Raw genomic sequence first — 144179 nt, 5'->3', positions numbered from 1 at the left:
TGCACATACATCGTACATTTTCTGTATGATTGCAATTGTATAAGTGTAGATTCATATTTACTTCACTGGGGGCAATGTACATTGGCTAGAGTACATCAGAGTGGTGAATACGCACTTGTTTTTGCTCCAATCCATGTTCCAGATAGTGAACGGAGCGAATCCGTACCCGCTTCCTTTCTTTCCAACACCAGTTTCACGTCACCCAATAGTAACCAGACCTGTGGCGTAGCGCCGACGTCATACACGAGCAGGGTCGGACAATGGGGCAATCGTGCAGTGCCAGAAGGGCTGGTCTGACAGGTCATCGTGTGGGCCTTTTTTTTTTTTTAGCTCTTTGTTGGCCTGTTTTATGGTCTGGTGGGCCCATTTATAATGGTTTATTTCCCTGATGTTACCACAAACATTGCCAACAACAAGCACAAATGCATGCAGTCACCTACCTACATCTTGCAAAACACCTGTGCAGTGTGTCTTTAGAAATTCAAAACTGGCCAAACCTACAAATGTGGGCCTATGTTTTTTGGCGATCCGATTGGCTGAGGGCCACTTTCGTTCAGGTACCTGGACTGTAGTGCTGAATTTGATGAGGCGGTTGCCGGTGGATGCCCCGGGCACTTATTTTTGGAGACTGGCATCATCAGATATTGACTGTGAGTGAGAGAGTACACCATATAAACGGGAAAGGAGGAGAATGAGAAAGACGTAAAAACGCACACAATGGGAGAAATTAAGGACTGGAAAGAGAGTGATAAAGGGGCCGCAGAGTCCAGTGGTCGGTTATTAAGGCTGGAGGTAAATTGAACACTATGCAACCTTGTCATTCATAGCACCGTTTGGGGCACCGGCACCCATTCTTTTACAAATTAAACACTGCCTGGCTTATTTTCTGCCTCAGTCCGATCCTGTGCACCAGAGACAGTAGGATGGGCAGTGCCTGTGATTCATCCCTGTCCAAAATGCGAGGAATTAACAGTCCTAACAGAACAGGAGGCATGTTGGAGAAAAACATTATTTGAAAATGTTAACTATTTAGTAAATATTTCCTATCTCGAGACCTCTAGAAAAGGCTTCACATTGCCAACGCCAGAATCCTGGGGCGAGGCTGAATAAACCATAGATGTGAAACCTCTGCACAAACTGACCAGTAAAAAACATGAAAAGTAATGTGCTACCTCTGTCTCGAGAACCATCTTCCCTGGATTTATGGCAGTATAGTTTTATTCATGTTCACAACTAACCATTCTAACATTACCCCTACGCCAAGCAGTCCTGAGGATGGCCACACGTATTTAACACATAAGAGACCGAAACGTCGATGATGGCTCCACTTCTTTTTTTAAGAATCATTATTTAGGAACCAAATTTACATCTAATAAAAGAAAACTCTCCATGAACCAGTCCCTTAATAAGCATTGATTGTCCTACACTTGTGAAATATTCTTCTAGATTCAAGCATATATCACCTGTACATGATGAATGTGTGAGACTTGCTGGTTTTGTACAACACAGGGATTTGTTCATTGTTTTTGTTTTAGTTTGTTAGAAAGCTCTTTAATTGAATGCTCTCTTTATGGTACACCAATGTTTGTTTTTCTATTTTGTTCTGTTTACGTCTTGTCTCCAAGACTATTATACATGTCTGATTATTTAAGATATCTAAAGAACATAAGTAAATAATTGTACAACATATACTTTAAATGATCCCCTTGTTGGCCATTTACTTCAGTATTTACTAGTCTCAAGCTCACAAGGAGTTATTGGGTTCCCCTTCCTTGCTTTACAGATTTGATAAACGGTGGAGGAATATGGTTTTGTGCCTGCGGCATAAAATACCAACATTAAATAAAGGATTTAAGCACGAGAGTCCTTCACTTATCCAAAGGAGACAAACTCACTCTGGCTGAGAGACTTAGCTTTCAAATTGTTTGCCTGAAAATGTGGAAGCTTGGCGCGACACTTTGCCATGTGGCTAAATTGTGATTATATAGCCTGTAGGCAGCCGCGGCCCATGCAGGTAAGAGCGGTGGGGCCGGGTGGAGTCAGGTGGGAAGGTGGGAACAATAAAGTGGACAGACGATGATAAGGGAAAATTAAATATTTATTTAATTTTTCTTCCTGGCCAGCTGTCGAATCCCCACAACCGGGTCACACCGCTCTTACCTGCACCAGCCGCTCCTGCCTGTAGGTATCCTTTATGGGTGTGGTGTCGAATCTTGTTCTAATATTTGCTTCTTAGACCAGTTCTCCAAATAGTTAAATAAGTTGTTGTGTGGTGCACTAATCTGAGATTTTATTACACCATAATCACTGCTAGCACTCATTTTTTCTTAAACATAGGGTACAGCTTTATCTTAGTGGGATTATATTTTCTTTTCTTTGTGTTCTTGTTTTTCTTCTCTCTTTAGAGCCATGGTTTCCAGTCATTGTTAGCAATAGTATCCTCCCTGCAAATTATTTTATTGTGGCATGATAATTGCCGACTACTCTGGCTGCACTCTATGAGGACTTTAGGTTATGACTGAGTCAACATCCCTGCTTCTCATGTCCGATTACTAGAATGGTCACTGTGTATCCACTTCAAACAATCAATTATTATTTGGGGATGCAAGCAGAGCTTTTATACAATGTCTGAGCAACTGCAGTTCTTATCAATTCCCAGAAGTACCAAATAATCAACTTTTTATCCAAGTTTGAACATCTAAGTGATTATAGCAAAATAATTGGCAAGAGATTGGAGTAAGTTCAATGCACTTTTTGTGGTCCCAGGGGTGGAATTGACAGTGCTTAAGGCCATGTTAGCAAGAGAGCAATCCGTGTTGATGGAGTACTCCATCTTCACAGGAAAACTTTAGCTAGACCTGCAGGCATCATGTTAATTTTTTTCCAAATGTTGAACATCGGAGTCATTTAAAATAAGGTTCTCGCCTCCCACGGGCTGTATGTGTAGTGGGCCGATTATGTTCAGTGGATGTTGCTGATGGGGGGTGGTTTTAAGGATCCATGAGTATTTTTTTTTTTTTTATTGAGACTTTTGAATAACATACAGCAGGGTCATAGAGCAGAACAAAAAGAGCAAAGCACAGTCAATGGGCATACAGACATCTTAATTCCCTACCTAGAGTGGCATCTACAGCAAAGCATAAACTTCACATGCAGCTTCGAAGAAGCATAGATGCCCCCCCGGCACATTCTCAACATAACAGATACAGCAATCCTTCCATTATTACATAATATATAACATCGCTAGCAGACTGTTTACTTAGACCTTGTTTTTACCCTAACATGGAAAGCATTAATTGTGGTACTGATCTTAGCCATCTGAGCAGGCACATGCAGTCTGTCAATCTGAGTTTTCGCGCAAATACTCTAATAGGGGTTCCCAAATATCTCTGGGGCGGGACGAGGCTGGTAGGAGCTCTGCATAAGTCGACAGCTGCTCTTTACAGTATATAATATCTGAGAGCCATTCTTTAAACTTAGGGGTTCGCCCTCTGCCCATGGATCCATGAGGATTGGTCTCGCCTTTTGCATGGAGTTGTTGCTACAATAGGCTAAGGTTTATTTGAGATGGCTCCTTGATGAGAGAGGGGACTAACGTCTGGAGAGAGGGGACTAACGTCTGGAGTGCAGGGTTAAAGAACAGTTTTCCATGCTTTAGACATGCTCCTAAAAAAAGGTATGAGCTTGCTGCTTAAAGTTTGTGCCATCACAGTTACCCAATTAACCGCAAGCGTCTGCCCATCTCTGTTCAAACACCTTATCGGGGATTTCACCTCTGGTGGTGTTCTATTAGTGAACTCGCCCCTGGTCTAGCCAATTTGTTGGTGCAGAATGTAAAAGAGCCTTGGATGAAAACTCCACTGGGCAAGAAAGGATGAGTTCAGAAATGCTGAGGGCAGGGTGACTGGACCCCGGTACTCTGGCCCAATGGCACAACAGTGATGCACATCGTGTGTGCCGCGGTCGCCCCACTCTGTCGCTTCCCTCAAAGCAATACACCACACGAGCCAAAAGCACCAGGCTCTGACTACTGCTTCTTGCTTCAACGCCCAGTTTCCAAGTCCTCCTGATGAAGGTGCGAAGGTACAGACTCACTTTCAGAGCCGCACCAAGACTAAAATCAAAGTAGAAACCGAGCCAGAGATCAAAGCGAAGTACTGATGCAGATTTAAAATATTTTATATTTAATTAACTTACTTCCGAAAGAAAGAGGTCCTTGTAGACAATATTTTCTTCATTATTTACATATTTAATTACCATCATATATATCGTCCAAATTCAATGTTCCTTATTTCATTCTCACTGTGTACAAATCCAATCAATTGGACGAATTGCCAAAAGTAAAATCAACAACAAAAAGAATGCCCTTAAGCATGCATTTGGAACTAGTTCTAATATACTGGCATCACTAGGGTAGTTGTGCAATATAAGGGGCACCAGAGCTGGGCTCATGCTATTGATCTGTCATTTTTAGTTCATTGCATGCTTTGTTACACGATGTCCCTCTAGCCATTCACATTAAGGATGAACTACAAACTGAGGGCCATATTATCAAGCACGGCGTTAAAAATTATCGCCGCTTTAGCGGCAGAAAACTGCCACTAAAGTGGCGATAATGTGCTTGATAATATGCCGTGGAGAATTCCAATAGAAGCCCATGTTCTGGTGTCAACATGGGCTTCTATTGGAATTCTCGAGGGCATATTATCAAGCCCATTATCGCCGCTTTAGCAGCAGTTTTCTGCCGCTAAACCGGCGATAATTTTAACGCCGTGCTTCATAATATGCCCCTAAATAACTGCGTGAACGAATGCTTCTCATCACTTTTAGTCTGGTCGTCTAATTAAACATGAGTTCTTTACCATAATTCAAAAAAATACATATTAATCAGACTAATTGACAATATTATGATATTCCTAAACACCTAATCTGCTTCCACAACTAAAAGCGGGGAGAATAGGTCACGATTTGAGTTCAATATGTAAGGAACTGTTCAATACATTTGCATAGATGGATATTGGAAATACATGACTGCATGAAAGAGCATGACCAGCTGTAAATCCTATGCGTCACTAACACTGGGCTCTACAACTGAGGTCTTCAAATCCTCCCACCCCGTAACAAAATGTTTTGAAGTCTGCATCCCCCCTCAAATCTTGATGTCAAATATGGGCAGAGTGGGAGGGGCATGGCTGATCACTGGGGGCGAGGAATTTGAGATCATTTTAGGGGTTCTTTTCAGGAGTTCATAATCCATATTAAATGTTACACCGACAAAAAGTAAATCCATCAAACAAAAACAGAATTGACCAAAAACACTACTCCCCATATTTGGGGTGCTGTGAGCCCCTTACAGTCCTGGGCCCCAATGCAACTGCAACTGGTGCCCTAACAATAGCCTATTTCTCAGGGCCACAGCTGTCTCCTCTTCTTTTTTCTCCCTTTTAATGCCGGACCATCACTTCAAATCTTGAAACAGGCTCCCTGTCCCTTTCCAAAAAGAAATTACCTCCTGCTTTTTGCCCCCTTTTTGTGGAAAGGATGCCCACTGCTGTAATGTCAGGAAGGAAAATTACCACCCATGACCCCTTTTTAAAGTAAGACATTCATAATTGTGATGCAATGGGCCCCTTAGATGCCTGAGCCCCAGCGCCACTGCACCTGCTTCACTAATGACAGCTGCTGCCTTGTGAAGCAGGCTGTCTCGCCTTTTGCTCTCACTCCATCTCTCTGATGCCTTAACCAAGGTGTCTCCTATGCTTCAACTTTGGTCTCCCTGGGGCCGTTGCTCCGAGGCCCAAAGTAAAACTGATACTGCAAGTATGCACTGGTACCCAAATACAGGAAATAAAGAATAAAAACAACCATAATTGTGCAGCTGCAGCACCAATGGCATCTACCGCTTTTCGAAGCAGGCTGTCCACTCTGGCCAGTCCCCAAAGCCATCACTCCCGGGCCTGATGCATGCACCTAGCAGGCTTTGTGATGCTTTGTGTTTAGAAAAAATCTAGCTCCCACCCAGTTGCTTGTTTCCTGTGCAGCACACTGGTCCCTGATGCTAGCAAGGAAAATGCCCCTCCCACACCTCTTGTCATAGTAGGGTAGGGTGGAGGGGCTCAAGTAACATGAACAGGAGTGAGGAGTAGAGAGTTGAAGAAAAAACTGAAGGTGTAAGTTTGGTGCTGACTTGTGGCCCTCCCTGTACTTACCTTAACTCCAAGAGATCAACTCCTGACTCTGCTTTACTCACCTGTGAGCAGCGCATCTTCAATCTCCCCTAGTCTCAATTGGTTAACATAGGGCACCTGACTCAGAATTTGACCTCTGCACTCGGCAGCCCCTGTGCTGCTGGTGGTGCATTCTTGGTACCAATTTGAACCTGGTCTGGGGTTGACCTTTAACCCTGAAGACTGGATCTGTAAGTTGCGCACTTACCTGAAAAACTGCATTCTTGCTTACCTCCATAGGTTAACAGTGCACAGCTTGAAAATTGCACTGTGTCCACTTTTTAAAGTGTAAAGTATTTTTCCTGAAAAATGTACTTACCTTACTGGGAACATCTTGGTCTTAAAATAAATCTTGGAACAGGGTTATTTTTTCAAAATTGGTGTGGATCTCCTTTTTGAGTTGTGTGTCATTTATTAATCACTGTGTGCATAACAAATGTCTTACACTCCTCTGTGCTAGGCCTATGGCTGCTCGCCCACACTACCACAAATAGAGCACTTTGGGTTTCAATTGAGCCCTGTACACTTCTGGGGAATCTCTGACTCTGTGCATGATATAACCACTTGGTGGTATACCATATACAGAGCCAGCTTCCTACAGTGGGAAATATTTATTGTTTGAGAGGTAATATAAAGGTGACGTCAGTGGCGTTTTGTAATGTGTCCTTTTAATGGGCACTTAAAAAATGTTTGCACTATATACAGTCTTATTACAAAAGTGTATATTTTTAAAACACTTGTTTTATGTTAAACTCTACATTTTGTGGCAGCCTATTTTATACTGTGTAATACAATTTTAAAATAATGACATTCACAGTACTTCTTGTCACAGACTCAGACCTTGCAGACAATAAATATACAAGTCACTAGTCCTCACTGCACCAACCAGACTGTAATTCTGTGACTCTGGTCTCACACACACAGACATCCGGAGTGATCACTTTAACCAAATGAGGTTTTATAACTCGAGTACATTTCCCATCCATTAGTTGAATTTGCATTTATTTTTCATTTAAGGTTCATGCATGTTATTTAAAATGCTGCTAATTTAAGGTCAAAACTGCAACAAATTGCAGAATATTATTTTCTCTTTAGCCACCTTTTTGACCCCATCTCGAAACTCACTCACCATGTTCCCATGGCACTCAGTATTAAAGTCCCCACACTTTTTCTTCGGACTTCAACGACAGCATGTAAATGAAGACAGCCTGGAAACGTACACGTGGCACTTCCAGGCTATCTTTATTCACAGGTAAATGCAGATATTCACGAATCCCCCGACCCCTGGAATACAGCCATGGGCCCCCCTAGGGGGTGTGCCCAATAGTTGAAGACCTCTGGAGTTTTATTGCCAATTCAGTGCTTAATTTGTAAAAGAGTGAGTGCCAGGGCCCAAAGTTTCTCTCAAGAGCCATGGCCGATTCAAACGAAGGTTGCTTAGCCTTGATTCCACCTCATGAGTCTTTATTCCACCACCTGATACTCATGGCCTCTTTAACTAATTCTGTTAGGTTCCTGCTTTCTCCCTTTGTTGCAGTTTTTCCATCATTCTCTTTCCTTCCCCCTTAGTGTGCTTTTGCACTCTCTTGCTCTGGAAAAATTCTGATGAAGAAAAATAAATTCTGGCCAACAAAAATTACTGCCGAGGAACTTCACTGGCAACCATCGGCTCAAATTAAGCACCAGTCTCATCAGACCAGTAAGCCTCATATAATTACTCATACCATATAAGAACATAAAAGCAAGAAATACATCAAGTTAATAAAAACAATGCAAATCATACGCTAACAAAAGTAGCACAAAATATACAATAACAAAACACTTCAAGGAAAGAAAAACGTTGTAAACGTAAGATAATAAAAACAATGCAGACCTCAATAGCATCAACATGCTGCAAAACACTAAATGGCAAAAGCACTATAGACCTCAAACAACAAACACCTAAGAGAACCAAATCATTCAAATCAAAAGGTTATCTAGTGAGCAAGATGCTTTGACAAAGGGCTTACAGGAAGCAAGGGATGATATAGGTTGCTTGTGCTGCAATCTGAGCAGAAGGATGCAACACTGAAATACTTCTTGACACACGAAGATGCCCAAAGATCAGTTAGAAATAGTACATTCAGAGGGCGTAGCTTAGCCCCCACTGAAGATGGCTGCAGGCTAACAGAGCTCCTTCCAGCTAGAAGGTATTTTTCATCACATGCCTACAATTTTGTCACCAATTTAATTTCCACATGAAGCAGAATACTTTTGGAACACACTTGCCTTCACAGGCGACAGCTTAATGGGCTCTTTACAGTCTGTACTGAGAGGATTGTTTTCATGTTTGAAGCTCCAGCAGTGTTTATTAAACTGAGAACAGCTTTGGTACTAATGGCATAACCATTTGACCCTGTATCCCATATAAATCTCTCTGCTGTTCTGTGTGCTGGAAAGTTTAATTTCAACAATTTATCTGTTCAAGTCAGCATTTCTTTTCTGAAGCACTGCAACAGACTGCAGTTGGAAGTTTCATTTTCAGCAATTTATCTATTAAAGTCTGCATTTCTATTTTCGGAAGCATTGCAATAGACTGGCAACTGAGACTGTTTTAACCACATTTTAACTGCAGCTCGTTTGGAGATAAACCTTATACAACTTCCCTTTATTTTATAATTTAGATTTATGCAAGGGGAAAAGTAGGAATTTAAAATTACACCCCCCTGGCATGACACACTCTTAGTATGCAGTGGATACTAAAAACTTATTTTTCTTTACTGGAATCTAATATGGAACATCTTGACATGGTATCACAATATTCTCATTCGTCCTCCTCCTGCCCCTCTACAATTTCTTCTAAGTAACCTCTAAAATACTAACCACAGCTCCGTTAACAGCAAATAAAAGACACAAAAGATCCTCCATCACCTGGTAAACCTATTTCCTCTGTCTCTATGGAGCTCCTTCTAGATAAGATCCACGCCTTGAAAATATATATATAGGAAACTAATACAAAGCTTCAGCGACTGGACGACAAATGGTCTCTGATGGAAAATAGAGTTGCGAACATAGAACATCAGGTGCTTTCTATTCAGGATAATGCTCAAGATGCTATGCACCTCAAAGCGGAAGTGTCATATCTTAAGAAAGTTACTGAAGATTTAGAAAATCGCAATAAGCACGATAATCTTCACATTTATGGTCCTGCGGAGGAAACGGAGGGTTCTCAACCCATTTCCTTTTTCCAAAATGTTCTCCCAAAAGTTTTAGACAGGCCTGAATCCACTAAGTTTAACATGCAACGTGCTCCTAGACTTGGTCATCGATGCCTCCTCATCACAAAAACCTCAGGCTGTCATACTATTTTTTCTAGAATATCAGGATCTTCTCACAGTCATCAAAGCAGCAAAATTCGAAGGACGTGTCACTTGGTTAGGAAACCCATTATATTTTGTTCAAGATATGGCTAAAGCTTCATCAGACAGATGTAAGAAATTTCTACACATGCGACCTGCGTTACGTTCCTTTGGAGCCAGATTTGGTCTTTTCCATCAGTGCTTCTTTAAAGTAACTTACAATAACAAAATAACCGTGTACGAAGATCCCCAACTGGAAACAATGTACACTTCTAAATACTCTTCCACTTGAAGGCTTCATATAACTTTCTTTTTATGTTTCACGTAATTTTTAATGTCTAGGTTAACCTACTATTTAACTTCATGTTTTATTAGTCTTTTAAAGGTATATCTTTGTATAAGATAATAATGTATATCTTTTTCTTTACTTCTTAAGTACCCTCTTTTTGTGTCATGTTTGGAAATCCTCCTATTGTTATACCAAATATCTCTGGTCTGGATTTTCCCCTCCAGCTGTCTCTGGAACCCGGTTGTCGTCATCTTCCCTTTTGTGGTCACACCACTCCCGATTATTTTGTCCTGGTATTTAGTATGTCTTTTGTCTCATTTTGTTTCTGTCAACATCTTTATTTCTTTTATCCTTTTTATGTTTTCTGTTCTTTGTCTGCATTTCCTTTTCTGTCCTTCTATTTTCATACTCTCTCCTATACTTTGTCTCATCTATATTTCGTATTCTTCATCTTGATTCTTCTCTTTCAACATACCATATTTTATATTTCTCTCTCTCTGCTAAGAAATACAAGGTTTAATTTTTTACTCGATTAAACGATTTACGCAATTGGTATTCTTCACGTAAAAAGTATGCTAATTTCACTGCTAATCTTTATTAATTGACTTTATGCATTATTACTTGGAATGCAAAAGGTTTAGGCCCGTCTATTAAATTAGTTCTTACTCATTTAACCAAATTAAAATCTGATAATACTTTGTTACAGGAAAGTCATGTTACTGAATTGGAGACCAAAAAACTTGTTAAACATTGGGTGGGATATGCATTTTCCTCACCAGGTAACAGGAAACGTAATGGAGTTGTAATTCTGTTTGAAAAATCTTTGGATGTTACCTTGTTATCACAAGAATCAGATCAAGGGCGGTGGCTTCTCGGAAGATTACAAGTAAACAAAATACCAATATCTGTTTTTAATATTTATGCACCCACACATCCTGATAAGACATTTTTGCCCTCAATTACACCCAAACTGATGTCTATTTCTGACGACTACTTCATTTTTGATGGGGACTGCAATCTGGTAATAGATCCTTTTTTAGATCGCTCCTCCAAGTCTTCTTTTGTCCCTTCCTACATTCATAAACAATTCACCACAGCCATCAAACAAAGATCCCTTATTGATTCCTGGAGAATTTGCAACCCTTGTATACAAGAATATACTTTTTTCTTGCCTGTACATTTCTCTCTATATATGATTGATCACCTTTTTTTCCTAAACCCTCATCTCAACACATCTTACTAGCTGAGATAAGCACCATTTTAATTTCTGATCATTCACTAGTAATTCTAGACCTAGACCTCCTTCCCCTTCCACCCCAAAGTTAGATATTGGCGCTTCAATTCTTCTCCTTTATTGGATACCTCTTTCACACAACATTTTGATACTTTTATAACAGAATTTTTTGCTTTGAATGAATATCCTGACTTATCATTTCCGATTATTTGGGATACTTTCAAAGCTGCTTCTAAGGATTTTATCATTACTTGTGCGTACACCAAAAAGAAAATACATTTTTTAAAAAGCACTGGATTTAATTAAACATATAAAATCATTAGAACAATCCTATTTCATATCCAAATCTAAGACTGGTTTAGATAATTTAATTAAAGCCAAATTTGATTTCAATAAAATGAAATGTTTTATCTATTTTTATCTTTTATGTATTCTCATCGCAGTCTAGGATTGCGAAGAAATATTTGGAATTTTAAATGATAATATTTTGTAATAATATCTTTTTATAGATGTATTTATATGTGCTTTTATGGTTATTTTTTAATATGACCGAATAAAGATGATGATGATGATTTCAATAAACACCCCACGGACGCGGCTAATTCTTATCTCCTTAAATCTAGTTCCAGATACTACAGTGGTCAAAATAAAGTAGGTAAACTCTTAGCAAATGATATTAAAATTAAAAAGGAGTGAACTAAAATAGAAACTATTCTACAAGAAGATTACATTCCTCTTTTTAGAGACAACAATATCTTTAATAATTTTACTACATTCGATCAAAATATTGATCACCAGAATTAGAATCTCTACGATCAGAAATTAACTCGTATCTTTCTTCGATTTATAAAGAATTCAATTTAAATACAGATTTCTTCCCTTGGTTTTGATATCACAACTTATGATATTTGTACTGCCATTAACTCTATTAAAAAAAGTAAAGCTCCTAGGCCTGATGTTTTTTCTATTGAATTCTACCTTCATTTCTCTAAATAATTAGTCCCTAAATTACAATGGTTATTTACTTTCTTTCCTTCTTTCAATTCTGCTACCAGTACATTTCAAGAAGCCTTAATGTACCTTATAACAAAAGATAATAAAGGTCATAACTTATGCAAAAATTACAGACCTAATCCCTTAGTCAATTCTGATTATAAGATTTTTGCCAAGATTCTGGCGTTACGCCTTGATCCTCTCCTCCCCAATTTAAGTAGTCATGAGTAGTCATGAACATGCTGGTTTTGTTAAAGGTCGACAACTTTGACAATACCAGGCTTTTCTTAGAATTTATGAGTAAATCTAAAGCTTAAAAATATTCTTTAGTATCCATTTCCTTGGATGCTGAGAAAGCTTTCGATCGGATACACTAGAAATGTTTTATTCTCTATACTTGGTTCTGGGTAAAAGTTAATTAACTTAGTCTCTCTTTCATATTCTTCCCCTTCAGCATCTACATTTGTCAATGGCTTAATATCCTCTCCTTTTCTTTTACACAGAGGAGTATGACAAGGCTGTCCCCTATCACCTCTTCTTTTTATTCTGGCTCTCAAACCTTTTCTATCTAAATATCGGCATAATAGTGCCATGCATGGCTTTAAATATGGAAATAAACAAATTACATTTTCAGTGTACGCTGATGATATTCTTTTATATATGATCTCTCCTGATTCTTCTTTACAACCCCTTTTAAATGCAGTTACCATTTTTGCCTCGCTTTCAGGTTATAAAAATTCTGACAAATGTGAAATCCTTCCACTTAACATGTATCAAACACGATTTCCTACCTTCAGGATTTCTTTGGAGCCCGACAAATATTAAATATATGGGCCTTTGGTTCACTACTTCTAAAAAAAAAGACACAATATCACCCCACACTACTACTTTACTGTCTACTTTATCTAACCATACTTCACAATGGTATCCGCTTTTTCTCTCCTGGTGGGGTAGGTAAAATTCTATTAAGAGGATATTCAACCCCATCATTCTTTTCTATCTTTTAGTAATTCTAATTAACTTTCCCACTTCTACTTCTTTAAAAATAAAAATAAAAAGTATCCGCATTGCATTCATATTGGATAATAAAAAGCATTGTATATCTTTGTCCAAGTTACAAAGGAAGAAGCAGCAAGTGGGAGTTAATTTTCCCCATTTTCAGTCTTATCAAAATGCTTTCTTTTTAAAACAGTAAATACATTTTTAAGATGGCCCAACCACAATTCCATCTCGTTTATGGACAGAAATGGAGTTACCTTTTATTCAAACTTTCTCCTGTGCAGAATTTGTGTCCTTTAATCAACCCCCTTCTTCCATATCTCTTCCTAATCTCGAAAATGATTGCAGAATGTTACATTATTTTATATTTCTTCTTTCACCTCTAGAGCAATTCCTTCAATCCTCGATCTGGTATAATATATTTGTTAAAATTAATAATAAAACAATCTTTTGGAAAGCCTGGAGAGATAAAGGTCTATCACAGACTCAGCAATTGATACATAACCATTCACCTACCTCTTTTTGGCAGGCTCAATCCATCTTTCACTTTCCCTTTTTCATAGTAACACAAATTTAAGTCACTGATCTCTTCTATTTCTACCACACACTTCACTTTATTCGTTACCCATTTCCCCTCTTCGTATTTCACCTACACCAACATTACTGCAAACTGCACCTACTGCTTCTCGTAGGCACCGTGACACGGCACGCAACCAGGGGCTGGACAGGTGGGCATGTTCTTCACGCAGGCTGAAATGCAGCCTGCATAAAAAACATGCTATGTGCGCATGACTGCTTCGCCGGCTCGAGAGGGCCAGCCAATCACTCATGCTCACATAGGGAGTGAAAACCACTCCTCCCTCTGCTCTAAGAGCAGCCCGCCCCACAAAGATGCTGCAACTGGAAAAAATGAAATGACATTAACCTCGAGTTACCATTTTATTTTCCTCTTTTTTACATGGCATAAAGCAGTTGGGTGACCTGCTCTGCCCTAGCGGATGAGCCACTACTGGTGTATATACCCACCTTACCTCTCGCCCTCCTCTATAAAAATCAACCCCAGAATTCCAATGGGAAGCAGATCTTCACAACTCCCTTCCCTTTTCCCTTGTAGAACAAATTATGGCTTAAAATTCGCCAAGACATGACATTCTGCCAACACAACTCAAACATTTGGTTTTGTTTATAAACGCCTTACCATTCTCCTTTACTAATTTATTTTAGTCTTCCTGATCATTGGCATTGTTGTACTTTTAACATACAAATTGTTGACTAGTTTATGGCTGTCACATTTACAACAATCTTATCATATATCAGGATTATGATTAAGGGGCTGGGAACACAATTAAGGCCGTAACAACACATAAGGATTGCCGGTCAGCGCATTACATTCAACTGCCCCGCTGTTTCCCCGCAGTCCAGCGTACATACATTGTATTATTTGATTCTGGGACTGCGAAACATAACCTCAATCCTGACCATAAACTCCCTTCCCAAAACTTCCCCGCCCCCTCCCCCCAGGCGTGTCACTTGTACTCAGGACTTTAATTTGCTTTTGGGACTGCGAAACATAACCTCAATCCTGACCATAAACTCCCTTCCCAAAACTTCCCCGCCCCCTCCCCCCAGGCATGTCACTTGTACTCAGGACTTTAATTTGCGATATCCCACCACTCCAGGTTGGGCTTCAGAATTGATTGGGGTAACAATTTAGGCAATCTCGATCAGACAGGGCGGCATTGTGCTGTGCCTGTTAGTGAGTCCCACGGGTCTAAGATTCGCTCAGATGTATGCAGCTTAGTCTACTCCTACCAGGGGTTCGCCTATTGACTCCTCCTCTTCAGTGTCCTCGGGGATCTTAAGCGCTACAACAAACGTTTCCCAAGCTCTTGCCGCTTCCAGCTCCATGTTCTTTTTGCTATTTGCATCCTGATCACACCTTCACCTTCAGCCCACTTAATGAGTTCTGCTTTCCATCTTGCTATGCTTGGACCCTGCTTCGCTTTCCAGTGCAGGGTGAGGTCTCTTTTGGCCAGTAGGAGGCCCATATCTAAGAACTTACTCGTAATTTTATTTTTGGAGGTAGGAGGGAACCAGTGTAATATGCAATCGACTATTTCTCTGTCGGTTTTGTAGGCCAGCAATGCATCACCTCCCCCCCAGAAGTTACTCAGGTGCGGGCAGTCCCAGAACATATGCCTAAAATTTGCTCCTTCTCTATGCAGCGCAGGCAAGCCGCTGCTTGGGCCGGGAAATACTTATGAATCTTTTCCGGGGTGAGGTATGCTCTGTGTAGGATATATCAATGCACCAACTGGAATCTGGTATTTATGGTGCTCTTCCAAGCTCCCCCCACTAATTCCCCCCCCCCCCCCCCCCAAGTTTTCACTGGGATAGTTTCTTTAAGGTCAGCCTCCCACTTGAGTCTCAACTCCGATACGGCAAGTAACATTTCCTGCTGTATGCGCCTGTACAAGCACGTAACCGCCTTGAATGTACCTGCCGCCAAAAACACATATTGACAGCACAGTGACGTTTTTGGTTCAGTGAGTCCCCCTCCCCAGTGTTTTCTTATGGCCGCAGTAAGGGCAGAGTACAACAGGAAATTCTCTCTCCCCTCCCCCCTCCCCCCTCCCCCCTCCCCCCCTCCCCCCTTTTGGATTTTGGGTCACGCGCAGGACCATAGCAAGCTTATCAACTCAGGATTGTGGCCGGATTGTGTCCTAGTGAGGCATTCACTGCTGCAAACCCCCTCATGTACATCGGTGAGCACAGAATGGCATATAATCGGACATGCAGTTCATGCAGGGCTGAGAAAAAGGAGTCATCCCTGTTCCCAGGGTGCTGTGCTGTCCACTAATCTATCAATCCCCACCTCTGTTGCCAGTTACATCGTGCCTCTGCTAGTTTGTGTGCGGGTACGTCAGGGAGCGGAGGGTGGGAACGGTCAAGAATAACATCTGATGTACAGTTAAAAGTCTCCTCCCAATAAAACTGAACCCCTGAGTACAGATGCCAGTTTCCCAGACAGGTGTAAAATGAAGGTTGGTTGGTCCGAATTAGGCGCGTATATGCTATCCAGTATGAGATCCCTGTCATCTAATCTCCCAGAAACTACCACATATCTGCCTTCTGGGTTGATAATCTGTTTCATGCACTGAAAAGGTACACTGCCCTCACCCAGACTAGGACTCCGCGTGCAAATGCGGAGTAAGTTGTATAAAATGCTTGGCTCCTCCAGCGACACTGCAACGCTGGTCCTTCTTTCGCTATTATGTGGGTTTCCTGAAGTAATGCAATCTGAATACCTCTATGGACCAAGTATGCGTGTATTTTATGACGCCGTACCATTGCATGCATCCCCCTTACATTCCACGAAATACATTTCAAATCTAGTGGGGATCACATTGCCTTAGGTAATTCTTGTGCTCACTAAATAAAAACCCTTGTGACACGCCTGGCCCCCGCTTAACATTCCCAAACCAAAGAAAACCCCCAACTCCCCTCCCCAGGACAGGTACCGGAGAACTAGTTCCCATCCAAACACAGCCTAAGTACTCAAACATCCAGTAGCGGTTACAGTGGTGGCCAACTTACAGTTTTGGACACAGATCCCCTTCACGCCGCTTCCCCATTAAATGCACCAAACATTCCGCCCCAGACCAGCTATTTGCGGCCCTTGTTACCACAGTGCAGACAGCCGGTTCTTTGAGATCTCCCTCAAGCACAAGTGTACATCGTGTCCCTGAGGTCCAGTGTGAAATGCTGCTTCATATTCATCACAAAAAAACGTCCGCTGTCTGGGGTGTGATCTTTGGCAAGTCCATCTCCGAGGTTTCATTGTCACTGAGATACGGTGAAGTTTCTGATCTTTCCGCTTGCATTCCACTCTTACTTGAAGTGGGGCTGGAGGCTTTTTGGCCATGTTTCGCCATGGCCTGTAGCGCTTTACGATGTTCTAGTCTGAGCTCTCTAGGAGAGGGGGCTCTGGACCCTGTTTTACTGCTGTGAGGGCTCTGTTGAGTTCGGAGAGGAATTACGATGGACCAAGGGCCTCCGCGTGTCCAGCCACTCCCAGGCCTCTTGAGGTGTCGCGAAGAATCGAGGTCCTGCAGGGTCCGCCACTCTGAGCCATGCAGGGAACAACATTGTGTACAGCAATTGTAGTTGGCGCAGTTTCTTTTTGACAGCCAAGAAGGATGCTCTGTTCTGCTGGTCTGCTCTTGTGAAGTCCGGAAAGATCATTATAGCACTATTGTCGATTTGCAACCCCTGCTTTTGGCGAGCTCGCTGTAAGATATAGTCTCGGTCTCTAAAATGTAAAAGCCATGCCACTATTGTTCTTGGCGGGGCACTAGGCCTTGGCGGCCGAGCTGGCCCCCTGTGAGCTCATTACAGTGCATAGAAGGGTGACAATCCTTCCGGAGCTTCTTCTGCTCGGACCAGTCTTTTAAGAAGCGCACCATATTCGCCCCTTCTGCTTTTTCCGGCACTCCGATGACTCTGATATTGTTCCTGGGGACCTACCCTCACTGTATTCGGCCTGCACTTCCAACACTTTGATTTTAGCTTCCAGGTCTGTGTGCAACTTCCGCATCCCAGTCACCGTCTCTGAGAGACCACCCAATTCTTTCTCAGTAGTCGTCACCCGTTCCTTGAGCTTTCGATGGTCATCTTTTAAATGGCTTAAGTCCGTGCCTATGGTGTCTATTTTCCCCTCCAGCACCTCTCTGGAGGCCGTGATTGCTTGCATGATGTCGGACAGTATTAGGCTCCTGGGAGCCAAGTCTTTCCCCAGTTCCATCACTTCTTCATCATAGTCTGTCTGGGTACCAGGGGCTTCTACACTGAGGACTTTAAATCCTCTCTTCTTTTGTGTTCACCCCATCTTTCTGGCCAATGACTGAGTTCTCCGCGCCAGGACCGGGTACGTTCAGCAATGCTGGGTGTCATTTCATGGAATTACAGCTATCGTTCATGGCACAGCTTCCGAGATTCCCAAGTCTTCTGCGCTGCTACGACTGCAGTGATCACTTCAGACGTCTCCGCAGAGGGCGCTTATCTCGTGCACCTTATTGTGGGCTTAGGCTTGCCGCTGTCTGGGCATCTCTGGTCGCAGAAGAGACCCCTCTGGACCTCGCAACATGAGCCTCTTGGGGACTTACGCTGTCTTGGTGAGTTTTCTGGGTGTGTTGAGGGTGCCCTCCTTCGCAGGTCGTGCTGCACTTCTTGCGCTTCCGTCACTCTCTGTACTGGCAGACCCCCAAACGACCACTGTTCCCTTTATACTGCGGCCTTACTCCTCTGCAATCTTGTGCCGCCAAGTGTCTCAGCCCAGGGCTTTCAGTTTCAGCTTTGAGAGCTTGATGCTGTGGGTCAGCTCAGATGCCCTGCCCTAGTGTGCAAGGGCCAGTGCGTTGCAGGCAGGTACTGCCGCGGATGTAAGGATCTGCTTTCGGCAGTTGATAACACCCAGGTAGAACTGCTAGGATGCTGTACTGCTGTGTATGGCTACTCACTATTCAGAGAGTCTCTTGGTCCCCTTCTGTGAAACAGCTTCTCCTCAATAGGTTGCAATGGGCTTCAGTTAGTGAGGCGCTCCTCCTTAACGATTGGCAGGGCGCCTTGGGACCTCCTGTAGCGTGTCTCTACTGGGTCTGAGTCAATTCATTCAGCCTAAAGCATCTGCCTGGACTTCATTTTGGCGCGGGCGCCACCTTGCTGTCTGCTCAACCGTACTGCTGGTCCTCAAATCTAATGTGTGGGCCACATCTTGATGGAGCAGGGCACCCAGTTTATTACCTCATGCTCCCAGGGTCCTACTGGTCTTCCTTTGTGTCCAGGGCTCAGGAATAGAGTGGGGTGCTTCCAGCTACCAGGCCACATCGTCAGATTGATGGCTTACCAAAGTGACTTTGCGTATGCTGCGGCGTGGGACCGCTGTCTCCTTTCTGGGGGTAGTGAGCAATTCTGTCGGATCCTGGGTTTGGATCAGCCCCCAGTACGTGGATCTGCGGCCCTCTCTCTCGGGAAGCTCCCCTGGCTCTGTGCAGCAAGGTGAGTTGGCGCCAATTTTCAGCCCCAATTGAGCGCTGGGATAAGCTGTGGTCCAACGTCTTATTACCGTTGATACTTTTGCCAGGTTATTCAGCCTGCGGCCGCCGTGTGCACCTTACTGTTGCGCCAGTGGGTCCCTGTTTCAGGAATTGGGGGCAGTTCACTGGTGAAATTGGTGTCTCGCACTTGCGAGGACCCTCCACTCCTCTATATAGTGTCCAGTGCCCCCTGTAGGACAAGGTGATAGTCTCCCGCAGACACCCTTCCCATGCCTGGTGGTCTGCCCCTGTGACGTTGGGCTTTCCTCCACGTGGGCGTCTACCAGGGCCTCCTGAAAATTGGTGCCCCCCAGCTGCGTACGGGGTACAGGATAACTGATTGTAGGGGTCGGAACTCGTCCTCTTGCGTCCGTTCCCATTGGCTGCAAGCCATGCCCCCCGTAACGGACCTCTGGTAGTCATAAAATACAATGACAGATTGGTTTGGTCCTATTCCCAAGAAGGCATCACTGGTTGAGCCATTACATTTTTAATTATTATCAAAGTTGTGCCCCAGTCGACGTTCTGTGCTAAGGATTTGCTAGTAGAACTCCAGAGATTGGCAGAATTATGTGATTGCCCCATCAACCCGGTTGAGGAAAAGTACATTTACCGAACAATGCAGCAAAACTTAAGCTGATGACTAGGCGTGCAATGAAGGAAGCTGATGTACCTTTACATTGTATTTTGAACACTTTCGTTCAGATAGATAGTGCTACATTGTGGATTGAAGTGTCAAGTGATTATTGTACTTTTATACAGGCGAACTGTATCAAGGAACATTGAATGCATTAAATAAACAGGCAAAGGCCAGAATTACAACAGTGGAGTGTGGGTTGTATTTTAGCCTACTCATGTTCAAGTTGGACACAAAGGAATCTGGACCAAGAATTGAGGGGTGGGGGGGGGGGTTGCCACTGAAAATCAACGGTTAGGCATCGTCTGCAAATTATGGTTACGCAGATGAGATATGTACTGATGAACATACAGTCATAGTACTTCGTGGATTTTGAATATTCAGTCTGCATTTGCTAAATGTGCTGTCAAAAATTGACTATGGAAACTCTTTCAACTGGATTTCCTCAAATACAGCTCATTCCGTTAAAAGTTGCAATACGTGGTCCTGTATGCTTTGGCTCTGGAACAAACAGATATGACCATATTGCAAATACACACTGCTAGCCCTCAATACCTAGCAGTGAAGGTGAAAATGTCTGCTGGGTCTAGACACAGTTGAGAAACACTGCGTTTTAGAACTTGCAGCTTTCAAAAAGGAATGCATGACGGCACAATTTTCCACTTCCAGCTAGGGAAGTTGGAGTGCTGATGGGGGCCGTTACGACAGTCTATTTTGGCACTCTCCTCCCCCATAACCTCCCTCTCCATGAATTCTCTCACTACCACTCTCCAACACTATTAACCCTCTGAGCTACTTTACGAGTCAAAACTGCCACTAGACAAAAAAAAAACAGCCCCCCCCCCCCCCCAAAGTCAACGGCAGGTGCAGCTGCACCAGTCGCACCACCCTAAAGCCAGTCCTGCTCCCAGCAATTGGGCAGGACAAGCATTTCCAGAAATGGGGTCAGAGCTAACCTCATCGCCATTATATAAGAAAAAAAGATCTATGTAAGTGGTGGAGTGTGATACTTTCCCCCCCCCCCCCAAATTTCGGAAAGCAAAACAAATTAACAGATTTCTTGTAGATGATTTAAGGGAGAGTAGACATCACCTCTTAGATAAAAAAAATATTTTAACTTTTGGGATCATATTTGTTAAAATGCTGCAGACCCTTATAGAGCACACATGAAATATTCCAGTTGTCCATGGTGCACGATGGAAACCTGGCCTTTCCAGGAGTAGATCTCTAATTTTTCCCCCAAATGCCTTAAGTCAGAAATTACTTCCACTATACGAGCCCCTTATACCAAAGAGTACATTCAATATGACAGTGCAAGAAATTTACCATGGATGCTTCAGCCACAGTCATGGGTACCTCTAAAAATTCCCCCCGGTATACAAGGGGTCAGCATTTTGCCATTGACACCCCCTATAAAATGAGTACAGGAAATCTTAGAACAAGAGTTACCCCCAATATCAGTTTCAACATTTTGCTCTGGATACACCCAATTTGCTAAGATCGATGTGCCTCATGTCAGGGCCCTCGGCCAGGTGTGGTGGTGTGTGTTTTGTGTCCCTGCCGCTGGGTATGACTGGGCTAGCGGCTTTCTCATTTAGAGAGTTCAAGTGCCCACAGCCAATGATGGTGTCTTATTAGAAGCATGTCAGGGCCTACAGTTTACCATAAATAACACCTCCCATCCATATGCTATTAGTGCCCTTGTCCATAAGGCAAGAATAACCTCCAGTATGCTAGACCAGCAGCACACTTACACGCATCACACACACTCTCACTATATCTCTTGCACTCTTTCATACATTTTTACTGTCACACACAAACACACTACCACTCACACTTTCATTAGTCAATCTGCTTTTATTGTGTTAGAAAAGCTTGCCCTGCTACTTCTGCTATATCTGTCTTTCCTTTTAGTGAAGCTTAATAAAAACATTCTCTATACGCTATTCAAAAATAATATATTACTTTGTCAATGTTTGTTACAAGTATAATGTAAAGGTGCACTACTTTAAAATATCTGCACAGGGCTTACATTTGGTTTCATGTGTGGATCAAGCAGTTACAGTATCGGAAAAGAAGAATCCACGTTCTAACATGTAATATCACAGCATCCAACTGATCTTATGAAATGCTTGACTTTTTGGCAGCCAAGTATTTTATCCAGTAACACTTTGCATTTTTTTGAGGTTTTTGAGACCCAACTTACAATGGGAAAAAACTACAAGTCTCAGAATGAAGCATTGTGGTGAATGGAAAGACAGAAATGGCTCAATGTGTCACATGATCCTCAGTCCAGCACCATACCCCAAAGCCTAAGCCCCAGGGGTGAGGCTTTGGGGTATGGTGCTGGATTGATGATCATGTGCCATCCCACATTCTCAGTTCAATCCCCCATCTTGCACCAGACCCGTTGTTGTAGGTGAAATGAAGTATCATCCAGTACTACGTAAAGAGCAGGTATTCTGTGGGTGCCTTTGTAGGAATATGGTTATGTTCATTAGAGTTGTGTAATTTGTTTTATATGTAGATAAAAGGTGCGCTCGTGTAAGAGCTGGGGTGATGGTGAATAGAGTGACTGAGCGCAGCGCTAGCGGTGCGCGAGTGTAGGTTGAAAAATGTGCAGATTGTATTGTATAAATTTTTGTATAGCGCGACTGCCACCCTACAGGTATCCTGGCGCTGAGAGACCGTAATAGCATAAAGCAAGCAGAGCGGAACAGCCAGTAGACAGGATCGATGCTACCTATTCCTGGCGAAAAAGCCAGGTCTTAAGATCTTTCCTGAAGCCCAGAAGCATTTTGGCCTGGCGCAGATCTTGAGGAATCTTGTTCCAGAGGCGGGCTGCTGCCGTACTAAAAGCCCTGCCTCCCATCCTAGCAAGTTTTACTCTGGCAACAGATGCCAGGCTTTGGCTAGTGGACCGGAGACGTCTTTTTGGTTCATACCAGGAAAATCGTTCGCGTAATGGTAACGGGCCTATATAGTGTAGGGCTTTGTAGACCATGACCATCGACTTAAAACTGATTCTATCTCTGACAGGCAACCAGTGGAGGTCCCTCAGTGGCAATGTTACAGATGAATCGCGCTGTCTCCTGAGGGCCAGTTTGGCTGCCATGGACTGTATTCTCTGTAATCCCTGTACAATATATTGGGGAGCACCCAAGTACAGGGAATTACAGTAGTCCAGTCTGCTCAGGATCACACTCTGGACCACCAGAGACCTGGCCTCATTAGGGAGTAGTGGGAGAATTTGGCGAAGAGCTCTCATCAGGGCGATACAAGTACCGATTGTTTTGTTAGCCTGAGATTGCAGCTGAAGATCCTTGTCCATCATAACCCCCAGGTTACGAACTGTTCTAGCTGCAGCTATAGGGGCGTCCTCCGGCGTAAGCCGGAACTCGCCCAAAAGAGGTTTAGACATTTTAGCTGAGCAGCAATGCAATAGCTCCGTTTTCCCAGCATTCAGCTGCAAAGAATTGGCCTTCAGCCAGTCAGAAACCTTCCTCATACATGCCTGAAAGGAACTCAGAGAGACTGCGTGCTCTCCATCCGTGGAAAACATCAGCTGAATGTCGCCCACGTAGTTAACCACTTCAATTCCATGAGATTTTATTAAGGGGATCAGGGGCCCTAAATAGACATTAAAGAGGATCGGGCTGATTGCTGAGCCCTGAGGCACTCCATGGCGTACCGAGGACCAAGGGGAGACAAATGGCGTCAGGGTCATTGCCTGTTGACGGTCAGTCAAGTAAGACTGTAACCATTCCAAGGCACGGCCCGTCACCCCCAAACCTTCCAATCTTGCCAGCAAGACCGTGTGACTTACCGTGTCGAAAGCGGCCGACATGTCCAGCAGCACCAGCACTGAGGAGCTGCCACTGTCGGCTCGCATACGAAGTTTGTCCAAGACGGTTGTCAACGCGGTTTCAGTCCCATGCCCTGGCCGAAAACCAAACTGGTCCCTATCCCAGAGCAGATTTTCTTCCAGGAAATTGGACAAGGACTTGCTGACCATTTTTTCCAAGATTTTAACTGGAAATGGTAGAAGGGATATGGGACGGAAGTTAGCTGGCAGCGATGGATCTAAGGAAGGTTTTTTCAGTAGGGGGGTGACTATCGCCTGCTTCCAACAACTTGGTACAACTCCTTCATTTAAGGATTGACAGCAAATTTGCCACAGATCCGGGAATAAGTCGGGGCCAAATTCCCTCCAGATCTTATGAGGAAGGGGGTCAAGAGGTGACCCAGAAGATATCTCCCGCGTTATGCTGTTGAAGAAGTCCTCCATGGGGAGTTGGAAATAGCTCAAAGAGATGTCTCTCCTGATATCTGCGATAATCGGGGGGGGGGGGGGGGGATCTCGATGACACTCTGATCAAACCCACCCACAATATTATTGACTTTATCAATAAAGAACGTGGCAATTTCATTGCACAGATTTTGTGAAGGCCGAACTGTGCTAGCCAAACACCCAGGGTTGCTAAGATCTCTTACGATGTTGAAGAGGGCCTTAGTTCCATTAGATGCCTGCAGAATGGTGCTAGCGTAAAATTGCGACTTGGCCTCCCTGATAGCCATCTTGTATTGAGCTTGTATTATTTTTAGAGCTTTTTTGTCTGTTTCTAAATACAGCCTGCGCCAGCATCTCTCGGCCTGTCGGCGGTCTGAGCGTAGCACTTTAAGCTACTCACTAAACCAAGGGGCCGAGGGAGTTCTACGCATTCTAAGCTTTTTGTTTGGTACACATCCCTCAAACACTTGGTTGATGGAGTTACTATATCTATTATAGTTCTCTCCCGGCGCCTCCTCTGGCTCAAACAGGTTCCGTCTAGAGAAATGAGGGGCTGTGCCCTTTTTGGAGAGCTTGGCCCAGTCTCTCCCCCACCTGAAATTAGCTTGATTTTTCCCTAACGGCTTATCTCCTTGTATAGTCATCCTGAACTGTATTAAGAAGTGATCAGTCCAGTTTAGAGGAGAAATGCTGAGTAGCTCGGTTTCAGTCGGTTTGGCAAACACTAAGTCGAGCGTATGGCCTCCTATATGAGTAGGTTGTTAAATAAGCTGATGGAGGCCACAGTTCCCAAAGGTATGACTCAGGGCTTGTAAGTGGTTCCCTAAGCTCCCTGTCTCCCAGAGATTAAAGTCCCCTAGAAACAACAGTCTAGAATGTGTTGAAGCCAAAGCGACAATAGTGTCCAATAGGGCCTGGTGATTAGAGTCCATGCCCAGAAGCCTGTAACAGACCATGCCAGTCAGCATTCTCCCCTTGATCTCCTGTAGGGTGAAGCCCAGGATCTCGTATCCTGCTATGTCTTTAATCGGTAAAGCAGCACAGACCCACTTCTCCTTAGAGATTAACCCTACCCCACCTCCTCTCCCCGTCAGGCGTGGTTTCTGAAGGATCTTGTAGCCGACAGGGCACGCAAGTCCTAGCTCCACTGAGGAGTCTGTGTTTACCCAGGTTTCTGTCATGAACAGTAAATCGAGGTCCAGATCTTCCAGCAAGTTACTGACCTCTTGGTAGTGCTTGATCAGAGACCTGCTGTTGATCAAACCGCATGTCAAAGCCTGCCGATGTTCCCCCTGCCGCCTATTACCCAGTTTTAATAATGAGTCTCTGGAGTAATAAAGCCTGCCTGTGCAATTTAGGGCAGCATTACTGGCGCCGAGCGCGGCCGGAGCGCTGACGGGCGCAGACGGGCTTGACTCTGGCGCGCCCGCTGCGCGTTTGCGTTCCCCTCATTAAATGGAAGTTTGGCCACTAGAGCGCTGACAAAAATGGCGCCCGGAGGATGGCCCTAGATTAGTGAAATATCGCCAATAGCGATGTACTGAGTATCTTTTTATGGTGCAAGTAAGAGGGCAGGCACAATAAAAAACACAATACAATAACAGCTTTAAACAACTTTAAAATTACCCCGGTACTAGGTTGGTCTCACAAAATTCTCGGCAATAATAGGTGTGAAACACCGCACTTGTGCCACTCGGCAGACCGCTCTGCAGCCACAGCTAAGTGTCAATTTCGTCTCCTGAGTGTTAGGTGTTAGGTGAGTGTTGGGTGAGCTGCATGAATGCAGTGTGAGAGGAGGGCCCATGTGAGTGTTGTGTTAGAGGAGTGCATGCAGAGTGAGAGGAGGGAGTGCATGGTGGTGTAATGCAGGCTTCGTGGTGTGCCGGTTTGTGGTGTGGTGCGTGGTGAGAGTGAAGGGCGATCGGAGGGGGACTGAGGATTGCATGGTGAGGGGAGTCAGTGCGGAGTGATTGGTGTGTCCCTATGAGTTCTGGCAAACTATTGTTACGGTGTGCGAGCAGGATGAACGGAGGGCCTATATGAATGCAGGCTGAGAGGTTTGTCCCTGTGACTTCAGGGTGAGAAGAGGAAGTGCAGGGTGAGTGATGTGACTCCAGTGTGAGTCCTGTGCTTGTTTGCGTGGTGTTAGTCCAAGGTGACTGTTGTGCCCATGTGAGTGAAGGGTAAGCTGTATGAGTGACAGGAATGCCTGAGTGCACAGCGAGCGATGTGACAGTGAGAATAGTGAGAGGAGTGCCTACATGGAGGGTGAGATGACATAGGAGTTTGGGTGCGGGTGAAAGTGCAGAGTGGGAGGAATGAATGCATGGTGAGTGATGTGCTTGTTTGAGTGCGATTGCAGAGTGAGCAGTAAGCGACAGGTGAGGGAAATGTCACGAGTCCACAGTGAGAAGTGTGCTCGTGTAAGTGCTGGGTGAAAAGCGGGAGTGCATGATGAGTGGAGTAAGTGCAGTGTGACCTCTGCGAGTTCAGGGTAAGCAGTGTGCACATGAGACTGCAGGCTAAGTGGAGGGAGAAAGGCGTGAGTTCATGGCGAGCTACACGAGTAGTGTGGTTGCTGTGAGTACAGGGTGAGTGGTGTGCTTGTGTGAGCGCAGGGTAAGAGGAGGATGAACAATGTGAGTGCAGGCTAACAGCATGAGTGCAGTGTGATCGCTGTGAGTGTAGGGTGAGCGGTGAAAGTGACAAGTGAGTGTAGTATCATGTGCGTGCAGGGTGAGCAGTGTGCTTGTGTGAGTGCAGGGTAGGAGGGTGAATGGTGTGAGTGCACAGTGAGCAGGGTAATCACTGTGAGTGCAGGGAGAGCGTGAAAGTGAGAATGAGGAGTGAGTTGTCTGAATGCAGGATGTATTCCCAGACACCTGAGTAACTCAGCATTGTATTGATGGCTGGCATATGGTTTCAGACACAAGTTAAACTATTGCTATTATGACATCAATCAGGGATGGAGGGTAGAGGAAATAAATAATTTGCTGATCCTGCAACTAACTTCCAGTCTTGTAATTATGGTTGTCAGCTGACCGGATTTCTACTGACACCACCAGTATTTTGATGTCCCAGCCAGTTCAAAAATAAGCAAAATCACCCAAAGCCGGTATTTTTAACACTTATCTGTGCATACGTCAAACAGCAAATAGAAAGCATGTTTAAATGTGTTCTAGGGCTACATTGATCCATAACTAATAATTAAAGGAAACAGATAGAAAAGTCATGTTACAAATGAATACATACCTTTTTATTTACAGCCCTATTTAGAATAAAGGCGAGGCCTTTGCAGTCTCTTTAAACAACAACAAATTACTGGTATTTTTCTCTTGGAAAGGTGGCATACCTACTTGTGAGATGCATTTCCACGAAATGCATTCTCCGACTGTGGCAGTAAAAATAAAATACAAATGCAATAGGCAGAGTTGGGCCCCAGGGGTTACTGGAAAAAATGAAAAACACAAAGACTCGTTCACATAACAAAAGGTATGTAAATGGTCTTTTAAACACCTGTGAAAATCTCGGGTGTGGCTGAGAATAAGACTCGAGATGCTGATACTACAGCAGCTCAGGCTGCAGCAGGCTGGGCCGAGACACACGACGGAGGGGAAGGGGGGGTTCTAATGCCCTTTTATCCCTACGGGCATTGCGTGCCTGGTACCTGAAACTATATGGTCGTATTGGGCCACAGCAAGGACTTGAACTAATTAGCTTGGACCAGAACGGTCCCGGAGGGCACTATATTCTCACCTTACATGAGAATGTTGGCCCTCGTGGCCGGGTCCCATCAGTTGCAAACTACCGTAAGGGCTTTAAAACGAGCCCAACTGAATTTCAAGCACCGCGCCCACATTCACTCTTTAAAAGAAGAAGAATGGAGTTAACTGGATTCTTCATGCTTTACACCTAGTACAGCCTTGACCCAATTGTTTTTACTAAATTGCCTAACTCTTGACCTAATTATTGGATTTTTATCATTTTGGCCTTATTTTATCCAGATAAACTACTTTTATTTTTCAGCTTGGTGTTGGGTCTCTTTTTGTGGTTTTTTCACTGTGTTACTACAATCAGTGTGCAGCACAAATGCTTTTACCTCCTCGCATTGAACAGTCCGTGGAAAATGGGACTCGTTGACACTGCCTCTAGCCCGTAAGACTAGAACGAAGCAACCACTGTACTTCCACGCGCGCATGCGCGAGGGCCCTCCGACACTTGCTGATCCCTTACTTGGCAGGCATGGGGGTGCTGGCCCTCCCTTCTTTCTATCCCTCGAGGGCCCGTTCCTTCACCGCTGTCCTCTTAAAAATGTTGCCAAATGTTATTGTCTTACTTTATAAATCTTTATTTCGGCCAGTAGGGCCACAAAAGCACAAGTAAAAATCCAATACATTGCATACAACTCACAGATAATATCCTTTGGGCTACATGAGACCAGATAGTGCTTTAATAGGAATACATTTTCTGTCTGGTTTTTTAGTTGGCCAGATCAACTCCCCTTCTCACTAGCCTTACCACAATTGTAGAAGACGTAAAATGCTTGTACAGTGTACACACGTGGCCTTACATTATGATTAACCACAGGATAGAGATCAATAAAGTGCATGTGCATAAACAGTGGGGTAGCTTTAGCATAAGATAGTCTTTGCTCAAATGTGATCTCATTAAAAGATGCATATGCAAAACCTTTGTTATGGTTATAGGACCCCAAACGACTGCAAATATGAAATGTTTATGGGTTGAATTTGGCCAAATATCTTGCTAGGTAAAAATACGTATATAACAGTACTGAGTGAATAAGGTGTATTTCGTAGTACTGATTGAAAGATGGCAGTAGAGAAGGGGGCACAAAAGGAGAAAGGGACTGGTTCTGAAGACAGTAAATGCATTCAAACAGAATAGCTCAGGCAACAGCTACTCAAGAGAGCCAAACAATTCAGGTTACTGTGTTCTACTGGTAGATCAGCGCATAATACCCCTAACGAGGCTGCAAAGAGCTTTTATGCGTTTCAATGAGTGAAATTGGAAGGATGTTGAATCTAACTCCTTGGGTAATGTGCGTGGGTTCAGAAACAATACACTAAACAGTGCAACATACGTCACTGCGCTCAGGTAGGAAGTGTTCTGGAGAACTTTAGCACAACTTTAGGCTGTGGTAGTCTGTAACAGTGTGGTATGTGGTAGTCAGTGACAATCAACGGGCTTGACGAGTGTTAAGTCATGCTGGCCTACCAAAGAAAATAAGGATCCCACTGGGCATGGTAAGAAACCAAAGAATGCTACTAGAGTCCATCCAGGAGTAGGAGTACTAGCCCTTGGAGCTACTGTTGCACCATCATTACGTAGCGAAATGTATCCCAGAAATCCACACCTCAACAGCAGCATAAATTCCATGCATTACTAGCGTAAGTATATGGGTTGTTGGTTTCATATCTTCATTGGGATACAACAGTTTAAATTTAAGACAGCTGTTTGGTAATCTAGTCTGGAAGCGTGTGGGGGGACAACAGGGTGGGGAAGGAAAGCTTTTCGCTCACACCAGCGCGCTGTATCTTACCTTTGTCTTGCATGAACTGCATTATACCAATTGTGTTACTTCCCAGGTTGTCTCTATGGGTTGCATATTTTCCTCACGTTCCCTAAAACAGCGTCTACCCCACTACAAAAATGGACTGCAACCATACACCAGTTCATATTAAGTCTCTATTTAGTCAGCGTTGACACCTACGAGGTTCCCCAAAAATTAACCACGTCTCTGTGCGCTATTATGAGATGCCAAATTACATAGCATTTCATTTTATATTGGTAGATTATCTCCCGCCTTCCCAGCAGTCTTCCACACCTGGCCATAACCACATTGTGTGGAAGAAATAACCCACCCGAGCACAGCTTCCCATTCATACACCAAATCAAGTTTCCCCCATCTTTTTAAACTTGTTCAGGAGTAGTACATTTTGTTCAGTATGTGTAAGTGTACCAGCGTAAATCCGGTTTCGCTAGCTACCTCTCGAGAGCCGAAGAGCCTCCTCCCCTTTGGACTTCACCACCTCGGCCAGATTAACCAGGTTTAATCTAAATTGCTCGGTGCACTAATAATTAATATCTTACGTTTCACAGATGATACTCTACCATGCCTCAGATAAGAGCTATATTCTAATGGGACCTGGTCCAGGTTTTGGATGCCCTATCTAATATGGGTTTAAAGAGCATGGCAAAGTCGGATATAAAGCAATGTATGTGTGTTGCAGGCTGTTCTCTCATTCAAGTTGCTCAAAGGATTTTTTTCCAGAGTTTTATATAGCACAAACTTGACCCGAAGGTATGTGGTGTCAGAGCACTTTACATGAAGACCAGTTTCGTTACAGACGGACACATTCATTAGGTTGTCTAATCCACAGTCATCTCCCACAGTTTAAATCCCAAATCCTAACCTCTGAATCCATGTCGGGGGCTAACTTTGCTCAGTCCCTTACTTCGCCACAGGGATTCTTCCCATCAATTAATCTTCTTAGCTCACCTGTTTGTTGGCCTTTCTCTACCAACTGATTACTGTTGCTTTTGTCCAGGGCCACGGAAATTATGCAACAGATGAGGACCGAATTATGTGGCAGTGTTGACTAAATTATGCAGCATGGAAAGGTAAATTATGGAGCATAGTATGGCACATTTTGTGATAGCATTAGATTACTAATGATGTGACGCATGAAGTAGTGGATTAGGCACTTGGAAGCCCCGCCCACTCTCCACCCATATTTGTAATTGACTTGTGTCATTGTACTTCGTAAATGTTGGCTTCTGATTCAGGATTAGGCTTTTTAGTCCCTCCTTGGTACCGCCTTGTCTGCATTTGTTACCTCAGATAACGATTGGACCTTTCACTGGTCTTGTTACACGGTCTGCTTTATCTTGGCTCTCAGCACTATTTTATTTAATGATTTGCCTCTATTACACCCACTCCCGCGCAGCCCGCGGCCTGCTTTTATTTTATTTACTAATGGCGGTCCGCTTTAACTATAGCTGCAGCACGCGCTTCACAGCAAGTAACTTATATGCAAATAGGCAGTACAGAGATTATAGTAAAACATAAGGGTTCGCGCCGGATATAGATCGAACAAAAGAGTGATCGAGCAGAAGGAACATGGAGGGCGCAGGTCAAACAAGACTAGTATCCAAAAAGTTTTCTTGATCAAACAAGACGAGTATCCAAAAAGTTTCTTGATCAGAGTCAGTGTCACCGGGTACATAATTAAAGTTAGATGGAGTGCCGGCCAAGGGACTTCCTTGGCTCCTATCAATTCGCTCGTGAGCGGTCAAGGAAGAGGACTTTGAGCAGGTTTTTAAATTTTGGAAACGAGGGGATCATTCTGATGTGGGGGGGATGGAGTTCCAGATTTTGGGGGCGTTTCCAGCAAACGATCTGGCCGCAGTTTTTTGCTTGCGAGTTTTCAGCGGGATGAGTAGCAGAGTGTTGGAGCTCCTGAGGTTCCTGGTCTGGCCGGCCCTTTTGAGTTGGGCAGCCAGGTATTCCGGTTTACCTGTGTGAAGGGCTTTGTGCGTGAGGCAGGCTGTTCTGAAGCTGGCTCGCAACTCAATTGGGAGCCATTTAAGTTCTGAGTGCATGGGAGATGTGTTCAAATTTCTTAGTTCCGGTGACTATTCTGGCTGCTGCATTAAAGGTTGTTTTCAGGGGGGCGAGGTGGGATTTTTGCTCTACCAGACAGGGCTGCAATCCCATAAATCGAGTCTGGAGAGCACCAGTGCTTGGGTGGCTTGTTGAAGGTCCTTGGCGGGAGGAAGGGTTTTATTTTGTACAGTAATTTCAAATTGAGGAAGGCACTTTTAACGGATCTTTTAATGTGTTTGTTCATGTCCAGTTTTGGGTCTAGGGCAGGGGTCTTCAAACTGTGGGGCGCGACCCCCAGGGGGGCCGTGGAGCGATGCAAAGGGGGTCGCGCCTTCCCAGTCACACTTCTGCCCAGGCCCAGGGCTTCAGCCCCCCTCTTCCCCAGTCCTGTGTCTCAGCCCGGGCTGCTGCAGTGCAACTTGAGCTGATGGGGGCTCAGCTGGGCAGTGTCTGGAGTCTTATCTCTGGGCATGCCGGAGTTTTTCACAGGTCTTTAAAGACTATTTGCATATTTACATGCCTTTGTAAACTGGTTACAGAGGCTTAGTGTTTTTTCTCTTAGTTCCAGTACCCCCTGCGTCCCCACTGTGCCTATTCCTTACATTTGGATTTCACATTCACTGCTGTAGTGCGAGAATACATTTCATGTAAAGGAATATAAAGTAGGGTTGCCAAAAGAAAAATGCCTGCCGTGTTTTGTTTAAAGAGCCTGCAAGGACCTAGTCTTGACACTAAATAGACTTATAAATAAAAAAGTATGTATGCATTCGTTATGTGACTTTTCTGTCTTTGTTCTCTTTAATTATCAGTCATGGATCATTGAGGCAGCCCTAGAACACAATTAAAAGTGCTTTCTATTTATATTTGCTGTTCGAAGTATGCACAGATAAGTGCTGAAAATACAGCTTTAGGTGACTGCTTATTTTTGTACCGACTGGGCCATCAAAATAATCTGCTGGCAACCCTCACCATAGGACTGTAAGTTTGTTGCAGGATCAGCACATTATTTATTTCCTTCACACTCGATCCCCGATTAATGCCGCAATAGTTTAACTTATATCTGAAACACTACGCCACCGTCAATATCATGCTGAGTTACTTCATGTGTCTGGGAATGCATCCTGCATTCAGACAACTCATTCCTCATTCTCGCCCTTCACTTTCACGCTCACCCTGCACTCACAGTGATCACTCTGAACTCACAATGCACTTGCGCTGTTCACCCTGTACCTCACCCTGCAGTCACACAAGTACACTACTCATCCTGCACTCATGTGACACTTCACTCACCTGTCCCCCTCACTGCTCAATATGCAACTCACTCAAACAAGCCCATCAGTAATCATACATTCATTCCTCCCGTTCTGAACTTGCATCCGCACACAAATACATACGCCACCTCACTCACCCTGCAGTCACTCCTCTTACCCTACTCTCACACTGTTGCATCGCTCACCGTGCACTCACATGGACACTCTTGTCACCTACACAGTGCAGAGGGTTAATGTGCCTGCTACAAAGAGGGCAGTGAAAGGACAGAATGGAAAAAGGTGATTAAAGGTGAAGTGAGAGGTTGAATGGGGAAGAGTTCAGAAGTTGTAAAAAGGGGTGAAAGAAAATGGCCTGCAAAGTGAGAGAGGGATCCAAGATTAGGAGAGGAGAGAGGGATGGAAGGGAGGGGGTGGGAGGAAAACTGCATGGGTAAACTGCCTAACTCTGCACAAAACCGCCAGGGTTTTAAGGGACTCCTGCTTCTCCCGGCCAGGGCCAGGTGAGCTTCTAATGTGGTAGCACGTATTCCTGCGGATTGGAAGGCCCTTCACAAAGGTTGACTAGAAATCTTTCGGACGTTAATTGCTGTATTTTGGTTATAAACGGGTACTGATGGGGTGAAATCTTTCCTCAGTGTTACTGTGTGTAAAAAATGTCAAAATGATGAAGCAATGCTATCCCAAAATACGTGGCATCACATAACCTCATTTACATTTTCTTCCCACACAATTTAGTCAAGCCTGTCGCGTAATTTGGTCCTCACCAGCCTCATAATTCCAGTAGCCCTGCCTACAGGTTTAGAAATTTGTCAGGAGAGGGTACTTACGCCTCAAAATGTTGACAGGGTGGGGGGGGTCTCGGCATCCAAAAGTTTGAAGACCTCTGGTCTAGGGTGATACCTAGAGATTTTACCGAATCAGCCAGGGTGATGTTACCCTTGAGGGCGTCAATAGCTTTGAGCCATTCTGCAATTCGGGGGTTTTCGTCTTTGCTGGAGATGAGGAGTATTTCCGTTTTCTCTTGATTGAGTTTTAGGTGGGTACTTGAGAGCCAATGTTGTACCTCTGAGTGCGGCGTTGAGTCTCTGGATGTCGTCAATGGAGGTGGTTTCCAGATATAACTGTTTTATTATTTATTTTAACAGCGCAGTCCGCTTTCAATATAGCGGCCACGCTTGCTTATTTTTTTATCTATTAGTGCCTACGCGGTGCTTTCACATTCATAGAGTCCATGCCCCTTTCTTTACACAAACCACGTCTAAAGAAAGGTGAGCGGCCGACAAAGTGAAAGCGCGGCAAGGGCGCTTTTAACAAAAAAAAAAAAAAAAGTTTGTCAACTTGACAAACAGATGCTTTTTTTGTCACAGCACCCATACCGCGGTTTCACTTTTATGTCGGACATGCTCATTTCTTTAGACGCAGCTAAAGAAATGTCTAAAGAAAGGGGCGCGGCCTTCATGAATGTAAAAACGCTGCATGGGCGCTAGTAATTTGCAGTGCAATAGGTCTCGCATTTGCGAGAGTTTAAGCTATTGCATTGCCAATAGCTCACTCTAGTAAATACGAGACTTATTGCATTGCAAATGCTTGTTACACATGATAATACTGTCTGGGAAAAGGTTTCACCTCATCAGTACCAATTTAACCCAAATACCGCAATAAGCAACTGAAAGATGACCAGTTAACCTTTGCAACGGACCTTCCAGTGTGCAGGAACAAGTGGCGGCATACTTTTAGTAAATTTGTATCCATTTGTACTAGGGACAATTTTTTGGGATAAAATATGACGATTAAGCAGCAGATGAATTATTATGTGGCAAACGCGACAAATCCATTATTATGCTAAATAGGTGAGGCTAGAGAATCACATAACTCCAACGGCCCTGGCAAGGTTTTGGCAGGAATGTCAACTGCATTAGCCCATATAGTGCGGCTGGGTAATCACCATCTCCCACAGCGAGTTTATCAACTTGGATTGAAGGTTCCAGCTATGATGATGAAAACACCCAGTCATTAAACACAACTGTGCTGCCCAATAACACGTTCTCAGGTCAGGTTGTGCCAGCACCACCCACAAACATTTAATGTGTCTTTGTCCAACAAGATTCACGTTGTAACACAGTTTCATGCAACAGTTGAACTAATGCATCAATTTTTCAGAAAATGGTTTAGGTTACCTGGTGTATTCTGAATAAGAACCGAAACTGGGAAGCACTTTTATTTAGAATAGAGCTGCTCTACACATTAGCGGGAGGGGAGCTGGTTGTCCTCTTGAAATTCAGCCAGGGCTTTATATAAATTTGTTCCTACTGAATTCTGCGTTACGTAAATGCCCAAGATTGGAAACCCCTCATTTGCCACCTTGAAAGGAAAGGGGCATCCCTCCGTTTGCTTCCTAGTCGATAGGGGGTATTTAACTGATTTATGCCCACTGATAATAAATGCGGATTATCTACCAAAAATATATAACATTCGGTCAATTGTTACTTTGGCGTCAGACACATACAGAAGGGCATCATCTGCATACAGGGATATTCTCTAATCCAAGCCTGCATCCATTGCCAGTGCAGAGTGGCACAGTTTAGTCGTCCTCTCTTCGAACCCTATTCACCCAGACTCTAGCCAAGTGAGCTGTATATAGAAGTCTTATCTGTGTCAGGAACTGTGAGCTAAATGCAAACGTTATTTACCTTTAGTAATTACATTTCTGGTGGCTACATAGTATTCATGCAGATTCACCACCTTTAGAAAATCCCCAGGCATCAAAGTGGTCTGGGAGAAAAAATTACTGAGCAATAGCGCTCCAGTGGCTAGGTGGCCCCCGACAGTATTGTTAATTCATCAATAAATAATGTATGGAGTTGAGGCAGGAGAAACAAAAGCTGAAGTCTCAAAGCCCTTTTCACGCCAAATGGTGAAGGCGCCTTAGGGAGAGGACCTCAACCTTCTGCCCTTTACCTGGATTGAACACAGAGTAGGGGTTAAGAAGGATCAAGTGGGGCGGAAGGGTGGGAGCACAGGGACCAAGTCAAGATGGGGAAAGGAAGGAGATTAACAAAGGGGTAGACCAGAGGGAAGGTGCGTGGGGAGGTCAGGCGATGTGGTGCGGCCTGATTCATGCTGAATGGTTCAAGTGAGGACCAAGAATGCCAAAATCTGTGCATATGCTATATGTCAGGCACCTGAACAAGAAGGTGCTCAGAGATACTCTAAACGATGGAGCAAAAAATATCAAGTTATGCGTCTGCTTCTATGTGCTGCATAAAGGGATACTCTGCTAGGGAGACTTTTATGCCATAAACGTTCAGTGCCTCTTTCTGAGGGTAGCAACTAACATGGATTGTGTATCCCAGCCATTTCTGAAAAGCATTCCATCAGGAGCAAAGTTTAAGGAAGGACGCCCTGTTCAGAAGGGGATTGGGAATAAGCTTTCACTGCGTACAAAACAGTGTGGTTTCAAAAAATAAAATTTAATTGGCCATAAGCAAGTTTACATACTGGTAATAGGGCCGGTGGTATGATTGGTGAGGTGACATTTTGCTGCAGTTCTTTTAATGGCACAAGAGCAACCTCTGGTGCTGGTACAACAATGTATCCTACCCTCTCCAGGGGACTGCCTGGGCTTGGCATGTATAATTGCAATACCTCTGCCAGAAGACAATAATTAGATTATGAGCCTGAATCCCTGATGCTGAATAATTATTACGTTCAAAGGACTTTAAGTGGTGTCTCCAAAATAATCTTTTCAGGTAGGAAGTTCCAGGAGCTTAAATGGTGGAGCAATCTACGAACACAGTCAAACATCAATATTTCAACTACACTGGGAATGTATAGGACTGTGCAGAATGTGCTGCGTTTAGAAGCACAATTCTCATCACAGCAAGCAATGCCTGGATACACAACAGGTCAGCGCCAGATCCCTTGGTAAAAAGAATTTTTTTTTACAAACGCCAAGCTGAGCAACATTACTGAGCACTGAAGTAGAAAAGGAGACACATTCCAATTTTTTTCCATCGTTTTTTTTTTTTTTTAAATACAAAAATATTTTTTCTTACAATAAATATTTTAAAAGGAAGTTTTCTAGTTTAGAAACAGTTCCGAATAAAAGGATTGGAGTTCTATTCCGAGACAGCACCTCCCAAGCAAGTGATCTGTGCACGAGGCAAGGTCCATGTGTCACGAAGGTCCAGGGGCTGGTCTGCCTGGACGGTACTTCATGCTGACTGGTGGCTGGCGTCTGAGCAGCAAGTCTCCCTGGTCCACCTCACGCGGATCATCATACACAGTGGAGATGAAGATGTTGTCGGTTCGTTGTTTCTTCACAGCACCAAATGTCTGCAGCTTCTCTCCACGATACCTGGTGAGAGGGTGTGGAAGCAAACCCGGAATGTAAGAAATGGCTCAAGGATTGTGCAATGAGTAAACCTACATCCAAGGCCTTGCAGGTGCCTATCCTAACTCGCCTCACCATCGCATGGCACAGATGAAGGCTCCAGACCCGGAGGGGTCATGCGTGATGGGAGAGTCCAGCAGATGCTGTATTGGAGTGAACATAACAATTGCAATGCTGTTTAGCTCGGAGACTAATGCACTACGAGCTTTGTGACCGAAGGTATTAACTTCCTACACTGAAATGGTTTTCTACTGGACAGTGGCAGGGGAAAGGAAGAAGATTGTTTATTGACACCCCACCGCCAGGATAGAGTCTGATTAGGCAGAGTAGTTTATAAAGGACCTTTGGCTTCGGTCGGACAGGGAGACAAAAAAGGGGCAAGAGGCCTAACAATTTTACATTTATTTTGAATTAAGATCACAACAGGAGACATATTTAAAATATGCATGCTGCTTCAAAGTTCTTGCTACAAAGACATAAAACAATCTTCCTGGGAACCTGGGAAAATGTCTGACCTTTCTACGCTTTTAGATGGGATCTCTGGTCTAACCAGCTGATCTACTGAATTTCTCGTTCCCCTGTAGGTGTCCATGCAAGAAAGGTGTGATGGAGACGTGAAACTGCTGGTAATAAGGTACTTCATAAATGTACACCTTACAAACTATCCTCACAGGAGGGGGAGGTAGAAACAAGAGGGGGCATGAACCAGGAGTTTCAGGTCAGTTGAACGTGGCAAAATCACAGGGTTTCAACAGAAGACCTGCAATCAGCACTTCTTTTGCACGAATATCTTTGTCAGCTACCAATATCTTTATCTGTGGGTCTGGCGGCAGAAAAAAATCCATAGCCTGGTATTTTAGTCCACCAGGGACACTAACGAGAAGCTTGCCAAGAGAGGAAAAACTAACATTCTTAACTCAAAATCCTGCAGATTGTTTATTTTCTAGCACTCTCTCAATTTTACCGCAACCAACACTATAGTGTCCACCTGTAGAGATTAATCTATTTCTATGGCAAGTAGACTGTATGCATCTGATACAACTTGGCTCTTCACTCATGTTGCCCATCATGACCAATGCAGCATTGTTTTATGCACCGTTCGGTCTAGAAAGAGATACAAGTAACCAGAGAAGCACCGACTTTAGTTTGGACTGAAATGTCATCTTCAAATCTACACAAGACAAAACCACAGCCAATCTACAGCACCAATGGACTGCCTATTGTTCCAGTCAAATGTATGGATTATTTCATCACTTCTTAGCTGCTCAGTCCAAGCTAATCCTGGGACATACCAGGAAATAGACAATTCCGAATATGAGATGGTGAGCAGAAACTGGCTCTTTCACAGTTGAGCAATACCATGAGAAGTGCAGGACGATGGGGTACATGGCAGGATACAACAGATGCAAGTATATTGGTAACTTTGTTTATCTGTGCTATGGTTATATAGTTTAAAAAAAATAATAAGACTACAGTTCACACATGTAATACTTTGACTTAAATAAAATTAGATCAGAGACTGAAGGATAAACCCAACGCGAACCCTCTACACGCTAGCCCTTCTGCTCCTGCCCCCTCCACCACAGCTGCTTGGTTTAAAACTCACCCAAGTCCACGCTTGCATCTGGGATTCTGACCCTCGTTGTCCAATGCTTCCGGGATCCCAGCGCCGCTGCTGCCCAAGCCGAGTCCCTCTGACCAGCCCTGCTGCTCCATAACCTTCCGGCCAATGCCCTAAGAAGAGAGGACAGCACAGATCACAGCTACAGCAACCACAAGTTTAACATTAAATAAACACATAAAATTGGCACTAAATATACTGGTCTCAGGATTAAGGATTAATGAATGGAGAAATCGGCCATGCCAGACCCTTGGGGGTGGTGGGAGGGAGTATACTGTCCTACACATGCTCTCAGACACGAGAGCTAACATGCTGGCTATGAAGGGGCTGAACAAAACTGTTCACTAAACATTGCTTTGGTCTCATTTCAATGACACACTTTGAAACCAAGTCATCTTCTCAAGTTTAGTAAATAGTTTCTAGGACGATGAACACTAGGATAATCTAAAAGGTTGTTAGTTCAAATTACACAATGTTTTAACACAGAGGCGCACTCAGAACTAAGAATAATGTGAAAAAGTTATGTCCCTGTAGTAACATCAACATTTAGATTTTTCCTTCACATAAATGGAACATGGGGAAAAGAAATCGAGCCTCTTTGCCTAATTTTTTCTTCAAATGTACATCGGCTGAATACTCTCAAATGTTTGGAGCGAGGGCTAAGATAAGCTTGGGACAGACTGAGTTCTCCAAGCAAATGAATGTTAGAGGTGTAGAATGGTGTATGGAAGATATATTTTAAGAGACAGCATCTTAGATGTATCTGCACCACACAAAAAATGGGTTGCATGACTGGAGTTGGTCTCTTAGGGACACTTCTGAAGACTAACAACAAAAAAGTTGACTTTTGGCTTTGGACTGTTCAATGCTTGTTTTTTGGAGAAGAGCACACACACATGAATGCATTCAAGGAAGAATCGTAGAATCACATCCGAAGCAGCGTTTGTGGAGTGATGTGGTACTGAAAATACAAACACCATTAGTCATTCAAGGTGTGTTTAGACCGATTTGAAGCATGTCCTGTATTTTAAAATGCGTGACACACTGGGCGTCCAACTAAATTAAGATCCACTAATATACCTCAGATTCACGTCACAGTGGTTTCTGGGTATTAAACGACGCAAAGGCTACTCTAGCAACAGACCCTGCTCTGTATGCACGATTGTGAGTGAAAAAGTTATCAAAAAAGCCAGTGCAGAGATAGCTTTTGAGCCATTTGATATTGAACTGAAGGCAGGAAAGGAGTGCAAACGTGGCAGGCATGAAACAGTTGACCGTTCCCACAGAGTCCCCTTTTCGAAGATCAAGCTTTTATTAAAGGTATAAAAGCGAAAGGCAAGTCACCCGTCCCAGGCCTTCACAAGGATCAAATACCACAACCGGTCTTAACCACTCCCATATCAAGAGCTGCTAGTAACCGCTTCAGCAACAAGGAGGCAGGAGTAAGGTAACAGACATCTGGGGGGGAAAATGGCTTTCAAAAGAACTAAGCAATAACTCATTTGAATGTATTAACACCATTCCGAATGTTTCCCAAAGGGGTATTAAATGTGGAAAATGAATAATACCAGTCAGGCTAATCTTGCATGAAATACCACCCGAACAAACGGTAAAGTGTTCAAGCATGTCTCGTCAGTCACCGAATTTTCTGACACAAAATGAAGCACTCCCCTCACGATCACTCTCACCAAACACGTTTCAGGATTTCAAGAGTCCCAGCAGCCTTGGTTCACACACAAACAGGAACTCTCCTTGGTAAATTGCTGTGCACCCAGGGCTGTGGCTCCCCAAAAACGCATTCCTGAAGGCCATCCACTCTCCAGGAAGATGTATGCGATGATTGCAGATTGAGATGGAACATCTATAGCCCAATTTTTAGGTCTCGGCTAGCGATGGCTGCGCTTGCGCAGTCTCGCTCGCGAGACATAATGACTTGGGTGAAGAGGGGCTTGAACCCGCCCCTCTTCTTCCCTGTTCTCCATTGGCTGGCCTAGTAAATGCTGGCCAGCCATTGGAGAAGAGGTCCCGTCACTCTAATCCTGCCCAGTCCTTTTCGGATCGGCCCCCAATCCGAAAAGGACACTCCCTTTCTCCGAGGCATTTTCTGCTGTGCCTCGGAGAAAGGCGGTGGTGTCCCGGCGTCCGGACGCATTTGTTAATTGCCAGGTCGCGATCTTCTCACTAGGTGCGTGCTTGTTGTTGTATTTTGTCAAGCTGGACATTAAGGTCTATTTATATTTTAAACATTTTTATATGTGCGTATGTATAGCCTCACGACTGCCTCTACGTAACTAGCGCGTAGGACATATCGTCAGTGGCGTGGAGCGAAGACTGCTCCGTTGATTGGTTTATTTTGCTCGCAATTTTTGTTTTTGATTGGCCGCAAATGTTACAGCTTATCCTCAGTGGTTGCCTTCTTCAGTGCGGTACATGATTGGCTGTTAAGATTTGCGGGGCGGGCGGACTCGCCCTCATACCGCCTCTTTTTTTGCAGGAGATAATGAGCGGCAACTGAACGAAAACAAACAAGGTGAGGCGCGCCTGGTAGAGGGGGGGTACTTAAGCGCAGCGGCGTATCACAGGAAAATGGAGGATGCTCTAGGCCTACAGCCTGTGCTCGAGTAGTTTTGGGGGCGGTTTTCCCAGTACTTCTAGGCTAATTACGCACGCTGCAGAGACTACTGACAATGGTATCCGTGAACGAATATTGGTCATGGGGCACGAGATGCGTTTAAAAAAAAAAAATTTATTCGTGTACACCGTGGTCAAGCGCACGTACTTGACCGACAGGATGTTTTATTGTTCGCCCCGTTCCCTTTAACCAGCAATCACCCAGCCGCCCCTCCACTCTAAGCGTACTGCTTTTTAGCACCGCGGGGGAGCACTGATGCTAGAGTTCTGCCCCGGTCTTTTTCAGCTCTCTCTCCACTTCTAGCTCTCTCTCCCTCTATTGCTTCGCTCCCACCACCTCTGTGTTACTCTCCACTGTCTGCTTCTCTCTAACCCGTACCGCAACGTGTTGCTGTCCCATCTGCCTTTTTGGTGCCCCCTCTGCTTCTCCCCATCCGTGGGCGTTGGACTCCCGTTACCATACATGCCAACATTTTAGAAATTGAAAATGGGGGATTATGAAAAGAATATCAGGGAGTGTATTTTCCTCATTGACTTCTATTGAAGCAGAGGTAAATTTCAGGCAGAACTTGGAAGACAGCCCAAAAAAATAATTGTTTGGCTTCGAAATTCGGGAGTCTCCCGTCTGAATCTGGTATAGTGGCATGTATGCATCACCTGTTTTACTCACCCTCAACGGATCCATGTTGCTGTCCCATCTATTCCCCCCGTGTGTTTGCTCATTGTCTTATCCGTCTCCCCTGCGTTGTTCTACCCAGAGTGCGTTTTTTGCTCCATCCCGCTCTGTGTTGCTCCCACCCTGGCCAGCTCACTCCCCACCCCCCAAACAACACAACGCACTTTCGCCCTACTATTGCAACTTTTTTTACATTTACCAGTGCATCGCAGATCTGTCCACTAAAAAAACACGCTATTTTGTAATGCACGCACATGTATAATCATGCATGTCGCAATAACTTGCCTCGCCGAGCACATCAATTTTTTTAATGTATTAATAAAAATGCCGCATAGCGTCAGCTGCCAACGCTGTACAGCACTGTCAAAAATAATTGCCAAATCCAATAGGTCTGTAAGGCAAGACCTATAGGTTTTATCATTCTTGTATTTCCAGTGGGAACAAGCCAATTTGAAGGTCATTTGTTGTAATTTGGCGCGCTCCTTTGACTATGTATGGTGGCATCATAAAGCATCTGCGTACAATAACCTTAACGCCCCATGGCCTCTTGAATGCTATCCTGGAATTGCAACGAAGTACATTGTTCCTGCATTTAAAGAACGCTTATGGATCTTTAATGAGCTTTGAAAACTTTATAGATTGGACTGAACTGTTTGCTGCTGCGTTATAAATATGGATTCCTGTTACGTGTTCTCCCATCAGCCTCACTTGCGCTGTTCTGATTAGATGTCACCAGGTCCTCAACTAGGGTGAGACCTTTGTATTTTCTCGGCTGAATCTTACTGTTTGCACAAAATCCTAATAAAGACTTTCTGAAATAAAAGTAAGTCACAAGAGTAAACTGTCCCGGTAATGACTGGCCTTTGGAGGTGGTGAAATAGACCTATTTAATATATTAAAAAGAAGCAATGCAGTCATGAGAACGAGTGGCATAACGGTAAATGATGTCCCCCACACCTCCTGCAGGATGACCATAATCCAGATATCTACCAGATATACATAGGCCTCAGGCTGAATGGGGGCCCCCTCCGCCGGAATACACGCAAGAAATGAATAACGTTTGTGCAGTCTAAGGTGGTGGTTTGTAGTTTATTCGAGGTTCAGTATTGGATTTAAGACCAATGTCATGTATCATGAATGTAGATAGTTGCTTTTCCCTTGACTGATGCGCTGTACATCTTGTCAAGTATGCAGATGTTTTAACTCTCTACGAAGGTTGAAAGTGCATTTGTGTGATGGTGTTTATTTTGTTTTTGTAGGATGATTGACTGAACAAAGCTTTGCATTATCTGTGCAGAGTAAAAACAGAAACCTGTATGTAAGTCATGAGGTTGTTACAGGAGGCAGACCCCAGCCCCTCCCTGTAATGCACAGGGCTGTAAAAGAGAGAGCCACTTAAAGGGCTGTAAATGGCGTTTGTACTGAAGCCCGCCCCTCCTCTGTGTAACTGAAAGCTTTATAGGGCGCTCTGCTGGGACATCACCTCCCCTGATTTCTTTCTGTGTTTTACTGTAGTTTATAAAGCGCTGTAAGCTGGGGGGATTAAACCTGGGTGGCGGGGTCCTTCCTGTGTTTGATTCACCAGTGCAGGAAGTGAGCTTCCCTTGTGATGATGCACATCCTGGGGGGTCTGCAGCTTGGGTCCCTTTACAGTCTCCTCTGCAGCCAGGGCCTTGCCCGTCTTTCGACTGTTGCTGACAAGATGTCGGATGCTCCTGCAAGGGCCGCTCTTTAAACGGTGGCTTAGAGCTGTAGTGGATGAAATGACCTGAAAATGTAAGATGCCTACTCTCCTCGATGGCTCTGAATGCCATCCTAACCCTCTACAACGAATAGCCAGGTGCCCTGCAATGAACCTTGGATTCTGTTCTCCCACTCTGGGCAAGGTGGCAATGGGTCGATTGTCCATCTTCCATGGCAGATAACAAATCCAGGTTTCTCTGGTATCTTGCCTTCCTGCCGTAGAGTACCAAACAAGCATTTACAATGCAACGGTCTCGGCATTGTTAAAGTTAGAGCTATTGGCATTGCTCATGACAATGCCGTTTCTTTAAATGTTTAAAAACAAAAACATAAACAAAAATAATGTCATGAGCAATGCCAATAGCTCTAACTTTACCAATGCCGAGACCATTGCATTGTAAATGCTTGTTTCTTATGGAGAAGGAAAAAGAAGCAACACAAGCAAAACAGTGCTATTTCTTGCATGAAGTTCTTGCCCTCAAAGAAACACATACACTCACACATGTAACAAGAGGGTAATAAAGCAGACTTTCCTTGAGCCATTGTTTTGAAGCCTACATTTTCACATTTAAACATTTGGAAGAAGTTTTAGAATCTGGAAGGGTAACTCTAAAACAGAGGAAAGCCAGACTGAGGGAGACTTATGGCTTTTCTAATTGCTTTATAGGACAGGAGAGTGAATTCGTGATTTACAGGAATTCTGCTGCTTCGAGGAAGTATCCATTTCTTCTCATTGTGGTATATGAGAAATGAGCTCGATAATGGGACGAGCATAGGGCAGTGAAGGCCATGGATTGACTTAATGAGTTCTAAGTCAACATTTTTTATCTGGGTCCCAGCAGTTTCATCTTCTGGCAGCGCGAGATGCTGATGGATATTTTGCCCTCTTTCAAAAAACTAGATGTCTCAAGATTCTAAACAATTGTTGCTTTATCATGGACTGGGAGTAAACCCTTTTACTGTCTAAAGAGAGCTTCAAAGTATTTGATGATCTGGTGGCCAGAGAACCAATGAAGAAGGACAGAGGCTCTGTGCAGAAGGCAGGTTATCAATTGAACACCAACTCTTTTCACAGCATGTAGGACGACAATGAACTGATAGCAGCGACTCTCTTCCCAACAGCGAGGGACCCATCTTCTCCCCAGCAGCCTAGGAACCAATTAAATAAGTACAGCTGCCCTTTCCACAGGAGCCAGCAAAATGGTGAACTGAGGACTGTAGCAGCTCTTCACTGGCAGCCAGGGCACCAATGAACTGAGAATGGTAACTCGTCCCCCCCCCAGTAGCTAGGAAGTCACAGAACTACAAGCATTAACACTTTCCCCAGCAGCCAGTTAACCAGTGAAATAAGAGCAGCTTCGCCTTTCCACAGTAGCCAGTGCTTCAGACTATTCTCATTCTTTTTCCAGCAGTCAACATACCAAAAGAGCAAAGGACAGTAACGCTTTCTTCGTTAGTGAGGGCACCAATGAACTGAGGACAATAGTTTCCCTCAAAGGTTAGGAAGCCAATGAACTGATGACAGCTTCACTTTTCCCAGCAGCTCCTGCACCATAAACAGAGGACAAAGACTCTTTCCCCAGCAGCTAGAGAGCTGATAATAAGGATAGTGACTCTTTGATCGGAAAAGACTAAGCATTGAGCAGCAACTTTAAAAGTCTTGATTGAAGAAAGATGCTCAAAAATCGAGCAAATTCTCTCTCAAAAGCCCTTGTATCCTAGTCATACCACCACCACATAATGCTCTGTCCAAATGACTAGATGACCAGGATATTATCAGTCTAGAATTCAACAACTCCCACTGACCCAGGCATTGTAGGCAGAGCAAATCTCACAATAACCGAAATATAGTAGTGACCCTGGCATCATATGCAGCCAGCACTAACTTTCTCCCAGGACATTTGGATCTCATTGATAAAGACAATAATTTAAAGAATCACTGGCTCAAGGCATTGTGGGTAGTAACATTATCTTTGGAATCAACTCTTCTAGCTAACCAGGTTTTGAAGAAAGAGTAGAACGTTTCTGCAATGAAGGAAAAAGTCCCATCAAGAACTGCTCACCTTTCCACATTGTGACAGCTCTACCTTTGCTGGCCTTATTCATGGATAACTTTTCTCCCCACCTCAATCAATAAGTTGAGGCAGAAAGAGTTTAATTAAACTAGAACCTCCAGTGGCCAATCCTTACAAACACACATGGAAGAAGCAGACTTGTACTGGGGCCAAGCAGGGCATGGTCAAAGTGTTTAATAAAATCTCACTAGCTGATGACTTCTTAGCAAGGTCCAAGAGCCACGTGGGATATCAAGTGTATGCCAGTCAAAGGCTAATGTTTCCCCCATCCTTCCCTTCTTTCTGCTTCCCACCTGAGACAAAGCATAACCATCCAAGATATAGAGCAGCAATATATGGCAACCAAAGTCTCAGTTGTTCTACTTACCTTGGTGTACTGTTCAAATGTTCCAATTGGCTTTCCAAGACCAGCATCCTCCTCTAATCCTTCTCGGCGACGTTGTTCTTGGCGCATCCTAACAGAGTCCCGAGCATCCTTGTCACCAGCTCCATCCTCATAGTAGACACTCATATCCACATCCCAGTCATCAGCTGTCTGCTCATCGAAGTCTGTCCAGAGAAGAACAATACCTTCAGGCAACGAACAAACAACTGGAAAATACAAGTTCCACCACAAACACAGGGCATTCACCTCAATGCATTTGTTGATCTACTGAACCCACCCCCCCACTTCATTGTGAGATGTTGTTCCGATCCCAGTAAAATAAAACTTCAAACTCAAAAATAGTGTGAGTTCCCTTCCTAATGTTTGGCTGTCCTTTCTGTCTAGTTATAAGTCCCCTCTTTTCCAGTGCCCGTGTCGCTCCAGGTCTCGGTGTTGCCTAACTCCTCAATGTTTTGTGTTCCTGGTCTTCCTGCATGCCAGTAACCTATGCATCCAGTACTAGTAGACCCTGCTCGACTCGATGAAAGCACTACCTCCCTGAGTGGTTGGGTTTCTGGCCATGCTAGAGCTGTTAAGACCCACCTCCACAGTTTGGAACCCCAGCATCTCTCAGTGACTCAAAGTGCTTTCCACCTCAGTGTTTTAACCCCCCTAACGGATCTTGTTTCTACAGATGGCAGAATCTCACCTCCTTCTTCTGCCCGCCAGTACTGGGCATCTGTGTAGAAGACCAGCCCAGAGCCTCCTTTTTCCCATTTCAGTTCAATCTTCTCCTCGAAGAGCCGCTCCTCAGTTCGCTCTTGGTTGGTTACATCTTCATGCAAGGCTTCATGACGCTCCCATTCCTCACAAGTATCATTGTCCTTGTGGAGAGGAAAGGAATGAAACATTTATAAAATAAACAAATGCCAGGGACTTTATAAGAAAGCAAGGCTCATCACATTTAGCTACCCTTAGTCCCAATCCTGTAAATTCCTTGAACTCGCTCCGACAAGCAAATCCGAGAGGGGCAGATTCAAGTGACAGGAAATGTTCAGCACCCAATTCCAGCAAACCTCCTGGTACCCTCAGAGTATTAAATAACAAGAGAAAGCAATTAGTTTGCCTGGCGTGGCACTGCAATAAACCTTAGGCCTGAATATACATGATCACCAGGTGCATTTTTTACCAATGAAAACATTGCAAAATGCTTATGTAACGTAGCACAATTTGTAAATTCGTTTTTTACTGTGGTGGGAAATTTTTCCTTCTTAATTGGGGTTTCACCCTATATGTCTTTGTGCACACTGTCCTCACTCCCTTTTCATCTCCAACCCCTTTTGCATGTCTCCACAACCCTCTTCTGTGCTATCTGGTAAGGAAAACAAAGTTTTGCTGACACTTCCACAGCAGTATTTGGAATATGAAAAGCATTTCTGTTCAAATTTAACCTATGTAATTTTCATATTGGAGTTTAGAGTACATCTCCCCATACCTTTACTGAACTTCCATTTGCTAGGAAGTAGCACTGCTCAAAAAGGGCAGCAGAAAAAACAATCATTTTGTTTGAAATGTTAATGCATTTCCTTCAATCTTTGATTCAATTTTCTTTCAACAGTCTTTTTATGGTGTGTATCGCTGGTCTGTTCAGAAAACTGGGTTTAGTTCTCAATAGTATAAATTATGACCTCATCATGCAGCTGAACTTGAGACATACTGATCACTCTATTAGCATCAGATGTATTAATGTGTACTTCAACACCGTGTGGCGTTTTATCTCAAAATTATTATTGCAATAACTCATTCTAAAAAGTGAAGTTATGGTGAATTTGGATGTATTTTGCAGGGCAGCTTAAGCTGGAAGAAACAGCATTGGCAAAGCCAACAGATTTCACCTATGCGAAGCCTATTAGCCAAGTCAATATTTTTTGGGAGAAGTTGCACAGCAGCGTGGGCTGCTGTGCAACATGGCTTGAAGAATAAAAAAGTTCTATGGTGCAGCCCACGTTGACCGTGTCATAGCACTTTTCTGTCTTTAAACCATGTTGTACAACAACCAGCGCTGTTGTGCAAGCTCTTAAAAAACATTCTTTAAAGTCAAATTGGTCCGCACCTCCTGTTATTCCTGGGGCTTCGAGTTTGTACCTGCTTTGAAGCATAGATAAAGTACAGTTTCCTGCCTGCGGTAGTGTCCTTCCACTAGCCACTGACTCCAGCAGGTACTTACATTTTTATTATTGTAACTTTTTTTGCATGCACTCTATAAGAGTGCACGCGTCTCCAGTCCCTTCTTCCTCCCACATTTCATGCCCTTGCCCCAACCCCTCCTCCTCCCACTGTTCTTTATGTTGCTGCTCTCTCCCAACCCACTTCCCTTATGTTGCTTGTCCCCGCCCTCCTCATGTCTGTTGTGTTGCTGCACCCTTCCCTCCACGTTCCCATTGCCCCTCCACCCCTTGTGTTTGTCACAAAAAGGATTAAATAAAGCCAGAAAGCGCTCACATATGAGTGCTATTTGACATTGTTCAATGTTTTTTTATACAAAACACATGGATCCACCTGTAGATGGCTTTCTTTAGGTGGTTGTGCTCTCATAGGTTAAAGTGTGTTTCCTACAATGGTTGAAAGCACACAGCGTATGTTTAAATACCCCTCACACACCAAAAGGGCCCTTGGTGTCATGCTTCATCATGGGGCACGGGGCGTGCTACGACCTACGAATATGTGGAAGCACTGATCTTCAGTACTATGTGTGGTGTAGGAGTTCATAAGAGGAGGGGTCAGGGGTAAGTGAAAAAGTGAAGTAAAAAGTACCTGGCCCCTGTGAACTAATAACTAATATTCCCTGGAGCTGATCCTATTAAAAGAGGTGAGTCGGAGATGTCCTGCGTCAATGTGCGGACCCTCCTTTGTAAGTCAACATGTTTCGAAGCTCTGGGGGTTCTTCATCAGGACTGAAACAGATCCCTTCTGTTCTCACTATACTAACGAAAATAATGTCGGTAGAGTGAAACTATTTTGATATATACAAAAGGTAAGTGAGGATGCAAGGAATCGTGCACAGGATACAATACCCTTTTGGTATTCTATGCGGGGAGGCGTTATTCGAGCGAGGTAGTGTCCTGATAACTAATTCGGTTCAGACACCCTTCCCAACCGTTTTGAGGCTCATGGAGCAGTGTGTCTCCAAACTAACTAAATTAACATATAGAATACCAAAAGGGTCCCCTTCTGGAAATCTACAGGAAACTGCTCTTCATCACCTTGGATAAAACTCCACACAAAGGACACATAAACCGAGAGGCCAGTTGCTCATGCATCAACAGCAGGATTTGTGCTAGTCAGCAGCTGAGAACGGCTTGCAGCATCAGATGCACTACTTGAGGTTCGTTGGAAATAGCATACACACTAGACAGAGGTAAGCTCTGTCCAAACAAGAGCAACAATGCAAGAAAAACAAACCCCATCCAGGAAGCCAGTCAGAGTACAATTGGTACTACTCAAAAAGTGGAAAAGAACTAATAAGCCAATTCCTGTGCCCTTTCGAACAGATGGAAAAATTTGGAAATTAATTTAATGGTTGGTGATGCATGGGTAAGAAGAGGAGCTTGCACACATGAAATAATGGTGGCTGGTGGAGTGTCCAAAATTGTATCTGTGAAAATGTTTTTAGCAGCTATCAGGTCTGCCAGTGCAGGTAATTCCAAAACTACTGCGATACTGCGAAATCACAATCAATGGGACAAAAAAGTGTAACACAGGCAATCTCAGCCAGAATAGAGAAGGCTCCATCATGCTGCCCACAATAAACCATCATGAGACCGCTCAATCACACCAGAAAGAAAAACAAGCATTTACAATGCAATGGTCTCGGCATTGTTAAAGTTAGCTATTGGCATTGCTCATGACATTATTTTTGTTTATGTTTTTGTTTTTAAAACATTTAAAGAAACGGCATTGTTATTTACAATGTCAATAGCTCAATCTCTCTCAAATGCGAGACTTATTGCATTTGCACCCACACACAAAGCCACCCACACAGAGCCATTAAATAAAGCATGTGAAATGTAAACAGGAACAACTTCACGCTTTTACATTTATGCAGAAATCAACAAGTATTTTTTCCTGAAAACTACAGGGCCCAGAAAGGACCCATTTCAATGTCCACTGCTTATATGCTTACAAAACGTAAGCAGTATGGCTTAAAAACACCTTGGAACATATTATCAAGGAACGGCGATAATGTTATCGCTGTTACTTGATAATATGGCCCCACATTCGTGAACACAAAGCCGCCCTACACATTTTGTATTGCAATACCTCCAGGTTTGGCGCACTTCCCCAGGGGGGCGGGGGAACAGTGCTTCACTGGCAAACTCGGTAAAATGACGCTAATGTTTTTGGGGTTTGAATAAAACCAATCTGCCCACTTTAAGAACACTCCGTCTTGCTTTATTTAGTTATTGTTAGGCTGATTTGTTGATTTATTTATGTCAATAAATAAAAGCATGTGTGTGCCTCCTGACTAACGTGTGATGTTATCGTGTGTGTGCCGAGAGAGAAGTCCTCTGTTTGGTCCTTGGGTAGAAGGAATAAAGGAAGGAATGAGAGAAGGAAAGAGTGACAGAAGTGGTAAAACGAAGGAATGAGTTAAGGAAGGGATAAAGGAAGGAAGGACAGAAGGGAGGGATAAAGGAAGGAAGGAGAGAAGGAAAGTAGAAAGAAGGGAAAATGATAGAAGGTATGAGAAAGAAACTGCAAAATGAATGGAGGAAGGACAGACGGGAAGAGAAAGGAACTAAGAGAGATGCTGATTTATTCTAAAGGCAGCTTCCATAAATACCAGTAAAGTCCCAAACAAACTCCGAGACCTTCAGGGCAGGGATGAACTGTGGAGGCAGAGATGAACTGTGGAGGCAGATACCTATGTAACTCCCACCCCTCAGAAATCCTTGCTCAGGAAACATAGTAAGGGTACAGAGTACCTTCAACTGAGCCCCGCCTTGCTGCTGCACCAGGCTTCACCCGGTACCCCGTCTCGGGACCGGGACTTCAGGATGGGGCCCGCGAGGCCCCAGGCTGCCTCCTTCGTTGTGGGTGCTGTCCAGTACGGGGTGGGCTCCCGCCTGGACTTTCTTCAGCACGCACCGGGGCTCCCAACAGCGCACGGGAGCCCCATTTGAGCAGACACTTCCAGCTACACCGCAGGCTCCGCCCATGTCCCGGGCAAGGATGCCTGGCTTCCTGTGGGCCGCGGCGGTGATTCTGTTGCTTCGGCAGTAAGAGGGGTAGGCTCCCTCGTAATTTGAATATAAAATAAGCGGGGTGGGCACCCGCCATCATCAAGAAAGCAAACACCAGCGGGGTGGGCACCGCAAACGAAACAGCGAATTGTCTAGTTTTTCATCAGATAAAATAGCGAGGCCACCGAAATTGCACTTGGAGTTCTACATTTAAGAACAGATTTCACTGAAAGTTACAGATTGTCATGAACATTACTCGTTCGTGAACATTCTGATTTGCATAGAGCACAGTCTTACCGCGTGAAGGCACAGAACAGACATTGTGTTTGGCCAAGGTTTGGCAAATAATGACGCGCGCACAATTATTATTTTTTTTTTTACTTTTACAAAACCCGCCCTGCTAGTTCCAGATGGACAAAAATAGAACATGGCTATTCTGTGTGTGGAGTGATCACAGCAAATGTTTTTAGCCTTTATGCAGGGACGGCTTTGTGGTACTGCGAGCAAAGGACTGTTGCTGCTCCGTTCCCAGTCCCGCCGCGCACAAAATGGCCGAACCTTCGGATGCAAAAAAAAAACCGAAACAAACACGCCCACCAGCGAAAAAAGGGCCGGGCTGTCAAAATGAGAAAAGTAGCAAAAAAGACGCCCCCGAATCCGAAAAGGACGGGGCCTGTTCGGAGAGACAAACCTCTTCTCAAATGGCTGGCCAGCATTCAAAAGGCCAGCCAATGGAGAAGAGGGGCGGGTTCAAGCCCCTCTTCTCCAAGTCATTAAATCTCGCGAGCGAGACTGCGCAAGCGCAGTTTTCGCTAGCCGAGACCTAAAAAGCAGGGCTTGAGACAACTGCACCAGCAGTAAACAAGAGACTAACCAGCGTAAGAAAAGCATAGGTACAAAAAGCAAAATGTCCTAGGTCGGAGTGTGGCATAGGTTTTTTCGTAGTAACAATGATACATTTAACTCATGGCCATGGGAAATGGTGCTAGCATTCAAGCTTGCGTAAGGTATTCACAGATAAGCAAGACATTTTTAAAAATAGAAAATAAAACAAGTATACCAAGCAGAGAACTGGTGCGCATCTAGATAAAATAAAGTTGGAAACTTTATGCATCAACCTAAAGGAGGGCCAACATTTTCTCAAATGCAGGATTCCACCAGATACAGAAGGAAAATGTAAAAAGCATTTTCAGAACTCCCAACAGACTTTCCGGCTCGCAGCTCTGACCCGAATTGCCTAGTTGCTCACAATTAAGTCTCTCTGGATTTACTGATTTTACAGCTTGTTTTCTGTCCCTATTTTTTTACAGTTTATATTTATTTTTAAATACAGAAAACGGGTCCTTTCCCATTACTCATGCTGGCATTCAATACTTCTCCAATACCTGTGCAGATGGACGGCGTGGAGACTTAAAGAAAAGTGGGACTAAATGCTTTAGAAATAACTTTGTGTGCGCCCTTATTTGTACTAGAACACTGATATTTTCACGAGTGTACGGTTATATTACATTTGGATACTTTAGAGTGCTAAATCTATCTCAACAGGCATCAAACTAGCAATACACATTTATCAGTTAAATAAACGTGGAAATATACTAGGTACGACTTTGTTAGTGAAGCGCAAAATAAATATGGCTGCATACTAATACCATGGGCAAACAAGCATTTGTAATGCAATAGGTCTCGCATTTGCGAGAATTTGAGCTACTGGCATTGTAAATGACAAACCTTTTATCTATGTGTTGGTTTTGAAAACATAAATAAAAGGCATTGTCATTTACAATGCCAATAGCTTAACATTTCGCAAATGCAAGACCTATTGCAGGACAGTTGTACATGTTTCATCAGTGGGTGCTCAGCCACGCTGTTGCATGTACATTGGTCCCAGCCGGAAAGGCGCCCAGCCAACTTTGGGATTAGATGACAGGCTTTTTATGGGACCAGCTAAGAATTCAGCCCCAACTGCTAAACTGAGTCCTCTGAATAGGAACTCAAGCACACCCAGACCAGTGTCACCATGTTGGGTGCCATCATTGAAGTACAGCTTCAGCCCTAAAACACAGGGGAGCACGAGATATATACTGTTTCACCCTCTTAGGCCATTCCAGCATCTCCTAAGCCACACTATAAATAATTATTGCGTTATTACTTTCTAACCTCCCCTCCCCGCCCCCGTATTTACCCCACTTAAGCACCAACAATATTAAAAGCAAATTCACAAGTCCCAAAATGCTATTTGCTAGTGGCGTTGATAGGGACTTTGAGGGTGTCAAAGCCAAAGAGCGTCCCTTGGCAAGTGTTTGTTGTACATATAGCTTAGCCTCCTATTAGTACCAGATAAATACACACACAATATGGCTCCTGGGGAGTCCCCTAAAATGAACAGTCGGTATATCTTCGACCACACTTAATTCAGGTGACCACCTCACTCTTGGTTATTGTGGACACGGTCTTCAGTCCTGAACTTTTTACCAACAAATAAATTGTTTCCAGCCAGGCACGTTACACTAATTAGTTCAAAAGAAGCAAAACAAGACACCAACACCAAATGCAGTAGGCTATTAAACAAAAAACAGCACTGGAGAAGCGCCTGTGAGCACCATTAGGGAGGTGGTCACCCACTGGCAATTTGTGTCTAGCCCCGTACTTGCAGAGCCCTTTGAGACTCCTTTCGCGATTAATTCACCCACGCAAGGTGTTTCTATACTTGCCGGGAATTGTAGTCACGACCAACCATATTTAACTTCGGGACTACAAGAATTATAATGGAAAGAATTAAAACAAAACCGGACCTGAAGAGCCTCTCAAATGAATTAAATGAGCTTTAAGCTGTGCTTGGAGTACAGGAATCTCTACGCTGTCTACAACACTGACGTCCTGTTGAGTTTGTGACTTGTGTTGCAAACGCACAACAACCCACTCACAAATAAACATGCACTTTATTTGGTGGATTTGTTTAATAGACAGCGACGCAGACTTAACTTTGTGGCAAACATTAAAAATAGGGAAGCAACTCAGACAGCTGAGACTTGACGGGTAATTTGTGTAAAAATAGATATGAAATGGATATAGTTCAAGAAGTATTTACCGGATACACACATTTCTCTCCAAGTTGCCTAGCACCTGCTTCTTCAAGAGATGTGAAAAACACAACAGGAGGTTGGTTAAGAAGGAAGAGAAAGTGAAAGTAAGATTGATGGCGCCGGTCTACAGACTGCACCCATTGGAGTGCGAGATCTTTAGGGAGAGCAGGGTGTGAAGGAAGGAGCCTGTTGCCAGCAGTCTCGTGACGAGAGGGGTGGAGTCGTAAGTCGGAGAATATAGACACAGTTGCATTGTGCTTTGCCTCAATGCACTGCCAAAACGCAGAAGAGCAAAGAACAAACAAAAGCGGAACAGGGACAAAATAATCAGAACAAGCGAGAAATGGGCATAGAATTTCGGAGAACAACTGTGCGCCAAATTAATTAAATAAATAAACATAGCGCGACCGCTAAAGTCAGCGGACCGCGCTCTAAATTAAATAAACAAGCGGCGAGGCTAACTTTGCCCTCCGCTTCGGGAAGCCGATTACAAAATGAAGAGCGCAACTTTGGGAAGTTTGGGTTGGGGGAAGGGAGGAGCGGGTAGGATTACCAATGAGCAGCCAGTAAACCAGCTACCAGCACACCCTCCAATGTCACGCCAAACCAAGATGGTGTCGGCCTGTCCAGATGGGCCGTCCTAAAAGTGGACAAGGCGGTAACTCAAAAGCCCGGATTTCAATCACGCGCCAGCGTTTAATAAACGATGACGCGTGCCAATTGAAAACAAGGGCGGGGCTTAAAGTTCCTTCCGAAAGTGTATAGATTCCAAAAAGCCCTCGCATGGCAAGAGCAGCAGCGCATGCGCGAGGCTAGCACCAGGCGAGACTTAAAAATAAACGTGGATACATTCAGACATAAATGTTTAAAAAAACAACAAAAAAATAAAATAAAACTGACAGCCTTATTTACAACTTAAGGGCCCGATTTCAATGCCGGACGGACCAGAGTCCGTCCGACATCGATTCAGTACTGGGACCGATCGACCTTCTGTCGGCGGTCCCAACCCAGCAATTAGAATGAGACTGAACACTGTTCGGTCGCACTCCTATTCTTTACAATGGGAGCATGTATTCTGCAGGGGTGTGGAATTTTCCAAATAATCTACTTGTCCAAGGGACAAAATGCAACTGAGATATACATGTCCTGGAAAATCCACTTGTCCCACCTACTCCCGTCCCATATCAAACATAAGGGCTTCGGCTGACAGAGAAACATTAATATATTTTTGTTTTATTAAAATCGGTAAACCATTTAAATGCTGTGCAATAATAATGCTTAGGAAAAACTTGACAAGCAATATTATACCTTTTATCCAAACATATAGAAATACAACAATAAAGGATCTTGCAAGGCAGGATGCTGTAAGACTCATATTAGCAATACTTTAACAGTTATGATTGATGTGGCCTTTTATGTCCGCACACATGCTTTGTGCCTCCTGTTGTAAGCCAGAGATCAATAGCTCTGCTGGGGTCATAATCCTCAAAATTGGGTCCTTCTACCTTAAGAAGCATTAGGTCTTGGAGAACATCTTGATTTAACCGTGTTCTTAGTGGGTTCTTAATGTTATTCATGGCAGAAAACACACGTTCAGCTTCTGCCGTAGATACACTGAATGTGAACATCATCTCCACAAGCTTTAATATATTAGTCAACGAGGAAGGTTTTGTTACTAGCAGGGTGGAATATGCAGGCAATACAGGAATACCTTTGGTCTGAAAGCTTTTCATTTGGGTTTTAAGTCCACAAAACTCCTGCACAATTGCCAACCTCTCGTCTGTGGTGAAAAGTACCTTAAAATGTTGTACAATTGCCTCAATATCAGAGAGCCCATATGTATAGAGTTCCTCTCTACTTTCTGGCCACAGTATATAATAAAATGCCTGAATACCTTGAACTGGAATGCAATTAAAAAACCTCTTATCAATGTACTTAACCACACTGTCAATGAGCTCACTGTCACTTTGGATTGTTGCTGCTGGTGGGCAGTGTCCTGATAACTTTATTACCCAGCCATCAGTAGAAATGTGTCCAAATGTCTTTTCCTCAGGGTGGTACAGTTTTCTAAACTGCTGCATATATTCACCCAACTCACTCTTTAGGCCTACTAGGGTCAACGCAAACCCTTTACAGCAGGTGGAACATGCAATAAAAGCAGTTCATTAGACTGAAAGAATTCTGAAAGCTGAGACACTGGCTTCAGAACATCTCTGACTGTAAAGGTTTTTTTTATATATGTAAAACTAGTAACAACAGAGGTACTTTTTGCCTTAGCAGCAGAATCATCACTACCAGCTGCAACCTGTCCCAAGTGTAGAACCACTGTCTGCAGGTTTTGTTGCATGGCTGCCAAAGCCCTGGTTTTGCTGGATACCCATCTAACCTGTTTAATATCAGTGAAATGTGCACATTTTTCAGCAATTATTCTTGAAATTTCTTTGGCATCTCTTCGCCTCTTAGGACTATACCAATAAAATTTGAAAATCCATTTCAAAGTTTGCTCAAACTGACAAATAGAGGGATGGGATTTTACAGCATCTAGAATCCCAAGCTGAAGCTTGTGGGCTACACAGTGGAACGGCAGAAGAAAAGGAATGTCTTTCTTTAGGAGTGTTGCAACCCCTCCCTTAGATCCCATCATAACTGCAGCACCATCGAAATTGACAGCTATTAGTGATGGGGCTGGATGTTCTGTAGACCTCATATCTACTAAATCCAAAGATAACCTTTTGATTCCTTTAACTATAAAGTCCAGAACTCCTTGAGCATGTGCATGTTCAAGTGGAACAAGATCTGCAAATAGAGTGTAGGGTTTCCCACCATTGACTACTCTGACCAGCACAGTTTCCTGTTTAGTGATGGCACCGTCAGCAATAATTCAGATGAAGCGGGAATTTGAAACTATTTTTTTGATGTCCTGTCGAAGTATATCCGCCTCACATCTAATGAACTCTGAGGCTTTTTCGCGGTTTGCATAGTTTTCTCCTATTTCCACACCTGCTTTCTTCATAGCCCTTCATATGATGCCCATGTCTGAGAGTGGCTTACCTGGTTTTGCAATTAGGTAAGCACTGTTAAACAATATGGTCAGTTTCTTTCTTTCTGTCTCCTTCAGTTTTTGCAGTGCTTGCATGATGAGGGGCTGCTCTGTAGGGACACTGGAATGTGAGGTACCTGCTATAGGAGTCTTAGTCTGCAAGGTGGTTTCTTTAATTTCCTGGAAGTGCCATGAAACATGTCATATGTGTCTTACTAGTTTCATGAGCTCGGATTGGTTCAAAGCGCAACTGGTCACATCCACTTAAGAATGCATTTCTACCTGAACCCGAATAGCTGACTGCTATAGTAGGATATTTCTGGCAAATAGTGCAGTACATTTTTGGTCCTTCTCCCTCCGGACTTTCCTTCAGGGCTAGCCATGGCCAGGATTTCACCCAGTGTGACTGAAAAACTAGTTTTCTTTTTTCAGCATCATACTTTTTGTTCTTAGTTGTGTTAGGATTCTGTTTAGTGGTGCAAGGCCCAACCTCAGTTGTTTTTCTTTGGTTTCCTTCTCCAGGGTTTTCTTTATCACTACTTTTTTTTAATCCAAAGCTGAATAGACTTTGTTAGGACATATTTGCCTATCAACTGAACTAAGTGATCAAGTCTGAGACTATACTTAATTTAGTTTTAAACTCACTGTCCAGAAATGAGGAGCTATGTATGGCAACATAAGAGCTTGCACTAAATCTTGAATGATGGCTTCCTCCTACACTTTTCCAAACTCTTTGACAACCAAGGGTTGAGGCTGTCTGCAATGAACCGTCCTCTATGCTGCTACTACGGTTCGTAGCGATTCTGTTTCATGCCAAATTGTGAAAACACTGAAGACGGGTGCTACACTGGCTGCACTCAAGACCTAGAAGCCAAGAAAAGATTTACACTAAGTAAGAACAAGGATTTGAGCTTTGGAAAAGTACGAGTTTAGATAAAGGTGATTCAAATCTACCACCCATGTTACCATTGAAGAAAAAAAGAAAAACATTAGACATAACGTGTAATTGACAGCTTAAGAAAGGTTATGGATAATAAAGGAAAGAATGAACAGAAAGGAAAAAATGCAGGTAAAAGTAAGGAAATAAGGGGCAAAAAGAAAGGAAAGAAAAATTATATAAAGAATGAAGGAATGTAATTAAGAAAGAAAAGAAAGGAAAGACAAAAAGGGGAGAAAAACAAAGAAGGAAAAATGAAGGAGGTAAAACGGAAAGAAAGAAAATGGAAGGGAAGAGTGTATAAGAACCAAATTACACTCCATATATATATATATTTTTAAAACTGCTGCAAATTAAACACCATAAAATGTGTTTATCAAAGAACCATTGTTGAAAGAGAGTTCACAGGAATGCCATGAAATAGCAGTAGTCTACTGCAAACGGAATTTACAACAGCGTTGGAAGAAGGTAGGAACTGATACAACTGAAATATGCCATGGGCTCACTCCAAATGTGTCCTACGATCAGCTGGTATTCTGAACGCAGCATGCATTTGAAAGTGCTTCCATTCTTATGAATTGGGCTCCCGGTTTTATGGTATTTATTTTTTGGACATTTCCGTCTGTATTTATCCATATTTATTTTTTGTCAACTTTATCTGTATTTATCCATTTTTATTATGAGTTTTGTGAAAAAAACAAAGCTGAAACGGGTATATTTCCGCATCTCTTTAACCAATAAATATGCAGTCACGCTTTAATGCCTGCCAGGTTTCAGTGATATGAACACATGCAGAAGATAAATCAATGCACTTATGTGAAAATATGCACATTTCAGTATCAGCCTTGTGCATATCTACTGCTGTTCAAGCCTCTTTGCTAAAATTCCTTTTAACCCCCTGACCTATCAATCCACACAGTTATTGGCCTGGCAATAATGAAAAAGTGTATTTAGAATCACTCAAAAAGCATCCAATTTCCGTTTTTTATCCACATTTAAAAATAAATACAGATAAGAAAATAAATGGTTTTTGGTCTGTATTTATCTATAAAAATCAGTAAAAACTGAAAACAGGGAGCCTTAATTATGAAGAAAATGTTAGTTTTGGTGAAATAAAATATTTGCCTAAGATCACACAATTTAAGCATGGAAGTGATTTTTTAAATTTATCAAGCCAGGTTCTCTTTCACAAAGAGTATCTAAATAGTTCCGGATCGTCAAGAATTCTGCAACATCACAAATAGCAGATAACTACTGTAAATAAACTCTGCACTCAAACAGGATGTTGCACAATGTCACAACTAATTGCAACCAGTACTTAACTCACTGCTTAAAAAAAAAAATCATGATCACTAAAAATGAACATCTGTCGCCACCAAGCCACACCCATCTAGAATACTGGTATATCCCAGAGCATGCAGACCTATCACAAATAACGGACAGTCATCACAAACATAAGATTCAAGTAAGACTGTAGAGATACAATGACCAAAAGAATCCTGCACTATGATTAAATAATATAACATGAACGTGCATTTGCAGAGCTATCTGAGGCAGAACTGAAGTGCATTGCAGAGCTATTCATAGAGGCCCGGCCCCCCCTGTTTCACACAAGCACAGTCAAGAGTGATCTAGTTGTGTTCATTGGCAGAGCTCTGCATATCTATTTGTATAAACTAGCACATACCAAATGAACACACCACCAGAATTGAACTCCTGCCAAGTGAAATCAGCATTTTCTCTTCTTCTTTAATGGTAGTACCCTTCATATCTTCCTCACCACCTCCCGATTTCACTTGTTTCCAATATTCTAGCCAGAGTTATTTTAAGACTTGACTACACTTGCATATGACCTTGAGACAGAGTGTATTTCTAATAAAAGAATGATTTTTTTTTTTGCAGTTTAATAGCGTAAACTCGACCTGAGCGTATTGGCGCGCTTTAGATGAGCGCCAGTTACATTACTACAAGGACACGTTCATTTATCTCTAACTGTAGCACTATTGGCAGCTGCACGAAAAATATCAAATGATATGTGAACCTTTGCAGAGCCTGCAGAGGGGACATTATTCTGGCAGACGCCGATACAATATTAAGGCGATCATTGTAGTCTTCAGAATGAAAACCAAGGTTTCTGCTAGAGGTACATCAGGTGCCTCCCTGTGACCCGCCTTAGGCATTCTCTGCTACACATGGAGCGTGGCGCGGCTGAAGTTGCAAAATTAAGTAAAACAATGTGTGGCTCACTGTGACAGTTGCTCCTTACACTTAGTTAGGCAGCGCCCTTCCGTACCAAATAAGCACACGCCTGCAGTTAACTTTATTATGCCAATGTAGATCACGCTCTATGTCACTGCATGCGCTTTCCTTTCCTCGCGCCTCCACCTTCACTTTCTCTGTCTGAGGTTTTTAATCTGCTACTGTACGCGCGCCTCTATCTTGTCCCCAGTGCAGCGCTGCCACACTTTATGGCGCAGGAACATTAAGCTGATTAATTGCCCAGCCAAAACACGAGCACCATAGATGCCTCATTGGTGGTGGAATTGGAGAGCTTTTCGTGACCTTTTGCAATGGAGGGAGCGTTCTTCAGCAGAAATACTGACTTTTAGCGTGACTTCTAATCCCGGTCACAAAGAGCTTTACGTAAAGCCTTCAGCATCAGAACATTGAGGCGGCTACTTTCGCTTTCGAAAATCAAATGTATTTTTAACCCCCGCAGAGGAGTCTGAAGTTCTGGCACTAATGTGATGCAACTTGATATGTGCAGTGCCCATGCCGCCCGCAATGTCAAAGGAACAGTTAAGTGTCCTTTTACAATTATGAAAGATAAACTGTAGCGACGACGCTGAGGCGCCGCTGCAGCTTAAAAAAAAATGCGCACAACGGGCTAAATTAAGCCCGAAAAATAGGCACTGGCCAATTGAGCATTTTCTCACACAAATGGGAAAGATATCGCCCATTTGTGAGAGAAATTGCCCAATCTGTGTCAGACATCTGGTATGAAAGGGAGTTTTAATCCACTCTGCATACCAATAGAAACGTGCGCAGTCGGCAATAGTAGCGATGAGAGTCTGCACTTTCTGCTGTCACAATGACGCCGCATTAGAGACAGACCGTCAGCAGGCAGACAAGTTCTATTCCAATATTTAAGTGCAATCTGTATGCAAGCTGGGCAAAATAACACTCTAGCAGTGGTGGCGGGCGCTATGGCTGGCAGTGCTTTAATTTGACCTCAAATGTAATTGCCTCGCTCGCGGCGGTCCCAAAGTTCAACTGCTTGCTGAGACTGAGTGACGATTCACTCCCCAGCCAATCACTGGCTAGAGTCCAGTGAAATCATGGGCTGCTAGCCAATCAGAGGCCTCCAAAGGCTCCCGGCAAGCTTGTATGATAGGCTGTGGGCACACTGGAGCTCACAGCCAATTTTCTTTACGTGATTTAACGTCTACTTGTCCGACATTAAATCTTCTTACCCACCAATAAAAACAAGCATTGGCATAGCCAATAGGTCTCGCCTTTGGGACCTTATAAGTGTTTAGCCATGCAGCAGTTGCATAACTAAATACTTAGAAGGTCCCAAAAGTTAGACCTATTGGCTATGAAAGTGAAAGTGATTGCGATCACCATCAAACATCAAAGCGGCCGCGAAAGTGAATGTAATCGCGGTAAAGCACGGCGCCCGCGCCCGCGCACATGCACATGCACTGTAGCTCTAGGCTGGCCTGGTAGCACTTTTTGGTGCCCTCTCAATAAGTCTCGCCAGACCAGTGCATGCGCTGGGTCAGGCGAGACCTAACATGGATCGGGAATCGGGCGATATGATTCCCCCACCCCTGATTCCGACCAGAAGGCATGCTCTCATTGTAAAGAGAAGAGGTGCAGTTCATCCCTGCACCCAGTGGCAGGCACATTAAGGTGCCTGCCACGGGGTGCAGAGATCAACAGGGGGAACCATAGGTGCCCCCTGGGGGACCACAAAGTCTACTTCTGACAGCCTTTCAGTGTCAGAAATGCCAGCACAGAAAGGCTTTCGGAATCCAACATTGTAATCCCTCGGGCGGAAAGAGCCGCCCTTGGGATTACTGGGGGCTTTCCAAACTTCCGACGGCTCTCTGAAATAGAATAGAATCCAGAAAGTAATCAGCCCCAAATCCTGAATCTAAATACAGGTAAAGACATTCTTCTTAAAGATCACTTGTGCTAGGTTTCTACTATTATAATTAAAAGATTTAACCAAGACCTACAGCCCTTTGACCCAAAAGATTATTGAAGGATAAAACAAACCTTGCAGCAAAGTTGGGCAGTTACAGTTTAGTGCCCGATTGCAGTGTGTTGAGCATTATAACCCAAACTCACTGAATGCTTTCTTTCACACCTTACAATGCACTACTATGCCATTCTGTTGTCATCAGACCTTTGCTGAACCTTACATCATCAGAATGGGACTCTTCTCCTGCATCGCTCTTCTCATCCTCTAGTTCGGCTGGTTTGCCATCATGTAATGCTGCACCAGTGCCGAGCTCCCAATCCGTGGTTCCCATTGCATGAGGTATCTCCTCTCCTGAGGCAGTGTAGACTCCTTCCTCCTGCTCCACAGTCTCAGAGTCCTGGTAGTCAAAGGGCACTCTGCCGTATCGCCTGCTAGAGCCAGTCCGAGGGAACTGAAGCTGCAGTTTGGTGATGAGGCGAGGGGGGAGTCGGCAGGCCTTGATGAACTCTAGGAAAGTCTTTGTGGGGGTACCAACATTACCCTGTGGCATCAAAGCTGGTGGGTTCAGCTCTGGCATTCTCTTCAGATCCAGCTGGGTGAACACTTCGTTCTCTGCCTCCTTACACTGCAGCTGCTTTTTCGTCTTGTATGGAAACTTGCTGGGATCTAGGAACAGAACAAAAGATGAGCATCTTTTTATGAAAACATGTACGTCTATAAACAAAGTTAAACTAGTGAGTCTCATTGCACTACAGGCCTCTCAGTCTATACAAAAAAGGTAAACCCAGTTTTACATCCTGCTAAGAGCTTTAGCTCTAGGACAATGCAATACACGAGGTCAGCTAGACATACAGTGCGGTTTTCTTGCTAGTCCCAAAAGAGATCCCCATGGATGACCAGAGTGAAGACCCTCACTAAAAGATAAGGGGTATTCTGGCAGAGGATGTCCAATCAGCTAATACAGCAAGTGCTCGGTGTCTTTGAAGCACTGCAAGAAGACAGGACTGTGATGCAAGGAGTGAAAAACACCCTGAAACGCAATACTTTCCCTCAACCAGAGAAGTCAAACATTGCATTATATGTTATGAAATAGAAAAAGTTGCTTTTAAAAAATAAAAATGATGTAATCATTTGTACAACAAAAAATCTGAGCTTCTGCTCTTAAAACATCACACATGCTACTGAAATCAGCGCCACCAAATGCAACAAACCACTATCAATGAAGTGACAGAAACACATAGGAAAAGAGTTATGGAAAGCTACAAACAAAAACTGGGTATTTTTAAGTCTTGCCTACGCAGCTCTTGTGCGGTCTCTTCGAGACATGCTGTATTCAAGTATGAACTTTACGTTCAGCCAATTTTCTGCCCATCTTTTCAATTGGCTCCTGTTACTGTCCTTTGTAAATTATGACTTGATTCGCAAATAGGCTTTGCAGTCCCTCCTTAGTACCACTCATCTGTTACCTTACGTGAGGACAGCCCCACTTACATGTGTCTTTACTCTCTAGGTTTTATTAGCAATTAGTGAACACTATTTAGTTCATGAATATCTTGCTGAAGCAGGCACGACATGCTGCTCGGGTGGCCACAGCATTTCTTTTCCATTTATTTACTTTTGTAGCAATCGTTGCACGCTACGCTTTAGCTTTAAACATCTGAAGCTAAAGCGTGGTGTGCCGCCATTGCTACAAAAGTCAATAAATAGAAGAAAAAAAAAGTGCGGACGCATGTGTTTTCTATTTATTGACTTTTGTAGCAATGGCAGCACGTCGCACTTTAGTTTTAAACATCTGAAGCTAAAGCGCAGCGTGCCGCAATTGCTACGAAAGTTAATAAATAAAAGAAAAAAAGGCGGGCGGACGCCGCTTTGTTTTCCATTTATTTACCTTTGTACCAATCGCTGCACACTGTGCTTTAGCTTTAAACATCTAAAGCTAAAGTGTGGCGTTAGGAGAATTGCTTTCTGCAGTCTTTTCTTGCGCCTGTGCAGTTTTACATCTTCCTCTGTCCTGCACCCCGGAATTCCAAGTGTGCATCATGGATTTGAGCAAGACATCAGCCGCAGCAGCAGGCTAAGCTCTACCGTGCTTCCTGTGTGCGAGCCTTGTTGCTTGTAAATAAATACGGAGGGCCTGGACCCGGTCCTGGGGATGAGTTGTAGTTTCCATTATTGCAGGGTGCAGTACCTTATATGGCTAATGGATGTCCACAGGGACACCTAGTAACAGGAGGAGGTATTGCACACTTTCATGCATTTCTTTTATTAGATATGCTACTGCTAGGATATTTTTTTTGAAAAAAAGTCTAATAAATATTCTCATTTGGAACGCCAATAGCTCTAAATTTAATTAATGCAAGACCTATTGCATTGCAAATGCTCGTTTCTTAATCCCTTTGTTGCATTATGAGGATAAAAGAGGACAGCAAGCAGGTTTCATACATATGTTCACTCAGATTCAAAGAATAAGCAGCACAGGACCGCAGCCTGGGAGGTAGCCTTTTCAAAATATTGTGCCTGATGGACAGCAATCATCTGGCGTGATGGTTCCTCTAGCAATTGAACTCTAGAAGCACAGAAAAGGCCCTTGAATTGGATGTGGCTGGTGCTAGGGTTGAAAGGATTAAAAGACCAGAAAGGCATGGGCCATGCAATTCAGACAGAAAAACCCGGCGATTAAGGTGGCAGCAAGTTTTCCTAACAGCTCTGGTTCGACTGGAAGAATGCAGGAGAATTTAATAAGAAATCAAGATTCTTTATCTTGGTGTAGGCCATGAGGAAGAAACCTTCTTTCTTGCTCATGGTCAAAACGTCAAGAAGGTTGTACCCCGAACTGCATGTGGACTCTTAGCCAGCTGACGCACTCTGCCTGTATTCGGGGACACGTCAGACGACTGCGCTATGTTCCAGTGTTTGAAGTTGACCATTCAAGTAGCAGAAAACTTGCCAGATCTCCTCTATCCAAATGAAGGGCAGAGCAATCCACGGGTACTCGTTTGAAGCACTACAGTGCAAGTTTGCTTAAGGTGTTTGAGGGCAAATGAAAGAGAGCTTGGTTTAATTCTCGAAGAGTAATGACTTTATAATAATTAAAACAAGCATTGGCAACGCCAATAGGTTTCGCCAAGGAGGGAACTACTGGCTTTGGAAAAGTGTTTTAGTCTTGTTGTACACCAGTGTGGCTGTTCTTCAGCATGGCTACAAGTTAGTGGAGTGGAGTAGATTGGGGTACAGTGTTAGACTGAGTGGGGCAGATTAGAATAGAGTAGGGTAGATTGGAGTGGGGTAGACAGGAGTGGATTGGAGGGGAGGGGAGTGGAGTGGAGCTATGGTCGTTAGGCACCCATCTCTAACATCTCAGTGCATATAAATATAGGATGCCAAAAAGCATTTTAGTTGGAATACATAGGAGAATGAGGACTTCGGCACAGGTTTTTACGGAGGAATGGAGTCGTTTCTGCACTGCACAAAACTGAAGTGCTTTAAATGGCCACATACTTTGTATGTGCAGAGAAGAGGCTGAACACACACAGGACTGTGGACACAGATTTTAAGGAGAATTGGATTAACTGCAGCGCTGCCCAAAATTGAGGCACTTTAAAAAGCTACAAACTGTGGTTGAAAAGACGCAGGTGTGTCCAAAATGTTTATGTAGCTTAGTGGAAGTCTGGCCTGAAGCATGTGACTTAACTGGTTGTCTGGAAAGGAGGCCAGTTTCAGACTAGTGCAAGCTTTAAAACTGACACATACTTTGTATGCCCAGAGAAGAGGTGCAGCCTACAAGCAAATGCAGTCAAACTGGCAGCCTTAATATTTGATGCCATTTGTTCGGTGCTATAAAAGGAAGTGCCAAATTCCAAAACAAATTAAGGCAACAACAAAATTGTAGGACAAAAGTTAAGTGACCCAAAGGTGCAGCATAGTGGAAATGATAGTTAGAAAAATGAGGAGGAAAAAAGTACCTTGAATCACAGCATGAGCAGTGGAAGGACACTAGTCAAATGAAAATCAATTAGTACTTGGCCCATGCTCCAGAGAAATAAAAGAAAGCAATGTGAGGCATATGGTGGTCAATTAGGAGGCAGCTAATAAGAATGGCAATCAAGCTAGCAAATGGTAATGGGCTGGCTTCAAGCCCTTTAATGTATACAATACCCCTTGCAGCAACAGCGCATGTGTGCTGTTAGGCGAAACCTAAAAACCTCCACAATTACCTGAAGCACTTCCTTAGAGCTGCTAAAAATCTCATTTATTGCCTCAAAGTCACCTTTGTCTCGGGTAAGAAAAAGTCAAAGGACTTCTAACCCTAAACGTATACTTTAGTTAAACTATACTTCAAACAAACGCAGCTTTCTTCCAATCATCCAAATCCTCCTTTCTATCCCCACCATGGACAGGTGTCTGAACACATCTCTTTCTGCAGATACCAATGAAGCATAGGTGCATGCATGTAAATCAAACTTCGCTTTCCACTGCTTTTTTTCCACATTTGATCTGCGAATTATTTCAATGGAGAGTCCATTCTTTGAATGCTATATTAAGGAAGAAATGATGTGACAAAAATGCAGCAACCACACAATTATCCAAGGTAGGTGAGGTTAGACCGCATTGTTCTGGAGTCAATGTCTTTATTAACTCAGACTTTACTCTGAATTGCGTACATCTCGAAGAAAAGGTGCTGTAACTGTAGCAGCGCATGAAAACGGCGACTGCCACAGCACTGTAAAGGCCCAGACTACACTGTCTTCTTAGCTGGGTCACTTAATCCGGGCAAAATGTAATGCGAACCCCCCCCCCCCCCCATCCCCCCAAACACCCAAAAAACAGACTGCAGTTCTCAATGGAGCTCAACTTACCAGGCCACAGATGCACCTACATGCTTGTGAGTTACCTCCAGTTTGTGATTTTCCCATTTGGTCTTTGTCTGTTTCACTGCAACAACTACATGCCCAGCACATTACATGTATAGAACAAGCATTTGCAATGCAATAGGTCTCGCATTTGGGAGAGTTACAGCTATTGGCATTGTAAATGATCATTTATTTTATTTATGTATTTATGTTTAAAACCTTATGCGTTTAGATATGCAGCACATTATCCATTACTTCTGCGCAAACCCACAGATCGAGAGGTGCACTGCAGAAGGAGTATTTAATATACTGGAGCAGAGGAAGAGAGCGCAGTGTACAAAGATGTCCCTTTAAAGAGGCTGCAATGGCACCAAGCCACCGATAGATGCCCCTTGTGAAAGCTGCAAGGGAGAACCTTTGCCGCTAGGTGTCCCTTCTTGTGGTAAAGCAGCTGCAATACCAATTCACAAAAGAAATAATAACAAAATACCCTATTGATGTGTTTTCATGACCTAGTCCGTAGGTATTAAACCACAACACATGCAGTAAAGTATTACTGCGTTTTCGAATGCAAAAAACAATTGATATGCAAAAATCCAATATATATATATATATATATATATATATATATATATATATATATATATATATATATATATATATATATATATATATATATATATATATATATATATAGTGTCTTGCAAAAGACCTTGATGTTTTTAAATGTAATAAATGAAAGGACGTGCAAGTAAAAAGGAGTGCTGCAGCACACAGGCTTGTGTATTTTATTCCCGGTTGTTGGTCACGGCCACTTAAGCTCTTATGTACCCAAGTGCTTTTGACATGTTGCTTACACCTTGTGGCTCACTGGTTAGAGGCGGCAGATCCGTAAGCAGAGAATCGGCCAGGGACCAGGGTTCAATTCCTGATGCGGCAGAGTCGTGGACCAGGGTCAAAACGGACTCGATAATTCTCGCCTCGGTACCTACTCTAACCAGGAACACACTCGGCAACTCTGGGCATTAAGCTTGCCTCATCTCTACAACGGCCCCCCACAGACGCCGGGGATGCCTGGTTTCACCTTGGAGATACCCAGAAAGGGACCATCTCACAGGGATAGCCAGGACGGGTTCCCCAGCGGTCTATAGCGCCGGGACACTTCCGAGTAGCTGTGCGCTGAATAAATTAAAATAACATAACCTTAACCAAGAGCCAATCTAGTGTACACAAAACATACCAAAGTGGGTTCACTCTTTACCCAGACAGCGATGTACCTCCAGACTGCTGAGTGTCTGAAGGCATGCAGATTAATTCTGACCTGCGACCTGTACAGCCCGGTTAGTGCTTTGACTGCAGTGCTATTCTTTCTTTTCAGAGGTGTGAGGGCTTAAGAGTGGGATTCTGTAAATCTTGCACAAAATTCCCGTTTGTGTGTCAAGCAAGACACCCACGTTGGAAGTGCAACACTAGTGCGTCAGAGGGCACGAGTTACAAGACGTCAGTGGAGCCAGACACCAACCAGGCGTCAGTGGAGCCAGACACCAGCATTGCCTAGTGTCAGCATTGTCCAGCATCAGTCTGCGCTCATGCCCCGATGCTCGAGCAATGTACCCAAGTCGAGTTGCAGTAAAAACCTCCGAAAATTAGACGAAACATCACAAAAAGAAATTGAGGAAACTTGGAAATGTATCAGTGTTATAAACGTTATGTAACTAAACAGGAACCCAGGGTTAGGTCAATGCGCTAAGATCGAACATTAAAGGCTATTAAATACCGCCGCCCACTTTTCAGAGAACACCTGACAGTACAGATCATGTACGGGCAACGCCAAAATATAGAGCAAGCACGGGAAAATGCAAAAACAGGCAGAAGGAACAAAAGCTTGTAATCGGTGCAACATGCTCGCTAGTGACTGGCACTAGTAGCACTGGTTATTAATTGCTGCAGTGCCACAGGCTGCTACTGGAGGTCCCCATTTCTAAATTCATCTTTAGAAAATCACTTCTAATAATAGCCACTCCACGTGCGGATATTATCCAATGTACTAAAGTGACACGCTCCCAGGAGTCTTAAACTATATTTTCATGATGTGTGTTGCATGATTTACATGCTAACCATTTTTATGGATGATCTCATGTACCGGCTCTTAAAACCAAGCCAACCCACTGGCTGCGCTCTAGCTATTAATTTGCCGGCTCGCCTGCTCCAGTCACTGGAGCCAGACGCCAGCACTGACTGCACTGAGTTGCAGTGCCTCACGCCATCACTAGAAGTCCACAGCACAGTAAACTATCACTGATTGCAGTACAGCACGTCGTCGCCAGAGGTCCCTGGAGCTGGATACTATCACTGACTGCAGTTCAGCAGGTCGTCACTAGAGGTCTCACTGCCAGACGCCAGCATTGGCTGCAATAGATTGTAGGACAACAGGCCGCTCCTAGAGGTCCCTGAAGCCAGTCGCTAGTACTGCCTGTAAACTATTGTCATGCCGCAAGTCAATCTACTCTTAGAAGACACACAAAAAAGCCTTGAATGCAAGTCAAGCATTGCTGTGCTGTCTCAAGTTTTGGCATCTGTCGAGTACCACGACCACACTAGTTGGGACTCGAAAGCAATTCTTCATTACAGACTATTCCACAAAAGAATATGCATAAACAGACGGATAAGGGGTAAATAAGAAGAAAGTCAGTCATTTGCATGCGGTGCTGAAAATACAGAGAGGATGTGCTGTAAAGGGCAGACAATAACAAACAAGCTGTCGCCATTTCGCACACAGCAGCGTGTTTATATTTGCATCGCACTTTCACTTTAAGTGAAAGCGTGATGCAAAAATGAACACGCTGCTGCCTCGACGGATAAGCACCCAGAGTGTGCCGGGATCCTCCTGTCCTCCCCGGGACCCCCTGCGCCTCTGTGCTCCGTGCCTTCCCGGAGTAAACATGATCCGTCCCTCCACGCCTCCAAAGATAAGAAATATCGCCAGGACAGCCGGCAAGCAGAAAATCCAGTCCAGATGGGCCGGACGAAAAGGAGACAGGGCGATAACAAATAAGCCTTATTTCCAATCGGAGGCCAGCGTTTTGCATAAAGGATGACACCAGCCAATGGGATTGATGGGCGGGGCTTCAAGTCCCCTTCTGAAATCTCCTAGATCACAAGAGGTCTCGCAGAGCGAGCTGAGCGCATGCGCTTCAACGCTAGGCGAGACCTAAAAATAGCAGCACTTGTTAGCCCTAGATTTGCTAGTTGGTTTAGTCCTGGCAAACATTCCTTTGTGGAAATATGAATTTTTATGGTCAATTGTGTCCCCTATCTTAGACCCCAACGGCTCCATGTACATGCTATAAGTACATGTATGTTCCCTCCAGTTCCAGCTATAAAGACGCAAATACATGTGCGTCCAACGTCAACATGCCCTCTTTCAGATCCGCCATGAATGGGTCGAATATTCCATTCCTAAGTATGAAAGGCCACCGACTTTATGTGGTTCACTTTTCTAGTTTTGTAGTTCAGGCGAGTAGGCCCTGAATTCTGCCATCAAGCCTTTTTCTGCTTCTGCCTCTGAAATGCTCCAGCTTGGACCTGCATCCGTGTCCATGAACTTTGTCTTACTCCCTGCGCGGCTAACGGTGCCTGACGCGGCCTGTTGCCTGCCAAAAACTGTATTCAGCCTTCAAGTTATCTGCTCCGCTCCTCATCCAATGCATTCCTGTCTAGTAGTTTAGGTAAACATCCTTCCAGCTACCGAGCAAAGGGCCCGGCCTCGCTGTCTTTTTGCAAGTAATTCATAGCCCCTGTTACTATGGAAGATTCCTGCCCCCTCGCATCGCATGTAGACACATAGACGCTTGTACACGCACTAACAGTCAGTATAGAATAGGATCTGTCCGAGAAGACCTTTCCTTCCAGATAATATAGTTCCTTAAACACAAGATATCAGATATGATTTAGGACTAGGTTGTCCTGACACCCCAGACTTCTGTCTCCACATGTAGGGCCAAATGTCAAGTTCCCTTCACCCTCTAGTTGTACGTCAATCACACGTCATGCGGCTGCGCGCGCATCTCTGCCAAATATTTCTGCTGACACTGCAGGATTCTCTTATGGATCCACCCACTTGTGACATCATTTTAAATGACGTTTCTAGTATACGCCTGTATTTACGCCTATTTTCATTACGTATGTGTATTCTTATCTGTATTATCAGCTGTTACGCCTCCTGCATCTGTCTTAATGCAATGCTTTTTATATATATATATATATATATTGTTACTTGCCAATAATGTATTGCCTATCCCTTCCTGAACCTTCGTGGTGATGGAATAAGATTGCCTGGTTCGAACTATAATTCCTTTGTAAGGAATAAAGTCCTTTTTAGAACCTCTAATACCACGGATTCTGCCTCTTATTTTGACTGAGTTATTCTTACTAGACTTTACCGCATAAAAAATAGTACAGGTAATTTAAATATTTACCACATAAATTGGCGCCCGAATAGGGACACTTTCTCATCTCACGCGCCGGAGGTGCGTTGCAGGCCCGGTCTCCTGCCACAGCTGGACGGACAAAAACGCGTACCCGCAGGATTTCCTGTATCTCCCTCCGGCCAAGCGGGGGTGACTGAGGCTGCGATCAACACCCAGACGAGGCGGTGAGAAGTGCGAAGTATCCCGACCAGAGCCTAGCTGAGAGAGCAAGATCCGAGGTATACAGAGGCCCACCAGGTTCCGAAGTTCCGAGTCGAGTCGAGTCCAGTCCGGTCCAGTTCAGTTCAGTTCAGTTCCGAGGCCTTCCGTTCCGTGCTACCCGGTGAGTACCGTTGCTGGGGAGGCAGTTAGACGTGCACATTAATTCGTGCCGGTCCTGACGGGTTTGGGTACACAGATCCGGTCTGCACTGTATCTGTACTGTTTAGCAGTATATCCAGTATGTTCATGTATATAATTCAATATCATCTAGTATTAGTATTATGTCAGTAACTAGTTTTCTTCTAATTATCATTGGTCGTTAAAAAGTTAAATGTTAAATGTTAAATGTTTTATGGTGTTCAAAAATTGTGGTATGAATGAGTGTTTATTATTGTGTTTATTGTATTCATTGTGTTCAAGTCCGGTTCAAGTAAGAATCAAGTAGCAAGGTTTAAAGATGCCGTTCTTTTCAAAATTAAGACAGATCAAAACTAGAAAAGGAGTACTCGAAGAAGCTGTTCCCATTCCACCTAGGGACACTCCAGGGTATTTTATGTATCATAAACATGGCCTAGATGCCGTATTATATCTTGACTTATGGGTGGACTACACCAAGGATCTAGCAGAAAGTCAGAGGTGGCCCGCAGCTGGGACATGGGATGCAGATTGCATCATGAGAGTAGAAGAAGAATTATGGAAAAAGAAAGCCAGACAGTCACAGAAAGATGCTATTGAGTTATGGCGTAAAGAATCGCATAGGCGCACAGAGAAAGCGCTCAGACTGGAAGAGAAAAGTAGGGAGAACTCAAATAGAGCCCGAGAAAACGTATTAGTTGAGGAAGGTATCCGAGTAAAAACAGAACAAGTAGACAGACAACGAAACACTCTTATGAATGGTATGTATCCTCTTTTGGCCGAAGGTTTACCTAAGGCCACCCCGGAAGTACCGAAAGATTTGCCAACCCCATTACTCCCGATTAAAGCACATCCCAAGACCGCAAAAGATATTTTCCTTTCCTCCTATTTAGACGATGTAGCTCCAGAATATGTTAATGGTCCACCACACACGCCACCTGTCGATGGTGCTCAACGCCGAGATCATCCGCCCCCACATCCGCAACAACAAACTCCTCCGCACAATCCCACAGGTCCATCTGTTTCCACCGCTTTTCCTGCATCCACAGTCTCTACCTTACACCCCACAAATCCTTTTGTGCCTAGCACCTCAGAAGGTGCGACAGCAATTTTTGCCACGCCACCATCACGAAGTAAATCGTCTCTTAGAGATTTAGCAAACCAACGTACACCCCAAATAGCAACGTCCGACATGTTTAAGGAACATCTTGTAGATTGTAGATATGATCCAGTGCCCGGTAAAAATGATAGAATGCTGCTATCATCACTACGTATACGACGGGCTTCACTATATTTAACGACGCTACCAGGAATGATTAAACATTTAGACAATATATATCGCTTTGTCCAAACAGGGCAAGGCCCTGAAAGTATTGACGAAGCCATGGAATACCAGAAAGCGGATATACAGAGACAACTGTTACGTTTCTTCATAAACTGCTTGATCAGAGACAGAGATAGGTCCGAGGTAGACCAGGATGAAATGCAAGTACTTACCCGATGGGGTCAGAATATATCCGAGGGAAAACATGATAAACAGACATGTATAGCAGCTATGTGCCGAAAGATCCGCAAAGAAGTAGAACGAACACATAAAGCCAGAATGGAGGCAGACAAAACTGAATCAGAGGGAGAGGAGGAGGAAGAATCAGAAATGCCCACAGGACAATTAGAAACGATAGCCTATGTAGGTAGGGGAAGACCTTGTAACAATACCAGATACTTTAATGACCCGACACGTCCGATACGTCCAGAATATAACAGACATTTTCAAGCCCCTATGTTAAATACTAAGTCCCCTGAACACTTATTCCAGGCTGCTGATAAATTACTCCGAGATCGAAGGGGGTATCATATGCTCGATTCTATGGATGAACAAGAATTAGCCAGGTCAGCGGTACAATGGGCTGACAGTTCTGAAAAATACAGTGATGATGCGTTGGCACACACGTTTTTGAATCTTACCCCAGACGAACAGCGTTTAGCTGGTATATACATGATACAACACCTCCTTATATTATATAGAAGCCAACACTCCGATCCTGGTCCCCTACCTGATATACTGATAGAATTACTCACGAATAAATGGAGAGGTTCAGGTACTGATTTAATTAAAGAAATTCTAGAATATCGACATCAGTACATTGTCTTCGTATGCCCAGAACATGTTTCAGTTCCCCCCAAGTTGGAAAGAAAAACGTATCACATAGACAGACAGAATCCCTTACGCGAAGTGCACCCAATAAGAGGTGAGGACAATAATTTTAAACGCGTGTTTGTGTACGCGCCCATAACTAAAATTGAATTATTAGAAATGAAGAAAGTAGTACCTAGCCATGACAAAGACCCAGCAGGTTTCCACCGTGAGATAAAAGACATGTTACTCATGGGAGAGTATACTTACCCTGACATTATGAAAATATTAAAAGTCCTATTACCCGCCGGTATTTACGAGAAACTCAAAGAAAAGGAATGGGAGGTGGGAGACCAAAAGATAGATTGGACAACATTAGAAAACGAAGAAAAGGCCCGAGCTGCAGGTTCAGGGCTTGGGGAAAGGACTACAGCATTACCAGGATTATTAGTGCAGGTACTACCACGTTTATTAACTACGAAAAAGGAAGATTGGGGTGCAATCTCAGCCTGTAAACAAAAACAAGATGAAGACACTAGTGATTTCTATTCCCGATTTGAAAAATGTTTTAGTATTAATAGTGGCATAAAAGCAAGTAGTGAGTCGTATCCACATCTGTTTGTGACAAAATTAGTTGAAAATTCCCTGCCCCAAGTTAAGAGTAGAGTATTAAAATTCGAGAGTACTTGGCAAGGTAACACACCGTCACAGATGTTACAAATGTTACAATATCATCACAATAGAATTAGAGAAGAACAAGAACATGAACAAAAACGTATGAAAGACACGAAAATGAAAATGCTTGTTGCTCAGTCAGTTCCAGCTGACGGTCATAAAAAGGGTATGACACAGTCCAATGATTCAGTAGGTCCTGTTAGAGGGACATGCAACTATTGTAAACAGCCAGGTCATTATATACACGATTGCGCAGTTTTGAAACATAATATCTCTACGGGTATAACAAAAGAGACCACGTCCGCCTAGACAGGATCAGATCCAACAACAAGTACCTCAGAATATACAGCCTTTGCCAGCTGCACAACAGACCGAACCACAACAACAGCCACAGCCTATTGCTGCAATACAAAACACGACACAACAAATGTACCAGTATGCACAAAATGACTATCCAGAGTATCAACGCTACACATGAAATAGCCTAGAGAGGGAAGTTGGCCTACCCCTTATCGAGGTTCCCGTAGATCAAGAGGGTCCTTACGTACAGAGTCAAGTATTAGGGAAAGACAGAAAGTTTCTACTCGATACAGGGGCAAGCAGAACCACTAATCAGTCACAGCGAAGTCCCAGGGGCACCCCTCTCAGGCTCACAAAATATTTCCCTTGGTTTTTCAGGAAAGCCTACTATTAACGAAGTATCGCAACCACTTGCATTTACAGTCGGTCCATTAACACGGACTACAGATCTATTGCTTACGAAATCATGTCCAGAAAACTTGTTAGGTATAAAAACATTGAAGGCTCTAGGAGCTGTAATATGTTGTTCTCCGGAAGGAGTGCGACTCTTTTTGCGTTACTTTAAGGGTCACTACGTGTCTAGAGACATGGATCACCGGTTACAGAATCTACCTGCACATTTATGGGCACAAGGCCCCACTGATGTAGGTTGTATGCACATTACACCATATCGAGTCACACTCAAAACAGGAGTGGTACTACCACGAATGCGACAATACAAATTACCGCCAGATGCTGTTGTGGCTTTACTGCAAATCATTGACGAGCTCATCGCACAAGGAGTGGTTGTAGAAACCGACTCCAATATATGTAATTCCCCGATAATTCCGATTCTTAAACGAACTGATCCAAAAGCACCACCAGTATATCGATTAGTTATTGATCTGCGAGAATTAAATAAATGCATTGTACCACAATACCCCGTGGTCCCAGATCTCTTCATTATTAACGGCCATAGATTCAGAAGCAACGTTCTTTACTGTAATTGATCTCAAGAACGCTTTCTTTAGCGTCCCAATCGATCCGGAAAGCCAATATTTGTTCGGATTCAGTTTAAATGGACGAAGTTTTAAATTCACACGCGCACCTCAAGGATTCACAGAAAGCCCCAGCATCTATAGCCAAGCACTGAAAAGAGAACTTGACAGTATTCACATGCCAGCTAACACTGCCCTGCTTCAATACGTCGATGATCTGCTGATCACCGCACGAAGCGAACCTGAATGTGAAAAAGCATCACTGACGGTTTTACATTTCTTAGCCGACAAGGGGCACAAAGTGTCCCCTTCGAAACTACAATTCTGTGTCCAGCAAGTTGTGTACCTAGGGCACTTGCTGTCCAAATGGGGGAGACAGCTCACACCTGATCGCATCCAGTTAATTGTAAACATGCCACCACCCAAGACACAAAAGGAGGTACGGGCCTTCATAGGCCTCACTTCGTACTGTAGGCAGTGGATCCCCCAATATGCATTTTTAGCTAAACCACTCATTCAGTTGACAACACAGGAGGCAGCGACACCGACTGTCCTCCCTTGGACTCAGGAACATACACAAGCTTTTGAAAACTTAAAGAAAGCTTTATGCCAAGCACCTGTTTTAGCAACGCCATGTTACAGCAAACGTTTTACACTTTTTGTTACAGAACGTGAAGGTACTGCTTTGTCAGTACTCACGCAGGAACAAGCAGGATCACACAAGCCATGTGCTTATTTTTCTAGTACATTAGATCCCGTAGCTCAGGCTCTTCCTGCGTGCCTGAAATCAGTCGCAGCAACAGCTTTAGCAATCAGACAAAGCGACGCCATAGTGTTAGGACATCAATTGACAGTACAAGTACCACACGCAGTAGAGGTTCTCCTGAACCGGACCCAAACACAACACTTGACTATAGCAAGACTGACGGGTTATGAATTAACATTATTCCAGCCACACATAGAAATCAGACGTTGTAGTACATTAAATCCTGCCACACTTTTGCCATTAAATGGAACAGACCCATTGGCACATGATTGCATTGAAGTTATTACTATTACGACGAAACCCAGACAAGACTTGACAGATATTCCATTATCAGATCCAGACCTGACATTATATGTAGATGGTTCATGCATGAGAACAAATACAGGAGAGTTAGTGGCCGCTTATGCAGTCACAACAGATACTGAAATTATTGAAACAAATTGTATCGATACCTTGTCAGCTCAAGCAGCAGAGCTCATCGCTCTGACACAAGCCTGTATTCAAGCCAAAAATAAGAAAGTCAACATATACACAGATTCACGTTATGCATTCGGAGTCGTCCATGACTTCGGCGTACTTTGGCGAGAGAGAGGTTATTTAACTTCTCACGGTGCCCACATCCAGCACGGTCCCCTTATTCAAGCTCTGTTAGATGCAATACATCTGCCTACTTCAATATCTATCATGAAGTGCAAAGCCCATACGAAAGTGACGGACATTATTTCTCAGGGTAACGACCTAGCTGACAGAACAGCTAAACAGACTGCTCAGAATCAGACTCATCCAACTGACACGACAAAGACAATAGTTCCGACACCAACACACTGCATGACAGTTAAGGATCCCACCCTTGATGTAATTGACATACAGACACATGCTACACCAGAAGAAATAAAGAGATGGACTGAATTAGGAGGGATCCAAACGGATCAAGGATGGATGACGAAGGGAAAATCTATATGGTTTCTCCCCGACTCAATGGTTCAGGTCATCATTAACACAATACATAGTCCAGCGCACCTAGGAGAGAAAGCTATGTTAGACAGTATTCAAAACATTTGGTTTAATAAACACTTGCGAGCAGCAGCTAAACAGAAAGTACGTACCTGTATGATTTGTTGTCAGTTCAATCCAGGAAAAGGCGTACCTGTAGACCAGGGTGGATTTCAACCCCCCGATCACCCTTTTGAAGTCCTCCAGATGGATTATATCCAGATGGAACGTTATCGAGGATTCAAATATGTCCTCGTAGTTGTATGCGCTCTTTCCCGGTGGACAGAGGCGTATCCCGTCTCAGATTACACTGCCCCGACTACTGCCAAACAGTTAGTTCGAGAATTCTTCCCACGGTATGGTTTGCCCCGTATCGTGTACTCAGATAATGGCCAGCCGTTCTCATCCGAGCTAATGAAACATGTTTCACTTCTGTTAGGCTACCAATGGAAATTCCACTGTGTCCGACATCCCGAGGCAGCAGGTCTAGTGGAACGACATAATCAAACTCTGAAAATTAGACTGTCCAAAGTATGTAGAGAAAAAGGTGTCGACTGGATAGTAGCCTTACCAGTTGCGCTCTTTTACATGAGAATGGTAGCACATTCTCGAACAGGGCTATCCCCGTATGAGGTGATCTTCGGCAGACCACCAAATATGTGGGGGACGCCTATACCTCGTAAAATCACTGATGTTGACTGTAATATGCTGACAGATTACCTGGCTTCCTTGATGTCTGCACTACAATCTTGTCGTTCACAGGTAGCTGCAGCTTTTCCCGACAACACTGAGGTGAAGCCCCACGACGTGGTTCCGGGGGACCTCGTGTTTGTGAGGAATTTTGACAGGAGGAGCCAGCTGGAGCCTCGGTGGCAGTCGCCGAAGCTCGTCTTATTGACCACAAGGACAGCCGTGAAGATTGAGGGACGTAAAGGGTGGTTGCACTCGAGCCACATCAAAACATTTTATGGACTACCGTCCGACGTGAACCCTCAGCCCTGCATTCCTTCACAGACTGATTCAAAACTACCCCTGGTTGAAAAAACCAAGAGTGAAAACTATAAACTGAAACTAAGGTCTAGCAAGTCAGACAATTTGATTGTTTAAGTCCTCTCCAAGGTGAATCGGTTGAATTTGTCTCTGACATGTATCCTCTAGACCGAAATAGAGAGAGAAATAGACAGAAACATGCGTACTGTAAATCACTTCGTAGTCACTGCATAGTGACATTGTTAATTATGTTTTTTCTAAGTCTTCTGATTATTATTTCCAGTATATTATTACACATGTATTACCCTATTTCCAAGCGTGCTTTCAATGCTACTGCCGAACATTCTTTTAGCGAATTACCCCCGCATGAGTTGTCCTATAGATTTGCGCTGCGCAACAACACCTTCATTAGTATGTTACATCATTCTCATCAGATCAGCAATGCTACAAATTGTTGGATATGTGGCCGACTTCCTCCCTATCAGAAATACAAGGGAGTTCTGCCCCTCTTTCCGTATCCATTCACACACAATGGCTCCTGTGGAGCATGGTTTAGTTTGATTAATTCCCTAGATTCAAATACAGTAATTTATCAAGACAATTGGGTATGGGGAAACCTGAACCTGGTTTTGCTTAAAGTCTGCTACCCTAACAAGGAGGGACTTCCCAAAAGAACAGGAACTGATCTAGAAAATGAAGTATATGGATTAGGTAACTTTACACTTAATCTCATGATCCTGAATGTTGAATCCGAAGCCACATCAGTCTTGCCCACTAGGTCAGTATTTCCAGTTAGAGGCGAATTATGTGTAAGAAAGAATGGTTCAATACACATGGGCCATAGTAAATGTACCACTGTAATAGAATTCAGTGATAAAGGCGAGTCTACATTTAGAGCTTCTCGTCACTCCTACTTCATCTGTGGTCACACCGCATACATACGCCTACCCCTAGATTGGGATGGTACCTGTTACATTGCATTCCTTCTGCCACCTGTTTTCCTAGCCCCGCCTGATTATCATAGGAACACCCATTTAGTACACAATAGACAGCAGAGAGATCTCCCGATTGTCGACTACACTGAAACAGCATGGGAGAAATACACAGATTTCAATAAAGGTTTCTTTCCCTACATAGGTACAGTCACTAATAGTAAGCTGATACGTAGATTAACTAGAACCCTTGAAGCAGTAGTGAATGAAACTACTTCCGCCTTGGGCAACTTAACAGAGGAGCAGTCTGCGATGCGGATTGTTGTTCTCCAAAATAGTCTTGTCCTTGACGTCATTCTGGCCGATAGGGGCGGAGCTTGTAGGGTCATCGGATCAAGTTGCTGTGTTTTCATACCAGAAAACGCGCCGTCAGTATATAAAGCCATAACTCGACTTCATAAGATCGTAAGCCAGATACACCAGAATCCAGGCACCTGGACTTGGTCCGGTTGGTTCTGGAGCGTGTTGTCAGCCTGGGGATGGAGGATCCTATCCTTCCTAGGTATTGGCTTTCTCATACTATTCAGTTGCTGCTTGTGTCTACAATGTGGGCCAGCGATTTGTGGTCTATGTGCCACATCGTGTATCCCACCTTCAAATTTTCATTCGAGATCCCGGAAGAAGAAAGAAGAACAAATGATGCTATATGAACAGATCGATGGATTGATGAAGATGGATATTTCATGAGGGTCCGTAGGGGACAAGGAGGGAATGTGGAAATATGAATTTTTATGGTCAATTGTGTCCCCTATCTTAGACCCCAACGGCTCCATGTACATGCTATAAGTACATGTATGTTCCCTCCAGTTCCAGCTATAAAGACGCAAATACATGTGCGTCCAACGTCAACATGCCCTCTTTCAGATCCGCCATGAATGGGTCGAATATTCCATTCCTAAGTATGAAAGGCCACCGACTTTATGTGGTTCACTTTTCTAGTTTTGTAGTTCAGGCGAGTAGGCCCTGAATTCTGCCATCAAGCCTTTTTCTGCTTCTGCCTCTGAAATGCTCCAGCTTGGACCTGCATCCGTGTCCATGAACTTTGTCTTACTCCCTGCGCGGCTAACGGTGCCTGACACGGCCTGTTGCCTGCCAAAAACTGTATTCAGCCTTCAAGTTATCTGCTCCGCTCCTCATCCAATGCATTCCTGTCTAGTAGTTTAGGTAAACATCCTTCCAGCTACCGAGCAAAGGGCCCGGCCTCGCTGTCTTTTTGCAAGTAATTCATAGCCCCTGTTACTATGGAAGATTCCTGCCCCCTCGCATCGCATGTAGACACATAGACGCTTGTACACGCACTAACAGTCAGTATAGAATAGGATCTGTCCGAGAAGACCTTTCCTTCCAGATAATATAGTTCCTTAAACACAAGATATCAGATATGATTTAGGACTAGGTTGTCCTGACACCCCAGACTTCTGTCTCCACATGTAGGGCCAAATGTCAAGTTCCCTTCACCCTCTAGTTGTACGTCAATCACACGTCATGCGGCTGCGCGCGCATCTCTGCCAAATATTTCTGCTGACACTGCAGGATTCTCTTATGGATCCACCCACTTGTGACATCATTTTAAATGACGTTTCTAGTATACGCCTGTATTTACGCCTATTTTCATTACGTATGTGTATTCTTATCTGTATTATCAGCTGTTACGCCTCCTGCATCTGTCTTAATGCAATGCTTTTTATATATATATTGTTACTTGCCAATAATGTATTGCCTATCCCTTCCTGAACCTTCGTGGTGATGGAATAAGATTGCCTGGTTCGAACTATAATTCCTTTGTAAGGAATAAAGTCCTTTTTAGAACCTCTAATACCACGGATTCTGCCTCTTATTTTGACTGAGTTATTCTTACTAGACTTTACCGCATAAAAAATAGTACAGGTAATTTAAATATTTACCACACCTTTACCAAACATTGGCAGCAGTTGAAGCACCAGTCAAAAGGATGTGAACCTCCTCACCTTGCTCATGATCCCTCCTACCCAGATTCTTGTTGGGGACCGTGCATGCCTTGTCTACAAGCGTAAAGTCCAATACTGCACCAGCAGCAAATACAAAAAATGACTGCCTCTTCCAAAACCGGGTACGCTATTAAGAGTACACACACGTGCAGGTTGGAGGTACATGTACCAACTCTGCCTTTCAATTGCATCTCAAGCCTGAATTTGGCAGAGCCGATCCCCCAATTATGCCAGTACCTTTTACACGCTCTACCTGAAACACTAGGATTTTTACTAGAAACACTATACATCATGCCCCACTTTACTCATCTCAGAGTTTCCGGCTATCCTGCCCAACAACATAAAAAAAAAAAAAAAAAGAAATCACTGTTGAAGTTTCAGCCATGCATGTCATGGAAACAATGGCAGGGAAACTTGATGACTTTAGATAACCTTCCAACCTCTGTGCCTCCTTTTTTAAGAGTCTTGGGCTTGCAGAGATCTGAAGTCCCCTTATTGGGTCTCCTCTAAAAACTATTAAGGAATGACATGGGTCTGAGAAAATACCATTTGTGTACCAGCTGGTCTAAAAAGGACAGCGTACTCCGCCCAGTGACCGAAGGCCAGAAGCAGCGCACTTCGCATGCACTGACACTGCACTGTTCTCGCACTGGGTCCAAATTAATAGTTTCAAAATGCAGAGCAGACCATGAACATTAACTATTCACTCTTTCTTTGCCACCAGATCTGAGAATTTAGTGCAGGGCTGGAATTCACTAGGAGCAGGGCTTAGCAGATAGAATTGCAGCATATTGATCAAAGTGCACTGCGCAAACTGTCAGAACCAATAATTGACGAAAAACTAGGTTTGTTAAAGCTTGCAATATTGTTCCATTTAGACGCACCAATGCTCCCGGTGTGCCATAATACCACCACAGTAACGTTCCTCTGATTCCTCACACCATAAGATGCCCTTTGCAAATAAAGTTGATATTTTCATAAAATGACGAATATACAAGCAAATATCTTCACCAGTTCATCACCAAGGTTAAGATGACTGGAGAATGTTAAGAATTGAAGAGACGATGAAGACCATTATCTACCACTGCAGCTCAAACTTATCGTACAAGATTTGACCCTGCACAAGGCTATAATGCCACATACACTTCGCCCTTATGTTCCTCTGTAAATATGTATACTTGTGATAAATAGAATACAATGCCTGGATCTGTGACTCAATCGCATTTCTTCAATTCCAGTCCTCTTTATGTTAACCAACCAAACATATCACAACTTCTGCACTACAGCTCATGTTTCAGCATCCAGTAAACACAAGCATTGGCAAAGCCAATAGGCCTCACCTTTGGGACATATTGGCTTTGCCAATGCCTTTACTTGAAACTGTACAAAATTGCCAAGAGCCTGTGCATCATGGCCATAAGAGAAAAAAGAAATGAAATCCAGTATTTGTAAAGCACACAATTACCCAAGGGTGTCAAGGTGCTGGGGGCCCGGGCTTCTGTAAATATTAGAGTCTTCAGTTTCTTCCTGAACGGAAGGAGGCAACTTTTGGATCAGAGCGGACCAGGAAGCCTGTTCCATAGTTGCGGGATAAGGACCGAGACGGCTCGACCGCCTTTAGTGGTGTAGTTGAACCATGGACAGTTTAGAAGGCCCTCAGTAGAGGATCTTAGTTGCGGCAGGGGGCGTTCCTTGATATATTTAGGTGCCTGTCCATATAGGGTCTTATGTGTAATGCAGAGGCCTTTGAATTTAACCCTCTGCTTGATGGGTAGCCAGTGCAATTGTTGCAGTAGGGGTGACGCCCGAGTGCGCCTTGGTAGCTTGAAGATTAGCCTGGCAGCATCGTTCATCACCACCTGAAGTTTACCCAGTAGTGAGTCGGGAAGTCCAATGTAAAGCAAGTTCCCATAGTCAAGACGGGCCAGGATCATGACAGCCACCACTGTCTGCATGGTTGAGAAGGAGAGGATGGGGGATAGTTTCCTCAACTGCCTGAGTAATCCCACACAAGTCCCGAACACCGTGGATACTTGATTGGCCAATGAGAGTTTGGCCACCGGAGCTGGGGACGGAGAATCTCCCAGCTCGTGTGGCCAGTACTGGGGGTGCCAAGGGCTGCTATCATTGGTGACAGCCAGAACCTCAGTTTTATCCGGGTTGACCTTGCGTGAATTGTCTGTCATCCAATTTACCACAAATCTTAGAATGTCTTTCACTTGTGTGTGGGCCTGTGGGGTATTTTCTATTTGTAAAATGATTTTACGTGTTGTCCGCATAGTTAAATACCGGACAGTCCATCAGGGCTAGGTCCTTTATTAATGGTCTGAGGTATATGTTGAACAGGAGAGGAGACAGCGCTGACCCCTTTGGGACTCCACAGGGAATAGACACCCTCTCTGACACCCAGTCCCCCATCTGGATTTTTTGGGTGCGGTCTGTCAGGAATTAAGTAATCCATTGGAGGTTTGCCCCTCCAATACCTGTACAATATCTGCATTTATCCACATCTATTTTTTGGCCATATTATTGGTATATATCCATATTTATTTAGTGTTTTGAGAATAAATGGAGCCATAAACTGGGATAATTCCACATTTAACTCTTGAATGTGCACTCATATAGATGCCTGTCACAATTCAGCAAATTAAACAGTCACGTATAACAAAACATTACACTCACAAGTACATATTAGCGTTATACTACAAATATAGGTTAACATAAGCCTATTTAAGGAAATCTCATCCTGTTTTTTTTTTTTTAACTCTCCATGCTGCATCTGCTCAGCTGTTGCCTAGAATTCCTGAAAGACAGCATGGAGAGGCTGTCACAAAAAGCACAATTTTCATCATTTTTCCGCTTATAAATATAAATAGACAGGAAACACAGTGTTTTATGTCTGTATTTATCAGTAAGAAATCTGTAAAAACAGAAAACAGACTACCACACGGAACATGACGTGGCGGTTATTAGGTAGGGGGGAGAAGCACCTAAGTGAGTGAGCTGGAAAATGCAAGCAGTCTCATGGAATGCTTAAGAACAAAGAAATAGAAGGGGTTGCTACAGGGGAGGGACAAACACAAGATGGATAAGTTGGGATAAGGACAGTCATATAGTAAGAAGTAAGCAAATGACAGTGACAAAGCCAACCAATCTTAAGCAATAGGTGGGCTGTAGGCCTCTGTAAATTACTGGTAGGCACATAATAGGTCTCTTGCAACCAGACAGCTTACACTGTTTGTAAGCTTTGGGCTAAAAATGGGCAGGGGCCACAGCTTTCCAACACTGCCTGAAATTTCAACTCTAGAGTCACCAATTCTGGCAAGGGGTTTGGATTGAGAATTATGCGTCAGTGTACTGCCTTCACCACTCATAACTTTCCAACTTAGTAGAAGACCATTGTAAGGCTGATGGTATTACACAAGAAGCCAGAAATACAACGTTCAAAAGACACAAAGCCACCCTCCTAGAAATGGTGCTATCGACCTAGCAAAGATAGAGGCGCACAATGTTTAGCGATTTATGGTGTATATCATTGCTTGTTTTGGATTAATGTTCATTGCAGTCACTACGTGCTGACAAAAAGTCATTACATTTTAAGTAATTAATCCATTATAAGTAGGGCATCTGGTTTTATGGTATTTATTTTGGGAACATTTCCGTCTGTATTATCCATATTTATTTTGTGGCCATCTTATTGGTATTTACCCATATTTATTTTGTGTTTTGTAAACAGATGAGGGGATAACTCTTATATTTCTGCATTTATTAAATGGATAAACGTGGACTCATACTTTATTGCCTGCCAGGTTTTAGCACATAAAAAAATACTAAAATAATAAACCCACATTACAAAAATAGTTCAATAACTTAGATGTTGAGATATGCAATAATTTAAGTACATCTCATTGAGCTTTGTAGCTCCCCATGCTGTCATTATGTACGACTAATGGCCTGAAAGTCATTAATATTAGTAAGGTGAATCACTCAAAAGAAGATAAATGATCTGTATTTTTCCACTTTTAAAAATACAGTCAGGAGAAACAGTGATTTCTGTCTGTATTTAACTGTAAAAACCAGTAAAAAGGGAAAACAGGAAGCCCTAATTACAAGACATCAGCTAATTTACGAAAACGGCCAATCCCTGGCCTTTCCTTCCCCAGAGATCCAGGTGTGACTGAAATTGGCTGTTACATTACAATTCATACATTCATGTTCTGCAGACATACCAACTGCACCACGCAAGTCTTTTGAATGATTTCTATGTGAAGTGGGATCCCCCATGGCTTCATTACACATGCCGCTGTTGTGCCCCGACTCCGGTCGGGGAGCTGTGCATGGCTCTACCCTTAGAACTGCCATTGCGATGCCTCTTCCTACCAGTGCCCCCGGTCAGGCTGGCACTCCAGGATCACTGCACTGGCACCATGCCAGCAGCAGGGTTCTACTAAAGTCCTCCTCTCGCTGGACCCTCCAAGGCCTGCTGCTGTTTTTACTATTTACAGGAAGGGGATGCAGCCGAAGTCATTATGTCATCATGAAAACGGACGCCTGTGTACCTACAACTTGAGTCGCGTGTACACCGCCCCCAAACAAGATTGAAAAGAGATGGCCATCTTGAAACCTGCTAGTTTTACTGCTGCTGAATCGGAGGAGGAATAGCACAAATATATCTGCAAACCAGGTGAGTTTCTTTGATATCATGAGAATTGTAGCTGTCTAGTTGCCGGATGGGCAAATTAGTTTGAACCCACTCTTAAAGATACAGAACTGCAGATTGTTTCTTTAAATGGCATGAACTCTATGAGTAAACCTGGTGCTTGTTCCCTCTTTCTGTTTGGATATTAAACTTGTGTGTTGCTCCCTTGGGTGGCTGTGACTGCCTTACACGCACTGTTGAACTGTCCTGGCTTCCAGCTGAGAGCAGAACATGGCCCCCGACCACAGTGTATCAGTCTGATCAAACATTACCTACTCCTGAGGAGACCATCCTCCAGGCAACGTGCACCCTTTTCTGGGATCACACGGGTGCGTCAGCGGTGGAAAGGGCGGCTTACACAGCAAATGTGAGGAGATAAAAAGAATTACAGCCCTGTTTACGGAAGTTGGAGCTCGGAGCAACTAAAAAGTAGGCCTGGGCGGTAAATTCCGTTCCGCTCGCGGAATTCGGGTAATTTCGCTTTCTGCGGAGAACGTGGGATTGCCCGAACTTCTGCGCTCCGCAGAATTTTTTGCTTGTTTGCGTTCTCAAAATGTGTGTTTGCGAGATATTTCCCCCGAGCACGCAAACAGCATTCGCGAACAGGAAAAAAGCATTGCGAACAAGCAATAACACATGTTCGAGGAATTTCTGCATGCTTGCGGATATTTTTTACGGTTTCGCGGAGCTTTGCGTAACGAGACTACGCAAATTCCGCCCACCCCTACAAAAAAAAGATAAAGCGGTTGTGTGCAGTGCTCTTGGACAAAGGAAAAAGTAGTCCCTTTTACACTTGTTAAAATGGGACAAGAGGAAGGCTACAAGTACTGGGGTGCTGCTCCATGGGAGGGAACAACTGATGAAAAGGAGGCACAAATAGGAAGATTACTCATTCGGAAGCAAGGTTTTTTAAATGACACTGAAAGAAACAAATAAAAAACAAATGTACTTGTGTACATGTATTGCCCCACCTCTTTTTTAAAAAACATGGCTCTAGCTGAACAGAGGTTTAGCACTCGGACTCTAGAGTTCAAAAGGCTATTGTGCTGTATTTACAGCACCTCATCTCATTCTATAATTAACAAATGTAATACCACTGTAGATTTGCACCAGGCATATGCAAACAACAAACCACAGGCAGTAATATCTGTACCAGTTAAGAACAGAAGTACTGCCAGTACATGGCTGCACAAAAACAGAGTGACAAGAACATAACCACCAGAAGAGACAGAACGTAGGGTGAAAAGTCCAGCATTACCTGCCAGTATTAGCTTGATCCATCATGCATAGCACTGCAGCAATGGTGGTGTTATCTGTACCCGTTGTGCAGAAAATGTGCAACACTGGCAATTCTACCAGCACAGAGCTGCAAGATTAATGCAATACAAACCAAAAGAAATAACAAAATCTACCCTACGTATTCAGAGAAGCCACCAAGCAACTTAACAGCTGTATTTCCAGATAGCTGAATATTAACGACTTTCAGTTAAATAAAAAGATGCCCAGGCTCTCAGTTGTAGTGGGCTACAAGTGGTCATTGACTACTGTGAACGGAAACCCCTGCACTAGAGTAAAGTTGGTGTAATTTCAAATGAAGCACACCATGTGCCACATTGCGTGCTCACACTCCACTCTGAAAATATACAGTACATTTTTCACATGGTCTAAAACGTAAGCTAGGGACACGTCTCACTAAAGTCTTCTAAAATAATAATTATGAAGTCCTAATCCTGAATTGTTCTGCCTCGGTTTGCTGCGATCATGCTTCCACTTCTCAAACCCCTCATTTTAGGATTATAGTCTTTATAGTTTTTACCAGGAATTGACATTTTACTGTGAGGTTCTTATTTTAAGATTCTGACAACTGGTATTTATTTATCGAGTTTTGTGAGAAACAACCAATAGGAGGACTGCATGTTAGAAACGTGGCAAAGACTATAAAACAGCTTTTTATATGTCTTTTTACCCAAGTTATTAATAGTGCACACAATGCGTGAATATTCATCTGATGGAAGGTCTGTGTTACTTGCTTAGTTGTGTCACTGCATGCGGCTTAAGAAATACATTTAGGGTTATAAGTTACTGAAATTAAATAAAAAAAGGTTATTGTGTAGGCAGGGCTTTTGTGGTAAGTTGCTTTTCTAAGTGGCCTATATTACACCCTAGTACATGTCTTGTCAAAATCCAACCTATCGGATAAACAAAGTACAATTTGCAAGGACATTTAAAGTTCCTTAAATAGCATCGGCACATTATCCTGGTCTAGCCTGGATGCATCCTGAAAATATTCAAAGAAGACCACAGGTCATCGCCATCATAAAAAGCGAAAGGCCCAGAGGCAAACAATATATTGTGTAATAAAACCTTCGGCACCCATGGATGAATATATGCGCCCTAAATATAAAAATATCATCTCGTACCTTTGTCAAAAATGGCGATTAGGAGAAGCTAATGTGACTTTGGTGTGGGGATAAATGAATTGGAAAAACCATGCCACTCGTGCAACTATAGTATGGGTACTTTACTGCACATAATTTGGGATTCCGAGGGAAGCAAGAGACAAAATGGTAAATTATGTTTTAGCAGGAATTTGACATGGATCCTAGAACACAAATGATGGATTGAAATGCTCCAGTCAATCTGACCAATTGCCGAATACTATTGTTGTTCATCTTTCTACTGCCATTACATAAAGGCCCCAATTAGACGCAAATTTGCAGCAAAAGGAACAGCAAACTTTCAACTGCTCGACCACTTCCTGCTGTGTAAGGGAAAAAAGTAGCCTTAAACATGATACGACCTCATTGGGTGAAACTGTGGTGAAACTTAGTTTCTTTTGGCCAAGACACAAACACCAGGTATGGTGACTAAACTCTGATAGCACAAAAGTCATGGGTAAAAAAGCGACAATCATTTGAGCCATTGGTAATTCTATTGGGAGAAACTGTTGACCTGTCAGCTCGTCTGTCATTACAGACAGTTACATAGCTCACTGAGCAAAGCAACTCAAGGCACATCTCGCCAATGAGACAGAAACATGCCTGCAGTTGCTTATGCTTTTTGTTCAGAGGGCACTTGGCCTATCAGGTAGAGCTGAACTACTACTTGAGAGAGAAAAATTCCGATTGGCCATCCAGAGCAATGTGAGAGGTTAAGATTACTTCAATGTTTCCATCCATCAAGATTTATCTCTAAAAAAAAATAAAACCCCGATCAACATGCCGAGATCTAACATGCAAAATACGCTATGAAGACACCAGGTAAACGAGACGTTAATGTAATCATTTTTAAAACAGTTGTGGTGACCAGTTAACTACAGAAGGGACTACAAACATGTAGGGTTTAATGCTGTCCAACAACAATGTTTGCACGCTGTCTTCTGTACAAGACTAAAACCTGGGATAAATTCCCAGAGTTACAATCCTTGCTGAGACAGATTGTCTGTGCAAATGTAGGGGGAAGAAAACTGCCCTTTACTTAAAAGTGCGCAGACTAATGATCAAAACTTATATAAATGTATTAAAGAGAAGCTTAACATAGTGATTTCGAGAGCTCCATGGAACTGTCTATGACAGTGTCGCAAATAACTGACTTATGCAGCGATGGCTGACATACGGCCCACTAAAACGTAATACCAAACTATCATGGCCCAGGCTGTGTCCATCAGACTAACATGCACCTCTGGAATCTTAGAGGCCTGAAATGCTAATGGAACAGATTCGCACGGTTTAGTTGCCATTTTGCAAGATACATGGATTCTGCAACAATCCTTGTGGGAGAGATAACCAAGTTTTTGCTGAATCTTTTCCCTTGAATACTCTTACACTCCACCACTGTATATGTTCCTCTTAGTAGAACTTCAGTTGATAAGGACGACTATTTTGCCATTAAATTATGTACTTTTAAAGCCAACCGAAAGTCTGATAGGCAAGTCTCCAGAAGTTATCAAGATCCCATATATTCTTACTGGATAGATAACTGTGCACAATCAGAGACAATCCTACATAAATCTCCCCACTCTTATTCCTGGTCTCTTTTGATGACGTTTCAGATGTCACTGCCTTGCACAACGCAACCAATTATTGTACACTAGAAAGCTGTGAGGCGCAGGGGAATCTTTTTTGGTATCAAAAATGCTTAAAAACTCACTGGCTCTCATCATCCTCCATCTTTTCAATCTTCCTCCATCTGTGTGTTTTTAAGTTCATAGTCAACATGAGATTAGTACAGCTCCAAGTAGACCTGCTGGTACCATCTACTCATTTTCTTCTGTAAACCATACAAGACTACGTGTGCACCCACCATGGACACGTGCCAGGACTAACCTGTACATGTTTGAGTTTCAACCTACAAAGGAAGTCATGTCCTTAAACGCTTTTTTGCGTAAAGTGTGGCAAGATATTCTTTAAGTGGGAGACTGGTCTATTTCATCCATCTTCTGCACATTCTGTGTTGAGCTTGTTGATCACACCTTCTTGCGTGGGTGGAGAGGCATTGGACAGGTAATAATGCTAGCCTCCAATACTGCCATAAAGTGTTAATTTTGTTAACTATGTGACAAGAAGGCTAGTATGACTGCCACCCTTTCCGTTTCCACCCTAAATATAGGGTCTGGGTTTCTGCAAATATATAAAAATGTTAAGCAATAACGTACAGCTTATGTTTGAAATATTGCTTTTGCATCAAGCTTTGTATTGCTGCACTGTAATCCTGAATGGGTGTACGTTTTGTTTGATACTATCCAGGGTCCTTGCTAGTTCGCCAGCATCTAATTTTCCTTTTACAAACTGACCTATTGCTCCTTTTCATTTCATGTTCCTTCATTTCCCATCAGCTTTGCTGTTGATCTGGTTTAAGAGGGGGGGAGGAAATAAAAAATAAAAAGAGTTCCTGCTGTTCTTCGTATGGCTTAAAGTTGCTTGCATACACACACACAGCTTTAGATTTCAGCGTGTTACTAGAAGCAAGTTACATATGAATTACAAAAACAGCCAAGTCACAAAGCTATGTTAATCATACTCCAATAAAATCCTCATTTAATTGGAGACCTGAAGTGATTGCAAGAAAACAAATATTAAAAATACACTTTGAAACAGCTTTGTAATGGAAGAGAAAATAACTATATGTTAGGCAGAAGTAAACAATGAGAATAGGCTTTGTGCAGTTACTCACACCAAAGGGAACCAATTGGTAAAGTGAGCTGACCCACTGCCCCATGCTGTGGCGGGCGGAAGAAAAATGTGACTGACAATTAAACAGACCAATGGATGAAGGCCACAGACAAAAGTCCTTCTATGCATGTATATATCATTTAAAAAACAGTACTCAGACGAAACAGCTAAAGCTGTCTCAAAGACCAGACATTTAAAAAAAAAAAAAAATCTGCTATTATTACGTACATGACAGCGTTATTTCGAATGGCGATATTTCAAAGTTGCATCATGGACCTAAGTGTAGGATTTCTCATTTGCATACTGAAGGGATACAGAAAAGTAGCTCTTTCAAACAAAAATCTTTCCAGTAGGATAGAACTGCCCATTACATATTTGACAAGTAAGTAACTAAGTACGATGCACTTTAAAATCCAAAATATCTAACCGCGAAAAACTGGAAAATGGGCAGTGCTTACCATTTTGAGGATCTAATTTCCAAAACCATTACTAACTCATTGAACAAACCTCAAGTTTTGTTCTCAATGGTTAAAAAACTGTCCGGGGCAAACACTCTTCCTGTACCCCCTGCCCTGGATGCTACTAAATGCAACAACAGTGCTAATTATTTTTACTGAGAAAGTGAAGACAATATATAGTAAATTTGTTCCTACTTTGTCTCAGGACTCAAATCCGTTTGACACAGATACGATGCACATGGATTCCCCCCCTGACACAGTGCAAATGGATTCCCATTTTGACACAGTGAAAATCTCACAGTGGCCTCTCCTTAATGAGGAATCATTTAAATACTGCCTATCCAAGGTAAAATCAGGTTCCCCTCTGGACCCCCTACCAGCTAATATTTTAAAACTACTTTCCCCTACCATATTGGGACTCTGTAGAGACCTCCTAAATACTTCAATACGCGAGTCATATGTTCCAATGGATTGGAAACACGCGATGGTGATTCCTCTATTGAAAAAACCCAATGCCGATCCCTCGGTCCTGGCGAATTACCGCCCTATTTCACTTCTACCAGTATTTTCTAAAATTCTGGAAAAACATGTCAATTTTCACCTAACCACTCATATTGAAAAATCTGGATATCTGCACCCTTCTCAAGCGGGCTTCAGAACATACCACTCTACTGAAACTACCCTTTTGGGAGTAACTGAAAAATTACGTCATTGCTTAGATCAGGGTGAGACCATGGCGCTCATTTTATTAGATCTGAGCGCAGCATTGACACCATGTCTCACCCTATCCTGCTGAAATCTCTTCAGTTAGCAGGTGTGGAAGGCTCAGCCCTGTTATGGCTGCCCTCTTTTCTTGGCGACCGTTCATTTCAGGTCTTCTCTTCTGGTTTTTCTTCCGCCTCTCGAGCATCTGCATATGGAGTCCCACAGGGTTCTATCTTGAGTCCACTACTTTTTAATATCTATGTACGTCCCCTTGCTACCATCGTTGAGGACGCAGGGCTCACCCTATACTCCTATGCAGATGACACTCAAATAATTTTTTCGTTATCCTCCTCTAAAGACAATACGATATCTTCTCTAAGGAATGGTCTGCTCCAAGTTTCGAAATGGATGAATACCAACTGTCTTAAATTAAATGTGGACAAAACGGAGGTCATCATATTGGGGAAAGATAAACATCTTTGGAACTATTCTCATTGGCCTCAAGAAATGGGTTTATTTCCTCAGCCGGTAACCCAAGCCCGTAATTTAGGTTTCATTATTGACAGCCAACTTTCCATGCGGCAACAAGCAGTGAGTACTGTGGGTACCTGTTTCTCCATACTAAGATGGCTGCGGAAAATAATTTGGATGCTCCCTTTTTCTACACAAAGAACCGTAGTCCAATCCCTTATTATGTCCCGATTGGACTACGGGAACATACTCTACTTAGGCTGCAATAGGGAACCCTTGAGGAGGCTGCAAATGGTCCAAAATTCTGCAGCGCGCCTTCTCTGCCATATTACAAGGAGAGCCTCGGTTACTCCTTTTTTGCAGGATCTTTATTGGCTCTGCATTAGCAACCGCATTAAATTTAAAGCTCTTTGTCATATTTTTAAAATAAAGCAAGGTGCAGCTCCAGTGTATCTTCGGGAACTCATTTGCCCTTACACACCGCATCGCGCCCTGCGCTCCTCCACCCAGGGTAACTTGACGCTTCCCAGATTTAAATTGACAAGAATGGGCGGACGCTCCTTCTCGTACCTTGGACCGAAACTCTGGAATTCCCTTCCTAATCATGTGAAGCAGGAACCTTCTTATCTAAAATTTCGCCGAGACATTAAGACCTGGCTCTTCATTCAGCAATTGGCTTAGTTACTTAGTCTAATTCAGACTTATCTGCTCCGGGAAACCCTAATAGGGTAGCTGTGCACCTAACAAATTCAATAATAATAATAATAATTTATAACTCCCTGCTTATATGACACTGCACTGTTAACATGAATTTACACCCATAGTGAAACAAAATGTTTTCATGCGAAGTGTACACCAATCTTTCCACTCCGACATCTATTAAAAAGCGAGGGGTATTTAGTGCTACAGACAGCCTCCAATTCAGCAATTGTACTTAGGGACATTATTTAATGAAAAATTCATCAAGTTCAGAAATAAACAAGTGAAAGATGATCAGTCGACACGTATACTGTCAGCAGCTGTGCTGCTTTACAAAAGCAACTTCCTTAGTATCCTTTGATCTCCTCAGAAAGCTACAAAAGGACACTCGGACCCTTCCAGACACATTTCTGTAGCTGTTGATTTACAACAGGTCACCTGCATGGAGAGGATCAGTCTCAGCACAACCTGATACAGCTTAGGGCATGCCTAGAGCTAACTTGTAATAACACTGATGACCAAAACAAGACAGACACTTTGGAATGTTAATGGCCTTAAATGCATTATTCAGCAGCTCAGGTGCACCACGCAGGTCTCAGTTATGAGGATGATAATGCTAAAAAGAATAAAGAACAGAGAAAGACACAGGAAGATTCAAAACCATCATATGAAAACCTTCCCACCACCAAGAAGCTGTACATCCTCTTAGCATATAAACACTAAGACAACTTCTTCAAAAGAGAAGGGCACTACAGAGAAGACAAATTAATGACTGCTAGACCACTCATCTAGCAGAGCTGTACCTGCCATGGAAGAATCAAAATAATGGTAACTGGTACAGCATTTGTTTCTTAAATATTCCTGAGGTGGGCGATATATTCCACTCCGCTGGTGGAATTTTGGCTACTCTGCATTATGTTTTATTTCTTGAGAGCAGCTTTAAAACAATATGTTGGGGAGCGAGATTTGGCTTCCCCTGGCATGATTTTCAGTCACTAGAAGGGCACATGGAGAGATATCCCCAGAGCAGGCAGTGGCAACCGTTCGCGGTCAGAAAGTTGCAGCTCGAGTAGAAAATCTACTTGAGCTGCAGCAAAAACAACTTGAGAAGCTGTGCCCTCTGGCACGCCGCGTGATTAGGTTTGTGCTGATTTTTCAGCGTGGAACGAGCTCCCGGTGCCAAATCACAGCATTATATGCCTATTTTCGCCCGTGCACCAAAGTCCATGAAATTTCGCTGAGTTTTTTTTGTAACTCCACGGAATTCGGTGGAGTTAAACTCCGCAAGTTCCCAACAGGCCTAATAAATTCCACTGTGACAGATGGTGTATAATCCTGAGATAGATGAAAGGCTGAGTAAATGTTGAATCAGTCAGTACACACATCACGAATATGAACCCCATATAACCTGAACTAAAATATCTTCAGTACTAGAGCGCAAACAGATAGATTTAGAAAGATACATTCCTCGTTATTCTCTCTGCTTGCTTCTGGGCAGGATCAAAGTACCTTTCACAGCACTCACTCTCCATGGCTCAACCTCAAACGGCAAAAGAAATTTGTTTCCCAAGCATTGATTTCTGACGAGTGCCAAATAACCGATTTGAAAATGCCACAGCTTGGCAGTCATCTCCTTGGTGTGCTGTCATTTTGAGCATCTGTCAAGACAGGGAGTGATCCAGTTGGAGTAATAAGGGGCGGGGATCAAACTAATGTAGTAAAAATGTACGTACCGACTACAACCTAGATTCCTTTGTAACTTGTCACAAATAACATCATTAATCTGTATCTATAGTAGCCAATGACAGCTTCTTTCTCTTTCTTAATCCTCTGTCCACTCAGTACACACACACACGTATATTTTGTACAAATCAATGCACCATCACCTTACACAGAAAAAGACATGGCATGTATGGAAATACTCTTCACTCTGTTGAGTGTTGTTACTTCATACACCACCATTAATGCATTTTATAATGTGCGACAAACAAATAATTTGCAATGGTGGCAATTCTGCACGAACACATAAAAAATACAAAAATATATATATATATATATTATATACACACACGATACCACATTACTACCTAACTACCAGTGGCGGCTGCTGACTTTGGACAGTAGTAGGGCATTAAAGTTGGGGTGAGTGTTGTGCCGCGAGCGAGCCGGACTGTCATAAGGGAAGTTTGGAGGGGTTCTCACCCCAGGAAAATTTTGAAAAAAGAGTGGGCAAATCGTGCATTTTAAAGCAAGTTTATGAAAGCAAGAAAATTCATAAAGCAATTGTGAAAGTGCAGACTTGAAATATTTAAACACAAGAAATGCTGCATATTTTACAGAATTAAAATTGTTCAATAGTTACTGTAGTGTGCAAATTGTACAGTTGAACAAGCAAGGTGTTCAATCTTATCTGCACATAGGGCTGTCTCTGCACTGCATTTGGTTGATAAAGCTGAAAATCTTTATGAAAAATCACCATGAGGTTAGTGTACCACGTTATTTTATTAACCTCTGATTCTGACTTGTGAGACGGAAGTATGCAGGGCTGGCTGCTAGTTAAGTGGGGGGCCCACAGCCAGGCCCTGGAGCTCGTTAGCTGCTAATGTAGCCCACCGAGTAAGCCATGTCCCATGGGAGTAAAAAAGGTGCCTCGTCTGCTACAGGGGTACAAAACCAGCACATCACCAAGAGGCCCTTCTTTGACTCCTTGGAGCGCACAGCCTGCGCAGCCCCTTTGAAAGCACTACCGTTAAGCAGTGAAGGAGTTGCAGGGACAGGAGTGTAACACGGACTCTTGCAGGCCTTACAGTTTTGGAACCCCCTATGCCCCTAACAGTTCAAGGGTCCCCCTACTCTCCGTCTTGAGACATGCTGTCTCTGGAAGGATCCTGCCGTTGCTTAAAGGTTAACTTCCTGTCACCGCTATCAACCTCTTGTCTTCATGCAGGGAAAGCGTGCTTCTCTCGATTGGATTTAGAACCAAAAGGCCTCCAAACTAAGTAAATACATGCAATAATACGTGCAACAACACCAATAATACATTTTGTTTTTAGTAAGCACATCCCGGTGTTCAAACCACAATCACTACTCCTGAATGGCAGACACGACTGACCATGAAAGGCACTAATTGAAAGTAATAAATACTAAAGGCTGCACAGCAACTCTGGCATGGTTCCTAACAGCGCAAGTGCAGTGGAAGCTCTACTTTTAGGCACTAGTACGTTTTCAAGAACTTAGTTCAACCACAGCTAAGAACACAGGCATGGCAGCAGCACTACACCCCATATTAGAAGTACCCAGCAGGTTCAGTGTGCACCAGCCTTGTCCACACACCTTAGAACCACTTGAAGGATTACAGCTAAGGTAACACCTATTGCCACGTATTAAAATATAGACAATGCTGAAATCCCTCGCAGTTCAGGAGGCACAGAGAAAGGGCAGAGCGATTGTTCGAGAGGTGTCTGTGCCGACAGAAATGAGATTTAAGAAACAGCAAGCTGCCAAAGTCACTGACAGAGCCAACCAACACCCTGCACTGCCTCATACACATACCAGGGACCCCAAACAACTTCTACTGCACCTCTAGTCACCTAAACATTTGCCATGTGCGCTTTCCGTTTCACCGACGACAACCACTCTATCGGCAGAGGAGCACAGAGCCAAGGCCCAAGAGCTCTGTTGATCTCGGGCTCATGATAAACCAGTCGCGGCTGGCATTACGGGTGGGTGGGGGTAAGGGGTTTAATTAAATAAAAATATGATCTAAAACTTACTCAGCTTCTGGATGGGACCGACGACTCCCGCTATCCTGCGCCAATTCCTGCAGCTCCTCATAATCAGGAAAGACAGCCTCCCTCCCCTCCGCCAATCACAATGCTGCAATTGCAGTGTTGCGATTGGTGTGGCGCAGGGGAGAGCGCCCCAGCCGCGCCATTGTCTCGTAAATGGAGAACAAGGGAGAGTGGGCGATTGTGCTAGAGGGCAGGGGGGGGGGGTGGCTTACCCACTGTTGTGGGTACTGACTGTTTGGTCGGCTCCAGGGGTCGACCAAACAGTCAGTACCCACAACAGTGGGTAAGCCACTCCCCCCTGCCCTCTAGCACGATCGCCCACCCTCCCGCCCCCAACCAGGCACTTCTGCTTTCTCTCAGTGCGAGAAGCAGAAACATAAAATGGTAGTTTCACAAAAGCCCTTGTTACAAAAGAAGGGACATGCAGGCAGTGCACAGAGTGCAACACTAGAGAAAGTAGGCTGCCCACCCTCTGATGACACCACATGTTGTCCGGGACAGCAACAAAGGTTCCCCAAGAGCACTGACCCCAGCAAGGCAGAACAAGCAACTGGCTAAAGGCTGCACCGGCAAAGACTAAACGCCAGCAAATCACAGAAAGGGTGCACTTGACCTGCTTACCACCTGCATCAAAATGTCACAAATGCCCCATGCAACAAAAGGACAGAAAGGATAGAGCAAGGGTGCTGCAGCATCCTCCGGCACCGCTTGTCACTACCTGCTGATGAGGGGGGCCCTTCATCACTTTATGCTGCTAAGCCTCTCACCTCATTGCGGTGCCCATCCACAGCCCCACCTAGCCATCGCCTGTTGCACCGCACCATGACTGGAAAATTAGGCAGCCCACCTGGGCAGACATGTAATAACTGAAACGCTGCAATTTGCACAGATTCAAGCCTTGCAGTACAGCACAGAACAGTTAAGCAGCAGTGACAGAGCTAAGCTAAAGATGCCCTGCTGCACTGTCAGACTGCCTGCAGTGCAAAATCAGCAGAAAGAGAATTGATCCTGGCGGGAGGATCCAAGCTCATGCTTTGACAGAACGGGTAGTCCCAGTGAGTCCCATTGCCCAGCAATGAACCTGAACTGTGAAGAAAGTCTAACACTCCAGCATGAATCTAGATGGCAGCCAACTTTGCCCCTGCACGAACGGAAGTGCATAGCATCCCATCTCCCTACTGCAGCAATAGACTGTACTCCAGTAAAAGAGTTCAGTGAAGACAAGGGGACCGAAAGCTGCCAAGCTGCATGAAGGTGTAAAGAGAACGTAAGCTGAGCACGCAACCCTCTGTGGCTGTCTGACGCCACCGCAAGCAAGGAAATTGCGCCTCTCGCCCTCATTGGTGAATGCACACCACCGCAAGTTAGAAAACAGGCACGCTAAATGCCAGAGGAGTGTACCCTGAAGAAGGACCAAGAGCGCAGAGTCCGAGGCGCGCCGATGCATGCACCAGGGAACCTGACCACACAGACAGGCGCCCAGGAGAAAGAAACGTCTCCACAGAGAAGCAATGGTGAAGACAGCAAGGAGAGCCTCTTCATCGCTACTGCACCAGTGAAGCCCGCAGTGGGCCAAAGAAAGCACACAGTGTCCTCCCTCACACTGCCTCAAGACGGAGTCGTCAGTGACCCAAGACAGGCAACAGGAGAGTCGCACACTCCAAATGGCCAGCCACTACCACAGCTCCCTACTGCCAGTGGAAGTCATTCCCAGAAGAAGGAACACCCGGAGTAGGAGCTTCAAGAAGCTGCCTGAAGAGGGAGCACACGAGACAAAGTGGCTGTTCGCCACCCAGCAGACAAGAGCGACGGAAGTCTCGCCTGCATGGTTCAGAGACCATTGAAGTTGATAGGCCCTGTTGGCCTTTTTGGAACAAGGTGCATGCGACTGCACATAGAAGAACAATAGGGAAAGAAGAGTGACAATTCTGTCACCATGAAGAGCTGGACATACACAGGTGTGCTACGGAATACAAGAGAAGAAGCACGAGGACTCGTAGCACCACAAGCCAAGAACACCTCCAAAGACACCAGACAGCCACCAAGGTGGACCGACGGCCGTGGCGACAGCACCAATGGAGAACCACACGTAAGCCGCAGCAAGCGCAAACCGCATTGCTCCCATCGTTTCACAGTGAGACCGTCCAGCCCCGAGTGTCAGCAGTTGGAGTCGAACGGCATCCCTGCCCCGGACCGCAAATGCCAGAGGTGCAAGAGAAGATTCAGAAGAGGCAGTCATGTAGCTACGACGTCCATCCAGAAACCTCCTCTCCTAGCTGTCCATCGCCACCTGTCGTCCAGGCCCAATGGCAGCTACGTCATCAGTGCCATGTGCATAACACCGCACTCAGCAAGACACGTGGAAGTGTGATCAGAGGGTCTGCACCAAGAATCGGACAACCAGCTGAGGTCAGAAGAGGAAGTCGTGAGTTGCAGAGCCAGACGATAAAGAAAACCCAAGCTACAACAGGAGTGAGTCCTGACACAGCAAGGGAAGAGGGGGATAACCCGAGAAGGAACTGGCAACCGCACAGCGGGAGTCCGAGAGTAAGCCGCACAGCCTGCGCGAACCGAGTCTCAAGCCCTACGTTTCTCAGCGTGTTCATCACTTCTCCGTCATCAAAGTCCTAACAGCCCAAGAAGTACAAGTACATGAATGCAAGTGCCTCCCCAGAGAACAGGGAGGTACCTGGCCACTCCCTGCCTCAGGTGATTGACTCCAGACTAGACACCTGCATCCATCATGGCAAGTCATCACCCGCCATCGTCCCGATTCACCACACAGCTGACAATACTACCATGCCAGTCCTCATCAAGTGTGTCAACCGACACCATCTCGAATACACATGGGTTGGAGTCCTACACTATTGCCAAACTAGCCAACAAGGAAACTCGGAGGCTACCTGATAACCTGGTCTGCACCTGAACTGCAGCAGCAAGAGAATGTCCTGACCAAGACCCATACACCCTTGAGGTTTGTGCGAGAGACTGGCTACTGGCTCCTCGGCGGTTCGCAGCTGCCCCCAGCTAGCACACACGCAGCCCCATCGCAGCCTACCAGCAGTCCCGTGGCAAGCCCGACAAAGGGCCTCCCCAGGCGTGAGAGCTGGAAGAGACCTTGCCCCACAGACAGGTCACCGGACACAGCAAGACAGCCTAATAGCGACTTCAGGCAATCCAGAAATAATCCAGTGAACTTTCACCATGGACTCCCACCATGATCTTGACGCACCCAGTTAATGAACTGTTGTTACCCACCACAGACCATCCTCAATGTCAGCGAAAGGCAGCCACCTGGGACCAAAGGGCATGCTTCCACCAGCATGTTACTAGAGTGCAGCGGACATCTCCAAGCAAGCGTTTGTGTCCTGAATCACACAGGTTAGATGATGAGTGCCCGCCGAGATCGTCCTGCTACAGTCAAAGTCACCAGTCCTGGTCTGCTGTCTTCTGGATGCCTGACCTGAGAAGCTGATGGACCCTGTGGTGTACATTTTCATTGTTATTTATCCCTACCCGTTGGACTAGGGAGCCTTTGTTTTTTCATTAAAATTTGGGAGGAATGTTGTGTCCTGCGAGACATGTTCTAGTGTCTCGACAGGCACAGAGTTAGTAGCCACTCCACTATGGGAGTGGGCACATTTGCACCCCCACACGCATCCCTCACAGGCACCACGAGTGACGTGAGCCTGTCAATAAAAGGGCCTGGGTGCACATGCTCGAGGCCAGTTATTATGTACCATACTACTGTGTCTGTAATTCTTTAGCATGTGGGCCTAGCACCCACAACACAACAGAGAGCACAACCTGAGCTTAGAAACAGCGCATAGCCAGGAAAGAACGTCGGGCCGATACCAATTACTTTGTGACCACCAGTTCCAGGTCTTGGGTCCTTTTATTATCTCTCCCCCATCACGCCCAATACCACTAGTGTCATGCGTTACTGGTTCCCCTGCTTTTCCCCCTCACCCGTTTCATATGGTTTTAAGTTCCATGTCCCAACACGACAGCTTCTACTAACCTAACAGTCTTAACTGAGCGTTGGTAACACAATCTCGGATAGGAGCAGTACTACTGTATAGAGCCTCAGTAAGTCTCAAATGACAATCGTCTGGAAGGCCCACCTCCAACCCCACAATTGAAAAGAAAAGGCAGTTTCCAGATTTTTCACTTTATATGTTTTCAAACAGATCCCTCGTTTCAGAACCGCTTTTGGTCCATCAATTTGCACAAATACCCCGTCGCTTCGTTCGAGGACTGAATGGGCAGCAACACATTTACCTGCACAGGAGGGTGGGGCTTGCACTCTGCGGATCACACAGCGAGGCCCGGGGATGACACTACCCTCCGGCCCCGTCCAGGGTTTTCCACTGTACATCCGAAGGAAAGCGGCGGCTTGGCCAGCTCGCACAGACACTAAGCAGCAGCGGCCTCCTCCGGTTCCCCCTTGCGGCCGGTGCCGGTAGTGGAAGCACTGAAACCCTCCAGCCTCCATGAACTGGCTGAAGTGAGAGCGTAGGTGCGCGGCGCGCAGCACCGGGGGTATGCAACAGACAACTAAAAGTTCGCCATCTAAACCGGGCGCTGCCATCTTACTGGTACAAACAGCTGGGACAGCTTTTCTCGCGAGATCAGCACAATCCTGGTTATTGCTATAGGAATAGAAGAAAGACTTTGAACTGGAGTAACCTCCGCCTTGGTATAATAACTAGTTTGCCCGAGTGTGCTCGGTTTCGTTTTCCCTAATTTAAATTAAATACTATGTCTGGGTTAGGGTTGCCACCTGTTCGCTTTTCTTCCGGCACCACCGGAATTTTGATGTCCTGGTCGGTAGGAAAAATAAGCAAAATCACTTTGTGCCGTATTTTTAAGCCTTTATCTGTACGTACTTCAAATAGCGAATATAAATAGAAAACACTCTTAAATGTGTTTTGGAGCTGCGTTAACGATCACTGATTTATAATTAAAGTAAACAAAGAAATCCATGAATACATATGATTTTGTATCAAGTCCTATTTAAATCACATCCAAACCCATATAATTTTGTATCAAGTCCTATTTAAATCACATCCAAACCCTTTGCAGACTCCTAAAACAAATGGCCAGTAATTTTCTCTTGCAAAGGTGGCAATCCAAGTGACGGTGCTTCCGGGATTCACACATTTCAATATTATGGCTATGTTGGATGGCTTTGTTTTTGCATACACGTCGATGGAATAGAGTGCTTAATTGAACTTTGTTGGCACTAGTCCGATAAGTATTGTTCGTTGAAAATATGCGTGGCAGCATGTATTTTACGCTCCCATGAAGAACAAGCATTTGCATAGCCAATAGGTCTCGCCTTTGGGACCTTATAAGTGTTTAGTTATCCAGCACAATATCCTTGGTGCAACAACATCGACTGTTGCATGGCTAAACACTTATAAGGTCCCAAAGGGGGGACCTATTGGCTATGCCAATGCTTGTTGCATTATATGGTCGTCATTTTGACTTTCATTATACATTTTGTTTTAAAGAACAAATTTGTGGGGATTATACTCTGCATTGGGTGTGATGTTGCAGGTATTGCTTTATACTGAGTGATATGGTCTTCCATTTGTTAAAATACGCAGCTCAAGGATTTAGTCCGGATTAAATATTTCCATTCAGTTTTGGAATATTCCTTTTTTGTTCTACATTCAGCAGTGCGTGAAGAAATGTATTAACTTCTATTTTTCGTTACACCAGTTTGGACCAGTTTGGATCTGAATACAAATTGCTATTGTGCAACAAAAAAAGTCGTTCTTGAGCGTTCTTTGATAAAACTTGGCACTTTAACTTGTGCAAAGGACTAGGATATCACGTACGTATTTGATGTAAAAGCATTCCTCGAACAGATTAACCCCACACCGTGCAAAATCAATTGGAGATTTAAGAGTTATCACACTAGAGATGGTCTGCAGTGTTGAGATTTGATGAAGTGAATCCGGCTGAGGTCTCGAGCCAGTGTGCCTCACTTTTCGTTTAAAATCTGTTTTATTATCTAAATACAGAGTAGAACAGAGGTCCAGATATACACAGCGTTAAACCCACAACCCATTTAGGGCCGGCCGCGTTTCATCCAAGGTTCTCCAAGAATATGAAAAGGCATTAGTAGACGAGTTGGAACACAGCATGTCGCCTACAACCCTTGTTGGGCCGGCCGCGTGACATAGTACATATAGCAATATTAGCTTGTTGTGGGAAGTCTCAGGACCTTTTTTAAAATCAAGAACAATGAGAACACGGGCAAGAGGCCCATATAAAGTGGATAGCGGTGAATGGACAGAAAAGGGTCGAAAGAAGAGGGAGCACTAGAAAAGAGAAGCATACAGCAACGAAAGCGGCCAGGCGGACGGACGGGTAGATGCGTGCGGCGGTGCATGGTGTTGAGAGTGTATACCTTAATGCTTGTCAAAGGGGGTGTCATGCAGGGTTGGTCTGGTTACGCGAGGAGTCTGTTGGGGTCTGGTGGGAGTATAGCATCTTCAAAGAGTCATAGCGCTCTAAGCTTGAAGGGTAGATAGCGTGCATGTTCTATTTTACAGAGGTATTGGACTAAAGGTCGCCAAATGGCGGTGAAGCGGGTGTCGTGTGATTGCAGTCGCGCTGTAAAAAGTTCCATTGGTTATTACATGCCATAAGCACGTGAACCAAGCGGCAATTGGGGGAGTCTCCGTTTTTTTCAGTACAGTGCTATAAGTTGTTTAGCTGCCCCAAGCATGTGAAGTGCTATAATCCAGTCGCTGCGGGTAATTGCTTTTAAGTTGTCAGGTTTAAGGCCCAAAAGGATTGAGGTTGCAGACTCAGGCAGAGGAAGCCCAATACCTCCTTCATATGACTAAGGACTTCCTTCCAGAGCAGGGTCAGGAGCGGACAATCCCACCAAATGTGAATGAAGTCTCCAGATGCATTCGAACCCCTCCAGCACAAGTGGGACGTGGCAGGGAACATTTTGTGCAGTCGAGTAGGCGTGTAATACCATTGTGTCATAATTTTGTATGCATTTTCCCTCTGTGAGATGCTACGATAGACCCCAGGAATTTCCCGCCATAGGCGATTCCACTGTGTAGGTGTGATTTCCGCGGTTGACGTCAGCTGCCATTGGCGTTGATATGGGTGTGTAGTTAGTATCAGAGGGTCCTGTAGGATCTGGTATGTCTGAGAGAGAAGGCCTTTCGATTCGTCGAAGGAACGGACCAGCCGTTCAAAGGGGGTGAATGCTCGGACAGCAGCCTGTTGTATCACTGGTGAGGACACCCAATGCCGCAGCTGTGCATATTGTAGTCCCCTCCCAGTGGGAGACAAAATTCCTCCCTGCACTGGGAAAATGTCTTACGTGTTCGTACAGGTCTCCGATCACTCTGCATCCCCCCTGTAGCCATTTAACGAATGTTTGTGAGTGGAGGGCCGGAGGGAATAGTGGGTTACCTGCAATGGGAGTATGGGGGAGGGGAAGGTCGTTAGTTCCTTAAGCACGGCTACTTTGTCCCATATATCTAGGACCGTTTTAGTAGGCACTGTAATATAGGCACTGCGGGAGCGCGCTGTACGATGGAGCCACGCAAGATCCCAGATGGTGCGCCCAGTTACCGTCCTGTCCATATGAAACCAGATCTTTTCACTTTCAGTGGTTATCCACTCCGAGACAAGCGGAGATGCGAGGCCCAATAATATTCCAGAAGGTTGGGACATGCTAGCCCCCCTCTGTCTCGCGGTAACATGAGGATCTTGTGGGAGAATCGTGGCCTACGTCCGCCCCATATGAAGATAGTGAGATCTCGTTGGAGGCCCTGTATTTGGTGTTGCGGGATAGGGGTGGGAAGACATTGGAATAGATACAAGATTTTAGGGAGTATCAACATTTTACCGACGTTAAGCCTACCCAACCAGGAGATAGTTAGGGATTTCCATCCCCTCAAGTCTTCCAAGACAGTTCTCTTGCATTCTCGCCAATTTACCTGGGTCCATGTGCCCAGGGAGGGGGTCAATTGAAGCCCTAAGTATCGGATATGATCCGTGGCCCATTGATAAGGAGCGAGCGTCTTCAAGACTGGTATATCCTCTTTCGGGATCGTAAGGTTTAAAGCCCAAGATTTGCTATGATTACGTTTAAGGCCTGAGGCCTGCTCAAAGGAATGTAGCAGAGTGTGAAGCGCCAGGAGGGATGTATGTGGACACGATAGTGTGAGTATAAGGTCATCTGCGAAGAGCGCTACCTAGTTCTGTCGGCCTCCAAGAGAGAGGCCATGTATGCCCGCATTCTGCCTGATCATCTCTGCTAAAGGCTCTATCACCAGGGCAAACAGCAGAGGGGACAGGGGGCAACCCTGCCGCGTACCCCTATGTATGGAAAAGGGTTCTGTAAGTTGTCCATTGATCCGAACCCTAGCTTGCGGGGAAAGATAAGGGGCCATGATCATAGAGATAATGTTCCGGCCCAGTCCGATCTTTTGCAGCACCGCGCGAAGGAAACCCCAGTCCACCCGGTCAAACGCTTTCCCCGCGTCAAGCGACAGAAGGCAGGCTGGTATGTTCCAGTGGTGTGCTTTCCCCACCAGGTGCGCGATTCTACGCTTATTGTCCGCCCCTTGCCTATTGCGAAGGAAGCCAACTTGGCCCGGCTCCACAAGGCCAGGCATGTTGGGATCTAGGCGTCTAGCAAGCATTTTGGTGTAGATTTTGAGGTCTGTGTTTAACAAAGCGATGGGACAATAGGATGCACATAACATGGGATCTTTTCCCAGTTTGGGGATAAGAGCTATTTCTGCTATACCCATGGAGGGCGTCGCCCTTCCATGTCCGAAAAGGAATTATATAATCGCAGGAGGTGTGGCTGGAGTTGCGCTATGAACCTGCGGTAAAAGGCTAGTGGTAGGCCATCCTGGCCTGGCGTCTTCCCAAGAGGGAGATCTTTCAACGCTGCCATCAGTTCCTCTGTCGTGAGAGGACCGTCCAGTTGTTTGGCATGGTGTGGGTGTATTGGGGTCCAGGGGCACTGGTTCAGAACGTCGTCAATGTGGGCTTGGGAGGGCGCTTCCGCCGTATAAAGGGCAGTGTAATAGGCCCTAAAGGCCTCGCATTTAGCCCGTTCCATGATGGCGTGTTCTCCATTCGGCAATTGAATGTTCGCTATGTGAGCCTTCGCTGCACGCACTCGCAGGCACTTCACCAGCAATCTGCCCACTTTGTCCCCCCCCAAAATATCTTTGTTTTAAGGCTAGCAGGGACTGCTCAGCTTTATTGGTGTGCAGGGCGCGGAGCTGACCACGAAGGTTTGCAAGCCGCCGACGACCCGCTAGCGAGGAATGGTCCTGCTTCTCCAGTTTCTTAATGTCCTTGGAGAGGCTATCTTCCCACGCCCGTGCAATCGATAGAGATGTGATGTGGCCACGGATTGTAGCCTTGAAGGCATCTCACACCACAGGGAAAGGGGTCTCGGGTAGATCATTGCTCGTAAAGTAAGAGTCAATGGCAGTTCGTATGCTTTCCACATCAGCTAGATCTCGCAAGACATGTGGCGGCAGGCGGGTGGGGCAAGCGGCCGGATCCTGCAGGAGGAGCTCAACATGGGCATGGTCAGATAGCGATATGTCAGACATAGATGCCGCTAACATGTCCCTTACTAGGGCGTGTGAAATAAAAAGATAGTCAATACGCGAATACGAGCGGTGGACGTGCGAATAGTATGAATAATCCCGTGCCTCCAGAGAGTGGTATCGCCATGAATTCATCAACCAAGGTCTGTTATCTGTTTCCGGAGTGCAGAGGACAAGGCCCCCGTCCCGTTCGAAGAGGCTTCACTACACTCTATCGCATGATCCCACACCAGGTTAAAATCTCCCCCCAAAATCAAGGAGGGGTCGCCTTGTGGCACATGTTCCCGCAGGAGCGTTCGGAGGTAGGAGTCCTGCATCTGGTTCGGCGAGTAGACATTACACAGTGTAAATAGGCGTTTCCTAATCTCCGCCCCTGCTCTGATGAAACGTCCATCTGGGCTGCGAAAGACTTTGGGTTCCCCCTGCCTGATACCATTTCTGCATAGAATAGCCACTCCAGCCGTTTTGGTGGTTGCTGTGGCCCAGAATTGGAGGGGATATTTTGGGTGTGCCATGTGGGTTTCTTGAAGAAAGATAATGTCTGGGCTGTGTTGAAGTAGCTAGCGCCACAATTGCTGCCGCTTGTTGGGAGAGTTAAGCCCCTTGACATTAAGGTGTAATACCTTTAAAGGGTCGGGAATAGCCATAAGTATATCGGATCCCAAGTTAGTCCATCATGCCACCGTAGAAAGCATGTCAGGGTAATGGAAGGGGGGTTCAGAAGTGGGCCTTCCCTATCGACAGGGGCGCGTCGTAGCATTGGGGTCACTCATCCGCCATAACTAGTAGACAAAAAGAAGAAGGAAAAAAGATTCAGACAAGTAGGAAGGTTGAAGAGAGAAAAGTAGATAACCAACATTGGCCAGCCGGGCCACATTATCCTGTTCCAGTCGCGGGCCAGCCTACACCCTAAGGTTTGGATGAGCTCAGAGACGTCACTCTCTCAGGAACAGATGGGAGTAGGTCGTCTGCTACTCTCTAGTTCGTCCAGGCTGGGTGATCCGGCAACAGCTATACTGCGAAAGGGGAGTTGGGGTGGCGTCGAGATCACATCACCAAACATCAAATTCGACTAGGAAGAGCTGTGCTCCCAAAGGGAGGCTCCAAAGTCCGTCACGAAAACATGAGCTGTTTATCAGGGGATTGGGGAATCTGGACCTGCCTCTGATTTGTCCCCCTCCAAGGACCTGATGTGCTCGATAATGTCCTGTTTAGCCTGCGAAGATGCTTGTTCATTAAAGGGTGGTGAGCGTCTGCGCCACTATACGGTCGACCAGGACGGCTTGGCAGGCACCCGTGTAGAAGGTGGAGGGCGGGTGGGGCTGCCGGGCCATGAGGAAGGAAGTCGGAGTAGTTGAGCCGCATCTTTGTAGGACCGCATCACTCTACGCTTGGTCTCCCATGTAAAAATAAGGGCGAAGGGGTTTGCCCCACTGATAGGAGATGTCCATGCTCCACAGCTTGATTGTCACAGGCTTAAAGTCGTGGCGGCATCGCAAGGTATTGGGTGCTAGGTCCTGAAAGATCTGGATCTTGTTCCCCTCATATGTGACATCCTGCTTGGCTCTCGCTGCCCGGAGAATAGCTTCTTTTTCTGTAAAGAAGTGGACCCTGGTTAAGATGTCCGGGAGGAGGCCCAGCCTGCCCGCGGGCCCGGAGACTTGGTGAGCCCGGTCCTAAGCCGGCGGGGAAGCGTCGTCATCTTCCCAAACCTCGTGGAGTAGCTGTGCCACATAGGTCATAATGTCTTTCCCTTCCGCTCCGAGAGGAACCCCCGGGATGCGGAGGTTATTCCGGCGACTTCGATTTTCCAGGTCCTCCTGCTTCAGTTGCAATTCTCTGTGTTGGTCTTCCAGGACGGCCAGGCATTGCCAGAGTTGCTCCTGGTCCTCTGTGCGGGCGTCAACAGTCTTTTCCAGCCCGTCTACTTCTTTCCTGAGTTCCCGAACACAGGAGTTCACTTTGGTGCGTAGGGAGCCGATTTCAGACTTCAACTCAGACATGAAGGAGGACATAAATGACTGCATTACCGGCGGCGAGTCCCCTCCAGCCTGCGGGGTCCCCTCAACGGGGGCAGACGGGCCCACCTTACCCCACATCGCTGCCACAGAGCTGTCTTTGGAGGTTGGCCCTGAAACGTATTTGCCTCTATTGGTACGTGTCATTATTGTGCTGTGGCTGTCCTGCGAGTCGCCAGTCTCAAAGGGCAGCGAGGGTCTGTGAGAGAGCTTGCAGGGGCGCCCGATTGCCAAATGGTCTCGCCGCACTTCCAATGTGTGTGTCCATCCACGACGCGGTCACCAATACCCAGAGCCGGCTTGGCTTTTACAACCTCCACAGACCAGTAGGCTCCGGCGTTTCAGCGCCTAGGTGAGGGGTGCCGGTGCAGAAATCAGTGGCAAGGGTTCTTCCAGTCAGCCCCACCCCTCTCCGCATGCCCACTTATCTGATATCTTCACAGCAAGGTCTCCAGAGGGGGCACCATCCCTTTGCAACAGGTCACCCTTGAGGCTTCAGGCTTCACACTAGTTTCAAGCGGGCAAGGCGGTTCAGTACAAAAGGCCCCGGCGCTCAGGCCATCGTGGCAGCTCCACAGCTGGCAGCGGCACTTATTTCCAGCATCCCCCCGCCGAGCCCACAGCGTCCCTTTAGTGCTCACGGTGTTCCTGCGGGGGTATGCGGTCGGGCCCCCCAAACACAGTACTATGTCCAAGCCGGGCCCCCACCCGACCCACCTCACCTCCAGAAGGTGTATAGCCGGTGGTCGTCTCGCAGGGGCAGCGGCAAGCGCACCGGGGTCAGGCCAGTCTCTCCGCAGACCCCGGCCGCGTGGTCCGGTGTGTCACGGCCCGACGTGGCTAGCACAGGCCAGAAGGTCTCAGGTTGGTCTCCACGCAGGAATGTCTTTAGGCTGATGTAGAAGGGCAGTCCGGCGAGGTGCGTGGCCACAGCTATGGGTTGCTCATAGGGGCAGCGGCATGCCTTTCTCACAGTGGCAGCGCAGGAATTGTTCCTCACATGGGCAGCGCAGGGATGTCTTTAGGCGAATGTGGAGAATGGGCCAGGCAGTCAGGCAAGGTGCGTGGCCGTAGCGGTGAGCGTCCCACAGGGGCATCGATAGGCGTACCGGGGTTGGGTCAGTCTCTCCGCAGTCCCCGGCCGGCTGGCACAGGCCGATAATGCCTCTGGCGTGCCTCCTCTCGGGGGGATCGTCGAGCTGCTGAAAGGAGGCGGCCGGGCAAACGGGCAGGGCGCGCGGCCAGAACAGTGGCCTTCTTCGCAGAGGCAGCGGCCCAGCACTTCTTTGCCTCCAGTAGTAGGGTCTCTGCACGCCACAGCCAGAGTGCGCTAGGAGCAGGACAGAGCTGGATCCTCCGCAGTCGAGGCCCTCTACATGCCGCCTCCAGCCGCCGCCCGCCACTCGATATCTCCATTCACCGCCACGTTGCTCAGTCGCCAGTAGCTCGCCACGCCTGCCGTCCACTCCAGACCGGCTCCGTCACGGTCTGGTCCGCGCCCGCAATCAAGATGGTGGACAGCCGGTGTGGCCGGAGGGTTCATAGTCAGCTCCCAGCGCCTTCCGATGCGTCCGCCGTCTCTGATGTATCCCGTCACCTTTGCCAGGGCAGCACAGCACCGATGGTTTCCGAGGAGGGTCGGAGCAGCGCTCGCTGATCGCACAGTAGGCCCAGACCTGGAAGCCACAAGTGGCGGCTGCCGCTTTCAGCAGTGGGAGGCTGGAGCAACACGTCCATTCCACCGCAACCGGTGTAGCCTCAATGTCATCAGCTCGCCGGGAGCCGCTCCTCACCTTCCGCAACCTGTGCGCCCCAAAAAGCGGCAGCAAATGATCCCCAGCTCCGCTTATTATAGCTAATAAAGGGAGCGATCCGCCGGAGCTCCCGCAGCGTGCGTCTCACCTCATTTGCAGCGAGACCACGCTCCCTTGCCTCACTTTTCAAGCTAATCCAGGTATTTCCCATTTGCACCCATGCAGCTCATTCACAGCATGGCTCTCGTGAGACACTATGGCATTCAGCGTTTTCTCCCCATTACACTGCTTGAAAAATCCCTTCAGGGATATGTTGCATCATCACTTCGGTTTCTTTAAATCTTTGTTGGTGGCCTAATTCGCTGTTAACTCCCATTACGTGAAAATCCTATTTACTCGTGAATAACTTTCTCAAGGATTGTGGGTAGAGAAGCGGCCTCCCAAAAACAATGGGCCAGATTCTTTAATTGTGTTCCGGTTGATTTGTAAAGTATCGCAGCGGCATTGACACTCATTTCGGTAAGCTGACCTCAGTGTTTGGTGACGGCTGCCTTTCTGGGCTCAACGTGTAACCGCCGGAGCCATCAGCACGGAATCAGTCCGTTGCACCGCTTGGAATGAAGAAAGAGGGGCTTTTATTGTGAAATAAAGGGTACTGGTCATAATGCAATGCATCACGCGGCAGAAGCGAGCAGCGTTTATTGGCACATGCACAGTTCTCTGCTGCTCTAGGCACACTCCTCACAGCTGCTAAAGAATAGCCTAATTGTATCTAGAACATAAGTTTTTGAAATGGATGCATCCTAAGTGCCTTATAAATAATGAAGAACAGCGTTTGCCTGCCCGATGCCTTCACAGGAGATGATCAGGACGTGATTAAATGGTGTCAGGAGGAAGCTTAACCCCACGAGAGGTCAAAAATATGTGGTAAAAAGAAATGAAATGGGGCCATTAATTCTGAGTGCGTTCACTGCTGGATCGATGGCAGTCGTTGGCGGTATTTTATGGGACGGAGGCCTTGAGACTCACACCGGCTATTACTTTGCATGTGGTAGGAAAGCTGGTTTGTGGTAGTAACACAAATTGTTGCGTAGCGCCTCCCTCAACAAGGAATTCAAGGAAGGCAGAGTCCCGCGAGTGGTGCACGCGAGAGCGAGCACCAGGCCATATGTTTTGAATTATCGCGCCTGTGTCTTGGCACGATAATTCAAAACATATGGCGCCATACGGGTAACTGCAAGCAATAGGCCACACACGCACGAGCGTGTGTGTGGTGAGCTTTTTGAAGCCCTTACAATAAGTCTCCCAGAGCAGCGCATGCACGCTGCTAGGCGAGACCTAAAAACAAGGGGAATTTGAGATGTTCTGTGATTGCCTTAAAGGCCAAAAGTGGCATAATTCTGACCGTTCAAACATCAAGATCATATGGATTGCTGCAGAAATCATGCTGGCTAATTTCTCTAAGTAAAACATCTGACCATCCCTTTCTTTGAACTTTTTCGTGGGATAGACAAGCCAAAAAACTACAGAATCGTCTCTCCAAACCGATACAAGGGTAAAATCAGTGACACAGCAATTCAGAGATCTCTCCTTCAGCATTCAGCAACAAGATAAAGTCAAACTTGCTAACCTATTAGAACAAGTCGTCATGAATCCGGTAGCAGAGGCCAATCTCCTGGATGTCACTGTTTTTGACAGTGGCCAAAATACACTCTGACGGCACACCCAGACATAGCTGCCAAGGTTTCAGATAGCTCATGTGTGACATTTTCATAATTTCAGTGTAATTATGAGTGACATTCAATGACTATAAGTGGCACTTTCTCTCGAGCAACATCAAACAATGAAGATGAGGGAAGCATATAAATATCAGAAATTACACCCATTTGAGCAACAACAAGCATTTACAATGCAATGGTCTCGGCATTGTTAAAGTTAGAGCTATTGGCATTGCTCATGACATTATTTTTGTTTTTGTTTTTAAAACATCTCTCTCTCTCTCTCTCTCTCTCTCTCACAAAAATAAGACTTATTTTTGTGAGAGTGAGAGAGAGAGATGTTTTGAAAACAAAAACAAAAATAATGTCATGAGCAATGCCAATTGCTCTAACTATAACAATGCCGAGACCATTGCATTGTAAATGCTTGTTATATTTCTCAATGACTAAAATACATTTCTACTTGGAGATCCAACTTCACCCATTAATCTGCAGACGGACCCTTCCGAGCATCACCATGGAAACACGTTAAATGTGCGTGTGAGGTATGAGCAAAGTGGGCATTGGACTCTGTGCTGCTTTAAAAAACATACACGTTTTACAGCTGGAAAAACACCATGGAGGGCAGACATTGCCACCAAGTGGGCACTCTCTTTTTATGAATCTGTCACCACCTCCTTTGAGTAACTGGTAACTGTATAATGATTTGCGACCACACTGTAGTCGTAAAGCATTGGTAGATTGCACACTGAAGCACAATTTGGAAGAAACACCTATTTTACGCCCCTTCCAAATTGCAGTTTCCTGTGGGTCTCAAAACCTATTTCATGAGTTGGAAAATATTTTCTGACTCGTAAAATGGATTTCATACATTACAAAAAGCAATTTTGCGAACGTAAACCCAATGACTTAGCAAATGCAGGGTTTACAATGGCCAAATCTTTTAGTATGTCTGGCCCTAACTCTGGAACTGCAAATCCTCATTCTTTGACGGAGGAGTGGGAATTTTTAAGCACGAAATAAAAAAGTGAGCTGCGGGGTTTTTTCAAGGTAAAAAATTGTACACAATTCAATATTACCAACATTAAAAGCATTACTGTGAAAACAACAGCACCAATGTAATGCAACATGCAAAGGACTTAATCAAGCACTCTTTTGATGTATAGAATGACTCCTTAATTTTGAATAGATTCACTTTATAACATAATACATTAATTTAACCTTTAATACCATATAGTATGTCAACAAAACTTGTTTATGTACAGACCATACACTGCACGACAAGACTCTGCACTAGCCACATACAAAAAAACAACAAAACTTCTAACACTCAGCCAACACGACTCAGAGAGGCCAGTACATGGCACCTTCTGCCACACTTCATGACAGAACATTCAAAACCAATCAGATTCTCACGACTTTGATGGAGCCGTGTACAGACTCCACTAGCGCTACTAGACCTTACCAATAGTAGAATGTCTGCTACACAAAACTTAAGGCCAACAAGGGTAAACCAGAGATAGAAGGCATGAAGGCGAGACGCGTCGGTGCTCAAAGTTGTTCCACACAAGCATTCAAATGGATGGATGTGAGCAAAAGAATAAATCACATGACCCTATACACACAAATACCCTATTTTGTCCTACAGTGTTGTCTTTGGAACAGAAAACAACCGAGTCAAACAACTGGTGTACATGTTTATACATCAACTTCGTTTCAACCCAGGATAATAAACTGCGGCAGAAAAGGTTTAGTTTGAAAAAAAATCGTTAGTGAGCATTTTCTAAAAACTTCTTGTACAGTGAAACATACAAATATTTTCCGAAGAGATCAATAGGATTCCTAAGGAAAGGGAAATAGATTCCTGAAATGGAAACACTGGTAAATATTGAAACATTTAATAGTTTTTGATAGCAAAGTTAAGTGTATATGAAATTGATTACGGTTAATGCATTTCAGAAAATTGGAGGAATCCCATGAGAGAGCTTCTTTTGATGACAGAAGTGCTTTGAGAAGAAGTCAACAAAAAAGGGCTGGATTGAATGTTTGAATTAATCTCAGCAACTGGTAATTACTCGGGGTGGCATCCCTGTCCATCATTATTTTGCATACCATGGCACCTCAGTTTGGACCCAATTCATATGCAAATCAGTCTTGACCCTGCTCCAAATAGACGCAGTCCAGCTCAAACTGCCAGGCCGAAAAATGTGAGCCCGCATTACATATATAAAAATACCTAATGATAAGAAAAAGATTGCATATATAGGTTTCAGGCGAGGGGGTGCGGTGGGCGGGTGGATCTAACAGGATTTACCCAGATTGACTAAAAGCCTGATTAGAACCCAGGCGCCAAAATCAGCAGTTTAGTCAATAAACACAACTCCTCTACAGTCCCGAGGTGATTTAGCCGCATGCATTCTGGGAATTGTAGTCTTGGCCCAAGTCAAAGACATAACAGTACAAAACTACAAGGAGTACCAAACGTGCCAGGGAATGAAAAAGAGATCGTCAGCTTTCCCTTCCCAGGGTAGAAGAGTTCCCCGAGGCCCTCCATTACAAATGCCTCGAGGTTATAAGATCCACTAGTTCTTAGGATTCTGGTAATGTGGTGGGGGGGGGCGATGTCTCAGCGAAATAACACTCACCTCACACATCTGAAGGGCAGAGCGACAGAGACTGAACCCTGGCAAGGCAACCCCCCTTTTCTGAGGGGCTCCTATAAAATACAGTCACGTAAACTCTTTTAGAAATAAATTAAGGAGTAAGGCAGAAATGCTACCCCACACCATGAAGGAGCGAAACAATATACATGTTAAACTGACAGAGGTAGTTGCTGTCTTCATCAGTCAGTAAAAGTTTAAAAAAAAATTGAGATATGAGCACACAGACAAGTAAGAAGGCTTAGAATCGTTTGACCAAATTTACTTCAAATATTATATGGGGCAATCTATCCAATGGCTTACAACTCTAAAGTGGGCCAAGAGGCCATTTAAATAGGTTGGTTTTGCGCTATAAAATGCTTCATTAGATTAAACATTAAAATAATTGTGCTTTACCTTAACGTAAAAATATTTAAGTGCAAATGGTTAATCATGCTAGGTACATAGTTAAAGGTGACGGGTTCTTGATATGTTGGGCAGTGCGTGTTGTAAATACTCACCCCTGTATCATTAGAAAGCAATGCGTTGCACCCGTTGATTCTGTAGTCGTTATTACATAACAACAAACTTCCAAACAGTGAAACAGCAGATCCACGTATCACTGCAAACAGTTAATGTAGCGACATGTAGCGGCAGTTTCCTTCTTCGCGCAGATTAGAGACACGAACTATCCCACAAATAGTTTCATTGTGAGGAAGGCATTGAAGGGGTGGCGACGAATCCAAGGTGGGATTCCTGACACCAGGCAGCCGATAGGGTTGGAGCGGCTGAGTGCGCTGCTGACGGCGCTGGGCGCCGTCTGCAGTTCAGTGGGGGAGACTCTATTATTCAGAGCTGCCTTTGCATTAGCTTTTTATGGGGCATTCAGAGTGGGTGAATTGGTGGCACACAACAAGCAGGATAGGCAGGGTGGCCTCTTAATGGAGTACGTAAAGATACAAGGTGACATTTTGCTTTTGACCATCAAGAAATCAAAAACCGATCAGGAAGCTCGGGGTGAAGGAGTGGTACTGCATAGGGCGCGAAACAACCCGTGTTGCCCGGTAATGCATCTTGAAAATGTCCTCAGTCTGAGGAACAGCGCGTTGGGTGGAGCATTATTATTACATGCGGACGGTACACCACTACCAGGTACCAGTTCAAAACAGTATTGGATATGGCAATCAGCAAGGCAGGCATGGATCCAAGTGTTTTCGGAATGCATTCTTTCAGGATAGGGGCTGCCACTGAGGCAACGGCTAGGGGGTTGCACTCCAGTAAGGTACAGAGGATTGGACGATAGGTTTCCAATAGTTATAAGCGTTATGTGCGGCTGCACATGTTGTGATGCCACAGTATAATGGTGTACTGATGCTTCTCTGTCTGTCGTTTTCTTCACAGTTTCTCAAACCTGTCACGCAGGGGGGGAACTGCCATCATCACAGCAACAACATTCTCCGCATCGATCAACAAAGCTACAGGTCACAGGGACACGTAATGTGTGGATTGTGGGGCATTCATATGTACGGCGTATGAAATCTGTTTTTCTTGCAGGTGACTATAGGAAACGGGCAGAGCAGAAGGGGTTCACAGTATCTTTTTATGGAAAGGGGGGCCTTTGCCTTAGTCAATTTAGGGGCTTTATGACTGATCTGCTGAAGAGACATAGTCCTCCTCCCTCTATCGTTATTTTACACCTGGGGGGGCAATGACTTGGTCAGGTTGGGCAGGAGGGTCTTGTTTGAGAACATAATCTCTGAGATTGGTTGGTTAGCCAAGGCGTGCCAAGGTTGCTACATAGTTTGGTCACATATGGTACCCAGATTTAAATGGAGAGGGGGGGACTCTGTGAGAGCTTTGAACCACTCGGTAAAGAGGGTCAATAATAAAATAGGGAAACTGTTCCGATCTTCTAAATTACAGTGCATTGCACATGGGTGTGTTAGGGGGGAACCGTGCTTCTTAAAAGACGGGGTCCACTTGACTAGGTTGGGTAATGACTTAATGTTAGAGAATTTCATGGCTTGGCTAGAGGGTCTGAGGGAGGGGGCATGACCTTTCTGAGGGATAGGTTGGGGAGGGCCAGATAGTCGGGCAACTATGCTGGCCTGTGGCGGTAAGGTCATGACTAGTGAGCAGTAAATTTAAGGTCCTTAGGGGGGTGCCTCATTCTCGGATGGGGTCGCCCAGGGGGAGGGACAAGGGGTCTCTCCTATAACTCCAGGGGCGGTACATCCGGTTGGCTGGATGGGTGCGGGGAAGGGGGGGAGTCACGCTTTCTTTTAGGCTGGTTGGCCACCCCGCACTGGCATGGACGTCATTAAATGGCGCAGAGTGAAAGACCTCCCAAATTAGCATGGAGTTCAGGGAACGTATGGGGGTAACCGGGGGGGGAAGTACCCTCTCGGTAAGCGGGCCCCCTGCGCATGCGCAACCCTACGGGGGGCGCGGTAAATTGATAAGGATCTGACACCAGTTAATGACCTTGCCGTAGGCCCAAATAGGATACGCAGAAAGTAATTAATGTATGATTATGATCTTTATGTTAGATTCAGATAGGAAAACTATGTATTAGTGATATGTTAAGGTTAGCCATCTGAAATCTGTGCATATTAATTGTAATCAAATGTCGTGTTATGTTTCTGCGTAAAACATTTGTGTAAATAATGTTTATTTCTTGAAACTTTTGATTTGTTTTCATATTTTAATAAATACGGCCGGGGGTTGTTCGACCCCCGCCTCCTAAAGTCATTACCTCTCATGTCCCTCATTACAAATGTGTTTATGCCCGGGGGGGGGAGGGGGAAATTCGGTAATCCCTGACCATATCGAAAGGCGGGGCCACGATCGGCCCCGCCGCAAATATGGCAGGGCACCGACCCCTTCCCCCCCTCGCCCTCGCATGTCCAACAGGCGGCGCGGACCACCGCGTCATCATGACGCGGTGGGCGCGCCGTGTCCTGGATTGGCTCGCGACGGTGACCCATGGCCCGGAAGCGATTAAGGCGCTTCCGGGTCATGGGGGAGTGGGGGGGGCTGGGGGTCAGACCAGTTAGAACTGGTCTGCCCCCATGTTTTAGGTTAAAAGGCTGGGGAGCGTGGGACTCGGTCTCTTTGTCCCGCTCTCTCCCAGCATCTGGTCGCAGCCCTTAGGAGGCTGCTTAACTTATTTTGTTTTCCCACCCTCCATCCCCTGTTGCAAGGTATTTAATGGGTGTTTGTAATTGCCGGTGTGGTTCCTTTCTTAGGTGTTTCCTCCCGTTTGCAGGTCTTCAATCGTTGTATTTATTGCTATTCCATGTCCAACAGGCGGCGCGGACCACCGCGTCATCATGACGCGGTGGGCGCGCCGTGTCCTGGATTGGCTCGCGACGGTGACCCATGGCCCGGAAGCGATTAAGGCGCTTCCGGGTCATGGGGGAGTGGGGGGGGCTGGGGGTCAGACCAGTTAGAACTGGTCTGCCCCCATGTTTTAGGTTAAAAGGCTGGGGAGCGTGGGACTCGGTCTCTTTGTCCCGCGCTCTCCCAGCATCTGGTCGCAGCCCTTAGGAGGCTGCTTAACTTATTTTGTTTTCCCACCCTCCATCCCCTGTTGCAAGGTATTTAATGGGTGTTTGTAATTGCCGGTGTGGTTCCTTCCTTAGGTGTTTCCTCCCGTTTGCAGGTCTTCAATCGTTGTATTTATTGCTATTCCTTGGTCAGGCGGTAAGGTCATGACTAGTGAGCAGTAAATTTAGGGTCCTCTGGGGGCGGCCTCATTCTCGGATGGGGTCGCCCAGGGGGAGGGACAAGGGGTCTCTCCTATAACTCCAGGGGCGGTACATCCGGTTGGCTGGATGGGTGCGGGGAAGGGGGGGAGTCACGCTTTCTTTTAGGCTGGTTGGCCACCCCGCACTGGCATGAACGTCATTAAATGGCGCAGAGTGCAAGACCCCCCAAATTGGCGTGGAGTTCAGGGAACGTATGGGGGTAACCGGGGGGGGGGGGAAGTACCCTCTCGGTAAGCGGGCCCCCTGCGCATGCGCAACCCTACGGGGGGGCGCGGTAAATTGATAAGGATCTGACACTAGTTAATGACCTTGCCGTAGGCCCAAATAGGATACGCAGAAAGTAATTAATGTATGATTATGATCTTTATGTTAGATTCGGATAGGAAAACTATGTATTAGTGATTTGTTAAGGTTAGCCACCTGAAATCTGTGCATATTAATTGTAATCAAATGTCGTGTTATGTTTCTGCGTAAAAAATTTGTGTAAATAATGTTTATTTCTTGAAACTTTTGATTTGTTTTCATATTTTAATAAATACGGCCGGGGGTTGTTCGACCCCCGCCTCCAAAAGTCATTACCTCTTATGTCCCTCATTACAAATGTGTTTATACCCAGGGGGGGGGGAGGGGGAAATTCGGTAGTCCCTGACCATATCGTGATAACAATGGCTCAGAGTCTCTTAGGGGCGCTCCTTCTTTCATGTCGGCGCCCTTCTGCTCCCACCAGTCATCAGGCCCGAAGGCGTAGCCATAAAATATAATTTGCATTGTCACTGTAGTTTGCTTTCTTTGATTGTTTTTTTCCAATCCTCTTTTTTGCCCCCCACAAAACAGAAATCCTAGACCCCATAAATACCTTGCACGGTCCCCTTTTTAACTGTCAGGTAATTACACACAGTTCCTTGATAATTTAACCCGTCAAAGGTTGTCTCATTACTTTGTTCCTTTGGGTAGCGTCTCCCGCTTTGTGTCTGATGAACACTAAACAGGGCCGATATTAACTGTCACTTAATTACACACCATTTCTCTTCACTATTTACCCGATGAAATGGGCAGGTAGGCCGCATCCCTGCCATCTCAATCACTGTCTCCCCGACAAAGGAACCAATAAAGATGAGTCACTCGGAGTCACCTGGTGTCTGGTGCGCGGAGCCGCCCATTCCTAATTGCCCTTAGAGACGGCTGATAATACAAACTTTGAAGTGAAAATCAGCCTAATGAGTGCCATGCTGGGAGGGGAGATCACATGTCAGAGCAGTTTGCAGATGCTCGGGGGCAAACACTGCCTGTTTTCCTTTAAGAGCTGAGAAACTTATGCAAGTCTAGGGTCCGGATTCCGGCAGAGACAGGCGCGCAGCAGGAGACCGCGGACTCCTGTGAAATGGCGCTGCCCGTCGCTCTCACCCACGGCCCGCACTCTGAATGGTCAGTCAGAAAAAAGCCCTTGAGGTCTATCTAATATGGCGTCCAAAGAGAGCTTAACCTGTAAAGTATGCTTGCAGAAGAACTCCATTAAAGAGATAAGATGGCAGGCGGCAGATTCGCGTTCGATAAGGGAGTTTCAGACAGCAATTCAGGAGGAGCAATTAAAAATGCGGACGAGCCAGGCTAGAGCTGTAACAAATCGAACAAGCACACCACTGCCTCTCTCCGAAGCGAAGCAGAAATGCCTCGGAGAAAGGCAGCGGCGATTTCTGATTCGGGGGCGTGTTCTCCTCTTGCCATTGGCTGGAGGAGATAATTAGAAAAGTAACGAAAAAACACGCCCCCGAATCCGAAAAGGACGGGGCCTGTTCGGAGTGACAAAGCCTCTTCTCCAATGGCTGGCCAGCATTCAAGAGGCCAGCCAATGGAGAAGAGGGGAGAAGAGGGGCGGGTTCAAGCCCCTCTTCTCCAAAACATTAAATCTCCGACTTCCGGTTCTGCCTTCGGCAGACCGGACGGTCCTCGACCTAAAAACGCTTAGATTTTAAACTGCTGCAAAACGCCAGAAGTGGAAGATCACTGTTAAAAAGTGACTAGGGATGTAATTTAGGTGGATTGCACTGCATTAAAGTCCGCAGAGAGGTGTTTTGTTACCTAGAATCTCACATATTACCACAGTACACTCATATTTGCTCTAGTGATTGAGTTTTGTAATAACAATGGTCTCAACGAAATAGACTGTAATTGGTGTGGTGTTACTCAAGCCAGTTTTACCTACAACTTTTATGATAACAGGGACCTGCGATTCAAGGTTAAATATTGGACCAAAACAAAAACGTCACTTAAAATGCTATACATAGATTATGTAAATCAAAATAAAATTCTATTGAGCATTGTATGAAACGCCATGTGGAGAAGGACAGAATTGTTCCTTTTAATGTGAACTGGGAAACTGAAAACATGAGGTAGCAGAAGAGAAGGAGATGGTTAACATGTCTGACTTCTGATGCTTGATGTGAAAAGAAGTGATTCTAAAGAGCTGCAGGGTGTGCAACCAGAAGCTTCTGTGTGGGATGGAATTGTGAAGGCATCCACATCGGGCCTGTGCACTGAAGCATGATGACAGACTAGGGTGATCATTATGCACATAAATGCACTTCCAGGAGTGGAATGGGAGGCCAAGAACAGCAGAAGCCTCACTGTGAGCATCTGCTGTCTGACTGTAAAAACAAGAGCATGGTTTAAAAAAGCTTTATTTACAGCCAACCACAGATCATGTTCCCAGATCAGCTAAATTGAAAATAGCTCATGTTGACACACTCAAGTGTCAAAAGCATAACTTATAGATTGGGACAGCAAATGGGTAAAGTTTGTTGTGGCAGTGGCCAAGGAGAAAGGAAAGTATGTGCAACTTGAGATTTTCCAACTCCAGCGGCCTTAAGAATCATGTCCAAAGCTGCCTAAAGCAACCCACCGGAGCCCGAGGGCATGAGCAGTTCTGAATTGCAGGCTGCTTAATGTTCTTTAATCAGCATGTCAGTCAATATTTATTAACAGTTACAAACCTGAGCGGCCAGTGCGAGTCCACAGACCTGAGGCTGAGAGTGACTGTGAGCCCCACAGCCGCAACGACGAGTCTCCAGCAGCCTGGTCCGGTCGCAGGGCATTATGATGAGGCACAGGTGGCGGTGTGAACAGCGGCAGGCTGCAAAACAAAACATAAAAACATAACTGCTACCCACGCCCGCGCCGCCCACTAGTGAATTCAATTCTGTCTTAGGAGGCAAATGGGCAATGTTGCAGTCATGAATGCTGCTGCGCTGCAGCCAGTGAGCCCAGTTGGGTCAAGCCTGGTTTGTGCAATGGACTCAGCCAGATGAGATGTACACTTTACAAAGAATACCTCAACACCGGAGCAGAGCAGTGCAGTTGCACTGCACAGTGTAGTGCAGTCTGTCATATACTCTGTAGCTGCCAGAGAAGCGCGTGGTCCGTGCTTTGCTTAATACGTGCTAATAGCGGCGCTCACATCTCCCCCTTATCAGCAACTTCCGAAAACGCTATATATGTGTGACTTCATATTTTAGTGCAGTGATGTGGACCACCACACCAAAATGGGTTAGTCTAATGCCTAATGCGTGGTACTTGGCAGGGCTTCCCAGATAAGAGTTGAGATGTGCTAACCAAATCTTGAAATCAGGAAAGAAAGGCATATGGAGTCCAAAATCAATACATGATTCATCTCTTCAATGGTGCGTAGTTATTCTCCAAACTTGACTTGAACAAAGCTGGAAGAGTTGTCACACTACAGCATGACCTTGCCATTTAGATAGGTCTAGTCAGATACAAGCAATTGGGCCTCAGCGTATCATAAGCGACAAAGGTATGTCAAGAAGAAATACGCATAGTGATTCTGTGTCAACACACTGCCTGAACAACATTGGTAATGATAACAACTAATGGGGTATCTATGTATCCCTTAGAACCTGGGTAAACCTATATGGTAAAATAAACAAGGGTTACTATAGGGCAATTCAGATACATATTCACTATTTGGGAGCAGCTGAGATAGTCCTCTCAACAAACCAATATTAAATGGAAACAACACACACTTAGTCCAGGAAAATGAGGTAATCAAAAATTTTATAATGCATTCCATTAAAATGTGTATAGTGCTCCATAAATGGAAAGTGAGACAGCACAGTGCACACGAGTTGTGAGAAAGTGATACCAAAAAATCTTTAATAACTCAAAACTTAACAGTGATGGCATATTCATATTTAGAAAAGCACAAGAGCATGACAATGTCATAAACATTTGCAAAGCTGGCTACCTCCAACATCACATTTATTCCAGACAAATACAGCTTCTATCCACTTTTTTGAAATTTTATGAGCACATTTTCACTTGTTATGGCATGATGCTCGAGCCAGACAAAAAAGAGGCTATGTCGTCTCTTGAATTCTTTTCAGGCATGACTAGTTATTGTGATGGATACATCTGCAATTTTGCCTCCCCAGGGCCCCTAGTACAACGGACAAAATAGTACGGGTATTCTGCTTGTTTCACAACTGCTAAGCCCATTTTATCTTACATCAATAGTGCAGGCTGATGTCAATGATATGGCTTACTACCACCCACCCCTATGCAAGGAAATTGTCATTGACCTCAGCCAAGTCAGCCTTGGCGTCATCCAGGCTCAACAACAGTGTGGTCCTAAAGACTGCCTTTGTGTCTGAGAAGGAAGACTGAACCTGCTCAACTTCATCCCAGGCTAGCTCAGAGTGAACTACAAGGGTCAGTTGGCTGACCTTACTGCAACTGCCCAGCTGACCTGTTGCAGCAGGACATGGCTGGAACTGCAACTGGACATGTCTGAGCAATGCTGCTGGCCTCTGCCTGGAGTGAGTCCTGGCCCACAACAGATGCCCCCTGTAAGAAAGTGCCCTCTTTTTGCAAGGTTGCTCCCACTTTTTGCTAAACTGCTGATGTACTTTGACTGAGTGTGCCCTAAGCTCCTGCCAAACAGGTACCCAGGGCCTATGTTCTTTCCCTAAAACTGCATTGAAAACAAAACCCAATTGGCACTCCCTGGCCATAGATCAGCCCCCTGTAAATGGTACCACAGTGGCCAGGGAAGGCCTCTAAGGGCTGCAGCACTTATTGTGCCACCCTTAAAGGCCCTGTACCTTTACATACACACACTGCCTTTGCAGGCTGCGTGTTTTGGTGTAGAACAAAGTGAAGAGTCGACATGACACACATCCCTGTGTGCCATGCCTACAACCCACTGCCCTGGCATAGGTCAGCCATCCCTCTAGCTGGGTGCAGTATACCTGTGGCGAGGGTACAGGTGCATGAGCCCTCTACCCCTACAGTGTCTAAGCCAATTCTTAGTCTTTGCAGTAATGCCATTAAGAGTATATGGTGCGGTGAGTTTGTCATTACGAACTCCACAGTACCATAATGGCTTTACTGAAAACTGGGACGTTTGGTACAAAACTTCTCAGCACGTTAAACCAACACTGATGCCAGTGTGGGATTTAATGAAAATTGCACACAGAGGGCATCTTAGAGATGCCCCCTAAAAAACAACCTAATACTAGTGTCCAGGCTGAGTGGCTGCTCACCAGCTGCAACCACCAGAGATGTTTCTGGTACCCCTGGGTTGAGATCCTGCTGCTCTCTGGGGTCTGAAACAATGCACATCCTGGGACAAGGTGCCAAGCCTCCTCCCCCAGGATGGGCAGGGTCCACGAAGGGGAAGCTTCAAAGGCTTGCCACCTTTGTGAGCTTCCTCAGGCCTTTTGCTGCTTCTAGAAACTGGCCCTCACCGGTTCTGACCCCCACTTTGGGCAAGAATCGGCAGGAAAACCACATGAGGAAGGGAGGTGTGCCCACCTTTGCCAACCCCACTCCTCAGGTGGGGGAGACGAGGTGAAGCACAACTCTCAGTCCCCGCCATCTTGCAGATGGGAGGACCCAGCCAACCAGAGCGAGGAATATGCCCCCCTCACACTGGAGGGTGGCATAATATAGGGTGTACCCACCCCAAGGAAGGGACCCATTGGTCCCAACCTTTACTTACCTGTAACGCCCCTAAATCTAGTATTTAGGGGCACCCCGAACCTTGTCTCCTCAAACAAGAGCCGACTAAAAAGGAAAGAAGAAAAAGCCATGCTAAAGCTAAGAAGATGAGGACGCCCACTGACTTGGCCCCAGCCCTACCTGCCTGTCCCAACCTGCAGAAGCGAAGTCCCGGTGTGTCCAGCAGCCAGCAGCCTCTAGAACCCAAAGGACCTACCCTGCCTTCCACCCCAAAGACTTTGTCTCCCATGAACACCGGATTTGTTCACCCATAGACTCTGGCTCCGGCCAAATCCGCAAGTCTGCACCACTCTGCACCTGACGCCCACAGCCCGAGTTCGAGTTGCCCAACACCACGAGCAGGTCTACCCAGCGATCCTGACCTGAGATCTAATGATCTCTGACCTGCCTCGACCCTCTTCACGACCCCAGCAGTCTCTTTCTGGAGGATCCCCCTGACTGCGACCAGAGCTGTTTAGAAAACCCAACGCCTAAAGACACCCCTGCACCCGACATCCCACGGTCTTGGGTGGGCCCAACTGACTGTGTCCCAACATCCCCAGGCATCCCAACTTACTTCTCCAACTAGTGGTCACCTCCAGAAGATCTTCGTCCCCGAGCCTGCAGTCTTTGTCAAAACCGGAGAATCCCCATTGAAACCAACAGGGCACCCGACACCAAAACAGCACCCTGCACCCAGCCGCCCCTGAGCCGTTGCGGGTGTACTTTGGGTGCTAACTCGTACCCCCCAACCCTGTGACCTGCCCGTGAGCAGCCAACCGGAGGCCCCCTATATCCCCTTGGAAAACATTGGGCCTCAGCACTCTGCATCCGGCCGCCCTAGTGCCGCGGAGGGTGCTTTGAGAGTGCATCCTTGACCCTGTGGGAACCCTTGTTCTAACCCCAGAAACTCAACCCAAAAGACCAAGTACTTACCTGTTAACCGATAACATCATTTCTCTCCATAGGAATACATTGACTGATTTCTCTTGAAAAGTGTTTTAAGTGTGGAGTTGATTTGTATGAAAACCTGAAAAACTACAACTGTGCAAAACGGATTTTACTTACCTTTTCTCTAGGAAATGTCCCAGTGTGATATCTAGGCATATCACACTGAGTAGAAAAAGTAACTTAAAAAGTAATTTAAAAAGTAACTTAAAAGTAATCTGAAAAGTAATTTCGGCATTTTAACTTACATGTATTTCAATCAATTTCGTTTGAACCTGCATTCAATTGTAAAACACTGCTTAAGATTTTGCAAACCATTTATTTTACTTACCTGTGCCAGGCTTGCATTGGTTCTAGAAATAAAATAACTTAATAATATTTTTATACAAACAAAATTGGGCTGAGTTCAGTCTTTGAGTGTGTGACATCATTTGCTGATTGAGTGTGTACAACAAATGCTTAACGCTACCCTCTGATAAAGACTTACTGCTCCCCCACACTACTACAAATAGACAGTAAGGTGCCATCTACGTTTACCTCTGCCTACTTTTTGGATTCCACTGGACTCTGCACACTATACCTCATTTTGGTATAGTATATACAGAGTCAGCTTCCTACACCCCCCCAGGTCTTGGATCCTTGGCTGGCATCAGAATGCACCCCTCCAGCCTGTGGTTCCATCAACTCTGACGCAGATTGATGCAACCTGACGCAGGACTTCGCATCGTAGCACCTTGCAGCTCCTGCTAGATGGCTTCATCGGAACGACGCAGTGCAACGCAACTAGACGCAGGACCTCGCACCGCAGCCCCCGCATCTCCTAATTTGAACCGATGCAGCATGATGCAACTCGATGAAGGACCTCGCTGCTCCTGATCAGAAGCAATGCAGTGCAATGAACCTGGATGCTGGATGCAGCTCCCAATTGGAACCAACACTGAGCTACACAAAGCCTCACATCAAGGAAATAAGCTGCAAATCTCAGCAAGACTAGCCTGCAGGTCTCTGCATCCAGCTCATGCTTCATCACAGTCAGACTGAACTTGTGACTGTTTCCCAGTCCAATGCAAAAGGCAACCACTGTTATTGCTTTGTGTTTCTTGGTGCTATTTTTACTTGAAACTTTAAAATAAATATATCTCCATTTCTACTGATTGGATTTTTGTTGTTCTGTTATCATTGTATTTATTACAATTGACCCTATTTTACTAACTTGCTTTAGGATTTCTTTGTGTTATGTTGTCACTTTATTACTGTTTGCTGCACAAATACTTCGCACATTGCCTCTAAGTTAAGCGTTACTGCTATGTGCCAAGCCAGAAGAGGGTTAAACAACAGGTTAATTTAGCAACTTTTATGGTTCACCCTGACAAGGATTGTGGTTGTTACCTGAGTGGAGCTTCCAGCCCCCTCGCCAATAACCCAGTTACTTACAAGACACTTCATTTATCTCATACATGAAGATCATAGGAGCATTGTAGCTACTAAAAGACTACTCTGTTAATTGGTATGTGTGAGAAATTGGATTTCAGTTTAGGCTGGTAATTGCCCACTTCAAGGAATAATCACAATCCTTGTCACAGTGAGCCCTCCGAGGCACTCAATTCACCTGAGCTCCACCCCCTGGTAGCTCTGGCACAGAGCAGACAGGCTTAACTTAGGACAATATGTAAAATATTTATGCAGTACAAAAACAATAATAAAGTCAAAATGCCAAACCTTAAAAATAACACAAATTAGAAAAATACAATAAAATGTAATAAACAAAAGACAACAAAATGACAAAGATCCAGGAGGGGAACCGAGGATATGAATTTTTACAGTAGGAATAGTGCCAAAAAGCACTAGGAACCAATAGTAGTCTATGGTGGTGATAGACCAGGACCTAGGTGCAATTTCAGCTTGACCCCAATGGCACATGAGCCAAATACACCGACCAGGTTTGTCCTGGTCAAAATTTTTATCTTCTGACTTAGATGCAGATTTATATCTTGGCGTTTATTTCTAAATAGGCGGGCGGCATCTACGCCAGGGCAGTGGAGTAAATTACTCCATCGCCCTGGTAGAGAAACCGGCCACCAAATTTATAAATGACCAAGCTGGTGGTCATTTCTAAAGCATTGGCAGGGACTGTCATCAAAGCAGTTCATGTCAATGCTTTACGAATTTTGGTGCAGGGCTCCGTCAACATGAGGAAGCCTTGCACCTAACTGGTTACTTTTTTATTTTAAAAAACATAATGCCCCTTTCACTATGGAAGAGACCTACGATGTCAAGGGGGGGCATTCTTTGTGTTTTTACTGTCCCTTACCACCAGGGTTTGCCTGGCGGTGAGAGACAGTAAAAACGGCTATATGTCCGAACATCCTAATTGGGCGGACAGCCATTTAGCCAATTTTCCGATGGCCCTTACTCCGTCACTGACGGTCCTTACTCCGTCTGGCCGTTGGAAAAGTTTGGCTATGGCAGTGATGGAGAAGTCACCACCATAGCCAAACCTTTGGTCCACCCATTTATATAAATCAGGTGGGCGGACCACTGTGTTGGCGGGGAGGGAACTCCGGAACTGTTGCGACGAAGTCCCCTTTGCCCTTTCGTTTTTTAAGACACAATCAACCATATGAGTACACTTCTAAAGCTCCTACCCGCGGACTTCAGGGGAGGCAGTAAGAGACTCACAGGGTGTCAGACAGAGGCCAACAGCAGGGTCCAGTCCATGTCCAGCTGCCACTGTTCAGCTGGGTACTTCCAGAAAAAACCTTTTGCAGCTTGTTGGCCCTGTAGCCACATGGAAGGCAGCCAGCTACGCCTTAGAGTCCACTTCTTTGTCCTGGGTACAAGAGGGAGAAGGTCTGGTATTTCAGTTGCTTAGTTTGCCCTTAGTTGGCAGGGTATGCCCAGACATGGGTCCCATGCTCACTTTGCCACTGGATTCAAGCTAGCCTGGCTGATGAGGGCTGTTAGCCCGAAACCGGCCCCAGGATACTTGTTTCCGGTCCAGGGAAGGCATGGCTTGCCAGTTCAGGCTGGACTGTTCCCATGAGGCACAGGGTCAAGACTGATTTGCATATAGCTGTGTCTGAACTGGGGTGGCAAAGTGAGCTAAAGAATGATGATGGATTCAACCCAGATCTGTGACTGGGGGTGAGTGTCTGAAAAGTTTCAGCGCTCCTTGTGTTTGCTTATTACAGGGCTCCACTCAGGTCACAGACAGGAGGTCCAGCCATCTTCTGATCTGGTCTAGGGGTGCCACAATTATACCTGACACCAGCTAGTGGGTGGGTGTGACTCTTCCCTCCCCCCTCACCAATGGGATCAAACTTGTCAGTCATAGCCCTACCCATTTTTGCATCAGTTCCTGTTTGCCTTACTACAAACAGGCCCAAAAAGCCATTTGTCAGAGAATTTTCAAGATGGCAAATGTCTTTGGCCACGCTTGACATGGTATCTGATGGCTGGGTGAGGAGCTTACTATGGTAATCCTAGTGCCCTTCCACAACTAACATAAAAATCCGGTTTGAAGCAGGCACTGTACTCAGAACAACCCCAGAGACTGTTGTTTGGTAGGGCAAAAGTAAGGCTCTTCGGCAACCAGAAAAATAATGCAAATTATTTTCTTGGCATCCTGTTCTCTACCTTTCAAGTATGCCCTAATTGTTACATGTGGCTCAACAAATCTGGCAAGTAGGGTTTGACAGTGCTGTGTCTCAGAATACCCAGAGCCCCCACTCTGAATATTTTATGAAGTTTGGAGGAGTTATCTCTACTCATTGACGTCAGCCTGTTGACTTCTTGGAAGAATTTCACACCTTGTTTATACCTACTCAAGTCTGAACATATGCTGAGTGCTGGCAAAAGCTTATGCTAATTAGCCTTCTGACAGTTCAGAGAGGTAAAAGGCTATTTTCTAAAGTTACTTTTCCTTAATATTTATTTTAAAAAATCTGACTATTCCATTGCATTGGATTTTTAATAACTATTAAAGATAGTGGTTTCATTATTTTTCTAGCTGGTCCATTCAAGAGATACACTATTAGTAATTTAATATGAACTCTATCTACATAGGAACGCTAAGCCTGTCACAGTGAAAATAGCTTTTATGGCCTTGTCACTGTGGGGACACAGTAACATACATTTTCTACATGTCCAACTTTTAAATACCATACACCCTCCCTTGTGGGTTACACGAATTCCATATGTGGGACTTACTGTATTTCAAAGGGAGTTTTGTACTTGCCAAAATGGGTTATTTTAACAAGTCACATGGCAGGTATTATCATAATATACGATGGTACCCCCTTATATTAGTACGTATAGGTCTGCGCAGAGGGGAGAAAAGTAACACTGTAAAGGAAAAAACACCCACTAGACCTGTATTTCGTCAGTCTCCTATTCCCGGACGTTGAGAGAGTTAACAAAGACAACATACCAGAGGATGCCCAGTATTAGAACCAGGAACGTCCATAAATGATTTGAATTCTGTGATTTGTGACATTCACACTTATTTCACACCGAATCAAGAAAGGGAGAAAAGAAAAAAAAACTTTTTTAGGAAGCAGGTACTTTATAAATCTTCCAGAACGAATTTGTGAGGGTACCTTCACCTTAAGTAGGAGTTAAAGAAATGCCTTACCTACTTGACACGTTTTAGACAGATTACTGTTATTAAACAGCTGGGTTATTTGAAATATCAATTTTCGCCACATTTCCACCTTTTTAAATCTATTTCATTGGTGTGGTCCTGAAGAAGGTGGTTGGTCGAACTTTATGCCCACACCAAAACATTCGTTAACCGTTTATGGAACAGTGATCCCAGCCCACAACACCTCAATGGACAATATTTCAATCTGTTTTTCCGTTATTGTTTGTCTAATGTAAAGGTAGTATGCTGGGATGTGGGATGAATGTAGAGTGTGGTAGTATTTGATCCTGGATGTATGCAAGTGTGAATGGATTGGGTATGTGGGGGATCTCTCTGCATTGATGCATTTTTGTTTTTATAGCAATGATTTAAACACATCTCTATTTATGATACAATGACTATGTCACAGTACATGGAAATCATTGTTAAAATGTACATGTAGACTCTTTAAAGACTCTGTAAAGATATGTGCTTTGAAAAATAGAATAAATCTGGTTTTGTATAAAAAAATATTGTATATGTACCACAATTTTACATGGGGAACAGAACCTTTAGCACTTGGGAGGCGTATGAGAAGAAATACAGGTCTAGTGGGTGTCTTTTCCTATACACGGTAGGTTTTTTCACTGTAGCGGTCAGGCTACACAAGATAACTCTAAAGCCTGTTTGTACTGTCGCTATAGTGGATGGCACAATTGGTACTGCAGTCCACAAGTGGCAATTAACTTCCAGGTCCTGTGTGCACATTCTACACCATGCTTGAGAATCAGTTTATTAGTCAATTAAAACCATAAACAAAATCACACAGTTCATAATATTTATAAGTACAACCACAATAAATTAAAAGGAGATTTATCATACAGCTATTACGGCCACTGGGCATCGCGCCACAAACTCTTCTCTTGCTTCAACTTTCCTTCCTAGGTATTTTAGTCGAGATGCCAAATACAAAGCTACATTGAATAAAGTGGCTAAACAGGGGCTGATCTTTTCCCTAATATCTAAACATGCAAAATTGCCATACGGACAGCTCAAGTTCCCTTAAGTATATTAATAAAAGTAACTCAGGTGCATATAAACAGGACAGAGGGGGTATGTAAACTGTGCCGGCTGGGCTATGAGTTCCACTGTAAAAGTGCAAATGTGCGAAACTTTACATCATTAAAAATACCAGAATAGACAAAGTAGTTATCTGAGCAAGGCGGTATAGGGAGCAGCTGATTATTGCAATCCCTAGCAGCCCGTCCTTGCCAATTATCTATGCATGATAAATTTGCCTAAGAGGTTTCTGGTTTATCACATTTTAAAATTGGATTCGGGACAACATACACCATATAGTAGGGACTTACAAGCAAGTTAAATGAGCCAATTAGGAACAAGCCAATTCAGCTATACTTAAAAGAGGAGTATAAGCAAACTACTCTTGTTTAGCAAGGGTAATGTGCATGGAGTTCTAAAGCCAGCAAAGCAGATAGGGTAAAAATCTAGGGGGGCATCACTCAAAAGATGTTCATTTTCTACAATATGGTTTCTGTTTCTTGATCAGTTAGTGGACAAAACGCTTGGTATCTGTCTTCAGTGCTAGGGCCTGGGCACAGACAGTGCACCTGAACCATTCAGGACGTCAGCATGGCCTGAGGGAATTTAGTAAAATCTTGCATTTGATGTCTTTATTTCTGTCCCTATTGGTCACCCTCTTCTTGTTGTCATGGATGGGAATTCCAAACTTCCTGAGTACAAAATAATGCAACTGAAGTTGCGACACCTGTGTTCAACAGATGTAGAGACCTCTTTTCAGTGGGAGGGAAGTTTGTGTCTTTCTGAATATATGGGCTTCCAACATTACAAAATTACTTTGCTGAGGTCTTGAGTGTTTGACATGGTGAACTCTTCATGGAAACCTTATAGAAATATCTGCATGTTGCAAGCTTAGCAGAAATCCCATCTTTAGCACCCACCTTTTGCAGACACGAAGGGCTATATATATATAAAGCGTCAGAACATCGATTTGCCAATTCCAATTTATAGTGAATAGCAATTAGGAAATCGCAATTTGGTATGTACAATTGTACTCACATGCTATTTAGTTAATCAATATATACTGAGTGCACTTTTTTTTAGTGCACTTTTTTTGTAATTTTTGTAATCACATTTTGAGATTTCCTAAATTGCAAATCAGGTGGCAATTAGTGACCATCGCTTTTTGTCATTGCCTAATGACCTCACAACCAGGAAGTGCTGCTCCTGGAAACTGGAGAGTGTTCGTCCTGTAGATTATGCAGTGTCTAACTTGCATTTTACTGCATGCATGCTATCCACACATGAAGATTTAAATAATGTCAAACAAGGACAGAGAGGAAAAGGTTGTCGACATAAAACTCCAATAAAAATTTTCTGAAAAAGATCTGGAAATATTGACAGAGGAGTTTGTTGAGCAATCATGACAAACTGTTGTGAAATTCATCCCTCACAGTGACTGAATCACACATGAACATATTTTGGAGAGCAATGCAGGAAAATATCAACTCTATTGGAGTGACACAGAGATCCATCAAGGAAATCAGAAAACAATGGTATGAACTCTGATCCATAACAAAATAGAAGGTGGCAAACTGGCTAAGTGAGGCCAGAGCAACTGGAGGAGGTCTCCCCACCATCCACCACCAGCGACAATTGAAGAACTGGTTGAAACTGCTCGAGCCGGAATCTGTTTGTGGATTTTGTACCATTGATACTGCTAACATTCCAGGAACCTCTCAAGTTAAGTGTAATATTGTAGTGGTAGCTAAAACATTTTTGTAGTTAAGCTTCCTAAAACACTTATACATTCAGACAACCTTTAACGTTCTTGTGCCTATAAATAGCTAACATAATCAGTATATTCGTTTTACAAATAAAAGCAGTGCACTTTCAGAGTGCATTATGGTAGATAAAGTCAAAATACATGAGCATCAATCAATCAATCAATCAAGACATTTGTATAGCGCGCTACTCACCCGGAGGGTCTCAAGGCGCTAGGGGGGAGGGGTCCGCTACTGCTCGAACAGCCAGGTCTTGAGTTGCTTCCTGAAGGAGAGGTGGTCTTGGGTCAGACGGAGGTGGATGGGGAGGGAGTTCCAAGTCTTGGCTGCCAGGTAGGAGAAGGATCTTCCTCCCTTGGTGGCTCTTCGGATGCGTGGAACGGCGGCGAGGGCGTGGCTGGTCGATCGTAGCTGGCGGGTGGGAGTGTAGAAGGTCAGGCGGTTGTTGAGGTACCTGGGGCCCAGGTCGTGGAGGGCCTTGTGTGTGTGGGTGAGGAGTCAGAACGTGATTCTCTTGCTGACGGGGAGCCAGTGCAGGTCTCTCAGGTGTCCGGAGATGTGGCTGTCTCGGGGGATGTCAAGGATGAGTCGTGCGGAGGCGTTCTGGATGCGTTGGAGTCTTTTCTGTAGTTTGGCTGTGGTTCCGGTTTAGAGGGTGTTTCCGTAGTCCAGTCGGCTGGTGACGAGAGCCTGGGTGACCGTCTTTCTGGTTTCGGTGGGGATCCATCGGAAGATCTTTCGGAGCATGCGTAGGATGTTGAAACATGATGATGAGACGGCGTTGACTTGTCTGGTCATCGAGAGGGAGGAGTCCAGGATGAAGCCCAGGTTGCGTGCGTGGTCCGTAGGTTTGGGTGCGCTGCCCAGGGCGGGGGGTCACCAGGAGTCATCCCAGGCAGAGGGTGATGATCCAAGAATGAGGACTTCCGTCTTGTCTGAGTTCAGTTTCAGGCGGCTTTTCATCATCCACTCGGCTACGTCTTTCATCCCTTCGTGTAGGTTGGTTCTGGCGGTGGCTGGGTCGTTGGTGAGGGAGAGGATCAGCTGGGTGTCGTCGGTGTAGGAGATGATGTTGAGGTTGTGTTGGCATGCGATGGCTGTGAGGGGGCTCATGTAGACGTTGAAGAGGGTGGGGCTGAGTGATGATCCTTGTGGTACGCCGCAGATGACTTCGGTGGCCTCGGATCTGAACGGGGGAGGCGGACTCTCTGGGTTCTTCCGGCGAGGAACGAGATGATCCAATCTAGTGCCTTCTCTTGGATTCCGATGTTGCTGAGGCGCTGCACTAGGGTGCGGTGGCAGACAGTATCGAACGCTGCGGAGAGGTCCAGGAGGATGAGGGCCGCTGTTTCCCCGTTGTCGAGCAGGGCTCGGATGTCGTCAGTGGCTGCGATGAGGGCGGTCTCGGTGCTGTGGTTGGCTCGGAAGCCGGACTGCGAGTGGTCGAGGGATCCGTTTGTCTCGAGGAAGGCGGCAAGCTGTCTGTTGACGGTCTTCTCGATGACTTTGGCAGGAAAAGGGAGGAGCGAGATGGGGTGGTAGTTCTTGAGGTCGGAGGGGTCTGCTGATGGTTTCTTCAGGAGGGCGCTGAGTTCGGCATGGCTCCAGCTCTCCGGGAAGGTGGCGGTGTCGAAGGAGCAGTTGATGATGTCCCGGAGTTGGGGTGCGATGACGGAGTCGGCCTTGTTGAAGACGTGGTGGGGGCATGGGTCGGTTGGTGATCCGGAGTGGATGGTGTTCATCGTGTGGATGGTGTCTTCGGTGCTGACCGGGGTCCAGGCGCGGAGGGTGGTGGTGGGGGGCGTCGGTTCGTTGGTTGGGTGCGTGGTCAGTGCGCCGAAGCTGTTGTGTATCTCGGCGATCTTGCAGTGAAAGAACGAGGCGAGTGAGTCGCAGAGGTCTTGTGAGGGAGTGATGTCGTTGTTTCCGGCGCTGGGGTTGGAGAGCTCTTTGACGATGCTGAAGAGTTCCTTGCTGTTGTGTGCGTTGTTGTCTAGTCGTTCCTTGAATGCTGTCCTCTTGGTGGTGTGGATCAGCTGGTGGTGTTTGTGGGAGGCGTGCTTGAGGGCGGTCATGTTGTCAGTAGTCGGGTTTTTTCGCCAGGCTTTCTCGAAGGTACGGCAGTTCTTCTTGGAGTTCTTGAGGTCGTCGTTGAACCAGGAGGCTTTCTTGCTGCCGGGCCTACTGGGCTGGTTTTTCAGAGGTGCGAGGTTGTCAGCGCAGTTGGTGATCCACTGTGTGAGGTTGTTGGCTGCTTGGTTGGGGTCCGTTGAGCTGGCGGGAGGGTTCTGGCTCAGTGATGTGGTGAGCTGGTCGGTGGTGATCTTGTTCCAGCTCCTGCGGGGAGCCTGTTGCGGGTGGTGGTGAGTCGTGGTTCTTCTGAAGCTGAAGTGGACGCAGCTGTGGTCTGTCCAGTGGAGTCCGGTGGCGTGGCTGAAGGAGATGTACTTGCTGGAGGAGAAGACTGGGTCCAGCGTGTGTCCGGCGTAGTGGTTGGGGGTGTTCACCAGTTGCTTGAGTCCGAGGTTGGCGAGGTTGTCCAGCAAGGTGGTGGTGTTGTTGTCGTTGTTGTTCTCCAGGTGGAAGTTGAGGTCCCCTAGGAGGATGTAGTCAGCGGAGGGGAGGGCGTGTGGGCTGACGAAGTCTGCGATGTCTTCCCTGAATTGAGTGTGGGGTCTGGGGGTCTGTAGATGAGGGTGCCTCCGAGTGTGGTCTTGGGGTCGGTGTGTATCTGGAAGTGAAGATGTTCGGCGGCTGTGAGGGTGTCGTCGGAGTTGGTCGTGATGCGGATGGTGTTCTTGTGGACGATGGTGATGCCTCCTCCTGTCTGGTTGACGCGGTCCCTCCGGGTGATCTTGTATCCGTCCGGGATGATGATGGCGATGTCGGGTGCTGAGGAGGCGTTCATCCATGTTTCCGTGAGGAAGGCGACGTCTGGAGATGTGGTGTCGAGCAGGTTCCAGAGTTCCACGGCGTGTCTGTGGACGGAGCGGGTGTTGAGCAGGATGCACTTCAGGTGGTTGTTGCTGGTGCTTGGCTTGGCGGGTGCGGTACAGGTCCGGATGCAGGAGAACTTCCAGGATTGGCAGGTGAATGGTCCGTGGGTGCGTCTTGGGGTGGCTCGGTAGCAGCCGGGGATCCGGCCGGTGTTGAGTGCGATGAGGGTGGCAGCGTCGTAGGTCCGGCGGGTGGGCTGGCGTCTGCGGGGGCCAGGGGGTCTGGCGCTGGGCGCGGTCCAGGCGCGGACGGGCGCAGACGGGCTTGCCTTTGCTGCGCGGCCTCCATATGAGGGGGAGAGGGAGGGAGGAGCAGCTGGGAGGTGGGAGCGGGGCGGCTAATGGGATGCAAGGGGGCGGGGCAACCGGGATGCGGCGGCGGGAACAGTGGCGAGGAGAGTAACGAGGCGCAAACAAGGGTACAGAAGTAAAAGGGGGGCAAAATTCAGGGCACAAGATGCAAAGGAGGACACAGGCACTCGGGATACAAAAGCAAAAAAGGACACAGGCACTCAGGATACAAAAGGCAAAAAGGCACAGGCAGTCAGGGCACGGAAGAGAGAGGGGCGGGGAGAGGCACAGAGACGGCAGTAAAATTACCAAGCAGAGGGCTAGTGCGAGCGGTAGCGAGAATGCAGGTCACACTGGGGGCTGCGTGGCGGTGAGGGGAGCGACCTGCCTGGGAAACAGGGTCAGAGGTCGCTCTCTCTACCGCTGCGCGGCCTCCATATGAGGGGGAGAGGGAGGGAGGAGCAGCTGGGAGGTGGGAGCGGGGCGGCCAATGGGATGCAAGGGGGCGGGGCAACCGGGATGCGGCGGCGGGAACGAGTGACGAGGAGAGTAACGAGGCGCAAACAAGGGTACAGAAGTAAAAGGGGGGCAAAATTCAGGGCACAAGATGCAAAGTAGGAAACAGGCACTTGGGATACAAAATCAAAAAAGGACACAGGCACTCAGGATACAAAGGCAAAAAGGCACAGGCAGTCAGGGCACGGAAGAGAGAGGGGCGGGGAGAGGCACAGAGACGGCAGTAAAATTACCGAGCAGAGGGCTAGTGCGAGCGGTAGCGAGAATGCAGGTCACACTGGCGGCTGCGTGGCGGTGAGGGGAGCGACCTGCCTGGGAAACAGGGTCAGAGGTCGCTCTCTCTACCTCTGCGCGACCTCCATATGAGGGGGAGAGGGAGGGAGGAGCAGCTGGGAGGTGGGAGCGGGGCGGCCAATGGGATGCAAGGGGGCAGGGCAACCGGGATGCGGCGGTGGGAACGAGTGGCGAGGAGAGTAACGAGGCGCAAACAAGGGTACAGAAGTAAAAGGGGGGCAAAATTCAGGGCACAAGATGCAAAGGAGGACACAGGCACTCAGGATACAAAAGCAAAAAAGGACACAGGCACTCAGGATACAAAAGGCAAAAAGGCACAGGCAGTCAGGGCACGGAAGAGAGAGGGGCGGGGTGAGGCACAGAGACGGCTTTAAAATTACCAAGCAGAGGGCTAGTGCGAGCGGTAGCGAGAATGCAGGTCACACTGGGGGCTGCGTGGCGGCGAGGGGAGCGACCTGCCTGGGAAACAGGGTCAGAGGTCGCATGAGGTTAATTCCCATTTTCAAACAGATATCCATGTTCATGGAAGTGATGTTTCAGAAGCTGAGGGCCATGAGGAATATAAAATGCACCTTGATGATCCAATTTATATTGACAGCCTGGACACAACACCGCAAGTTGAATCTATGAGTTCCCGACTTACACAGAATATACAGTCATTGGAAGAAGTTGTTGGAAGAGGCGCACAAAGTGTTACCCAGGAGCCTGTAGTGAGGCCAAGACAACTGTGGGGGAAGATTTGGAGCTCGCACTCACTGTCTTGTCAACACACAATCCCAACATTTCGGTACTGTTAATAGTGCAGAAAATGTGCAAATATTTGGAGGTTTGGAGGCTTTAACGAGGAAGGTTCAGCACCTACATCGAAAACAATAAAAACTTGTCAATCAGAAACTGACAATTAAGGTGAAAAACATTACATCTGGTTTAAAAAACATTGCAAATAGTCAAGCTGAAAGCCAGATGTCAATAATTGAGAAACTTGATAGTTTGACAGGTGAAATCAAGACTTTATTTATAGACTTACATCAGGATAATATGAGTCAAACACGTATGGAACACCATTACTCAGCACATATAGATGGCTTAAGTAGGTCAATAAATCACCTTGCAAATGACACATCCAAATTGTCACACTGCACTGTGAATTTACAAGTTGAAATGGGGCACTACAGTGGTGATGTCGCTAAAGGTCTCTTACAAATTCCTAATGCTGTGGAAACAATGCAAACATCACAAATTGTAAATGGCACACAAGTAGGAGCTGTTGAAAGTGAGGATCAGTTCAGTGTCAGCAGTATTTCTGCCACTGATATTATGAATGTACGTAGCAACAGGAGCCACAGTGGCATTATAGAAAATGTAGGAGCTACAACATCTGCTCAAGGCAAAAACATGCCTTAAAAATGGGAAACAGCCTTTACAACTGGGTTCTTACCTTGTTGTGCCTTTACCATGCATTTTATTGCGCGCGTGTTTTTACCACGAATATGTATTTAAAATGCATGTCAATACCACACATTTAAGGTAAGTTGGGGGGTCCCCCCCACATATACATTGTTTTTAAATATAAAAACAATGCGTGGTATTGGCATGCGTTTTAAATACATATTCACAGTGAAAACATGCATGCAAAAAAATGCGTGTCAAAGGCATGCAAAGTAATTGCATGCGTTGTACCTTTGTACAACCCTTAAAAATGTATGTTACAAAACCCATTTGATTTTTGTACTTGTACAACAACAAAAATAATAATTTAATTTTACATTTAAAACATTCAGAAATGCTCATATTTACTCACCTTATAAATATTACCATACTTGATAATAAAAGATGGTTCACAAACTGCAAAGCCTTTATCTGTTTATTCCATGTTATATAATTGACTTTAAAACTTATCTAGAAAAATAATGATTAGTTATGTTTGCACGTCTGACTCGCCTTTCTGCTGCTCTTTTCTCATTATGTGGTTAAGGTGATGGCGTAGTTTCATCCTCCTCATCAGACTCTGACTCTGACATCCTTACTTCTGATCCTTTTCTTGCAACTATATTGTGTAGAATTGCACATGTGGCTATAATTTTTCAAGAGGTTTCTGGTGAATGTTGGAGTGCACCACCACTCTTATGTAGACTTCTACATCTACATTTTAAAATTCTAAAGGTATGTTTAATTACACTGTTGTTCTTCTGTGGACAGCATTGCATCGAGATCACTTTGGGTTGAAGGGGATAAATAAGGCGTCATTATCCTGGAGCGTAAGGCATAGGCACTGTCACCTACAACAACGAATATATAAACAAACAATACTGAAATAACACTGAATGTATAGATACGCTAACTTTAAAAAAAAATACCCAATAAATATCCATCCTTAAAATCTCTTTGTAGCCTTGTGTAAATCCCACAATATCTGAAAATGAAGGAATCATGGGTGCTACCTGGAAATTATGATGTAATATCATTAATGACATTTTTGCCTCACACACAACTTGTATGTTCAGTGAATGAGTATTTTTTCTATTGCGAAATAAATACTCATTGTCAGATGCTTTTGTCATTGCATCCAGATTTATAGTGCAACAAGTAACATTACACCTACAGCAAGCCAAAACTATTGGCTTTGCCAATGGTTGTTAGTTGCATAAGCAACAACTATGACTTCGTTGAATATAATATGACAATCCTTCAGTTCCGAAATGATGAGACTGTGAAAGAACTTTAACTTCGAAGTTACCCCAAAAGCAGTGAAGGGCGGCACTGCTGAGGAGTTAATATTTTTTTTCCACCCGGAGTGTGAGGACAAAAATGGAGAGCCTGATAGGGACCCGTCTCAACACCTGCTTTTTAGAACTGCCGGTGCTGGGCACCGGTGGGACCCGGCCCACTTAAAGCCCTGCTCAGCCTCTTGATTAGAACAAGAGTGGACATAAGATTTTCCAGTATTGGAATTGTCTTTTAAGATGAGGTCATTAGGGTGATCATAACCACAGCAAATATGTTATAGTCATCTATTACCTCCAACATGGGGCACCAAACTGGCATGTGAGCACAATGGGATGGCAAGAGGAATATTCTCAGTTATAGCAGGAGGACTTCCTTGCAGGCCGGAAACCTGACGTGGCAGCACACTCTATTTCCAGCCTGGCCCGGGTGGGGCATCATGCTTTCTGTCTGGCTCTCGCTTTGTTTTCACAGCTCCCTAGGGCACCACATGAGCCAGGGGTAATGCCAGCTCCTGTCTTATGCTACACGGAAAAGTCTGGATTCTGCGAGCATTTACGGTGTGAAAAGATGGACCATGGTGTAGAGGTCTCCACGAATGTCCTTGTGTTGCCACCAAGGTGATTTAAACACATGCATTTTGTTCATTCTTTACCTTGTCTCCTCCAAGGTAGCTGGAAAGCTCCTGGACTGCTCCATACTGGGTGCACATATTTGCCTACACTGCCTCCAGTTCTGTGGCATGACAAGAGTGCCTCGATACATAGTCTGCAGGATCACAGGAAAGAGACTTGTAATGTGCACTCCTGCCAGTGCAAACTCCATTCCTCAGTGCAGAGAGGAGCTGTCGGTGAGGCCTATGCACAGGCCCATGGAGGCCTGTGCAGCTGATAGCTGAGAAAGAAATAATCCTCCGCAGTTAAAGCAGGGTCCGTGGAAGGCGGTGAGGGTAGGAAGTGAGGAAAAGGAAATATAGGCACAGCAAAGCCCTCCTTCCCCCTTTTTTGTGCAGGTGACTATAGCCGCGGCAGTTGACAGCTGTCCCTCTGCCCCTATTTTCATATGCAGACAGTTCATTGGGGCATCTTTCAACTCTGGCACTATTCCATTTTCTCCCTTTTACAGGAGAACAAATACCCCGCCATGCTTGGTCAAGGCGAGTGAGAGAGCAATTGCACCCGAGGAACATGGAGGAGACACCAAATACCCTCCAACCTTAGGCTAGTTTGGATATGGACAAACTGGGCACAGTAGGGAGGGGATATAAAACAACCACGCCCACATAATCACTTCTTACCCATAAATAATTTGTTTTAATCTCTCAAGGTGTGAAAGACCACAACAGAATTAAAAAAAACGTTTTCATTGCAAAATTCTCGGTGCACCGCTACACTGTGCCCTGCTTGCTAATACAGAGTTGTGGGGCCGCTGTCAGATGTTCTATGCTTCCTTCCGTCTTGTGTTTTTAAGGCGAAGAAGTCACGAGCCAGCTCAGAGCCCTCCTGCACCGAGTAGGCTCGCTCCGCCGTTTCCCCCGCCACTTTGTGGTCTAGAGATGTACATGACAGTATCAGGCTGCCTCGCCATCGACCAAATACAAATGTGTTACCATGGCAGCTGTTGCAGCCTTTTTTCACTGTTTACAATACCCACTACGTCCTTGGGAAAGACAAAGGGAGCATGGGCCTTTAACTACCCCCCTGCCATTGGGTAAGGTGAGGGGCGTGAGAGGCACGAGAGACCCTCCATCTTGTGCCCAGAGCCTGGGGTGGGGGGACAGGGCTGTATTGGAATAGAGTGGGCACTAGCCAGATTCCCGTCCTGGCAGTTGACCTTGAGGCGGACCTGGGTTGAGACCAAGACATGGTCCCAACAGAGTCTGAGTGTTGCCTAGCAACAGCAAGATAAACAAAGTGGTGCAAATGAACATTCACTGCGTACTTTGCTGCTGGCACCAGTAAAAGGCAGGTGCTGATGTTTGGCTCCTATTTGATTTTGCTTTGAAATGTCTCGCTTAAATGACAATCAATAACTCTTTTGCAAACCTTATGTCCTGGTTCTGAGCCTAGTTTGAGCCTCACACCTGCACCCCAGATGCAGTCAATCCCCTCACATGAAACAATGGATGCACGCACTCAGCATTTCACTCCACTAGGCGCCAAGAGTTTTCATTTTTTGTTGCGTTTCTAAAGCTCCTCTGTAAATAAAAGGTGTAAATCTATGCATGCGATGAAACAATGTCAGGTATGTCTGTCTATGTGTGAAATTACACTAATAACCATTTATATAGCACCCAATTCAAATTTATGTTTATTACTGTCCAGCGGAACACACTTTTGTCAAGCCTACAGAAAGTAAAATTAATGTAATTCTGAAGTGTTTTAAATGTATGCCTTACATTTTTCTTGAAACTGTTTCAAGTTATCTTACAAATATATAAATCAGTGGCCTACACTTTACTGCTCTTCAGCCGCCACATTAACCCGCGGATCTATTAAATCACGATTCAAACCTATGAGCAGAGGGTGCACATAGACCATCCCAGCAAGTGGATTAATCTCGAATTTTATCTCACCACCGATTTACCCCGAAACATGCTACATACACATAGATCTCTGTAACTGATGCCTTTTCCCCCTAAGCTATTTTAAAATGCATTTTGTGTAAGACTAATGAAAACAGGCACAAATGCTTATCAATGTTTAGGCAGGGTTTTTCAAATGTAATGCACAGGCTGCCCATCATGGATTCCACTCTTGACGCCACTTCCTTTGTAGCTGCCCTCAGTAACCCAACCCCAACTACTTTTTTTGTCCCGTTCAGGGCTGCCTGAAAGCCCCTGTTAGTAACTATATTGCATGTATCATTTTAGTAAAATCAAAAGATCGTTGCAATGCCAGACCTATAAATGTTTTAGCCATACGCCACTCAAGTGACGAAAAGATACAAACAGTATTA

At 45.0% G+C, this 144179-nt stretch overlaps 1 protein-coding gene across 1 annotated transcript; it reads right to left on the bottom strand.

The window, feature by feature from the left end:
* Positions 1-37017: 37017 nt before the first annotated feature.
* Positions 37018-103111, bottom strand: GPATCH3 (G-patch domain containing 3). Its single transcript, XM_085647713.1, has 6 exons — positions 102763-103111; positions 63238-63683; positions 47214-47388; positions 46508-46689; positions 39001-39128; positions 37018-37358 (listed from the first exon to the last, which is right to left on the bottom strand). Exons 1-6 carry the CDS (start codon positions 103070-103072, stop codon positions 37178-37180), a joined length of 1422 nt encoding a protein of 473 aa, XP_085503839.1. The 5' UTR covers positions 103073-103111; the 3' UTR covers positions 37018-37177.
* Between the last annotated feature and the right edge of the window lie 41068 nt (positions 103112-144179).

The sequence above is a fragment of the Triturus cristatus genome, chromosome 3_2 (genome assembly GCF_964204655.1).
Source record: "Triturus cristatus chromosome 3_2, aTriCri1.1, whole genome shotgun sequence".
Lineage (NCBI taxonomy): Eukaryota > Metazoa > Chordata > Amphibia > Caudata > Salamandridae > Triturus > Triturus cristatus.
Note: the sequence above shows the minus strand (reverse complement) of the source record. Positions and strands in the feature narration are given on the sequence as shown.

What these genes read in the sequence shown, in the direction of transcription:
- GPATCH3 (XM_085647713.1), bottom strand. Translation starts at nt 103,072, where the DNA reads ATGGCAGCGCCCGGTTTAGATGGCGAACTTTTAGTTGTCTGTTGCATA. An exon ending in AGCCCCACCCTCCTGTGCAG is followed by an intron (nt 63,684 to 102,762) that starts GTAAATGTGTTG and finishes TTCTGTTCCTAG; the next exon opens with ATCCCAGCAAGTTTCCATAC. An exon ending in CATTTGAACAGTACACCAAG is followed by an intron (nt 39,129 to 46,507) that starts GTAAGTAGAACA and finishes CTCTCTTCTTAG; the next exon opens with GGCATTGGCCGGAAGGTTAT.